Raw genomic sequence first — 141,706 nt, forward strand, 5'->3', positions numbered from 1 at the left:
GTTACAGACCTATATCTATCCTACCCTGCCTTTTTAAAGTCTTCGAAAGCCAAGTTAACAAACAGATCACCGACCATTTCGAAACCCACTGTACCTTCTCCGCAATGCAATTTGGTTTCCGAGCTGGTCATGGGTGCACTTTAGCCACGCTCAAGGTCCTAAACAATATCATAACCGCCATTGATAAAATACAGTACTGTGCAGCAGACTTCATCGACCTGGCCAAGGCTTTCAACTCTGTCAATCACAGCATTCTTATCAGCAGACTCAACAGCCTTGGTTTCTCAAATGACTGCCTCGCCTGGTTCACCAACTACTTCTCAGATAGAGTTCAGTGTGTCAAATCAGAGGGTCTGTTGTCTGGACATTACATTACATTTAAGTCATTTAGCAGACGCTCTTATCCAGAGCGACTTACAACTGGCAGTCTCTATGGGGGTGCCACAGGATTCAATTCTTGGCCCAACTTTTTTCTCCGTATATATCAATGATGTTGCTCTTGCTGCTGGTGATTCTCTGATCCACCTATACGCAGACGACACCATTCTGTATACTTTTGGCCCCTCTTTGGACACTGTGTTAACTTCTATGGGCTAGGTGGGACGCTAGCGACCCACCTGCGGGACACAGCCAGTGAAATATCAGGGCGGAAAATTCAAAAACAACAAAATGTCATAATTCAACTTTCTCAAACATACAACTATTTTACACCATTTTAAAGATAAACTTCTCGTTAATCTAACCACATTGTCCGATTTCAAAAAGGCTTTACAGCGAAAGCAAAACATTTGATTATGTTAGGAGAGTACATAGACAAAAATAATCACACAGCCATTTTCCAAGCAAGGACATGTGTCAATAAAACCCAAAACACGGCTAAATGAAGCACTAACCTTTGACGATCTTCATCAGATGACACTCCTAGGACATTATGTTACACAATATATGTATGTTTTGTTCGATAAAGTTCATCTTTATATCCAAAAACAGCATTTTACATTGACGCGTGATGTTCAGAAAATGTATTCCCACCAAAACGGCCGGTGAATGTGCACATCAATTTACAAAAATACTCATCATAAATGTTGACAAAATATATAACAATTATTTTAAGGATTATAGATAGACTACCCCTGGATGCAACCGCTGTGTCAGATTTTAAAATAGCTTTACGGAGAAAGCACATTTTTCAATATTCTGAGTACATAGCTCAGCCATCACGGCGAGCTATTCAGACACCTGCCAAGTTCGGCGCAACCTAAACTCAGAAATAGTATTAGAAATATTCTCTTAACTTTGCTGATCTTTGTCAGAATGCACTCCCAGGACTGCTACTTCCACAAGAAATGTTGTTTTTGTTCAAAATAATCCATATTTATGTACAAATACCTCTGTTTTGTTTGTGCGTACAGATCACTTCTCCAAAGGCATAACGCGCGAGCGCGGAACGAGAGATGAAAAGTCTAAATGTTCCATTACCATACTTAGAAGCATGTCAAACGCTGTTTAAAATCAATCTTTATGGTATTTTTAACATAAAATTGCGATAAAATTCCAACCGGACAATAGCATATTCATTCAAGAAGAAAAAGAAGGAGGGGCGCGCTCGCGGGACCGAGCATATCCAATCCCTTTGTTGCCAGGCAGTACACTCAGAAACTGAGCTCCTATTATCTGCCCAGTAACAGTAAAATTCTCAAACCACTTTCTGAAGGCTTTAGACAGCCAATGGAAGCCTTAGGAAGTGCAACGTCCCCCACAGACACTGTAGTTTCGATAGAGAATCAAAAGCAGAACTACAATTCTCAGACTTTCCACTTCCTGCTTGGAATTTTCTCCGTTTTTTGCCTGCCATATGAGTTCTGTTATACTCACAGACACCATTCAAACAGTTTTAGAAACGTCAGTGTTTTCTATCCAAATCTACTAATCATATGTATATTCTAGTTTCTGGGCCAGAGTAGTAACCTGTTTAAATTGGGTATGTTTTTCATCCGGCCGTGAAAATACTGCCCCCTAGCCCAGACAGGTTAACAAAAGTCCAGACGAGCTTCAATGCCATACAACACTCCTTCCGTGGCCTCCAACTGCTCTAAAATGCAAGTAAAACTAAATGCATGCTCTCCAACCGATTGCTGCTTCATGGTTGGGATGGTGTTCTTCAGCTTGCAAGCCTCCCCCTTTTTCCTCCAAACATAACGATGGTCATTATAGCCAAACAGTTCTATTTTTGTTTCATCAGACCAGAGGACATTTCTCCAAAAAGTACAATCTTTGTCCCCATGTGCATTTGCAAACCGTAGTCTGGCTTTTTCATGGCAGTTTCATGGCAGTTTTGGAGCAGTGGCTTCTTCCTTGCTGAGCGGCCTTTCAGGATATGTCGATATAGGACTCGTTTTACTGTGGATATAGATACTTTTGTACCTGTTTCCTCCAGCATCTTCACAAGGTCCTTTGCTGTTGTTCTGGGATTGATTTGCACTTTTCGCACCAAAGTACGTTCATCTCTAGGAGACACAACGTGTCTCCTTCCTGAGCAGTATGACGGCTGCGGGGTCCCATGGTGTTTATACGTGCATACTATTGTTTGTACAGATGAATGTGGTACCTTCAGGCGTTTGGAAATTGCTCCCAAGGATGAACCAGACTTGTGGAGGTCTACAATTTTTTTTCTGAGGTCTTGGCTGATTTTCTTTTGATTTTCCCATGATGTCAAGCAAAGAGGCACTGAGTTTGAAGGTAGACCTTGAAATATATCCACAGGTACACCGCCAATTGACTCCAAGTATGTCAATTAGCCTATCAGAAGCTTCTAAAGCCATGACATAATTATCTTGAATTTTCCAAGCTGTTTGAAGGCACTGTCAACTTAGTTTATGAAAACTTCTGACCCACTGGAATTGTGATTAAGTGAAATAATCTGTCTGTAACAATTGTTGGAAAAATGACTTGTGTCATGCACAAAGTAGATGTCCTAACCGACTTGCCTGTCATGATCGTCATATAAATAATTGGACCAAGGCACAGCGTGAGTAGAGTTCCACATTTTAATAATAATAAAGATATAACGATGTGAAATACGTAGCACACATAAGCACACATACAAAACAAACAATATCCCACATCGCAGGTGGGAAAAGGAACACACTAGTCACGCTCTGACCTATTACACCACAGAGCACCCCGAGGGCTCTCCTCGGTCATGGTGTGACATTGCCAAAACTATAGTTTGATAACAAGAATTTTATGGAGTGGTTGAACAACAAATTTTAATGACTCCAACCTAAGTGTATGTACATTTCCGACTTCAACTGTATAGTTCACTGGTCATCCCCAAAGCCAACTCCTCCTTTGGCCGCCTTTCCTTCCAGTTCTCTGCTGCCAGTGACTAGAACCACTTGCAAAAATGTATTTGTTTTGCTCCTTTGCACCCCAGTATCTCTACTTGCACATCTTCTGCACATCTATCACTCCAGTGTTAATGCTACATTGTAAATATTTTGCCACTATGGACTATTTATTGCCTTACCTCCCTAACCTTACTACATTTGCACACACTATATATATATAGATGTTTCTATTGTGTTATTGACTGTATGTTTGTTTATCCCATGTGTAACTCTGTGTTTGTGTCGCACTGCTTTGCTTTATCTTGGCCAGGTCGCAGTTGTTAATGAGAACTTTTTCTCAACTGGCCTACCTGGTTAAATAAAGGTGAAATAAATAACAAAATACCACCAACCCCGGACTGTCTTGTCTCATTACGCACACAGGGTTCCCATTCCCCCTGATTAGTATGTTTGTATATATGTGCCCTCTGCTTCCCATTGTCCTTGTCAGTTATTGTTATTGTGTCCATTGGTCTTGTGAGTACCTGTGTTGTATCGGCTTCCATGCTACGTGTTATTGTGCACTTGTTTTACAGGTCTCGTCCCGTGTATTATTAAGAGGTTTACTCCTCGCTCTTTTGTTTGGGTGGAGAAAATAAAACCCCCTATTACATATTCCTGTGCTTGTCTCCTATCATTATACAGTGTGACAGTGTTATTGTAAGGTACAACAATAGGGGCCTACAGTGGACTGAACTAACAAATTAATATATACTGAACAAAAATGTCTAAGCCATGTCTAAGCCCCTGCCCAGTCATGTGAAATACATAGATTAGGGCCTAATGAATTTATTTTAATTTACTGATTTTCTTCTATGAACTGTAACTCAAAATCTTTGAAATTGTTGAATGTTGTGTTTATATTTTTGTTCAGTAATACTAATACTAACATATATTTTACAGAACTAGGAGCCTATGTCCAGTTCTAGCTGCCTGCACTGCATAACCATTTTTTCCTCTGAACCCCTGGCTTTTCTACGGTCAGAAGTGCTGATGTAATACATTGTGGCATGTGCTCCATTCAGCCTTATATGGGCAGACAGCCCCTCTAGATCTGTCGAGTGTGACCACCCACCACACAGGACAATGCCCTAATGCACACACACCATATGAATAAAGTACACATACAATATATAAATACAATATGTGTCAACACACAAACTGACACAGCTGGGTTAGATCTTGAGGTCATGAAGTCATGTAAACGTACATAGCAGAGCACGGCTATCGCCCTGGAACAAGATGAGTAATTTATGCACTCAACCTGCGCTACTCAACCAACACTGGTCTGCTGCAATGTGAAGTGAGGTCACACATGCACACACACACACACACACACACACACACACACCACCCACCAGACACAGCTTAAATAGCATTGCTTGAGGCACAAGCATTATCAGTGTCCCTGAAAAAAGCTGCCGTCTGGGTTCTATTTGACATTTTTACAATTTATGTAAACATTCACTGAATTTCTGAGGTATTTCAGGTTGAGAGCTTTCCTCAAAAGGAGCAGCAACACCATCCTCATATAAACTTAGGCGAGAGAGAGAGAGAGCTCCTTTGGCTTTTGGTGTGTTGTTGTGAGGTGAGGGTGGATGCAACAAAAGCTCATTTGTACAGATACTAGTGTTACTGTGGCTGCTCCTGGCCTTGAATTAGCTAATTCCACAGAGGAATACACATTTTACAGTAACACCAATCCCCATACATGAAAAAGAAGCAGGCTGTCGATTTGTGTACAGTCAATACATTCAGAATATTCAGTAGACAAGTTGAGAGCTAAACCAAACATTCCAAGATCATCTGCAGTATCCATAAGACCAAACCCTTTGGTCCCATATGTATTTTTCTCATGCATTTGATAAAAATGTATTTTTTTACCCCTAGGACAGTCAGTCAATTGTTGTGACTCCCATCAGTGGGATTGTACTTTCGTATAATCTTTGCGCAATTGGAACGGTTTGAATAATGTATGACTGATCAATTTCATTATTTGAGCTGGATCTTGGCCAATGCTTTCTGTGGGTTATTGTGTGTAATAATTTAATGTTTGCGGACATCTATGAATATTAAATTCACTTGTGTGATGAAGGATGTGACAGGGCTTGCCAATTTGTAACAGTTTGTATAATAACCAGTAGGAGAACAAAATAGCTCAAATCTGCTTTAGGGGTTACTAGAGTACTTTTGGCACATTAGAAATTGTCTATAGCCTGTAGCAAAAACCTGCACAGCATGCTATTTCCACTTGGTCATGTGGTAAACCTAGGCCATAGTCCAAAATTCCCTATAAATCAAACCGAGATCTAGAAAAACAGTTCATTGGAAACAATGAGGCTTCTCATAATGGTCCATTTGACACAGCAATATTCCCCCTCGCCTGTCTGCCGTTTGTTTTTGTCTTTTTGCTTGATCATCATTGGCAGAGCTTTTGTAATGTCAGCCACAAAGGCTAACAAACTCTGGAAGGCCCTATGAGCGCGGCTTGCGTGGGATCAGGCCAGCAGGAGATTTGTGGGGGTCTATTTCGCAGCCGGCAGGGGCCGGGCAGTCTTTAGTCTAGCATGAGACAGCCAAGGGTGAGCACCCGAGTTTTCACACACTAAAGGTGCTAAAGGGGAGAACGCACTCCGGGGATAACACCAACCGAGACAGCGGGAGAGCGACAACCACCACCATGCACCAGACCAGTTACAAGCACGAGGTGCGCAAGGAGAAGTATGAGCGCTCCGATGTCTTCGAGGAGCCCTATGGCCCTGACGCGTCGGCGGGTGCCTCGGCCATCCAGGGCTGGGAGAGCCTGCAGGAACTCAACAACCGTTTCGCCCGCTACATCAACCGGGCACGCGTGCTGGAGCAGCGCAATGCCGTGTTCCGGAAGCAGCTAGAGACGCTGCAGCGGATGGAGGAGGCTAGTGGGCTCGAGGAGGCCTTTACCGAACAGATCGGCCTGAACCAGCAGCGCATCCGCGAGCTCTCCGCTGACCGTGCCAAGCTTGAGCGAGAGCTGAAGGACTCATGCCGCATGCTGGACGAGTTCACCAACAAGTAAGTGATGTCCGTGAGTTTGAAGGTGTGCGTGCGTGTATTTGTGTGCGTGCGTTAGTAGGACTAGTGTGTTTTTTAAAACTGATGTGTGGGTCAGAGAGAAGGAAAGTGTGGATGGGCCACCGGCTGTGAGTAAGCAGTGCAGGGGTGAGGTGCCCTTCTCTAGACCAGATGCAGAGTAAACTGTTTGTATGCTGGTGAAGGCTTCGTTCTCCCCGATAATCTGACTGTGATACATTGTCCACCTGTTGAAAGTCTGTCTTCAATAAAGGGGTTTATTGACATGGAAATGGCAGGTGCTGTGAGTTCAGTCATGGTAAGTGTCATGGATTTTTACCTTCTAACACCAAGACAGTACTAAGAGGAATGCTGCACAAGTGGTTGTGTGCTGAAAAAGATAACAAACATCCCTTTCAAGTGTTCTCAAGGGGAGTCAGGTTGATTAAGGAAAATAAATAGTTAATAAAAACTAAAAAAAATAGTGTTTTATTGTCACACAGATAGGTGCAGTGAAATGTGTTGTTTTACAGACATTGTAAAGTCAGAAAAGCCCAATAGAGAAAAGTTGATCCTCTCAATGTGCTCAATACACAAACTCATGTAAATGACAGAGCAATACAAGGTAGGCCACACATAATTCTTGAATTTATGTTTTGTGACTATGTTTTTGTACTCCAAAGATACAGAAATGAATGTGAGTATCAAGAACAGCTGCGGGGTACATTGGAACAACTCAACAAGGTATGTGTGTGAGTCCTATGACAATTTCCCCCATTTAATTTAATGTAAAAAAAAAACGAAATGAAACTTAGTCCCGGACAAAAAATAATTTGATGGACATTCTCCATTGGGCTTGCTTTTTAGTCCAGGACTAAGCCTAATCTGTTTGCGGGAAACCGCCTACTATGTTAAACTGTAATACACCTGCTAAACTGTCATGCTGCATTATTAGCGCCCTAACCATAAAACACAATTTATGAGCAAAGTTTTCTGCATAAGCACTTTGCATGAAAGGGGCTTTGCAATGTGGAACAACAGAAAATATGTAATATATAATCTGTCTGGTTAATAATCTACAAGCTTTGTCCAGAGTGGTAGAATCATAATTATATTGTGTAACTGCAATCCTGATAGGACTTTGGGGCTGAGAGACAAAGCTTATGAGGTCAGGACAATACAGTGAGCTGATGGAACTGAATTAAAATGTCTTATCATATCGCTGTCTTTCTGGGTTAGTGATATCAGAGGCTTTAGACATAATGGAGGAATGTACTAGTGAAGAAAAGGCTTTGTGTGGTGTTCAGATGAATAATAAATGCAGTATAATACTGTGTGAGGCTTTATGAGGAGTGGATATCTACCTATCGACTTGCCTCTCTCTCTCTCTTCTCTTTTGCTCCCATCTTCTTCGCTTCTTTTATTTTCTCTTCCCTCTTTTATTTTCCTCTCCTCTCCACTTGTCCTTTTCTCCTCTGCTCTCCTCTCCTAGGAGGCTGACTATACCCTGTTGAGGAACCTGGAGTTTCAGATCCAGTCCCAGTTCCTTCAGGACGACATCAACTCCACCAAAGACAGACACAGGAAGGTAAGAGGTATACAACCTACACATCATCTGCAATCTATTACAAACTCATTCTGCCTTTATATTGTACAATCATACAATTGGCCCTGGGGGAAGTATTTTAGGTCAGTGGAGTGTACTAATCATTTAAAAAAAGACTTATTGCAAAGGAAACCGGTACAGTATTTGTGTGCCTTTCAACATGCAGATGTAGGATCTTAAATTGACCAGTCTCGCAACAGGAGTAACATAATCCTGCAGCAAAAGGATTTGATTATGAAAAATATTTGTTTTCATAGGCTACAGTAGGCTATTGGCTGTAGCCTAGCGCTGCATTTCGGATACACATGCATGTCGTACTGGAGACCAATACACTCCCTTCTGTATTTATTTAGACAGTGAAGCTACAACTTTTAATTTGGCTCTATACTCCAGCATTTTGGATTTGAGATCACTTTATGTATCTAGTCCCCCCATTTGAAGGTGTCATAACTATTTGGACAAATTCACTTATAGTGTATTAAAGTAGTCAAAAGTGTAGTATTTGGTCCCATAATCCTAGCACGTAATGACTACATCAAGCTTGCGACTCTACAAACTTGTTGGATGCATTCGCAGTTAGATTTGGTTGGGTTTTGGATTATGTTGTGCCAAATATAAAGGAACGGTAAATAGTGTATTGTGTAATTTTGGACAGACTTTTATTGTAAATAAGAATAGAATATGTTTCTGAACACTACATTCATGTGGATGCTAACATGATTTCGGATAATCATGAATGAATTGTGAATAATGATGAGTGAGAAAGTTACAGAGGTACAAAGATCATTCTGCAAAACCATGCTAGCCTCTCACCATTACCAATAACAGGGGAGGTTAGCATTTTTGGGGGGATATGATATTTATCCCTCTGACTTTATCACAAAGTAAAAATCCAAAATGCTGGCGTATAGAGCCAAATTAAACATTTTAGCCTCCCTGTCAAAATATGTGACTAGTTTCAGGAAACTAGGGCATATTTCGCACGTCACAACTTCACAGGAGAGCCTTCTGGAACGTGAACTTTTATGTGCCTTAATAACAAACTTGTATGCTGTAAATACGAATAAAATATCTGTAAATACGAATAAAATTGTTACATGATGAGCCTAGTTGGTTTAGCCACGGAAAAAGTCAACTGAGACAATGAGCGGGCTGGACATGCCGAGAGATGAGTTCGGATTGGTCTGCCGTGTAGCAGGCTTCTGTCTATAACATGAGCTGTTACATGAGCTGTCAGTATGTGTAGGTAATCCTTTCCAACCCATCTTTTTTGAAAGATATCACATAGTAGAACTGCACAAGGGTTGCTCTCCACTTTCTGGAGGACCGAGTTTTGAAATCAGTGGAATTAGAGTATGATAGCTAAGGAGATGGAGGAAATTCTGGTGTTTGATTGCAAATATGTAGACAGAGTCAAAAAGAGAACACACAGAAGGCTGTTGTATAAAACACCTGTTTCCGAATTACATCTTCAAACTAAGGGCAACCATGGCATCCATGACAGAGAGGGAGAAGCGTCCATCCATTTATACGTGTAAGAGTGTCTAGCTAGCTACATTTTCAGATTTTACACGTTTCTAATTTTGTCAAAGTAATTTTAATTTAAAGTTAAAGTGCAGTGTTAGCTAGCTATCTAACGTTAGCTGGCTGGCTCGCTAGCTAACCTTACGTGTATGATCTGTGTAGTAATATTATTTGTTTCTCAGAGCCATTTGCATTGCTAGTTGTATCCTAATGTTAGCTAGGCTAGGGGTTAGGGTTTAAGATTAGGGTTAAGGTTAGGAGTTAGGTTAAAAGGTTAAGTTTAGGGGAAGGGTTAGCTAACATGCTAAGTAGATGCAAAGTAGCAAAAAAGTAGTAAGTAGTTACAAAGTTGCTAAAGTTGTCCGTGATGAGATTCAAACATGCAGCCTTTGGGATGCTAGATGTTCACCACCTCCACCCCGACCAACAACCTTACTTTTGTTTTTGCCTTAAGTAACCTTCTGTCACATGTAACCATACCAAACGTAACATACTGTGTCATCCTAATTTAAGTGCCGTGTTAACATTTACTATCTTATGTCTAGTCTATGAAACCAGGCTGGCATTTCAGGTAAACATTTTTACATTTTAATGTGGCAGTAGTAGGATCTACAGTAGTAGGATTTTTATTCTGACTGGTGCTTTAGCGTTTGAGAGCGCAAGAGAGAATGAGAACTGGAGGTTTTCAGTGAATTTAGATAAATCACAAGGATAATTGGATTTTCTGTGATCAAATTAAGATACCACATCTGTATATTTTTATATATATATATATATATATATATATATATATATATATATATATATATATATATATATATATTTTTTAAAACATCTGTAATGCTTTGTTTACATCCGCCAGATGGACCGTATCAATCCAATCAATAAATACTGAAACTAAATCAATGACTAGTGAATTTAACAACCCACCTCAGTGCGTTGGTGTTTACCCGGCAAACACATTTTATTTGCTTAGGCAACATACTTAACGAGGCTATTAAATGTGTAATTGCACACATATTTACTCTTAAATTCTTCATCAGGTTAGGCCTATACTGATGCAAGTCAGGCAGAACACATCAGAGAGTCAAACAATTAGACACATTTAAAGGCTGTAATGATGAGCCCAGTGGTCTACCAAACTCTTCACACCACTGCCCTCATTTACAGAGGCTACAGAGGCTGCTGGTATTGGCTAGGTCATTAACAGCCCCTTGTAAACAGACAATATTGCCACTGCCTCTTTAGCCACATACTGTACCACATTTTGCTAAACCTTTTTCTAATGGAAGTACCTTGTTGAAGTAGGTTACAGATGTCGGATCTTAACTTGATCACTCGTTTGTCACAGATCATTTTCCTGATGCATCAGGAAATTCAAATGAGCCTTGTTATTCTCTGAAAATGAGCAGTTCTCTTTCTCCATGCGGGGGAAGTCGAGTAATTGGGATCAGGACTTGCTTTCAAAATAAGATTCTCTCTCACTCACTCAAACGCTAGGCATAGGTCCTATTACTGCAACATTCAAATGTACAAACATTTATCTGAAATGCAGCCATACACATTAACAACCATTGTTTTATATAGCTTAATGACACAAGCTAGATATTGGTCTCCACTAGGCTACGACATACAAATGTCATGTGTAGATTAAGGTTACGATTGAACAGTCAACATTTAGTTCAATAGTGGCCTGGGGTGGTCTAGCGGTTAGGGCTGCTGCCTTCCACGCCCACATATAGGTCTACAGTGTCGGCGTGGGTTTGATTCCGGCCCATGCCCTTCTGACACAAATAACTGATCCTGTGTGGCTCAGTTGGTAGAGCATGGCGCTTGCAATGCCAACGGCTCAGACACTAGAGGAATGTGGCAGGGTCTACAGTCAATCACGGACTACAAAAAGAAAACCAGCCCCGTCGCGGACCCCGATGTCTTGCTCCCAGACAAATGAAACAACTTCTTCTCTCGCTTTGAGGACAATACAGTGCCACCGACACGGCCCGCTACCAAAACCTGCGGACTCTCCTTCACCGCAGCCAACGTGAGTAAAACATTTAAACGTGTTAACCCTCGCAAGGATGCCTGCCTAGACGGCATCCCTAGCCGCATCCTCAGAGCATGCACAGACCAGCTGGCTGGGACATATTCAATCAATAACTATCCCAGTCTGCTGTTCCCACATGCTTCAAGAGGGCCACCATTATTCCTGTTCCCAAGAAAGCTAAGGTAACTGAGCTAAACGACTATCGCCACGTAGCACTCACTTCCGTCATCATGAAGTGCTTTGAGAGACTAGTCAAGGATCATATCACCTCCACCCTACCTGACACCCTAGACCCACTCTAATTTGCTTAACACCCAATAGGTCCACAGACGACGCAATCGTAATCACACTGCACACTGCCCTAACCCATCTGGACAAGAGGAATGCCTATGTAAGAATGCTGTTCATCGACAACAGCTCAGCATTTAACACCATAGTACCCAAACTCGTCATTAAGCTCGAGACCCTGGGTCTCGACCCCACCCTGTGCAACTGGGTCCTGGACTTTCTGACGTACCGCCCCCATGTGGTGAGGGTAGGAAACAACATCTCCACCCCGCTAATCCTCAACACTGGGGCCCCACAAGGGTGCGTTCTCAGCCCTCTCCTGTACTCCCTGTTCAACCATGACTGCGTGGCCATGCACGCCTCCAACTCAATCATCAATTTTGCAGACGACACTACAGTGGTAGGCTTGATTACCAACAACGGCGAGACGGCCTACAGAGAGGGCTGAGGGCCCTCGGAGTGTGGTGTCAGGAAAACAACCTCACACTCAACGTTAACAAAACAAAGGAGAGGGAGCAGCAGAGGGAGCACCCCCCTATCCACATCGACGGGACAGTAGTGGAGAAGGTGGAAAGATTTAAGTTCCTCGGCGTACACATCATGGACAAACTCAAATGGTCCACCCACACAGACAGCGTGGTGAAGAAGGCGCAGCAGCGCCTCTTCAACCTCAGGAGGCTGAAGAAATTTGTCTTGTCACTAAAAACACTCACAAACCTTTACAGATGCACAATCGAAAGCATCCCGTCGGGCTGTATCACCGCCTGGTATGGCAACTGCTCCGCCCACAACCGCAAGGCTCTCCAGAGGGTAGTGAGGTCTGCACAACGCATCACCGGGGGCAAACTACCTGCCCTCCAAGACACCTACACCACCCGATGTCACAGAAAGGCCAAAAAAATCATCAAGGACAACAACCACCTAAGCCACTGCCTGTTCACCCCGCTACCATCCAGAAGGCGAGGTCAGTACAGGTGCATCAAAGCTGGGACCGAGAGACTGTTAAACAGCCATCACTAACACATTGAGTGGCTGCTGCCAACATACTGACTCAAATCTCTAGCCACTTTAATAATAAAAAATTGGATGTAATAAATGTATCACTAATCACTTTAAACAATGCCACTTTATATAATGTTTACATACCCTACATTACTCATCTCATATGTATATACTGTACTCTATACCATCTACTGCATCTTGCCTATGCCGTTCGGCCATCGCTCATCCATATGTACATATTCTTATTCATTCCTTTACACTTGTGTGAATAAGGTAGTTGTTGTGAAATTGTTAGATTACTTGTTAGATATCACTGCATGGTCGGAACTAAAAGCACAAGCATTTCACTACACTTGCATTAACATCTGCTAACCATGTGTATGTGACCAATAAAATTGGATTTGATTTGGTTGTAGATTTGATTCCCACAGGGGACCAGTATGAAAATGTACGCACTCACTACTGTAAGTCGTCTGCTAAATTATGTTAATGTAAATCCCCCTGATTTACTAGAATTAGTTACAGATTTCAAAAATGGTAGCTGGGAAGTAAGTTGCCTTGCACAAGCCTTAGCTTGGAACAGCTCATAGGAGCAGAAGCCTGTCTCCTGTTTCTGTAGTGTGAGGCAGCTTGATGTTGTACACCCCCTGGACAGGGAACGCTAGTCTATCACAGGGCCTTACCCCCAATCTACATTAGCTACTTAATGCTGAGTGGTTCCATGTTTACAGTCTTTGGTATTACTTGGCCAGGGATTGAACTCCTAACCATGGCCAGCCCTCCATCAGGCAGGATTAGGCGGCCACCTATGGCGGCAGATTGACGAGGGCGGCATTTTCTGAGCTAAACTGACCAAGATACACCTCCAACAAGTACAAATAAAGCCTTACAAAATTCTGTTCAAAAACAATTTCAATTTCTCTCATCCAGTGGCATATGGGCTTTTTAGGTGAGCACTGATGCTAACCTGTGATAAGCAGTGCCCACTTTGTCAAAGGCAGGGGCAAAAATATTTTGCTTATCCATTCCCAGCGTGCCTCTCCAGTGTGCTGTTCTAGAGACGTAGCGCTGCGGCGTCCACCAACGTTCTGTCAAAAATATGATCTAACATACAGTACCAGTCAAAAGTTTGGATACACCTACTCATTCCAGGGTTTTTCTTTAGTTTTACTATTTTCTACATTGTTGAAACTATGAAATAAAACATATGGAATCATCTAATAACAAAAAAGTGTTAAACACATCAAAATATGATTTATATTTTAGATTCTTCAAAGTAGCAACCACTTGCCTTGCTGACAGCTTTGCACACTCTTGGCATTCTCTCAACCAGCTTCACCTGGAATGTTTTTACAACAGTCTTGAAGGAGTTCACACACTTGTTGGCTGCTTTTCCTTCACTCTGCGGTCCAACTCATCCCAAACCTATCTCAATTGGGTTTAGGTTGGGTGATTGTGGCGGCCAGATCATCTGATGCAGCTCTCCATCACTCTCCTTCTTGGTCAAATAGCCCTTACACAGCCTGGAGGTGTGTTAGGTCATTGTCCTGTTGAAAAACAAATTATAGTCCGCTAAGTGCAAACTAGATAGGATGGCGTATCGCTGCAGAATGCTGTAAGCATGAGCCGACGTCTTGGATGTTTTTTGGGGGTGTTTAACAAATGGTAGGCTTACCACATTGATTGGCATTCATAAAATGCAATTTCAGGCAACCCTGTAGGGTACAGCTCAGTAAGCACGTACCGACGCCAATGCCTTTTGGACGTCTTTTTTTGGTGCAGTCTTGACAGGCCTTGATTTCCACATCCACAGACATTGGTTTTTGATCCGGACCAAATCTGAACCAATCATAGATGTGTATGTTTGGTTCAGATTTTGTCAGGTCTGGACCAACCTTGATTTTGCTCAAACATAGACGTCTATAAATGACTTATTTTCAACTTTCATTCAGAACCCAAAATTTGCCTGATTTCAACATCAGGAAAATACGTACAATACACTATTCTAGTTTTGTAGGGGTGACTTTTTTTGGTCTCACCTAGGGCGGCAGAATGGCAAGGACCGGCCCTGCTCCTAACTTTTCGATATCAGGGCGGACCCTAACCACACGGCCACTAAGTTGGTTATGGATATTGTGTACTGTACAGACCCTGGATTCCAAATACACAGTGCACACATAATACTGAGGAAAATAAAGGGATGACATACAGGGTGGGTATATTTCATAAAGTTAGGATTAGAGTACATAGACGTTGTGTACTGTACTCTAATCCCAAATATATTAAATACACCCACCCTGTATGACAGTCCCCTTTATTTTTTATAGTCCAGGATCTAATATTGTCTTGGGGAACGTCTTAAATGCAATGTTTGTGTTTTAAAGGCAACGTTTATTTTTCATTTGATACAGCAGCAGTATGTATACAAGATAATTTCAAGTAAAATATAATGTCAAATTAATCCCCTCTCCTCCCCGCATCTCCTTTATTCCTCTCACCCCCCACCCCCTGTAGAACCTGGCAGAGATCCAGACCTACGTGAACATCCTGCACCAGATCAACCAGACAATAATCCTGGGGCCCAACGTGGCCGTGGGCATCTCTGAGGTAAGGTCACCAGGCATCTTTCTGTGTCCAGGGGAACCAGCTGAGTCAGACCAGGGGTGTCAGACCAGATAACAATAGAGCCACAAGGACCACCAGTGGAATCAGCTATGTGAGCTGAACTTTGTGTCTTTGACTGGAAAATGTGTTGTGATTTGTTCCAATGTGTTAATGTGTACTGACATTTCTGTGAAGTGTGACTGCCTTTTATAATAAGCTTCTGTTTATTATTATGACAGTTAATCCCAGCTCTGTGTGTCATGTTGTCCCTTTATAGAAAGTATGTTGATGCTGTCAGTCTGTAAGCTGTTTGCTTGTCTGTCTATGAAGTTGCAAGTAAAAGCACTGTAATCTAATGTACACCGAGTATACAAAACATGCTCTTTCCATGACAGACTGACCAGGTGAATCCAGGTGAAAGCTATGATCCCTTATTGATGTCACTTGTTAAATCCACATTAATCAGTGTAGATAAAGGGGAGGAGACAGCTTAAAGATGTATTTTTAAGCCTAGAGACAATTGCAACTCAATATTAGGACGTTCCTAATGTTTGGTATACTCAATGTACATGTTGAATGCCTGTCTAGTTGTTCAGTGTGTATTATAAATGGCCTGTGGTCCCTTTGTGTGATCTCTGTTTTATAACTGGCCTGTGGTCCCTTTGTGTGATCTCTGTGTTATAACTGGCCTGTGGTCCCTTTGTGTGATCTCTGTGTTATAACTGGCCTGTGGTCCCTTTGTGTGATCTCTATGTGTTATAACTGGCCTGTGGTCCCTTTGTGTGATCTCTGTGTTATAACTGGCCTGTGGTCCCTTTGTGTGATCGCTATGTGTTATAACTGGCCTGTCTTGTCTCTGTGTGATCATTGTGTACTATAACTGTTTCTGTGTGAAGGAGCAAGACAAGCAGCTGGCCCAGAGGAGAGTTCCAGCCCTGCAAAGCCAGCTGGAGGAGTACAAGAGCGCCCTCTGCCAGCTCCAGGCACAGAAGCTGCATCTGCAGACCGAGGTAGGTTCCTGTCTCCATTACTGTGATAACTTAGCAAACATCTCATGCTCAAGTGTTTGAAAGTGTCACATTCCAAATCAACCCCTAGGCCCTACTCCCTATGCATATTAGTGAGGAAGGGAGATGAGGTAGCCACTTGACTTGAGGTAGACAATTTACATGTACCCATGGAGGACAGTACATCAATTGGTTGTAGTTGCACAGGGGCACCAGTAGGTGCCAGTCATCACCTTTAGATTAGTGAGTAAATATGATACAAGCAACAGAGAAGCAGGAAAATACAGGTGTCTCTTAGAAAAATACTAGTAAAAACTAAAAGACATAGGACAAAAAAACAACTCTCAATGTTTACCTCAAACTGATCCAAAAGTCCATGTGTATTTTCTCCAAAAGTTGTGAATCTATTGAATAATTTCTTAAATGAGCATCCCTTCATTTTAGTTTTGTTTTGTCCCTACCTCTGCTTTCTTCCCAAATGATGCTTTTCACTTTGTTCATTTTCTGTAGCCTGTACCTCATGACTGTTTGTGTTTCCTAGCAAAACGTTTTCAAATGGCATTCTATAACTCAGACTTTTTTAAATTGTGTGACTATAATTGCAAGAAATCTGAATATTTGAACGAAATAATTATCATTTATTTCTCTGAAAACTCTAAAGGCTCAATTTTCAATCGGAGACAGGTTGCCATGAAGATTGAATACGTATGTGGGTTGAACACCTGTGTAGTACTACAGTTGTCACCACAACATCCTCAGAGAGTACAGTAGTCATGATGTTCTGATTTATTCTGTCTTTTTATAGTCAGACAGCTGGCATGTTAGCATAGTTCGATGACCAAGCAGGAATGACAACGATCGCTTAAATAATCAGATGGGCCAAAAATTAAGTTGAACTTTTCTATATGACATCTATTCTGATTTTTTTTTTTTTTTTTCTATTCTGATTTTGTAATTTTTTGTAAGCAGTGTACAGTAGAATACCATATGATAAAATGTTTCCCACATCTATATTGAAATGATAATCCGATTTATCTCTCTCTCTGTGTCAGACGTCAGTGTTGGAGAATTCCATCAAGAGCACCCAGGAGAGCTATGACGATGAGATCCAGCTGTACAACGAGCAAATTGAGTCTCTGAGAAAGGACATTGAGGAGGCTGAGAGGTCCCTGGAGAAATACACCAACGAGTGCCGCCACCTGGCCATGTACCAGATCTCCCTGGAGAATGAGCTGGAGAGGTACAAGAGGATCATTGAGAATGAGGACAACAGGTAATTACTAACCACAACACACAGTGACCAGTGTCCTGCTACTGGATATTAGGAAGCACTTCAATGTGTTGACTCTGCAAAATCTTGTAGTAGAATATATCAGCCACATGGTGGCAGTGTTGGATATTATATTTGTGTGTTTTCCACCTCAGATTTGTTTAATCATGTTTGAATATCTCTTCAGGAGGGTTATTTATTTTTAATGTAATATTTAATCCCCTTTAATATGGCCTAATCTTTTTTTGTTTACTTTATCAATACATATTTTCTTTACAGCCTCACAATACAAAAATGGGAAAGTAATTAGAAAAAGGACAAAGGAATTTTCCTCTTAGTACTAAACATTATATTAGTAATTCTAACATACAAATACACTATCACATGTTTCTTCCTCATTCTCTTCCACAGGTTGAATTCAGCGATAATTGGGACTCCCATTACCTTGTTCACCACCAATTACCGCTTTACCCACACACCCACCGTGTCGAGCAGGGGCAGAGGTGAGGACATGCCACAGCTTCTTCACACTGATAGTCTCCATACATACAGAGCAGACACGTAACAACCCATCGTCATCATAGGCTACAACCACACTAGCTAGAGCCCTAACGAATACAGCTACACAGTGATGTGATTCCCACCAACTTAAAACAACAAACAATGGATCCTCCTGAGTTCTATACATGGATAATGGTGATCATGGTTAGGATGATCCAGGTTCCGCAGGAGTCCTCTCCTCCTTCGATAATGTGTTTTGAATTTTTAAAGTGTGTTTTGTCTTATATAAAGGTTCTATTCATGATCCAGGTTAGGATGATCCAGGTCCCGCGGAAGTCCTTTCCCCCTTCAATAATATTTTCAGAATGTTTAAAGAGTGTTTTGTCTCATATAAGATGTTTATTTTGTTTATCTGCCAGACATCACCCAAGCCATCCAGGACATCAGCAGTGTCAAGCCTCGCCAGAAGAACTTGGCCAAGAAGGTCCTGAAGAAGAAGGAGATCAGTCCCAAAGACGTGATGGACAGTGGTCAGGACGAAAGAGTCAGTGGAGCTGAACACATGGAGGATGAGAAGCAAGGGATGGCGGAGGAGGAGGACGAGGTGAATAGGGAGAAGCAGAGTTTGCTGTACACGGGTGTGTCCCCACAGGACGTCCCAGACGGAGCTCAGATCAGCAAGGCCTTCGACACGCTCTGTAACATCGTCAGAGACCGCATGAGGAAGTACAAGAAGCCAGAGCCAATCGCTGACTTCTACACTAAGGGGCGCTATGTGCTGGTGACGGGCGACGGCAGCTACCCCCACCCCCATTTCTACACCTCCAGCCCCTCCGCTGGACACGTCTTTGTCACCATCTGTGACGGCATGGTCTCCCCTTATGACCCCTTCAGCCCATACACCCCCCCCCCTGACCCCCCTCATCCACAGCCCATGCCACCCCCTTGCCCCTGTATCCCCACCCCACCTTCAGACGGAGAGGGTGGCAAGGGTGACGATAAGGGTGGAAAAGGTGGTGGGAAGGGGAAATCTAGGGACGTAGATCCTACTCCCCCCCCACAGCCCAACCCTGTCCCAGTTCCAGGCCCGGACCCCAAAGACCCCAAATTCCCCAGCAATCCCTCCGGACCCAAGGGAGGTAAAGATGACAGTCGTCGCAGGGGCCTTCCTCCCATGCCCTCCCCCCGTGGCGCTAGCAGCATGCCCCCTGACTCCATGAGCTATGAGAAGGTGGAGATGGTGGAGTCAGTGGAAAAGTTCTCCAAAGACCGCAAGACCAAGGGCTATGAGGAGACGGCCATGGTGGTGGAGACCATGATTGAGAAGACAAGCAAGAAGAAGCACTGAGTCTGAGGAGACTGACCTTGACCAAAAGAGCTGGACAGGCTCCTCACAAGTCCCACCTCACCTTATGCCAGCAAGAACAAACAATGAGACCAATATGAAACTCTGCTAAAGACATTCTAAAAACACTGTTCAACTGTGAATGAGACCAACTGCGAAGAGCCAGTCTTCACATAGGAAACTGCGAAAGACTCCTTCCACATTGCTGATACTGCTCCTCCATCCACTCACGCTCTCTGGCTTTGTGTTGAGCAAGAGTTAGCTGGTTCCATAATGCTGCTGTTGTTGTTTCTACCTACGCCAATACCTTATGCCTTTACTGTCTGAAAACTCAAAGTACCAACATCGAAACAACAGCACAAGCCCCCTCGCCCCCCCCCCCCAAAAAAATAAAGTGAATAAAAACATGACTTTGATGTGTGAAAAAATTGATTACATGCTACTGCCCTCATGGATGTTTGCCACCCTTCCAAATCAAACCTTGCCCCAAACCTCCACCCAAGACTTAATTTGTGCAATTGGATGCCATTGACCGACCTCAACACAGTCTTGCTGTGTATAAAACTGCTTTAATAATAAAAAATGATCAAGTTTCAAAAGCACAAAGCTCTACTGTCTTTGTGTTTTAATGTTAAGACCGCTGTTATGACACACTGTTGCTTTACAAACAAACGCCCCCAGTCCTTCTCATCATCTCATGTAATTCCAAAAAAGATTAAACGATTCATATTATATTCTTTGAATAATAACAGCTGATGTTTCATATTTGTACTTTCTATGTACTGGATGCAGTTTAAGCGCTCTTTACCTACTTTATAAAGATGATTGAAGGGTAGAGGCGATGGATGCCTCGTTTTTATCTGATCACCCTGTTTGACTTAGATACTAGAGGAATATTAATTGCACCAAAGTGAGGACGCTACACTAAGTAAGCTAGTGTAGTGTTTAGTAAACATCGGGAGTCTCCCAGCCCTGAGTGAAAGGTGTTACATTGAACTCTGCAGCTACTGAAGGAAAGACATAAATGTTTCATTGAGGTGATCTGGAGGAGCAGACAGCGACCTCTGAACTCTGCATAATCCACTCTCCCTTAGAGGGTCAGACAAGAGAGAGAAAAAGAGACAAGAGAGAGAAAAAGAGAACGAGAGAGAGCATGTGTGTGTGTGTGTGTGTGTGTGTGTGTGTCTGTGTCTGTGTCTGTGTGTGTGTGTGTGTGTGTGTGTGTGTGTGTGTGTGTGTGTGTGTGTGTGTGTGTGTGTGTGTGTATGTGTGCGTGTGACAGAGAAACAAAAGTAAGACAAAAAGGGGAGAGAAAGAGAAGCTAATAGTGTTTTATACTATATAGTCTCTTTACACAGTGTGTGATCTAAATGTCCCTGTGCTTTGTGCTCTCGAGTTAACAGATAAGGGCTTCCCATTACCGCATAGGCTTCAGTTGACTGGCAATGACCATTGTAAGGCAAAATGACTTACCTTAAAAAGTGGAATTGGAATACAGAGGCACGTACGCAGGTTCTGACCTCTATCTCTCTGCTGGTCTTATTTCTCATCCTTATTCAAATTACAAAAGAGACTGAAGACATGTCTGCTACCTGAATGTGCATTGCCGAGTGAGGCAAATCACTCAAGTGCTTTAACAAACAGCTGAATAGATTTATTATAGTATACTTTTTTTAGGTGCACAGGCGTCAAAATTAATCACACGTTCCTTGTCTTGTTTATATAGAAACAGTTGCTTGTCACAAAAATATAAACAGAAAGAAGTATCACTGCTCTGATTGCAAGATATTCAACTTTAAGAATGACACAGAAAATCGTTTACAGTCACAAACTGTACAACAGTTGTTTTGCCAGAGGTGGAGGGGCGGGGAAAAGCAAGAACACCATATAGTGAATATATTCTGTTTATATACATTTTAGTAAAGTGTAAAAAACATAGACAGAAAGCAAGATGGGATCTTTTAGTTTTCTCTATAGAATAGATTATTTGAAGGTTACACTTATCATAATCGGATTACAAGAAACATCTATCGAAAGTGGAGGGCTAATATAAACACAGAAAAACAAAAAGCAGAGAAAAGGGTGGGAGGGGAGAGAAGGAGAGAAAGACAATGAGAGAGAGGGGAGAAAGGGAGGGAGGAGAGAAAGTGTGAGAGAGGGCAAGAGAGGGGGAAAGGAGAGAAAGTTATTTGGTGAGAGAAAGGGAAAGTGAGAGAAAGATATGAGAGAGGGGGAGTGAGCGAAAGATAGGAGAGATGAGAGAGGGGGAGTGAGAGAAAGAAATAGAGAGAGAGAGAGTGGCCCGGCATGCTGACCTGACCAGACGGTGTTTAGTTAGCTACGTCAGCTAGTTTTTACTCAGCAGGCTCTTCAGGCTCCTTTCCACCGCCTCGTCCAGCTCTTCCTCCAACTCCTCCTTTTTGGACATGGCTAATTTGGACTGGTAGTCACGCACTATCTGGTCTATGTAAGGTGCACTTTGTGTTCCGTGCAGCATGAGGGTCCACTCCTTCAGGACCCCCCTCTGTGGCTCGTTTCCCTGGAAGCCCACCTCCAGGACCCAGGTCCCGCGGGGGTCCTCTCCCCAGGTTTGGGTAGTCATGAAGGGCCACTTGTCGAAGCCAACCTTGGCATCGTCGTCCCGGGGCCGGCGGCTTAGTAGGATGGACTTGGTGCCCATGGGGGAGGTCATGTTGATGTTGAGGTCCCCACGGCGACTGCCATTGACAGTGATCACGGCCTGAACATGCTCCAGGTAGCGGACAAAGTTGTCCTTCCCCTGGCAGGAGTCAGTGGAGATGGCCAGGATCAGTTTGTCACCCGACTGGATCTTACTGCAGGGAGAGAGGGTTGGGGGGAGAGAGGAGAGAGAAGAATTAGGAAGGTGAAGGCAGAAGAAGAGTCAAGAGAGACCCAAAGGGAAATAAGAAAGTGATAAAAGTAGGACAACGATTAGGGACAACAGAAAGAGAGATGGAAAGAGGGATTAACAAGACTTGTGAAAGGGAGACAAGACGAAAGTTCGGAAAGGGAGGGTCAGAGAATGAGAGAAACAGGGAAATGGAGAAAGGAAAAACAGGACAGAAAGAAATAGAGAGGAAGATGGAGGTAGCAAAGAAAGAGGCTAATATAAAGCTGTATTAAGGAAGAGAGAGGAGAAAGAGAGAAAAATAGTAACATTATCAATATTCTGGTCAGCTCCTTGAGAAAGCTGGTGTCCCTGTATCTAATTCAATCTGAGATTTAGCCTGCGGGTGCAGAGTATTTACCATAGCCCAGTCTGTCTAGTTCTGTCTACGCCTCCGCCCTCAAATATCCTGCTATTACCTGACCTACTTAGCATGGAACCAGTAGACCCTGATAGAGCACTGGTGGTGCCTCAAATCCTGCTCCCGCACGGCAACACAACAATGACAGAAACAACGCTTTCTTTGCCATTCAATTATTAGAATAAAGCGAAGCGTGCAGGCTTTTTGGTTAGACTAATATCTTACCATCCTGCTACCACTATCTTAGCTGGCCATCTTTATTAGAGATTGAGATTCACTTGATCTTTATTAGAGATTGAGGTTCACTTGATACATCGAAATAAAGCATTTTAATGTAATTGTATGAACTTAAATACTATAGTTAGTACCTGAAATAACTTGTGCATTTCAAAATGCTTTGAGGTATGTTTGTCTCAAGGACACATCACTGTTTGTGCCCAAGGCAATACCATCGACAACACCATTACCCTTGCCCAGAGAGACCGGCTGAAAAATACACCTAATATTCTAGCCCTTTTTGAATAAGCAAGAACTCTTATGAAAATGTTAATGACTAGTGTTGAATAATGAATGGAGGAGAATGAGAAAGTGTGTAGCACAGTAGAACTCCATTGAGACGCCCTGAGGCCAGCCACAGGCACTAGGACCACCATAGAAAGAACAATACTATGACAGAGCCTGTCTCCTATTGCCTACCATGTCGTTCTAACAGATATTAACAAATAGATGGATAAACAATCTAGGTCCTTTTAAGAAATCTGCCAGTCATCTTCATGATATGTAATTCAGAATAATTTGTCATGTCATGAAAGCTCATGCCATTTATTCTTACTATGCTATGTAATGTTTAGGATTAAAAAAATACTTCTGATTTATTTTCCTTTCAAATATTGAACTTGCATCCTACTTAATGTTTTTCAAAATGGACTTAGATTAAACAAGAAAAGGACAGAATAACATTTACATAAACTAAATGTCACTCTTTTCAACAGTTTTTTTCTCCATCTTGCCCAAAGCAACAGGCTCTACTACACAATCACTCCCACAGCATTTCACTGTTCATCCCTCCAGGATAACAAGGGCCTACAGTAGCTAGCAAGCTAGCCAACGTTAGCTTGGGTGCTTGACTGCCGTTGTAAGGCCAGAACGCTCAAATCAACCCTACTCCTCGGTCCAAACGTCCAGTGTGCGCTCCGAGAGCGAAACGGTCTGAATTTACAAACTGACAACACTGAATTTATGAGTGCGCCATATTTCTATTCCATCCCAGCGGAAACCCAGAGGGTTTTTCATTTTTCATGGAATAGAAACACCATAATATTAATCAAATTGTAAGTAAGTACCAGTCAAAAGTTTGGACACACCTACTCATTCCAGGATTTTTCTATATTTTTACTATTTTCTACATTGTAGAATAATAGTGAAGACATCACAACTATGAAATAACACTGGTCTCCCGCGTGCCCCGCATTCTGTAGTACAGACATGGCCTGCTCTCCCTTATGTAAGGAATTAGCTACTTTCCCATGTTTACCACAGTATGTATTGTAGACTGCACAATAGCCTAATAAACAAATAAGCACATTTTGTTAATAAAATAATGATTAAAAAAAGACTCTTTCAAAATACAGATGTTGATTTAGTTATGGATCCATAACAAATTACTATAGGAATAAATATCACTGATTTAAAGAAATATTGGAACAAAGTTGTCTAATGAAGGAAAACAATTTAGAATCTGCCAATCTTTTAGCCTACTCCCGACCTTCACATTGTACAGTGCCATATTTTCCATTCCATCCTAACAGAAACCCTGAGGGTTTCATTTTTTGTTTTTCTCTGAATAGAAACACCATAATATTAATCAAATTAATTAAGCCAAATTTCTTAAAATCAATCCCATATACTATGTTATTTCAAAAAAAGGTTTTAAATTCTCTGGTAATACCAATACGCAATACTATCAAATGCTTCTCAAAGATGCCCTCTGGTGGTCAAACTAGCAGTAACAGAAAAAAATGGCTGAAAATTAAATGACGTGCCACAGAATGCTGCGGCAGCACGCAAGGTGTGCCGCAGTATGACGCAACTTTTAAAGGAGGAACCACTATAGCAACCCAAAGTCATATTGGACCATCTAAGAATTATATTATCTTCCTTCCTATTCAACTCATGGCAGAGAGCTGGTGCAGGGAGATTGCCTTGTCCAGATTGAGGGTCCCAAGCCAAAGCCTTAGGAGCAGGGATGTTATGTTGCTATTCTCTGGTTCAGAGGCACACACAGGAACCCTGCTGACTCCCTGCTTTGTGGTGAGGCGGTGAGGGTGTTAAGAGCTCACTCGGGTAGGGGTGGACCACTGGGTAGATGGAGAGATGGGGAAGCTGAGCTGAGGAGAGGACGATGGGGGTAAAGTGGACCTAATGGCATTATTAGAGTCAGGGGCCACATCTCTGGCCCATTACAGCTCTCTCAGATTAGCACAGCACACAGAGAGAAAGAAGGAGAGAGGTATGTTCTGGGAAGCACATTGGTAGAATAATATCCTGAGCAGAGAGGTGTGCTGAGGTCTGATGGTGAGGTGGTTAAATTAGTAGTAATTTAGTGGGTCAATGGGATTCAGTACAATACACTGTCATGTGGTTTCATTGAAAACCAGATGGAGTCTGTTACGGCTCTGACCAACAATTAATGAGTTTTAAAAGTGAGTTAGCTGAGAGCTTTTCTTGTTTTCTGATAATTCATGATAGATTATCAACAATACCTTTAAAACTGTTTTTCATAGATGTTATCATAGATAATAATAAATACATTATATGTGTAGATTCATACATGTTTTGTATTCCAATATACCTTTACAATAGAAATACAAATTAATTGAAAGTTAATGTTGTATGAACTCATTTAAGGCCACTATGTAATATATAGATGCTTTGATGTAACTGTATCCTGTAGATCCATTACCCAGAATGCATTTCAGCCAGGTGGCCCAGCTGGAAAGTTAATGAGTCGAACTGTGAACCTCATTGGCGGCCCCTGTCCACCACCAAAATGTCACCGGATCACATCACATCCTGAGAAAGGAGGGAAATTGTATTCTGCACTGATATGACAGTATCTATCATTGAAAAGCAGAATGTGTGTATGTGTGTGTCTGTCTGTGCATGTGTGTGCACAAGTACATCATATGTGTTGCTCTGTGTGTGTCTGGGCTCATGAATGTGTGCAGAAATCAATTTGTCGCCAAAATGATTTTCCTGAACAGCAGGTGCAGCAATCTCATCAGATAATGTGTGAGAATAACGACTCCCTATGGTCATAAACCCCACCACTAGTTCTTCCCACGCCTCATCACAACAACGTCAGACTTCCTCGTTGTCTCTGTGCTGCTGTGCTGTTTGTTGCGTCTTGGCTACCTGCAAACCTTTCGGTTTTTACTTTTAATAACCGTTTAATCCAAACTCTGCATTTAACACATTTACCAACTTTTAGTTTTTTCCTCGTTTCACTTTTTTCATTCAACTTTTTCACCCGAACGCTTTAGTACCTGGATACCAACAATCAATCCAGGCTACCAAGAGCTCAAATCATAAAACGCTCTCTATAGAACTATTTCTAGCATGTGAGTGTGACTACAATTGTTGGCCAGGACATGCTTTTTTTTCTACTGTATTATTGACTGTATGTTGTTTACTCCATGTGTAACTCTGTGTTGTTGTATGTTGTCGAACTGCTTTGCTTTATCTTGGCCAGGTCGCAATTGTAAATGAGAACTTGTTCTCAACTTGCCTACCTGGTTAAATAAAGGTGAAATAAATAAAATAAATAAATAAAATGCTGTAATTGTATGTTTTGTATCCCCCACGAGTATAGACACTGGGGACATACCCGACACAGCTGTGAGAGAGAGGCTACACCAAACGCTACCACGCAGCCGGACCGGTGCGTAGCAAGGAACAGCCGGCGACCTGCCACTGACAACCGACCTAGCATCACCTGGCCCCCTGCGCTTCTCTCTCGTTCTTCACATTCAAGGAATGACCGACAACAACATAATTGTGCGAGGCACAATGAAGCGCTGGTAGGAGACAGGTATTATGGCGAAGCCGGGAAATGTTTGTTCCCTTTGATCGTCGCCGTTCAGCAGTGAAAATTCCTTTCAATCTGCTGGGGACTCACGTGCTATTAAGTGTATAATCTGCGACATGTTCGTAGTTGTCACGGGGAAAATGTATTGAACTTGATGCAGCTAAAGAAAGGATTATTACTCTTCATGAAAAAATAAAACATTTGACCAAGCGTCTTGAACTGAATAAGGATTCTATGAGACTATCAGCATCTTTAAATGCTTCCAATCAAAACATCCAAGAGGATCATAATGGGATCTTCCTGGACTATGATCAATTTCCACCACTGCACCCCTCTACTAGCTTGAACCAGAAAATGACTGCTCATTGTTCGACTCCAGGTGAGCGTAAATGGATGCGTGTCGAAACCAGAAAGAAGTAGAAGAATCGTTCTCGGCGTACCTGCCTTCTTACCCCGCGTCGGGACTTAAGACTTTCAAATCGCTTAGAGCCCCTGTACCAGCTGTCTTCTGCCGTGGACTTAGATGTTCCCTCCATGGCTGTGGATGCCCCTCTAGCTACCTCTCCCTGTCCTAGTCAATCAATTGTCTGGGCACAGCCTAGTCCACCTCAGCCCCCCTCCACTAGGTTGTGCTCTCTTGATGCCTTTGGCTGTTATGTCCTGCACGCAGCCGGCATCTCAGCAGCTCTCTTCTCAGATGAGTTCTGTGGCTCTGGCCTCGCAATCTGCTTCGAGACACGGCAGAGGCCGGATCATTCCAGCGATTGTGATAGAAGTTTGATGGTGAGGCATATATCTGTACCTGGGGCCAATACTTTGCGTTTTCCTGGGGAAAAAGTTCAGGATATCACCAGGTTGCTTCCCGAGGCTGTGCGTCAGTCACCCGGGGCTGATACTGTCATGGTTCATGTGGGGTTGAATGACATTATGAAGGGCAGCTCAGAACAGCTGAATATGGATTTAAAAGAACTGATTGGGCTACTCCTTGACACCAACAAGATGACACCGATAGAGATGGTAGCTTCGCTTCAAGTCCTTAGGAAACTGTGCAGCATTTTGTTTTTTGTATGTATTATTTCTTACATTGTTAGCCCAGAAAACCTTAACTGTTATTACATACAGCCAGGAAGAACTTTTGGATATCAGAGAGACGTCATCTTTGCCAGCACAACCAGTACTACAACCAGGAATACAACGTTCCCAAAGCGGATCCTTTGCCTGCACCTCCCAGGGCATTTGAACTGATTCCAGAGGCTGACCCAAAACAACGCTGTTGAAGGAGGAGAGGGTGCCGGCTATTTTTTGGCACCATGTTTGTTGACATCATGTTTGCTATGAAAGCATCTGTCAGACCAAAGATGTTATAACAAGGGATAGTTCACTTGACCTACTTATGGTGCTTTCATGACAACTGTGAAAACGTAAAAATACTAGGTAAAATCATGACGTCAAGGATCTTCAGGTCGAAAATTCGGAGCTTTAGAAAGAGGCCCGAGCTCCCGAGTTGGAATTCCAAGTTGGATGACCATTCAAAACTATTTTTTCTCAGTCGGAGCTCGTTTTTTCCAGTTGTAACTTTGGTACCTCAGGGTTGTCAGCACAGACGTTAATTTTTATTTAGCGTATAAACTTATTGTGTTTGCCCCCCATTTATTGATAAATCCCCCATCATAGTAATATGTTACGGCCGTCATATGAAGGGGACCAAGGCGCAGCGTGTAGAGTGCTCATCATTATATATTTTAATGGAAATGAACACTAGACAAAATAACAAAATGACAGCCAACAGTTTCGTCAGGTTTACTAACTAAACAAAAAGCAACTACCCACAAAAACAAAGGGAAAAACAGGCTGCCTAAGTATGGCTTCCCATCAGAGACAACAATAGACAGCTGCCTCTGATTGGAAACCATACCCGGCCAAAACATAGAAAACAAAACATAGAATGCCCACCCACCTATCACACCCTGACCTAACTAAATAGAGAAAACACAGCTACCCCCCGCCCCCCCCCCCCCCTCCCCCAAGGTGCGGACTCCCGGCCGCAAACCTGAACCTATTGGGGAGTGTCCGGGTGGGCATCTATAATTGGCGGCGGCTCTGGTTCCGGGCGTAGCACCCCCACCACCCACTGATCCCCCCGCTTCTGTGTGTCCGGAGGAACCAGACCCTGGATCATCGAAGGAGGCTTTGGAACACCAACCGCCGCTGAAGACTCTGGGCTGAAGGCCGCCGCTGAAGACTCTGGGCTGCAGACCGCCGTTGAAGACTCTGGGCTGCAGACCGCCGTTGAAGACTCTGGGCTGCAGACCGCGCTGAAGACTCCGGGCTGTAGACCGTCGCTGGAGGCTCCGGGCTGCAGACCGTCGCTGGAGGCTCCGGACTGGGGAGCTTCGCTGGAGGCTCCGGACTGGGGAGCATCGCTGGAGGCTCTGGACTGGGGAGCGTTGTTGGAGGCTCCGGACTGGAGATCGTCGCTGGAGGCTCCGGACTGGGGAGCGTCGCTGGAGGCTGCAGACTGGGGAGCGTCGCTGGAGGCTCCGGACTGATGAGCGTCGCTGGAGGCTCTGGACTGGGGAGCGTCGCTGGAGGCTCCGGACTGGAGACCGTCGCTGGAGCCTCCGGACTGGGGAGCGTCACTGGAGGCTCCTGGCTGAGGAGTGTCGCTGGAGGCTCCGTACTGGGAAGCGTCGCTGGAGGCTCCATACTGAGGAGCATCGTTGTAGGTTCCGGACTGGGGAGCTCTAGAAAATAAAGGAAAGCCGCACACTCTAAGAGCTCAGATGCAAAAATATAATAACCAACGTTTCGACAGCGAAGCTGTCTTCATCAGGGTATCATGAGGAGCATCGTTGGAGGCTCCGGACTGGAGATCGTCGCTGGAGGCTCCGGACTGGGGAGCGTCGCTGGAGGCTCCGTAATGGGAAGCGTCGCTGGAGGCTCCGGACTGAGGAGCGTCATTGTAGGTTCCGGACTAGGGACCGTTGTTGCAGGCTCCATGCCTTGGATCATCAATACAGGTTCCGTGCCATGGATCATCACTGGAGGCTCCGTGCCATGGATCATCTCTACAGGTGCCGGGCCATGGATTATCCCTACAGGCTTCGTGCCATGGATTATCCTTACAGGCTCCGGGCCATGGATCATTACTAGAGGCTTCGTGCCATGGATCATCTCTACAGGCTTCGGACCATAGATTATCACTGGAGGCTTTATTCGTGAAGCTGGAACAGGTCTCACCGGACTGGGGAGACGCACTGAGGACCGAGTGCTCAAAGCAGGCACCGGCCGTACTGGGCTATGGAGGCTTACTGGAGGAAGAGTGCGAGGAGCAGGCACAGGACGTACTGGGCTATGGAGGCGCACTGGAGGTCTGGAGCTTAGGGCTGGCACACCCCGTCCTGGCTGGATGGTTATTCTCGCCCAGCAAGGGTGGAGCATTGGTACAGGCCGAACTGTGCTGCGCTGGTGAAAGGGGGGTACCGTGCGTAGAGCAGGCGCAGGATAACCTGGGCCGAAGAGACGCACTGGAGACCAGATACGCTGAGCCGGCGCACTTCTTCCTGGCTGACGGCCAACTCTAGCACGGCAACCATGAAGAGCTTGTACCGAGCGCACCGGGCTGTGAGTGCGCATGGACGACACAGTGTGTATCACCGCATAACACGGTGCTTGTTCAGTCACTTGCTCCCCACGGTAAGCACGAGGCGTTGGCTCAGGTCTTAAAACCGCCTTAGCTAATCTACCCATGTGCCCCCCCCCAAAAAAAAATGTGGCCGCTGCCTCTCGGCCTCCTGTTGCCTTCCTAGCCGTTCCTCCCAGTATCGCCGTTCCGCCTTCGCTGCCTGTATCTCCTCCGGCGGGTGGCGATACTCTCCCGGCCTTGTGCAAGGTTCTGCCCTATCTAGGATCTCTTCCCAGGTCCAGTCAAATCGGCCCACGCTGCTTGGTCCTTTGGTGGTGGGTAGTTCTGTTATGGCCGTCATATGAAGGGGACCAAGGCGCAGCGTGTAGAGTGCTCATCATTATATATTTTAATGGAAATGAACACTAGACAAAATAACAAAATGACAGCCAACAGTTCCGTCAGGTTTACTAACTAAACAGAAAGCAACTACCCACAAAAACAAAGAGAAAAACAGGCTGCCTAAGTATGGCTTCCAATCAGAGACAACGATAGACAGCTGCCTCTGATTGGAAACCATACCCGGACAAACATAGAAAACTAAACATAGAATGCCCACCCACCTATCGCACCCTGACCTAACTAAACAGAGAAAACACAGCTCTCCTAGGTCAGAGCGTGACATAATATATCCTGCATCATATCCCCCCACGATACCTTCCCCCATTTCTACCCCCCACGGACTTGAAACCCCCCCACCAAATTAAATTAACCCCCCCACAAACTACCCTAAAATGGTTTAATCCCTGTTTAGGTTCGTGCTACGGTTAGTCTAGGCAGTACGCTTGTATTTGATGTGATGATATGTGAGGTGAAAATATTGTATTTTCTTTGTGATTTTATAGCAAGTACATCAACGATTTGTAATATGCTGAAAAGAGGCTAAAGTAAGTTCATATTTTTCAGGCAATGAGAGCAGCTATCTTTGACTTTGTTTACTTGCTTCTTATAGTGAATGACATTCTGGGATTAGGGAGTTTTCGCTTGTCAAATGTAAACAAACATGGCAGCCATCATAAAGATTTTATCTGCTGTTAGCTTAGCTGACACATATTTATTTTCTAAACAACACTATATTAGTATCTTGTGCTCACCAGAGATGTGGTACATTGTAAACTAGTCTAGCTGTTAGGTCGCTAACTTATGTTTAGTTTTTTTGTCAGCACAACCTGTCATTTAGACTGGTTTATGGAATGAGTTTGGCTGTGGATGTGTTCTGTGTGATGCTTGGATAATGAAGTTCGCATTAATCTTTTACAATAAAAGGTCAAATTGAGGAATAAAGTTTAAGACCTTTATTTTCCATCAGTACAAAAAAATATTTAGATGCTGTTCAGACAACAATGGTGTTTAGATGCGTTTGTTGTGTCATACGTTCTGTTGCTACTGTACCAATCAAGTATTTGAGATTGTACACTGCAGGGACCACTCAACAATGATCACAAATACGTGATTGTATGCGTCAAAGGGTTAAATATTTCAAAGACTAAAAGCACTGTATCATTCACTAAACCCTAAACTTCAACTTAATATTGTGATGAATAATGTGGAAATTTAGCAAATTGAGGAGAATAAACTGCTTGGCGCAACCCTGGATTATAAACTGTCATGGTCAAAACATATTGATACAACAGTAGCTAGGATGGGGAGGAGTCTGTCTATAATAAAGCGCTGCTCTGCATTCTTAACAGCACTATCAACAAGGCAGGTTCTACAGGTCCTAGTTTTGTCGCACCTGGACTACTGTTCAGTCGTGTGGTCAGGTGCCACAAAGAGGGACTTAGGAAAATTGCAATTGTCTCAGAACAGGGCAGCACGGCTGGCCCTTGGAGGTACACAGAGAGCTAACATTAATAATGTGCATTAATTATATGTCAATATCATCCTGGTTCAAAGTGGATAGAATCCATCACTACTTACTTGTATTTGTGAGAGGTATTGACATGTTGAATGCACCGAGCTGTCTGTTTGAACTACTGGCACACAGCTCGGACACCCATGTATACCCCACAAGACATGCCACCAGAGGTCTCTTCACAGTCCCCAGGTCCCCAGAACAGACTATGGGAGGTGCACAGTAACTACATAGATCCATGACTACATGGAACTTTATTCCACATCAAGTAACACATGCAAGCAGTAAAATTAGATTAAAATAAACAGATACAAATACACCTTATGGAACAGCGAGGACTGTGAAGTAAAACATACGCACTATACACACACGTACACATGGATTTTGTGTTTTAGATATGTGGTAGTAGAGTAGGGGCCTGAGGGCACACACTTAATATGTTGTGAAATTTGTTGTAATGTTTTTAAAATTATATAACTTCCTTAATTTTGGCAGCAGCTAATGGGGATTCATAATCAATACAAATACAAATACACAGAGGAGAGGAGAATAGAGGAGAGATCGTAAAACCCAAACCCAGCCGAGCCGAGGCCACTACAACAGCAGGACTGAGAAGTTCTGACCCATGTAGCCGGACCAAAACGCACACAGCAGTCAGTGATGTTAAGTAGTGGTGTGCGTGCGTGCGTGCGTGCGTTCGTGCGTGCGTGCGTGCATATGTGTGTGTGATGTGATACATTCTCCATTAACCTGTTAGGGCTAGGGGGCAGTATTTACACGGCCGGATAAAAAATGTACCCGATTTAATCTGGTTACTACTCCTGCCCAGTAACTAGAATATGCATATAATTATTGGCTTTGGATAGAAAACACCCTAAAGTTTCTAAAACTGTTTGAATGGTGTCTGTGAGTATAACAGAACTCATATGGCAGGCAAAAACCTGAGAAGATTTCATGCAGGAAGTGGCCTGTCTGACAAGGTGTCGTTCTTCTTGTCTCTGTTTATTGAAGACTGAGGATCTTAGCTGTAACGTGACACTTCCTACGGCTCCCATAGGCTCTCAGAGCCCGGGAAAAAGCTGAACGATATCGAGGTAGCCTCTGGCTGAAACACATTATCGCCTTTGCCAAGTGGCCGATCAGAGGACAAAGGGCTTAGGCGCGTGCCCGAGTCGACCCAGTGATTTATTTTCTTTCGTCTGTTTACCTAATTGCAGATTCCCGGTCAGAATATTATCGCTTTTTTACGAGAAAAATGGCATAAAAATTGATTTTAAACAGCGGTTGACATGCTTCGAAGTACGGTAATGAAATATTTAGAAATCTTTTGTCACGAAATGCGCCGTGCGCGTGACCCTTATTTACCATTCGGATAGTGTCTTGAACGCACGAACAAAACGCCGCTGTTGGAACATAACTATGGATTATTTTGGACCAAACCAACATTTGTTATTGAAGTAGAAGTCCTGGGAGTGCATTCTGACGAAGAACAGGAAAGGTAATCAAACTTTTCTAATAGTAAATCGGAGTTTGGTGAAGGCTAAACTTGCTGGGTGTCTAAATAGCTAGCCCTGTGATGCCGGGCTATCTACTTAGAATATTGCAAAATGTGCTTTCACCGAAAAGCTATTTTAAAATCGGACATATCGAGTGCATAGAGGAGTTCTGTATCTATAATTCTTAAAATAATTGTTATGCTTTTTGTGAACGTTTATCGTGAGTAATTTAGTAAATTGTTAGTAAATTCGCCGGAAGTTTGCGGGGGGTATGCTAGTTCTGAACGTCACATGCTAATGTAAAAAGCTGGTTTTTGATATAAATATGAACTTGATTGAACAAAACATGCATGTATTGTATAACATAATGTCCTAGGATTGTCATCTGATGAAGATCATCAAAGGTTAGTGCTGCATTTAGCTGTCTTCTGGGTTTTTGTGACATTATATGCTAGCTTGAAAAATGGGTGTCTGATTATTTCTGGCTGGGTACTCTGCTGACATAATCTAATGTTTTGCTTTCGGTGTAAAGCCTTTTTGAAATCGGACAGTGTGGTTAGATTAACGAGAGTCTTTAAAATGCTGTAAAATAGTCATATGTTTGAGAAATTGAAGTAATAGCATTTCTAAGGTTTTTGAATATCGCGCCACAGGATTCAACTGGCTGTTACGTAGGTGGGACGATTTGGTGCCACCTGCCCTAGAGAGGTTAACAGAGGGGCTATCCAGTCCTGATGCTCTGTATTATAATTCATTCACTGTCACAATGGGGACTGCTGCACTTTGATGTAGCACTGGTACTAGATGGAGTCCTGACTGTACTGCGCCGCAGTGCTGATTCAGAAGGGTTGGGTTAAATGCGGAAGATATATTTAAGTTGAATGCATTCAGTTGTACAACTGACTAGGTACCCCCCTTTCCCTTTACCTCATATCAGCCCAAAATAACATTCTGATCAAAGACCCTCTGCATTTCAAACGATGGCCATGCCACTGTATTTGACTCAAACAACCCACATATGAGCAGAGCACATTCCACCCACATGTCTATTCACTACAGGTGTGTGTGTGTGTGTGTGTGTGTGTGTGTGTGTGCGTGCGTGCGTGCGTGCGTGCATGCGTGCGTGCGTGTCTATGTGTGTGAGGGCAGACTCTCTTTGTGTCATCTCTCTGTGCTTATTTAACAAAAGACTCCACTATGCAAGTAACATTTTGGGTGCATACGTAAATTCAGTCATCAATTTTTATACCGTAACACAATCCATGTTGTATAGAGCGTTTTGCATGAATTCCGACTCTTTCAACTTGCAACAAAACAATTATCATATCTAAATGGCTAAACTTTGTTTCACCCAGTCAAGTTCGGTTTCTGTGCAATCCTCAGACACTAGAAGGCAACCAAACTTTGGTTCATCATTTTACATCACGTATTGGCTACACAACACGTCTATTAGCTGACAAAGGACAGCCATCATTACGCACCAATGAGACGGGTGGTGTTCACTTGATTGACAGTCTCTTGGTTCAATGACCACCGATCATTTTGAAACATAGCTAGCTAGATTGCCAATGAGCTGGGCTTTACATGAGTATGTGATGGCCCTTTGTAGGAGTAACAGCCATTGACTTATGCACTCACTTTCTTCTACCAAGTTTTCTCAAAACTTAAAAAGTACAACATGGCTACTAAGAGTATAAACGCTGAATCGAACTTCAAGTATATACATTTGGATGAGATTATTGTAGAAATTGACCGGGAGAGTGACATGAGGAGTCCTGCGCGCAAGAAAGATTGGAAGGAGGGGGTAACCTTACTTTTTTAGATCAGTAAGTAAAATACGTTTTTGCTTGTCGTGCTAATCCATTTTTTAAAAATGGTTTCATATTCATGTAAGATATTTGTATTTGATTTCTATATATGAGGCACACAATATATTAGTATAGTCTATGCATCTTATTGCCTATTGATCCACATATTTCATTATAGCGATTGTGTTCCCTATACTCTATATATTATATATGTTTATAGATATGTGTTGTGTATTTTTTCACCCCCTGCTAAAATAAAAAATAAAGGTTAAATAAAATAAGTAACAGTAAACTTGTGTTCTAACAGATTTTTTCAATAGTGGTAGGGAGTAAGATTACTTGTGGGAGCCAACTTCAAACAACACATTCAAGTCCATCCCCCACTCATTCAAATGTAGGAACTGGCTTCTCCAGTCTGACCCCTCTGCTCTCTCTGGCTCCACACCCACCCCACCCGGCCATTTAGAGGTGTGAAGGTAAGTACCTTTTTTGTAGCGAAGCTAATGATCCATCATGTATTACATTCCTGGGAGTGTGTAAACTTAAATGTTTTATTACCATAGCATTTTTGTATGTTCTCTATAGTTATGTACTTGGGATTTTATCAGTTGACCAATTCGGCCACTTGGGTACATTTGGGCAAACTCATGAGGGACACCTGGGAGACTTGATACAAAAAATTATGAAGAGCTCTCATTCTTGAATGTATCAGTCTGAAACTTTGCACACACACTGCCACCTTCTTCTGGACAACATCTAAAGTAGATTCCTAGGTCAATGTATGGCCTTTCTTTTGCATTTCAAAGATGATGTAAAAAACGAACAAAAAACAAGTTTACCAGGTCTAATGTGTTATATACTCCTACATGAATTTCACATTTCCACAAACTTCAAAGTGTTTCCTTTCAAATAGTATCAAGAATATGCAAATCCTTGCTTCAGGGCCTGAGCTACAGGCAGTTAGATTTGGGTATGTCCTACTTCAGGCATGCTTTTCAAAAGCAGCCTCTCTACACTTTACTGAAAGGCTGTCATTACAGGAGCTTAGATACACACCTTATCGGCACACACACACCAGCGACTGACTCTGCCATGACTGGGCTCCTCTGAGACACACACACACACACACACTCTGGTTGCCATGGCCGTCCCGACTGTGGACCACAGATTAGGAAGGAAAATGAGAGGGGTGATATTCTATTGAAAGGTCAGCATAGGAAGATGTGAGCAGTCACACACGCACGCACGCACGCACGCACGCACACACACACACACACACACACACACACACACACACACACACACACACACACTGACCTCCCCCCCAGACACACACATAGAATCCACCTTCACACCCACAGACAGCCATGATGTCCCTCCACGCCTGTTACTCGGTCTTATTGATAGGGTTGCTAGGGCAAGCTGTGCCAAGCAATGTGTTGGGGTCTAATTATAGTGTGTGTGTGTGTGGGTGCTTGTGAGCCTCACGCAGGGAGACACTGGAGGACATAAGTCCAAAGCTCCGGAAACGGGCTGATGCAGAGGGTACAGTAAATGAGAAAGCGAGAGGGAGGTAGGGGGAGACCAAGGGCAGACACGCAGTTGTAACAGGTAGGTATAGATCATATCAATGAGGCTATCACCCCACAGCACGGACCAGATAAACCCACTGTAATCAGCATCAAAGCACTTTGTAACACACAGGCCTATTCTACAGACAGATAGAGCTAACAATTTGGGTCTAACTGCAGATGAACCACACAGTCAGGTACTGGAGGAGACTTAGCTAAATACAAACAAACCTATCAAAACAAACTGACATCTTAGTACTAATTCTAGTTTCAGCCTGGTCGGTAATTTACTAAGTCTGAAGAGAACCCAGTCACTTACTGGACATCCTGCAATGATCCAGCCACGCAGTGAAAACGCTCAGGGACGGTCTTCCACTCCTTGGCCATCTTGACCATGCCGCCAGCGTCCAGCACACCGTAACCAAACAGGTGGTTGAACTCCAGGCCCACGCCGTTCCTCCGCCACTGGTGCACCTCGTCATGAAGCTGGTTCCTCTTGGAGGTCAGCACAGAGAGGTGCTGCATGTCCCTCCACGTCAGGTTGGGGCTGTGGGGTGAGGAGGGGAGATGGAGGGAGAGGAGAGTTATATGTGTGTACCAGGTGTATCAGGCATTAGGGTTACAATATAAGCGTTCAACACTACAGTACTTCACAGACAGGGGCAGTAGATGATAACATGTTAAAGAATCTATTCTATTCACCTTGATAAGCAAGCAAGCTATCAAAACCACCCATCTACAGCACAGCACAATACAGGAAAGTATCTGATGGAGTGGAGCGGCAGGTTAGAGCGTTGGACTAGTTACCGAAAGGTTGCAAGATCGAATCCCCGAGCTGACAAGGTAAAAATCTGTCGTTCTGCCTCTGAGCAAGGCAGTTAACCCTAGGCCGTCATTGAAAATAAGAATTTGTTCTTAATTGATTTGCCTAGTTAAATAAAGATAAAATAAATAAAATCCAGCTACATCTACTTCTAGATCACAAAGTAAGGGAAATGATCAACACATCCAATAGAAGAGACTGAATGGATTCTGGTGCATTTTGTCATAAAAGTGATGAATGGAATGAAGGTCTGATCTCTTGATACACTTTGATGATAACACCTCAGATGTGTGAACATTAAAGAGTCTGCTTTGAGACGGCTGGCAGCACGTCTCTACTGCTTATCTCTACTGTGGAACAACAGTTTTATTCTGTGCTGACTCACTGAATCCTAACACCACACAGTCCAAGTGTGTTTGGCCAGTAAAAAGGGTCTCGGCACTCACTAACACACACCAGCTTTATACCTCTAGCCAGTGCTAGCATCCGCTGCCCCTGACACTAACATCATTATTGTGTGTTAAGCAAACAGCTTCTCTTTACACAGTCCTGGTCTGTGCCATTGGCTAATGGCATAGAGAACAAAAACACCAGCCCTTAATATGACAAAAAGGCTGTCTGAGTTAAGAGGATTGAAAACGATTGGGGGCACTGGGTGAAACCTGTCTAGAAACCCTTGTACTTGCATCTTGTACTTGAGATAGAATGTTCAGAATATACTACTTTTATATCGTTTTTTGGAACTTATCCCAGTCTTCCGGGAGCAGCTGGAGCCTGGCCTAGCTCTGGTCTGAGGCAGGACTCCACCCTACATGCTCCCATAGTATCTAAAGTAACTATCAAGTCAAATCTATTATATTATTCAGATCAAATGTGCCATTTGACTCATTAGCATATGTTTTACATTTTCAAGACCATAAGCAGTAAATTAAGCTAAGTTTTCACATCGGCAGTGAATTCATGATGTATGAAATGAAAGACTTGTAAATGTTGCTGTTGCCACAGTGTAATCTTTGTTGAACATAATAAAACCCTAAAACAAAACAATGCATTATTAATTATGGATTTTATCATCGTCTAAATGGGCTGAGGTATTTGTCCGGTTCACTCAGCAACATCGTGACATACGCGTCCCGGCTGACTATGCTGGGAGAACACTCCACCATCATCTTACATCACCAGCTAGCGCTGAGTCGCTCTGGTTCATGTATATGGGCCATTCGGTAATTTATAAAACATGAACGTGCACTTTGGGCCAAATCTACAATAGAAACCTTGTGTTTCAGCCATGTAACGAGGTATAAAGAACACACGCCGGGCCAAATATGATTTGTATCCCTGGCACGAACACAGAGACTTAGTAATAACTGGGCAAGACAACGAACAACTTTCCCTTTTTTTCATGGTGTAGGTCTGTTGGCCTAATGGTAGCTTTGTTTAATAAGTGATTCTGTGAAGAAGGAAGATATGAAGTGTTCTGGAGAGAAGGATAGAAACGGAGGGGGGAGAGTGAGAGAGAATATGGGAGAGAAAGACAGTGAAGGGAGTAGGTCGTATGTAATGAGACAGCCAAGGTTTCAGTCAGTGTGGAGCTGAAGTTATGAAACACATCTCATCCATGTTAAGAGAGTTAGAACAGCAGTAGCCATATTCTCCTCTGATTGTAAGACCTTCAGACACTGACCAGTAATGTGCGTTTGTGTGTGTGTGTGTGTGTGTGTACATACTTGGCCTCCAATGCCAAGGCAAACACTCCGGCTGCTTCAGGAGCTGCTGCTGATGTTCCAGAGTGGCGCAGGGTGCAGTTTCCATATAGGTCTGTGGTGGCCTGGTATAACACAACCATTGAAGACTGTAATCATATCAGTGGGATAACAACATTCAATGAGAGGAGTGGAGGGGAAAGTGGAGAAGAGAAGACTTCAAAAATGCAAATTATTCAGTAAACGTGATTCATAATGTGTAATTTAATTACAGATAATCAGAGATAATATACAATTAGTCAGAGAGAGAGAGAAGCACACGAGGGAATTCCTGTCTCTCTCAACCGTCATTGGCTTCCTGGTGAAAGTCAAAATACCAAATACGATTCTCATATTGGAGAGAGACATCTCTTGAAAATCAATACACAGAGAGGGGGATTTATTTGTCAGAATATTCTCTATGATTGAGTAGCCTTGACTGAACACGATCAAATCACATTGTATTTATATAGTGCTTTCTTACAAAGTTGCCTACGAATTACAGAACAACAAAACAATAGGAGAACAAGCTACCGTGGGGCAAAGTGGCAAGAGAAAACTCAAAAGAGTGAGTGAAAGGGATTAGTATGACCATCAAGGTCAGATGGTCTTTTCTTCTCTCTCTCTCTCTCTCTCTCTCTCTCTCTCTCTCTCTCTCTCTCTCTCTCTCTCTCTCTCTCTCTCTCTCTCTCTCTCTCTCTCTCTCTCTCTCTCTCTCTCTCTCTCTCTCTCTCTCTCTCTCTCTCTCTCTCTCTCTCTCTCTCTCTCTCTCTCTCTCTCTCTCTCTCTCTCTCTCTCAGAGCATTTATCTAAGGCACAGATGATTCACACATTGTTCTGTGATAACTCTGCCCGGTGACACAATTCCCCAGATAAATACTGAAATAACAACAAAGCAGACAGTTGTAGCCCATATGTCTCTGCTAAGTCATTGTCCCAATCCTCTACTCTGATGACAGATATGAAACAGTCATAGGGTTGTTGAGCAACTGGCTTGTCTTCTAGACCCACAGATCCTTTCAGGGACAGAGTTTGTTCTCAATATTTCTTCTATGTATTCTGAAATGAACAATAACCTGAACAAATCCCAGACCACATACAATCTACAAATGGGGAACAATAGTAAAATGTACTGTGTCTTGTCTACATCTTCCTTAAAGTAAAATCCTATTTTATTCTTGTATGTCCTGTTTGACAGTAAGCAGAGATGACAAGGATTTAACAATCTCCCTCCTTCCAGTCCTCTTTTCTATCTTCTTTTATTATCCATGAAAACTAAACCATGAGGAGACATTAATCAGGGACCACTAGATTGTGAGCTGTCTATCTCAGTGCCTGATACTTCGAGGACCCCAGATGTTCTTTGTTACACTGTGTTAGAAAGAGGGATGTATAACTGATCACACATCTGCCCCCTCAATCTCCACCTGATATTTCACACCCCCAGTGAAATCACAGGCTTATAACCTCCCCTGTCTCATCCCAGAGCTTTTCTTCTGCTGAATGTGCTGACATACATTGAAATAAGGAATAGATTGAATACCGTGTTTCCATCTCTGGGGATTGTTCAAATGAAAGAGAATAGAACAATCCCTCAATCAATCACAGAGAAAGACTGCATACAACTAAGGACAGGTATTCAGTCTTCAGTGAATAGTTAATGTCTCATAACGACACAGAACAATGGAAAGTTGGCTGAAAAGACCATATCATTATGCAACCTTGTCTTTGTAGGGTTGGATTCAGGGATAGAAATCATACAAATCTGAGCGTACTCAATGTACTCAGACTGAGGATAACAATGAGATGAACTTGGTCAACCACACACACATGCTCTCTTTTTATTTTTCTCTCCCTCTGTCTTTCACACTCTTTCTCCCACACTCACCACGCCAGCTTCAGGGTTCCTCTTGCGCCCATTGCTGAAGGTGGATGCGAGGGTGGAGGAGCAGCTCTCGTCGTACAGAGCCGTACGGCCATCGTTGATGGCTGAGTTGATGGAGATGGTCCACATGCTGGAGGCGTAACCGTCACAGTTACAGTCGTCATAGCTACCGCCGTCTCCAGATGCCCACACGTAGATACTGCCTTTCCCTCCTCGGCCCTACGAGACAACACATCAACTGACTTCAGGATGTGTGATAGTGGTAGAAACAGTGATAGTGGTAGTTCGAAGCAGTACATTAGCAGTAGTGCTGTAGTAGTAAAACTAGTTACATTATTTTACAATGTTCCAACAGTTATCATACAAACTGCTAATAATGATGATTACAATCATGCTATACTGAAAAAAGATAGAAACGCAACATGCAACAATTTCTAAGATTTTACTGAGTTACAATTCCTAGAAGGATATCAGTCAATAAAAATAAATAAATGAGTCCCTAATCTATGGATTTCACATCGCTAGGCAGGGGAACACCCATGGGTGGGTCTGGGAGGACATAGGCCCACCCACTTGGGAGCCAGCCCCAGCCCCAGCCAATCAGAATTAGTTTTTCTCAAAGGGCTTAATTACAGACAGAAATACTCCTCAGCCCCACGTGGTCTGTGGTTGTGAGGCCGGTTGGACGTACTGCCAAATTCTCTAAAACTGACATGGTAGAGAAATTAACATTAAATTATCTGGCAACAGCTCTGTTGGACATTCCTGCATTTAGCATGCCAATTGCACGCTCCCTCAAAACTGTGGCATTGGGTTGTGTGACAAAACTGCACATTTTAGAGTAGCCTTTTATTGTCCCCAGCACAAGGTGCACCTGTGAAATGATCATACTGTTTAATCAGCTTCTTGATATGCGACACCTGTCAGGTGGATGGATTATCTTGGCAAAGGAGAAATGCTCACTAACAGGGATGTAAATACATTTGTGCACAAAATTTGAGAGAAATAAGCTTTTTGTGCATATGACAAAAAATGTGATATTTTATTTCCACTCATGAAACATGGGACCAACATTTTACATGTTGCGTTTATATTTTTGTTCAGTATAATTCAACATTGCCTGACCATCCCTACAACTGCCACTATGACTATTACCACTGTTACTATTATCAAATAATACAGCAAAAAATGGCTAATTTGTTTATTTGGATCCTATTAGCTTTTAAACAAGCAGCAGCTACTATTCCTGTTGTCCACAAAAATCACAATACATGACAAGTAACAAAACACTGACACACTGATAGACAAGAAAAGTCACACAAATTTAAAATAAAACAATATACAAACAATGAAACCCCAAAAAAGTATACAAACAATACAACTAAATCATAGTGTGTGTGTTAGAGTGTGTGTTTGTGTGCGTGTGTTTGTGTGTGTCCCCTCACAGTCCCCTCCATTCCATGAGTTGTTTTCTAATCATTTTTTTTAAAGGTTATTTTGTTGTTTGCTTGAGTAATTGGAGATGGAAGGGGGTTCCATGCGATCATGACTCTGCATAAAAATGTCAGTTGCTGTGAATTCGTTTTGGACTTGGGGACTGTGACGAGACCCCTGGTCGCATGTCTTGTCGTGTTCTGTATGTATGGGTGTCTGGGCTGAATGTTATTTGATTATGCAGACAATCTGGAATTTTCATCACAGTATTATTTCCCATAAAAACTAAAAGAGAAGTTAATCTCTTGTCAACCCTCAACCAGAAAAGACTGGCATGCATGTTGTTGATGTTAGTTCTGTATGTGCAGTGTGAAGGAACATTTTATGTTTGTGCTTTTCTAATAACCAATTCGACTGGGTTCATGCAAGTGACTGATTGATTGTGCCTGGGAGGAATCCTCACTATCAGTATAAGCAATTTGGCAGTACGCCCAGAACATTGCTTTGACAACGGAAAGGGCTATCTCCGTTTTAAGGTCTCAGCTTTGAGAGAAGAAGCCTCGTGAGGTATTGGTCGGTCACATGCATGATCCAAATGTAAATTTTGAATGAATTATGAATAATGAATAATGTAAATCATGCATATATAACTTGTCTGTGTAAGCAGTTTATAAGACAACTAATGGGACTGTCCCGACGGAGCTCCCGACCAACGTGCAATACGGTGCATTAGGTTTGTTGGAAACTCTCCAACTTGCTGTCAATAAAAAATTATTCATTTAATATTGACTTCAGGGGTCCCTGGTGGTCATTTCCACGACAGCAGTTAAGGGCAATGTGTGCTGCTGTTTTGAGACAGTTGCAGCTTTGCTGTCTTTCTTTGCTGTACTTGACCATATTACCGGACAGTAATTCATAGGGGGGTTTTTTCGCTTTGGTACTATTTTCACAAGTATGGGGTAAAATTTCCCAACTCTTAGTACAAAACTCAAAACATCAAAAAGGCTGTTTTTTTCTAAACGTTAAGCACCTTTTCCATTGACTAAGTACAACATCACACAGTAACTTTTTCAGCAAACCTAATCAGTGTTTCATCTAGAAATAACTTTCATATAAAGTAATTGCCTTTCACAATGCAATGCTCACAATACTTTTCATATGATTCTCTTCTCATTTGTTTAAATACATTTGACTGTCACTTAATCCAACTGTGCTTAATGGTTAATCACTTAACTGTTTGGTAAACCTATAGATTTTAAACTGGTTTGTCTACTATAAATGGACATTTAGAACTACAGAAATAAAATGTGTGTTTGTAAAGTATAAACATCTAAATGACATGTATGATGTACAGCACTTTGAGATATCAGCTGATGTAAGAAGGGATATATAAATACATTTGATTTGATATGCTAGATGATAACCATACATAATGACTACTTGTTATTGCTAATTGATTTAACATTGTGCTAAGCACAGTGGGTCATCATATAAAAGGGTGTGTGTGAACACTTGCAATGTATTTCAACATGGAGCAGGATAGACAGTAAGAGGGAGGAAGAAATCAAAGAGATCGTGGACAAGAGGCACGTCAGAGAGGTGGGCATGGGACCCATCAAACAGGTGGGCATGGGCCCCATTAAAGAGGTCAAAGAGGTGGGCATGGGCCCCATCAAAGAGTTGGGCATTGGACCCGTCAAAGAGGTGGACATCAGAGAGAGGGAGGCAGATGGCAGGGAACTGGCCACCTGGCCATCGTCGTTGACCATGTGGTAAATAAAAGCCTTACCCTGGCAGAGGCTGACAGATTAGTGCACCCCAATCTGAAAAGATGAACTGTAAATTCCATCATGAGAACATTTATCCAAGAAAACTGGAAAGTCTGCAGGATATGCACTATGCTTGACCATTACATTTACGGTAAATTACATATTGTAATGCATGAAAAATCACAAAACATGTTACAGTATTCTTACAGTATGATCTATTGACAGTTTTACCCTCAGAATTGACAGAAGACCCCATGGTGGTGGCTGTGAGCTGACCGACCAGCAGGGGTGGGCAGTGGTAGAAATGGTGGGGGCCAGGAATGACATACAACTGTCCAAAATAAAGCAGGCTACCTTTGCCAATGTGGCATCCCTCAACCTACCAACAATCGCCCACCTTTTGAAGAGTCACCAGGTATCTATGAAACACATTTACCTGGTGCCTTTTGAGAGAAATAGTGACTGGGTGAAACAACTGCAGGCCAAGTATGTTTAGGTAGATCATCACCGATCCTCCACCAAATTTCACAGTGGGTGCAAGACCTAGAGAGGCCTACAAGCCACAGTGTCTCGCACCCACTGTGAAATTTGGTGGAGGATCGGTGATGATCTGGGGGTGCTTCAGCAAGGCTGGAATGGGGGGACGCATGAATCAAGCCACGTACAAGGTTGTCCTGGAAGAAAACTTGCTTCCTTCTGCTCTGACAATGTTCCCCAACTCTGAGGATTGGTTTTCCAGCAGGACAATGCTCCATGCCACACAGCCAGGTCAATCAAGGTGTGGATGGAGGACCACCAGATCAAGACTCTGTCATGTCCAGCCCAATCTCCAGACCTGAACCCCATTGAAAACCTCTGGAATGTGATTAAGAGGAAGATGGATGGTCACAAGCCATCAAACAAAGCCGAGCTGCTTGAATTTTTGCACCATGAGTGGCACAAAGTTACCCAACATCAATGTGAAAGACTGGTGGAGAGCATGCCAAGACGCATGAAAGCTGTGATTGAAAATCAGGGTTGTTCCACCAAATATTGATTTCTGAACTCTTCCTAAGTTAAAACATTAGTATTGTGTTGTTTAAAAATGAATTTGTACTTATTTGATACAAATGAATGCGTGCTAAACGTTGTGTTTTATTTTCATTCATTTAATTTCTTACATTTGATTACAGACAGCACACCTATGTTGCAATTATATCTGAAAAACATATATACAAATTGGCATGAATGATTGTAGATGTCTTCATTGACCACACTTTTGATTACCCATTATATAGATATTATGGAAATTATAGATTTTCTGTCGATTTTGTTGGGTAATGTAAGTGTATTGCCTAATGTGAAAACAGTAAAATTTACAGTACTGTAGCATATTACTTTCAACATTTCTAAGGGCAATTTGAAATGTGTATCTTGCATTGTTTGCTATTTGATTAACTGGTAATTAAAACGAGAAAGATATCATTATGTTGCATTTAGATGATTAAGACAAATTTCTCATTACATTTCACAATAAATGCATATTTTCAATCAATGGTTGTGTGGTGAGAGATGTTTACAATCCAAATGAATGCACAATGACAGGTTTTGAATGAAAGACTGGCTGCGTTACAAGTATGACCAGTTTGAAATTTTGTACTAAGAGTTGTGACAATGTATCACATACTTGTGAAAATAGTATAAAAGCGATTTACAAAAAAAACTAAGATGGGAGAAGACCAGAGCCTGAATAACTAGTAGTTGATTTTTGTGTAAAAAATTCAGAATATCTTTTTATGACAGTATCGCTCCCCATCTTCACAACATCTTTGTCAATATCACTTGCCCATGATAATTGACCATCCAATGTTATACCTAGTAGTTTAGCTTCCTCAACTTGCTCACTGATCACACACTTTATGTACAACTCCAGTTGAGCTTTAGATCTTAATTAAGAGAATGTTTTGAACCAAATACAATGCTTTTAGTTTTAAATGTATTTAAGACCAGTTTATTATTAATCACCCATTCTGATACTGACTGTAACTCCTTATTTTGAATTTCAGTGGGCTCACTGGCTTTGGGTGCTGACATGTCGAGTGTGGAATCATCTGAACACATAGTCATTCTAGCTTTGTGTAAGACCAATGGAAAATCATTTGTAAAAATAAAGAAGAGTAATGGCCCAAGGGAGCTGCCCTGAGGGACACCGCACTGTACATATGTGATGTTAGAGAAACTTCCATTGAAAAACACTCTCTGGGTCCTATTGGATAAATAACTTTCCAACCATGTGATGGCAGGTGATGTAAAGCCATAGCAAGTTAGTTTTTTAATAACAATTTATGATCAATAATATCAAAGGCTGCACTGAAATCTATCAGTACAGCTCCAACTATCATCTTATTATGCATTTCTTTTAAGCAATCATCAGTCATCTAAGTCAGTGCAGTACAAGTTGAGTGACCTTCTCTGTATGCATGCTGAAAGTCAGTAGTTAACTTGTTCTGTGAAAATAGCATTGTATTTTGCCAAACACAATCCTCTTCAGTTTACTAAGAACTGACAGCAAGCTGAGTGGGTGGCTTTTAGAACCAGCAAAGGGTGCTTTCCTATTTTTAGGCAGTGGATTTACTTTAGCTTCCATCCATGCCTGTGGACACACACACTCCTTCAGGCTTCAGTTAAACAAATAGCAAATAGGGGTGGCAAGACAGTCTGCTAACATTCTCAATAGTTTCCCATCAAGGTTGTCTATACCTGGTGGCTTATCATTATTGATGGATAACAATAGTTTTTCCACCTCTTCCATACTAACGTGACCATATTCAAAACAGTAATCCTTCTTTTCATTAGTAGATCTTTTATACAAAAATATGATGATCAATGTTGTCATCTCACTTCTGAGTTTTTCCACTTTATTAGTGAAATAGTGATTGAAATGATTGGCAACATAAATAACCCATCAACTTCAATGAATGATAGAGATGAACTGGGTTTTCTGCAGTTGATATAATTTAATGTAATCCAAAGTATTTTTTCATTGTGTTTTATGTAATTTATCTTTGTTTGGTAATATAATTTATTTAAATTTTTGTTAAGTTTAGTCACAACATTTCTCAATTTACAGTATGTTGAGCAGCCTGACTTGTTTGCCACCTCTTTTGCATTTTGCTTTAAGCAGTTTTCACAGTTAGTGCAGGTGCATGCTTGTCAACAATTGGTATGAATCCTTTTACAAATACTTCCAGTGCTAAATTTATATTCACTTCCTCATACACATCAGACCAACAAACTTTACATTTTCATCAAAATAATCCTGAGTAAACATTTTGTATGATCTCTTATAAATGACTTTAGGCCCAACCTTTGGCACTTTGGCTTTTCTTGTTATTTCACAATGTTATGGTCACTACAGCCAATGGAAATGTATTTTGCTTTGGAGCAAAGCGCTGCAGCGTTAGTGAAGATATCAATACAAGTGGATGTCACAGATCCAACACTATTGGTATGCTCTCTAATTGGTTGAGTGATAACCTGGGTCATATTACAGCTTCCTCTTGGGTCACAGTTACAAGCTTCCTCTTGAGAGAACAGCTAGTTGCTAACCAGTCAGTGTTCAGGTCACCCAGGAAATAGACGTCTCTGTTAACATCACACACATTATCAAGCATTGCACACATACAGGTTTATCCAAATACTGACTGTTAGCACTTCGTGGCCTATAGCAGCACCCCAAAAAAAGAGGCTTTAGATGTAAACTTGCGACCACAACACTTCAACAACATTTGACATGAGATCTTCGCTAAGTTCACAGGAATAAGGCTCTGAACATTTACAGCAACACCTCCCCCATAGGCATTCCTTTCTGTAGATGTTATATCCTTGTATTGCTACTGCTGTATCATCAAGGGAATGATTTAAGAGAGTTTCAGAGATGGCAAGTTAATTAATGTTGATGTTAACAAGTTAATGATTTCATTAACATTATTTCTAAGGCTACATATATAAATATGGGCTATTCTTATCCCTTTCCTTGGTAGTTTATCAGCGATAGACATAAATTGGAGACAACATAAATAAATGTGTGTGTGTGTGATGTTAGGCTGAAACTACTGACCCTGAGGCTCTCTCATTCCTCCCAGGCATTTGGGAGGGAAGGTGGACAATGAGCCTGTCATAGCGGATGTAAGCAATGTTCTCTTGCTCTCTGGCAGCTTTCATAGTTGGGTTAAGTTATTTCCGCCTCTGGATGATCAGATTTGATGGTTTTTATACCAAGACCTGTAGCTACCTTGTCAGAGAGACATCCATAACGGTATCATGTAGAGAAACACCAGTGTCAAGCTTTTAGTTTGTAGTTTATTTTCCTCAAGCTCTAATACCTGACACATCTTTGTGTTATGATAGCTCTCATCCTCTGTTGCTGACAATCAGTTACATAAAGAACGCGAGAAAGAGGAGGTGGGAGTTTGAAGAGTCGTGCAGAGGAAAGATGTTACAGAGGGAAAAATATGCATGTTGGAGAGGGAGAGAAAGACAGTCTTTTATTCACTCCAGCAACAGTACAGATAAAGTGTATTTTAGTGCTAGTGTCACAAACCAACCAAAACAAATCTCAGGTTTAGTCAAAGCACTATAATTGTTTACTCATTAGCTCTAGCTGTTGAGCTAATAATGTGGAGAGATGTGGGAGGGAGCCATTCCTGGTTGTACAAACAAATACCAGAGCTGTATCCCACTGGGCACAAACTGGTTGAATCAACATTGTTTCAACTTAATTTGTCAACGTATTGTGACGTGGAATTTATGTTGAAATACATTGGATTTGAAAAAAGGGTAGCATTTCTACCACCAGATTGTCATTATGGTAACCAAATGTCAACATACACAAACCTTATATAAAATATGTTGAATTTGTTCCTTTAAAACAACGTCAGATCTTCAACATTATATCCACTATCAGAAAATAAAAAGGAAAAGAAAAAACAATACAGTTGAAGTCAGAAGTTTACATACACCTTAGCCAAATACATTTTGTTTCACAATTCCTGACATTTAATCCTCGTAAAAATTCCCTGTCTTAGGTCAGTTAGGATCACCACTTTATTTTAAGAATGTGAAATGTCAGAATAATAGTAGAGAGAATTATTTATTTCAGCTTTTATTGCTTTCATCACATTCCCAGTGGGTCAGAAGTTTACATGCACTCAATTAGTATTTGGTAGCATTGCCTTTAAATTGTTTAACTTGGTCAAACATTTCGGGTAGCCTTCCACAAGCTTCCCACAATAAGTTGGGTGAATGCTGGCCCATTCCTCCTGACAGAGCTGGTGTAACTGAGTCAGGTTTGTAGGGCTCCTTGCTCGCACACACTTTTTCAGTTCTGCCCACAAATGTTCTATGGGATTGAGGTCAGGGCTTTGTGATGGCTTTTCCAATACCTTGACTTTGTTGTCCTTAAGCCATTTTATCACAACTTCGGAAGTATGCTTGGGGTCATTGTCCATTTGGAAGAACCATTTGCGACCAAGCTTTATCTTCCTGACTGATGTGTTGAGATGTTGCTTCAATATATCCACATAATTTTCCTTCCTCCAAAAATATTGATATTTTTGTACCTGTTTCCTCCAGCATGTTCACAAGGTCCTTTGCTGTTGTTCTGGGATTGATTTGCACTTTTCACACCAAAGTACGTTCATCTCTAGGAGACAGAGCGGTATGACGGCTACGTGGTCCCATGGTGTTTATACTTGCGTACTATTGTTTGTACAGATGAATGTGGTACCTTCAGGCGTTTGGAAATTGCTCCCAAGGATGAATCAGACTTGTGGAGGTCTACAATTTTCTTTCTGAAGTCTTGGCTGATTTCTTTTGATTTTCCCATGATTCAAGCAAAGAGGCACTGAGTTTGAAGGTAGGCCTTGAAATACATTAAATTATGTCAATTAGCCTATCAGAAGCTTCTAAAGCCATGACATCATTCTCTGGAATTTTCCAAGCTGTTTAAAGGTACAGTCAACTTAGTGTATGTAAACTTCTTACCCACTGGAATTGTGATACAGTGAATTATAAGTGAAATAATCTGTCTGTAAACAATTAATGGAAAAATTACTTGTGCCATGCACAAAGTAGATGTCCTAACCGACTTGCCAAAACTAGTTTGTTAACAAGAAATGTGTGGAGTCGTTGAAAAACGAGTTTTAATGACTCCAACCTAAGTGTATGTAAACTTACGACTTCAACTGTATATAGGCTTGGCATCACCTCCTACTGGACAATGTGCTATCAATGTGTGTGAGAATAATTGTAGAGTGATCTCCACTTAAAAACGAAATAGGTTTACTGTTGCTACCAAAGTCATTCCAAAGGGTAGGTTTAAAAGAGCAAATTACATCTGACCACACCCTATCAGTCATACAGTATATCATCAATGATTTTATTTTAGACTACAGTATATAACATTTGCAAAGTCATCAACAGCTATTGTTTCAATTCATCCTGAAAAGCTGAAATGTCTTGAGGCAATAAGTATTCAACCCCTTTGTTATGGCAAACCTAAATAAGTTCAGGAGTAAAAATGGGCTTAACATGTCACATAAGTTGCATGGACTCACTCTGTGTATAATAATACTGTTTAACATGAATTTTGAATGACTACCTCAGCGCTGTATCCCACGCATACAATAATCTGTATGGTCCCTCAGTCGAGCAGTGTATTTCAAACACAAATTACCCCGCAAAGACCCGGGAGGTTTTCCAATGCCTCGCAAAGATCAGCACCTTTTGGTAGATGGGTAAAAAAAGCAGACATTGAATATTCCTTTGAGCATGGTGAAGTTATTAATTAAACTTTGGATGTTGTATCAATACACACAGTCACTACAAAGATACAGGCGTCCTTCCTAACTCAGTTGCTGGGGAGGAAGGAAATCATCAGGGATTCCACCATGAGACCAATGGTCACTTTAAAACAGTTACGGAGTTTAATGGCTGTGATAGGAGAAAACTGATGATGGAACAACAACATTGTTATTACTCCACAATACTAACCTAATTGACAGAGTGACGAGAAGGAAGCCAGTACAGAATAAAAATATTCTAAAACAATGCATGCTGTTTGCAAAAAGGCAATAAAGAAATACTGCATAGGTGGCAGGGTCTACAGACAATCATGGGTTACATAGGGCAACCCAGCCACGTCGCGGACACTGACGTCTTGCTCCCAGACAAGCTAAACACCTTCTGTGGGCTCTCATTCTCCGTGGCCGACGTGAGTATGATGTTTACGCGTGTTAAACCTCGCAAGGCTGCAGGCCCAGACGGAATCTCTAGCCATGTTCTCAGAGCATGCGCAGACCAGCTGGCTGGAGTGTTTACAGACATACTCTACCTATCCCAGTCTGCTGTCCCCACTTGCTTCAAGATGTCCACCATTGTTCCTGTAGCCAAGAAAGCAAAGGTAACTGAACTAAATTACCATTGCCCTGTAGCACTCACTTCTGTCATCATGAAGTGCTTTGAAAGGCTAGCTAAGGATCATATCACCTCCACCGTACCTGACACCCTTGACCCATTTCAATTTGCTTACCGCCCCAATAGATCCAAAGACGATGCAATCGCCATCGCATTGCACACTGCTCTCTCCCATCTGGACAATAGGAATACCTATGTAAGAATGCTGTTCATTGACTATAGCTCAGCCTTAAACACCATAGTACCCTCCAAGCTAATCATTAAGCTTGGGGCCCTGGGTCTGAACCCTGCCCTGTGCAACTGGGTCCTGGACTTCCAGAGGGGCCACCCCCAGGTGGTGAAGGTAGGAAACAACACCTCCACCACACGGATCCGCAACCCAGGGGCCCCACAAGGGTGGTGCTCAGCACCCCTGTACTCCCTGTTCACCCACGCACGCCTCCAACTCAATCATCAAGTTTCAGACGGAACAGTAGTAGGCCTGACGAGACAGCAACAATGACGAGACAGCATACAGGGAGGAGGCGAGGGCCCTGGCGGAGCGGTGCCAGGGAAATAACCTCTCACTCAAAGTCAACAAAACAAAGGAGCTGATAGTGAACTTGAGGAGACAGCAGAGGGAGCAAGCCCTTATCGACATCGACGGGACTGCTTTGGAAAAGGTGAAAAGCTTCAAGTTCCTCTGCGTACATATCACTGATAATCTGAAATTGTCCACAACACAGACAGTGTGGTGAAGAAGGCGCAACAGATGCACAATTAAGAGCATCCTGTCGGGCTGTAGCAATGCCTGGTACGGCAACTACACCTTCCGCAGAGCTCTCCAGAGGGTAATGCGGTCTGCCCAACTCATCAACGGGGGCACACTGTCTGCCCTCCAGGACACCTACAGCACCCAATGTCACAGGAAGGCCAAAAAGATCATCAAGGACATCAACCACCAGAGCCACGGCCTGTTCACCCCATTATCATCCAGAAGGCGAGGTCAGTACAGGTGCATCAAAGCAGGGACCGAGAGGCTGAAAAACAGCTTCTATCTCAAGGCCATCAGACTGTTAAATAGCCATCACTAGCCGGCTACCACCCGGTTACTCATCCTTGCACCATAGAGTCTGCTGACCTATGTACATAGACATGGAATCACTGGTCACTTTAATAATGGAACACTAGACACTTTAATAATGTTTACATACTGTTTTATACATTTCATATGTACATACTGTATTCTACTGTATTTTAGTCAAGGCCATGCCGACATCGCTCGTCCTAATATTTATACAGTGTATTTCTTAATTCCATTATTTTACTTTTAGATTTGTGTGTATTGTTGGGAATTGTTAGATACTACTGAACTGTTGGAGCTAGGAACACAAGCATTTCGCTACAACCACAATAACATCTGCTAAATATGTGTACTGTATGTGACCAATAGAATTTGACTTGATTTAATCTCATTGATCAACGTCTCAACCAAATATTACCCAATTATCCAGGTTGAAATTATGTGGTGTGCCCAGTCGGATACTATTAGTTCTCTTGATTGCTATCCTTTTCTCCTCTCCTTACATGTATGGCCACTGAGCTCACACGAGTGGATACAGAGAGATAATGTGGTGGAAAAGCCACCGAGCTCATAGGAGTTGATACAGAGAGGCAATGTGGCGGAAAAGCCACTGAGCTTGACCCTCAGCATCAAAGCCAGGGTCAGTTCCATTTCCGGTTAATGCAATTGAATATGTAATTTGTCCATGGGTGTAAAATTACAAATCTAATTGAGCCCTGTTGAACCCAATCCCAATCTAATCCGAATTAGCATACTGGTTGGTAATTTCAGTAATGGGTTGAGAAAGGGGGTAAGGAAAGGGAACTAAGTGTTCCAAGAGGGCAATCTCTGTTTTCAATCATAAGGTATTGCATTGTATTATATTGTTCCAAACCATCTTATTTTTTCTCTCTCTCTATTATAGTGACTCTCTTCTCGACCATAACAATCAATCAGATACGATACAGATACACCATGTGAATTGAAGAAGAGCAAACAACATATCCGGATCATAAAACAGTTTTGGGATGACAAACTGGCTTTCACTGGGCACACTATGTCATTTCAACATGGATAATTGGGTAATATTTGGTTGAGACGTTTATCAATGAGATTACAACCTAGACTCACCCACTCAAAAAGACAGCCAAAGTTAGTTGAATTTCCAGTGTGTATCACTATGCTTTCAACCATCTAAATGCACAACCAAATTCCAGATATTTTGTTTATTTGTACAACAGATGAGAATGTTATCACTGTGCTTCATCTAATAGAAGAACCAAATGACCTAGATTGCAGTTGAGATTACATTAAAAGTGCATGGTTCAAATGACCAAGGCTGTTCAAGATTCTGCACAGATTATTACAGCAATTGTGAAGATCCACAGGCCTGTGACGATCTTTGTATGCTATCCTTATCATACACGCTTTATATGATTACATAAAAAGAAATGTATTGTTACAGTAACCACTGAGTTAGTCCTCAAAAGAATAGTACTAAATCAAATTAAAATCAAACTTTCAATTCCTTTTAAAATAAAGTTAGATTTGATTTAGTTCTACTCCTTAACTTGGATTTTTGGTTGAGGTGGAGATGTGAATCTAATGATTAATTTGTTGACAAACTGGAATTAAAGCCAGGCTAATTATTGGCACAGATGGAATTTTCTAAGCAGAAGATACAAATCCTTCAAATGTTTATATTTGGTTGCGTTGACAACAACACACAATTCAACATCACTAAATATTATCACATTTTAAATGTAATCCAGAGCTTGAAACCTTAGACCTATTGTATTGTCTATTTTTAGTTGAATTCTGGGTTGAATTGAAGTGATTTCTGTTGATGACTTTACAAATGCTAGAGGACTAAATAGCATAATTGATTTATGAGTGATAAAGTACGGTCACATTTCATTTACTCTGTTAAACCTACCCTTTGGAATGGCTTTGAAAGCAACAGTGATTCTATATTTTTTTTTTAAGTGGAGATTTCTCAACATTCATTCTCACGATAGTACATTGGTAATAGTCAGTAACAAATATCATAGCTAAGCAAGGTTGGGCTTGGTTAAAACCTTGGATGGGAGACCAAAGGGTAGATGTTGATAGATCTAGTAGGAGGTGCTGCCAAGCCTATAGTTTATTTTCTGAATGAGATATAATTTTGAAAATCTGGTTTAAAGCTACAAATTCAACAAATGTTGTAAAAGTTTTGTCTATGTTGACATTTGATTACCATAATGACATAATCCTGTGGTTTAAATTTCATTCTCGGAACAACAGTTTACAGTGATTACTTTTTTCAAATCCAATGTACAGTATTTTCCACTTAGATTCCACATCACAATATTTTGACAAATTACGATGAAACAATGTTGATTCAACCAGTTTGTGCCCAGTTGGGTGATATGAAACACTTAGTATCCCACTCCAGTTGAAGATTTAGCACCAGAGGTGTCTGCATCTCAAAACCCTTCTGTTTATTTGTGGAGGATCTAGGTTCACCAGAGTTATGTACGTGTCCCTCTCTCCACATCTATTCCTCCCTTTCCATTTACATTGCAAAGTGCTGTTTGAAATACGGTGAGATCACATATGTGCACGGCTTCTTTCTCCGGCGCTCCAACAAGCACTCTCATATATCTAGCGCCGTCCCGGAACATTCCGTGTGATTTGTTTCCATTATCCACGTCAATTTGCAAAACGAAGCCGCCTCGCTCAAGATGCAAACTAAGTGACTCGTTTAGAGTGAAGTGATTGGACCAGGGTGGGGGTGACAAGTGTTCCCTAACTGTTGAAGAGAATTGAGGAAACATGCATGGCTGTTCAATGGAAAAAATGCTAATTGAATGATTCTCATCTTGGGTTGATGGAAAATAAGGTACTTTTTTTGTTGTTTTACAATGTGCATCCTGCCTAACCTACGTAATGGTATATATATATATTAGAAGGCTGAGTGAAATACTGCTTGATTAGTTGTGCTTATCTTAGCCAGGCTTAGAACACATTTTGCACCTATTCAGCAACGCTGCTTGAGATCTGGTCAAAGCAGACCAGACCACCCCTCTGCATGTGGTATTATGATTAATCAAGCAGCTAATTTCCACTGGCACAGGCACTATGCTAAATAACTGTGTGTTCCAGGGTGTCTCTGAAAGTGTCTAACAGCAAGGCTGTTCTTGTGTAAAGCTGTTCTTTTTCCTATTTTGTGACTTGAGTCTCATGTACTGTGTGCCTCTTCAAAGAACCCAGTTATCTGCGTAAGACAAGTACTCTACAACCCTGCTATCCCCAGTCAGATCAGTGTTTTTGTGTTTGTGTTTGTGTGTATGTGCATGTGCGTGTGTGAGTACCTTGTTGACTCCGTCAGCCATGGCCTGCAGAGTGAGCTCTCGGGGTCCGTCTACAGTCTTGCCGTCATCGGTGGGCCCCCAACTGGCACTGTAGATGTCAATGACCTGGGGCATGTGGCTGATGGACGATGCCTCGATGATGTCCGTCATGAAGGGTTGGTCTAGCATGCGGATACCTGGGGGAGGAGGAGAACAGTAGGCAGGTCGGGAGAGACAGAGAGTGTAAGGTACACACTATTACAATTCTAAGCCACTTTTGACTGAATATCCTCAGCTAGCACATTTGGTTCTTGTTTTTGGTTTCAAACTGGTTGTGGGAACAAACCATACGTTTCCTGACTGGTAAATCTGAATGTTTTTTTAAACGTTCTGAGAATGTTTCTTTTTAGTTTGCAGGGAGGTTCTGAGAATGTTTATTATGGTTCCTTGAAAGTCTTCCTGGGAGGTTTTATTAACACTCTGAGAATGGAAATTATAGGTTATCAACATTGAAATGAAATGTAACCATGTTTGACCTTTTAGGAAACGTAATGAAATATATATATATATTTTAAATCCAAAAATGTGCTGAAAATGCACCAAAGCCAAGCAACTATCCTGCACCATTCCCACAAAGTTGTTGGAAGGTTGTATGCAATATAACCATATGACAACCACACTCTCATCAAGCTCTAAGTAACATATGGTTCTCAGAAAGTTATGTGCTAGCTGGGAATCTTGTTTATGGCTTGACTATAATAATTATAATAACTAACATAGCTAACATAAATAGCATTCCTCTCTGTTTGAGCCAGGTGTTTGAGTAGGATAAGTTAGCTAGCTGCATTAGCTAGCTAAGTAAGTGAAAGTGAAAAAAAATACAACAAACTAAAGCTCTCTCTCTGTCTCTGTCTCTCTCTCTGCGGCTTCTCCTACATTTTTTTAAATAAATACATTTGTTCAAAAATGACCAAGTATTGTCTTTCCCTCTCCTTTCTCTTTGAGTCAACTACTCCCACATTGTATGCACTGCAGTGCTAGCTAGCTGTAGCTTATGCTTTCAGTACTAGTTTAATTATCTGATCCTTTGATTGAGTGGACAACATGTCAGTTCTGATAGGTTGGCGGACGTCCTCCGGAAGTCGTCATGGTTCTCTCCCCCTATGGAAGGGGGAGAGAACCAGGAGCCTCCTAGGTGTTGTATTGCAGATCTTCATTGCAAAACAGTGTGTTTTAATTACTTATTTGGTGACGTGAATATATTTAGTATAGTTTTATCTATTTCTATTTTTATGAAATTCACTGAGTAATTCCTCCTCTGAGGAGCCTTCACTGTACAAAACATATTCAGCCACACTTGATGAATCTATTTGGAGGAAAAGTGATGTTAACATAATGAAATCTCCAAAACAATACATTTTAACATCAAAGCCTTCATAAGGGTGCTTTCCTTTCTCCTTTCAACCTTTATGGAAATGTAGGGATTCAAGGTTAAATTAACAACATAATGATGAAGTTGTCTCTCCACTGGAAATTGTAATTCCACACAAAGCAAAGTGTTGCCAGTTTGTAGATACACTAGACGACAAACTGAACTGATGCCAGGTTTCTGGACAATAGAGGACAAATCAAATCATGAAAAGTTATTTTATTGTACTCTATAGAGCCAAATCATAGGGTGAACTCAATAAGCAGAGGAAGCATGGAATTGTCTCTATCGATGTTGTAGTCATTTTGATTCCGCCTGCAGACATTTATTCCCATTGTTAGAGCAGTAAGTCCAGTATCTTGTCAGTATATACACTGATTGTACAAAACATTAAGGACACCTGCTCTTTCCATGACATAGACTGACCAGGTGAATCCAGGTGAAAGCTATGATCCCTTATTGATGTCACTTGTTAAATCCACTTCAATCAGTATAGATGAAAATTGAGACATTGATTGTGTATGTGTGCCATTCAGAAGGTGGTATGGTAGTAGGTGCAAGGCTTGACACAACTGTGGGAAGTTAACAGGGGCCAGCATCCCTGTGCAACGCTTTCGACACCTTGTAGAGTCCATGCCCCGACGAATTGAGGCTGTTCTGAGGGCAAAAGGGGAAGGTGCAACTCAATATTAGGAAGGTGTTCCTAATGTTTGGTATCCTCAGTGTAGATAATCTTTGATCACTGTCACCAGCTATCACTACCTACAAGGGCAGAAAAAATGGCTATGTAGCCAACTTGATTCTTCTTACATCTAATACTAAAGTTAAAAAGCATTGGATAGGTGTGAACGGGAGAAAGTTTCCTTCCACCCTATGTTTTGCACCGGTCTCGGTTATTATGACTGCCACTTTTATACGTTTTCAAAAATGACTGTGATCACTAGTACTTTTACATCCAAGCCAGCTGTTACTTACCACAGTATTAGAGTAGTCTACATACCTGCCACCTTAGAGTTGTAGGCCACTCCCACTCCACAGATGTTGTTGTTGGCTGCTGCAGACACCTCACCAGCACACCTTGTTCCATGACTACACACAGAAACACACAGATAGATTGGGATACGGGCTAAGGTTGGAAAATATATTGGGAATCGATGTATTAGGTCAATGTAACAGGTCTTTAACCACCTGTTGTAGACTTTGTGACTTCTCTGTGAACCTATTATGTCTATCAGGAATAGGATTACCGGTTGGAAGACGGGCCATGGCATTTTGGGGCACAAATCAATAAGAATTAGAATGAGGAATCAGTCCATTGCGCCACCTGGATAACATTAGCTTCAACAATTCCTACCACATTCATTCGAAAGAAGATTAAGAAATTGGTAGAATCTCAGATTTGCATTAAAATCCGATGGTTGGTTGAGGAGATGGCATTTTAAAAGGTCATACGAAGACAAACTTGCGTTGTGTGTGTGTGTGCACATGCCTATGTGTCTGTGTGTGTGTGTTTGTGTGTGGGGGGGCTTCCCACAGGGTAGCTGCAGTGAGCCCTCTCGGCTTTCCCAGCATGCTTTGCCACAGAAAGTCTGCTATTTATAAACAAACAGCTAATTAGCCACTGAGTCCTGCACTGCACTAATTCAGCAGCGGCGACGCTTCACCACACACACACACACACACATATATGTGTGGCGAAGAGAGGAGAGCAGTGAGGTTGGATGGTGTTCTCTATGTTTAATCGTCTAGCCTTTGATGTGCCCTCGGCAGCAGTGGGTCATGAAGTCTGAGTTGGTGATAGGAGAAAGATACAGCGCTATCGGACATAAGGTCGCCCCTGTGAGCACTGCAGACAGGAGAGAGTGGACAAATGCCAATCTAGCCACCGTATCTCACCGTATCTCTGTGTAGAAGATCTCACAGAGTGCATTGTCTAGGTAGATTTGCATCACTGGAATGTAAAGCAAGGTTGCCTACTCATCCAAATAAAGAGTACATTTAAACTGTGTCTAAATACTCTACAGATGACAAGCTATCAAACTAAGTTAATCCATCATTTATCAGCCAATCTTCACTTCCACTCATACAGATATGCAGGAATAAATTGCAACACACAATATCTTCTAACCCACAGTACCTACCTCCCATGATATATCTACTTAATAACTAGTCTGGGTGGAATATGTTGTGGACTACAGTAATGCAGCAGCTATGAGTGCCCAAAGATATTAATGACTAGAGCTACGTGGCGAGATTCTTTTATATATATTTTTTTATTTCACCTTTATTTATCAAGGTAGGCCAGTTGAGAACAAGTTCTCATTATCAACTGCGACCTGGCCAAGGTAAAGCAAAGCAGTGCGACAAAAACAACAACACAGAGTTACACATGGAATAAACAAACGTACAGTCAATAACACAATAGAAAAATTTGTATTCAGTGTGTGCAAATGAAGTAAGGAGGTAAGGCAATAAATAGACCATAGTGGCGAAGTAATTACAATTTATTACAATTTATACTGGAGTGATAGATGTGCAGATGAGGATGTGCAAGTACAAAAACTGGTGTGCAAAAGAGCAGAAAAACAACGGATGAGGTGGGTAGTTGGTTGGATGGGCTATTTACAGATGGGCTGTGTACAGCTGCAGCAATCGGTAAGCTGCTCTGACAGCTGACACTTAAAGTTAGTGAGGGAGATACAAGTCTCCAACTTCAGTGATTTTTCCAATTCGTTCCAGTCATTGGCAGCAGAGAACTGGAAGGAAAGGCGGCCAAAGTAGGTGTTGGCTTTGGGGATGACGAGTGGAATATACCTGCTGGAGCGCGTGCTATGGGTGGGTGTTGCTATGGTGACCAGTGAGCTGAGATAAGGCGGAGCTATACCTAGCAAAGACTTATAGATGACCTGGAGCCAGTGGGTTTGGCGACGAATATGTAGCGAGGACCAGCCAACGAGAGCATACAGGTCGCTGTGGTGGGTAGTATATGGGGCTTTGGTGACAAAACGGATGGTACTGTGATAGACTGCATCCAATTTGCTGAGTAGAGTGTTGGAGGCTAATTTGTAAATGACATCGCCGAAGTCAAGGATAGGTAGGATAGTCAGTTTTACGAGTGTAAGTTTGGCAGCATGAGTGAAGGAGGCTTTGTTGTGAAATAGGAAGCCGATTCTAGATTTAATTTTGGATTGGAGATGCTTAATGTGAGTCTGGAAGGAGAGTTTACAGCCTAACTAGACACATAGAATATGTGGACAACTACAAATACCTAAGTCAGAACTGTCCACAGTAGTGATGCTAGTCGGGCGGGCGGGTGCAGGCAGCGATCGGTTGAAGAGCATGGATTTCATTTTACTAGCATTTAAGTGCAGTTGGAGGCCACAGTAGGAGTGTTGTATGGCGCTGAAGCTCGTTTGGAGGTTTGTTAACACAGTGTCCAAAGAAGGGCCAGATGTATACAGAATGGTGTCGTCTGTGTAGAGGTGGATCAAAGAATCACCCCGCAGCAAGAGCGACATCATTGATTTATTCAGAGAAAAGAGTCAACCTGAGAATTGAACCCTGTGACCCCCATAGAGACTTCCAGAGGTCCGGACAACAGGCCCTCCGATTTGACACACTGAACTTTATCTGAGAAGTAGTTAGTGAACTAGGCGAGGCAGTCATTGGAGAAACCAAGGCTGTTGAGAGTCTGCCGATAAGAATATGGTGATTGACAGAGTCGAAAGCATTGGCCAGGTCGATGAAGTCTGCTGCACAGTACTTTCTTTTATCGATGCCGGTTATGATATTGTTTAGGACCTTGAGTGTGGCTGAGATGCACCCGTGACCAGCTTGGAAACCAGATTGCATAGCGAAGAAGGTACGGTGGAATTCGAAATGGTCGGTGGTCTGTTTCTTCACTTGGCTTTCAAAGACTTTAGAAAGGCAGGGCAGGATGGATATAAGTCTGTAACAGTTTGGGTCTAGAGTGTCTCCCCCTTTGAAGAGGGGGATGACCACGGCCACTTTCCAATCTTTAGGAATCTCAGACAATTCGAAAAAGAGGTTGAACAGACTAGTAATAGGGGTTGCAACAATGGCGGCGGATAATTTTAGGAAGAGAGGGTCCAGATTGTCTAGCCCAGCTGATTTGTAGGTATCCAGATTTTGCAGCTCTTTCAGAACATCAGATGTCTGGATTTGGGTGAAGGAGAAGCTGGGGGGGCTTCGGCCAGTTGTTGCGGGGTTGCAGAGCTGTTGGCCGGGGTTGGGGTAGCCAGGTAGAAAGCATGGCCAGCCGTAGAGAAATGCTTATTGAAATTCTCGATTATCATGGATTTATCAGTGGTGACAGTGTTTCCTAGTCTCAGTGCAGTGGGCAGCTGGGAGGAGGCACCTTTATTCTCCATGGACTTTACAGTGTCCCAAAACCTTTTGGAATTTGTGCTGCAGAATGCAAATTTCTGTTTGAAAACGCTAGCCTTGCTTTCCTAACTGACTGTGTGTATTGGTTCCTGACTTCCCTGAAAAGTTGCATATCGCGGAGACTATTCGATGCTAGTGCAGTACGCCACAGGGTGTTTTTGTGCTGTTTAAGGGCAGCACAAAATCAATACAGACAAGGGGACTTGCTATACCATGGCCAAGCCAAGGAGAACAGTTTATCAGACACTAAGCTCTGCCTCACTCCTCTGCCTCACTCCTCTGCAAACAAACATTCATGCATGCCCACACACACACACACACACACACACACACACACACACACACACACACACACACACACACACACACACACACACACACACACACACACACACACACACACACACACACACACACACACACACATAATTGAATACAATGACAGGTAGCGTACACACGCCCACAAAAGTATACACATTCACACACATATAATTGAATACACTAACAGGTAGCACACACACACACACACAAACACAGTAATAAAACTATAACTGTGTGATGAATTCTTATGGGGCAGATTACTTTAGAGGGGCGAGCGGCTGGCCAGCTGGTTTTTACCTGTTAAACCAGTCGTCAGTGTAGCGGGGGTATGGGTACGGGTCATTGCTGCTGAAGTCATAGCTGGCCTCTGCGTTCTGAAAATACCGAACACAAACAGTTTAATCAGACATGACACAACAGGAAGAAGAGAGAGTGAGAGAAACAAGAAGGTAACGGTAACACAAAACTACAGAGCATCCAATAGAGGTGCAGTGACCTTCTCAAATCTAGTCTTGGCTTGTCCAGACCCAACCTAGACTGCTGTGATGTGCCACTTTACTAACGACTCAACTGATGTTCTTGTTGTTGCTGCCTCTGTATATTGGGTGTGGTTCACTGTGTTGTGACGTTTCAGATTCTTCTATTCATTTTCCTCTCAGTTACGCAACATATGTGACTAAAACCCTTTTCTGGACAACACTGAGTCCAATTGTTCTTAACCTGGCAGAATAATTAAAGGTTGATTGCTTCGAGAATTTTAATGTAGAATGTCCTCATGCAAAAACATGCTATAATGAAGACCTTTCAGTCTGATGGAAGAGATTAATACGAAGAAAATATCCAAAACGCACACTCGCACAAACACACACACACACACAGTACTAATATGATGGTAATGCATGGTCACAGCAGGGAACAGCGGCTGAGACACTGACACACCAATTATTCCCGCCATTTAATTCCACGTGGCCAAAAGTAATAGGAGCGGAATTAACAGCGGAAAAGCAGGAGAAAACAGATGCATTAGAAGCACATCTGTCGGAGAGTCATCAATCCATGCTGCATAATCAGCAAATGGCCTGCCCTGCAGCCACACTCACTCACATAGGCACGCACACACAAACAAATCTACAGATCCACCAACCATTACAGGAATCGCTATCCATTATTTATTGTCTCTCTCTCTTTACACCCCCTCCCTCTTTTCTATACCACTTGCTTCCCTCTGAGATTGCCATTTCAGAAGCCATCTTGAAAGGATGTCTCTCTCAAACTTTGTTGCCTGAAAGCCACTCTGTTTTTCATTTTCATTTTCCTCTTCCTATTTTTCCACTCTTCTCACCCCAAAACAATGAACTAGTCACCTTCAAGTCTCTTCCCACTGGGCAAAAACTGGTTGAATCAATGCTGTTTTCACATCATTTCAACAACAAAAAATATAAGCTGATCAAAATCAAATAGACAAATGTGTCACGTGCCCCAAATACAACTGGTGTCGACTTTACCATGAAATGCTTATGAGCCCTTCCCAACAAATAGTAAAATAGTAACACAGGGAGTACCAGTACCAGATCAATGTGTGGGGGTACGAGGTATTTGAGGTAGATATGTACATAAAGTCATGGTAAAGTGACTAGGCATCAGGATAGATAATAATAAGAGTAAGAAGAAAGAACAGAGTAGCAGCAGCATATGATGAGTGTACAATTGTGTGGAGATGTGTGTGGGTTGTGTCGGTATTTGTGTGTGTTATGTGTGTGCGTATGTGCGTATGTACAGTATGTAGTATATGTGAATGTGTGTGGGTTTTGTGTCAGTGTAGTGTGTGTGTGTGTACAGTATATACAGTACTGTATAGTCTTGTGAGTGTGCATAGAGTCAGTGCAAGATATTGTCAATGCAGATAGTCCGTGTAACCATTTAATTAACTATTTAGCAGTCTTATGGCTTGGGGTAGAAGCTGTTTCGGAGCCTGTTCGTCCGAGATCTGATGCTTTGGCGGACGGTAGCAGATTTAACTGTCTAGGCTTGGGTGGCTGAAGTCTTCGGCAATTCTTCGGGCCTTCCTCTGACACCGCCTGATAGAGGTCCTGGATGGCAGGGAGCTCGGCCCCAGTGATGTCCTGGGTAACGCTTTGCGGTCGAGGGCAGTGCATTTGCCATACCAATCAGTGATGCAGCCAGTCAAGATTCTCATGATGGTGCAGTTGTAGAACCTTCTGAGGATCCGAGGGCCAAAAGGTGCTGCTCTTTACAACTGTGCGGGTGTGTGAGGACCATGTTAAGTCCGTAGTGATGTGGACGCCAAGGAACTTGAAGCTCTTAACCCGTTCCACTGCAGCCCCATCGATGTGGATGGGGGCGTTCTCTCCTCTTTTTCCTGTAGTCCACGATCAGCTCCTTGGTCTTACAGACGATGAGGGAGAGGTTGTTGTCATGGCACCACATTGCCAAGTCTCTGACCACCACCCTGTAGGCAAGGGGTTCCCAAACTTTTTTAGTCCACGACCCCATTTTGATATCTGAAAATTCTAGCGACCCCAACCATGTGAAAACCATTATGTAATTAACAACCAATGTTTACTTTTTTAATGTGGGGCTATGACAGTCAATTGCAAATGTGTCTGACATAATGTCTCTGTCGCGTTCAAAACAACTGGAAACTGGGAACTCCGAAATCTCTGACTTCCGACTTCAGTGCGTTCAAGACAACTGGAACTTGGAAAAAAACGAACTCCGACTGGGAAAAATCGTTTTGAACAGTCATCCAACTCCAAGTCGGGAACTCAGGCCTCTTTCTAAAGCTCAGACTTTCTGACCTGAAGATCACTGATGTCATGATTTACCTAGTATTTTTTTGAGTTTCCAGTTGTCTTGAAAGCATCATTATCTCACCACCACTAATGAGATGGGTGTGCTTGATGCATGTCACGTCAGAGCTTCTCAAAGTCAGGGGCCGTGATCAACAGTGTGCATCTCATCTCTGCTGTCACATCCAGCCTGGGTTGATGTTTGGTTTTAATGCAGACAAGAGCAGTGCTGATTCCAGCTTCACACAGATATGAACTGGTGAAGGATACAATACGTTTTAATGTTCTGAGGGAGATGGCAGGGTATTATTCCCTTTGAGTCAGGAACCAAAACAGCTCGAAAGGCCCCACTTGACTCGACAGATCGAAAGGCCCCACCGCACCCCTGAAGGTGGCCTACCCTCACCACCTGGGGCCCGCCCGTGAGGAAGTCCAGGATCCAGTTGCAGATAGAGGTGTTCAGTCCCAGGGTCCTGAGCTTGGTAATGAGCTTGGAGGGGACTATGGTGTTGAACGCTGAGCTGTAGTCTATGAACAGCATTCTCACATAGTTATTTCCCCTCTTGTCCAGGTGGGAGAGGGCAGTGTGAAGTGCAATTGCGATGGTGTCATCTGTGGATCTGTGGGGGCGGTATGTAATAAGAAGTGCTTTAAAAGGCACCATGTTTCTTGACCAGCCTTTTAAAGCACTTCTTATTACAGATGTGTGTGCTACAGGGCTATAGTAATTTAGGCAGGTTACCTTACCTTGGAGTTCTTGGGAACAGGGACAATGTTGGTCAGCTTGAAACATGTTGGGATTACAGACTAGGACAAGGAGAGATTGATGATGTTAAAGACACCGTGCTTCTACACCTGCATTGCTTGCTGTTTGGGGTTTTAGGCTGGGTTTCTGTACAGCACTTTGAGATATCAGCTGATGTAAGAAGGGCTATATAAATACATTTGATTTGATGATGTTGAATCAACATGGAAAACTGAGTCATCAATGTTAGGGAATTTCATATTTTTTTCATCCAACTTTTAACCTAAATCCAATGACATGGTGACAGATTTTGTTGATTTCCCATTGAATTCACATTAGGTGACAACTCAACCAAATCAAAACTAAATGTTGAAATGATGTTTGTGCCCAGTGGGTTGTCACTGTGTTTCCCCTGTTTTTATGTTAGACAGTCTCTCTCTCTCTCTAACTCTCCACTCCTGTCTCTCTCATCTTCCTCTCTCCTTCAGCTCAGTCACATTCAAAATCACCTGTCGTTCTAATCACCATTTCCCTTCATTTCTCTACTTGTAGCTTGTCTGTCTGAATGGCATTTATGACTCGTGGAGTTTTTACAGAGCAGTGTGCCCGGTCACCAGAGACACGAGGGAGATGGCGGTGAAAGTGTGGTGGTGATCATTAGAAGTATAGAGCTGAACCCATCAGATAATTTACCGGGTGGACTGGCCAGATCAGACCTTAGCAAGATACCAGCTGACATTTCCCAGCGAGGATATAGGGATGACTCAGTGAGGGACAAAGAGATACCAAAACACTGCACCCTGCTGCTCTGCTGTATCAGCAGAGTGGAGCAGGTAACTAGGTGGTAACAAGGTGAAGAGAATGACTTCCAGCACCGTGGCTGTAGTGTGAGTAAGATTGTCTGGAGGGGTTGATACCTCTGTATCAGTGGAGGCTGGTGGGAGGCGCTATAGGAGGAAGGTCTCATTGTAATAGCTGGAATGGAATAAATGGAAACGTTTGGTTTTCATATGTTTGACGTGTTTGATACCGTTCCATTTATTCCATCCCGGCCATTACAATGAGCCTGTCCTCCTATAGCTTCCTTCCATCAGCCTCCTCTGCTCTGTATACAGAGAGGGTTGAGGCTGAAGGTTGGTGTTAGGACAAAAAGTTACTGATGTTAAATCAAATCAAACTTTGTCACATGCGCTGAATTCAACAAGTGTAGACCTTACCGTGAAATGCTTACTTACAAGCCCTTAACCAACAATGCAGTTCAAGAAGAGTTAAGAAAATATTTACCAAGTAGACTAAAGTAAAAAATAATAACAAAAAGTAACACAATAACAATAACAATAATGAGGCAATATACAAGGAGCACCGGTACAGAAGTGACTATGCATAGATAATAAACCGCGAGTAGCAGCAGTGTACAAAAGGGAGGGGTGGGGGGGTCAATGTAAATTGTCCGGTGGCGATTTTAATAATTGTTCAGCAGTCTTATGGCTTGGGGGTAGAAGCTGTTGAGGAGCCTTTTGGTCCTAGACTTAGTGCTCCGGTACCAATTGCCGTGCTGTAGCAGAGAAAACAGTCTATAACTTGTGTGACTGGAGTCTCTGTCAAGTTTATGGGCTTTCCTCTGACACCGCCTATTATGTAGGTCCTGGATGGCAGGAAGCTTGGCCTCAGTGATGTACAGGGCCATTCACACTACCCTCTGTAGCGCCTTACAGTCAGATGCCGAGCAGTTGCCATACCAGGCGGTGATGCAACCGGTCATTATGCCCTCGATGGTGCAGCTGTAGAACCTTTTGAGGATCTGGGGACCCATGCCAAATCTTTTCCATGCCAAATCTTTTCTCCTTAGGGGGAAAAGGTTTTGTTGTGCCCTCTTCATGACTGTCTTGGTATGTTTGGATCATGATAGTTTGTTGGTGATGTGGACACCATGGAACTTGAAACTCTCGACCTGCAGCCCAGTCAATGTAAATGGGGGCCTGTTCGGCCCGCCTTATCCTGTAGTCCACAATCAGCTCCTTTGTCTTGCTCACATTGAGGGAGAGGTTGTTGTCCTGGCACCACACTGCCAGTTCTCTGACCTCCTCCCTATGGGCCGTCTCATCATTGTCGGTGATCAGGCCTACCACTGTTGTGTCGTCAGCAAACTTAATGATGGTGTTGGAGTCGTGTTTGGCCACGCAGTCATGGGTGAACAGGGAGTACAGGAGGGGACTAAGTACACACCCCTGAGGGGTCCCAGTGTTAAGGATCAGCGTGGCAGACGTGTTGTTGCCTACTCTTACCATTTGGGGGCGGCCCGCCAGGAAGTCCAGGATCCAGTTGCAAAGGGAGGTGTTTAGTCCCAGAGTCCTTAGCTTAGTGATGAGCTTCGTGGGCACTATGGTGTTGAACGCTGAGATGTAGTCAATGAACATCATTCTCACATAGGTATTCCTTTTGAGTATACGTCATCTACAAAATGTACCGATCATTCAACATAATACAAATACTTGGTGGGTGTATTCAAACCACTCACAAAAAGTCCCTACTTAGGACAGGCAGAACTTAATGTGCTCGTGCCGGCTTCCGCTGGATTTCTTAAAACGCTACATACGGGAGATTACGTGTGTTAAAACTTGATAGCAACCAAAACTTGACTGCAACCACCCACAATAATAAACAAGGAGATCAGTTGATCTCTCGCTGTTACCATGTCAAGTGATTATGATACTAGACAGCTGCGTCTAGGTTCTCTACTCCTGCCCAAAATGAAATATCAACCTATCAGGAGTATTTTAAACTGTAAAAAAAGTATACTTATTCGAGTATAAGAATATAGAAGGAGTAGGCCTATATTTCGTTCAAATGTTTCACCTTAAATGACCAAATAATATGTGTGCTGTTTGAAATAACTTTATTAGACAACATTTTCTTTGAATAAAATAGATGATATAGACCTAACTCATGACTGACTTGATTTAATACCCATTTCAAATATGGACAGTCCGGGATATTTTTCCCCGAGCTTGATAAGTAATGACCATACTATTCAACAACAACTTTATTTTTAAAGACAAGATATAATGAATGGATTACATGAATAGGAAAAAAGAAATTATAATAAGAATAGGCAACACCAAAAAGTTGTGCAACTGAGATCAGCTGTGTGGGTGATTTTTCCACGTACTGGTGGTTTAATGAGAGATTACCTTGTGTTAGTACACTGGCCAATGTTCGTCGCAATAGGCCCCTTATATTATATAAGGTCAAAGCCCTGCTTAGATTTTCAATCCCCTGCTGTATTGAATATTACCACATCCTCAAATTAACGATGCACTAGAAATGCTCTCATGCCTCTCTCAGAGTACCACTTATGATATTCTCATTATGAACAAAGGAAGGTTGTTTGATATATTGGCCCAAAGCTTTTGAATATCGAGTGTCCTTATATACCAGTTTGGAAACACATACTGTGAAATTTGTTGTAGATTAATTTACATCAATAGCCTACTAAATTGATATTCTAAGTGTGAATAAAAAGAGTTCTCCCTGGTTCCTTATTAAACTCAGACGTCATGGATATCTTTACCACGCCATCTTCGTCATGAAGTACTTTCCAATAAAAGAGACTCAGAATCCCTTAACAACCTAATAAAATACAGGCACACGCACACTAAAACACACACTGTACGAGATGAACCCTTGTGATTATGTGACATCACCGGGCGTTGGCATGGTAATTTCCCTTGGAGGAAAGAAAGTAATCCTTGAACAATATAAAGACACAACATCCAATAATAACGCAGTAACAACATCCCAATGCAACATCCCAGTGCAGATAGGGGCACTGACAAACCTCCAGCTTGCTAGAGACTTCCCAAAGACCAGATAGGAGCAAAAATTACATTGTCAAAAGTCCTTCAGATGATAACATTGATAACTGCTTTAAGTTAGTTACATTATCAAGAGTAGGATGTCTGTCTGAACGATGCATAAGAGACGCTAAACAAAACTGTCCCGGCTTTACCTGACATCTGCTACCCTTTGATAATGGCATCATATTATAATGATGACTACGGCACCGTAGAAGAGTCCATACACACACACACACACACACGCATGTACACACACTTGTACATACAGTGCATTCGTAAAGTATTCAGACCACGTTACTTTTTCCACATTATGTTACGTTGCAGCCTTAATTCTAAATCGGCTTAAAAATGTTTCCTCATTTCACATCAATCTACACACAACATCCCATAATGACAAAGCAAAAACAGGTTTATAGAAATGCTTGCAACTGTACTAAAAATTAAAAACTGAAATATCACATTTACATAAGCATTCAGACCCTTTACCCGGTACTTTGTTGAAGCACCTTTGGCAGTGACTACAGCCTAGAGTCTTCTTGGGAATGATGCTACAAGCTTGGAACACCTGTATTTGGGGAGTTTCTCCCATTGTTCTCTGCAGATCCGCTCAAGCTCTGTCAGGTTCGATTGGGAGCGTCGCTGCACAGCTATTTTCGGGTCTCTACAGAGATGTTCGATCGGGTTCAAGTCCGGGCTCTGGCTCGGCCACTCAATGACATTCAGGGACTTGTCCCGAAGCCAGTCCTAGGTTGTTTTGGCTGTGTGCTTAGGGTTGTTGTCCTGTTGGAAGGTGAACCGTTGTCCCAGTCTGAGGTCCTGAGCGCTCCGGAGCAGGTTTTCATTAAGGATCTCACTGTACTTTGCTTCATTCATCTTTACCTCAATCCTGACTAGTCTCCCAGTCCCTGTCACTGAAAAACATCCCCACAGCTGTCACGCCCTGACCATAGAGAGCCTTTTTATTCTCAATTTTGGTTAGGTCGGGGTGTGACTATGGCGGGGGGAGGGGGGGGGGGGGTGTTTCTATGTAGGTGTTTTATATCTATGTTGGCCTGGTATGGTTCCCAATCAGAGGCAGCTGTTTATCGTTGTCTCTGATTGGGGATCATATTTAGGCAGCCAAAACTGTGTTTTGTGGGATCTTGTTTTGAGTTAGTGCATGTAGCACCTCTTATGTTATGGTTAGTTGATTGTTTCCTTTTTGTTTTTTTGTAAGTTTCACTAAATAAAATATGTGGAACTCAGAGCACGCTGCGCCTTGGTCCGTCTCTCCACACAACCGTGACAACAGCATGATGCTGCCACGACCATGCTTCAATGTAGGGATGGTGCCAGGTTTCCTCCAGACATGAAGCTTGGCATTCAGGCCAAAGAGTTCAATCTTGGGTTCATCAGACCAGAAAATCTTGTTTCTCATGGTCTGAGAGTCCCTTAGGTGCCTTTTGGCAAACTCTAAGTGGGCTGTCATGTGCCTTTTACTGAGGAGTGGCTTCCGTCTGGACAAAGGCCTGATTGGTAGAGTACTGCAGAGATGGTTGTCCTTCTGGAAAGTTCTCCCATTTCCACAGAGGAACTCTGGAGCTCTGTCAGAGTGACCATCGGTTCTTGGTCACCTCCCTGACCAAGGCCCTTCTCCCCCGATTGCTCAGTTTGGCCGGGTGGCCAGCTCTAGGAAGAGTCTTGGTGGTTCCAAACTTCTTCCATTTAAGAATGATGGTGGACACTGTGTTCTTGGGGACCTTCAATACTGCAGTATTTTTTCCCCAGATCTGTGCCTCGACACAATCCTGTCTCGGAGCTCTACGGACAATTCCTTATACCTCATGGCTTGGTTTTTGCTCTAACACGCACTGTCAACTGTGGGACCTTATATAGACAGGTGTGTGCCTTTCCAAATCATGTCCAATCAATTGAATTTACCACAGGTGGACTCCAATCAAGTTGTAGACACATGTCAAGGATGATAAATGGAAACAGGATGTACCTGAGCTCAATTTCCTTTTACTTCTTATTTAATTTTGATAAATGTGCAAAAATGTCAAAAAAACTGTTTTTGCTTCATCATTATGGGGCAGTGTGTAGATTGATGAGGGGAAAAAATATTTTATACATTTTAGAATAAGGCTGTAACATAACAAAATGTGGAAAAAGGGAAGTGGTCTGAATACTTTCCAAATGCACCGTATAATCGTGCGCTCTTGCACATACTAATGCAGACCAATCAATAGTGGCTGATTGCAGTGTTTGTAGTCTTCTGGAAAATAGGAATACATAAACCAACAACAGCTTCGGCCCTGGAAGAGAGTGAAGATGCATTAAATGAGTTTATCAGCCTCCTACACACACACACACACACACACACACACACCCACAGGAAGTGTATAGCACTAAGTCGGTTTTAGATCGTTACACAGCGTGATCCATCAGCCCAGTAGACCATGCATGTCCTGCATCATCCTGACTGCCACGCTCACGACAGGCTATTTTTGGGGTAAGACTCATCCCCGTTAACAGGCAAGAAACACACACACACACACACACACACACACACACACACACACACACACACACACACACACACACACACACCACAGAGCTTATGTCAAAAAGCTGAACAGAACTGCACACAGTATCAAGTTTCCTTGCCAATCTTAAAATAATTCCCCTTTTTCGCAATATCCTCAAACTGAAAGGAAATAGTTTACATTTAATCATCTCTCTCTCTCCCTCGCTCTCACTCTCTCCCTCTTCTGCCGTCTCATCTTTCACCTTCTCTGAAGCTCTGAAATCTTTCCAAGATGAGAGGAAAGAGAAGAGAGGAGAAGCAGAGATGAAGGGATGGAGGAAAAGCACAGTGTATGTGTGTGTGTTTGTGTGTGTCTAATTGCATCCCACAGCAGAGATGCAGCATAGCCTTTCAGTACTGTTCATTACTGTGTCTCTATGAGAGAACATATTACTGGATGGTGCTGTGTTACAAAAGACATGACTGGTTTCCTGTATCAGTATCGGGCACCCTGCTGTAAACGCTTCTGTCAGATCCGATAACATTCACAACTCTCACTATCAGTCAAAACAACAACCATTTCATAATTTTAGCAGTTGGCCATTTCTGTTTAACACTGAACACTGAGCTTATTGAGTACATAGTCTGTAGATGTTCACTAGTACTGCAGTGTTAATAGTTATATAATATATTTTGTAATGTGAGTTCCTTACTTTTACTCTTTAGTATTTTCCCTGTTTCTGGCCAGCAACACTGGCAGTCTTTTGAAGTGTTATTATCAGTATTCTGGAGTTGGAATATCACAATATGCGGTGCTAGCTACCCTGGCATTATCTGTACCAGTGACAGATCGGCCTGCCATCCCGCCTGCCACAGTGCTGTACGCATTAACATTAAACAGCTTGGCTGGCCGGATGCCTGTCTCCCCGTCCTCCAAGGATTCAAGGAGACTTGCCAACCATGAAGGAAACTTGGAATACACCTGCCACTGGCACCGCCACTGGCACTCAACAACAAACCTGTGACAAGTGCCATTTCAAGGCCTGATTCATGTCATAACAGCAATACAGGGAATTAAAGGAGAGGATTGTGAAATGAGAACAAAGATTATGCACTTACGTAGTTTGATGCAAGATCTGGGTGGAGATAGTCGATCCCTGAAACATAATTTCAACATAAATTAGTGAGATAATGCTATACATTTTTCCTCAAAGGAATTTAGGTCTTGAGGGGAGATTTTGACCTTTATAAGAAGATCTCAATCAATAAATTGTCACTTATTTTACGTTGTGCTTATTACATTCTAAAGTGGAGCTGGTCGGTACTTGTACATGTCATTCATTCAAAAGGTATTTAGTTCATTAAACATGTGTAGATACCTTGTCGTCATGAACTATAATTAACCACATTAATAAGTGGATGACTAATACCTTTAAATCTGTATTTATAATTGACACATACTGTGTAGTGGCCACCAACTGTTATGAATGGCTACCAACTCTGGTCCTGAATAGCGACAGGCAGTGGTGGAAAAAGTACCCAAATATCATACTTTACAAACACAGTATTTGTGTTTAGGGAGTCCGCCAGATCAGAGGCAGTAGGGATGACAACGCGTTATATTGATAGGTGCGTGAATTTGACCATATTGCTGTCCTGTCTGAGCATGCAAAATGTAGGAAGTACTTTTTGTTGGCAGGGAAATTTACGGAGTAAAAAATACAGAATTTATTTTGTAACGTAGTGGAGTAAAAGTAAAAGTTTAAAAAATATAAATAGTAAAATAAGGTACTGATAGAAAAAAATTACTTAAGTAGTATTAAGTTTTTTTTTACTTAGTTCCTTAACACCACTGGCTACAGGGTATAAAGTAGGGGTATCAAACACAGCCCCTGCAGGTGGTATGACAAAAAAAAGACCTCAATCAACTGTACATTTACATTATTAAAACCAAATTGAAACTGTGTATAAATAATAGTGGATCTACATTATACAGTCTCTTCACTCTGTCCAGCTCACTAACAGTCACCTGAATGAAAGCTAAACAGTCAGAGAGAATCGAAAAATCCCCCCCAAAAACATGGATAGCTGACATTTTGTTTATTGGAAATTTTGACAGTGAGGAAATATAACACATTTTCAGAGTGGCCCTCTGCAAAAATCACTGAAGTTGGAGTCTTATATCTCCCTCACTAACTTTAAGCATCAGCTGTCAGAGCAACTTACCAATCTCTGCAGCTGTACACAGCCCATCTGTAAATAACCCATCCAACTGCCTACCTCATCCCCATATTTGTTTTTGTTTTTCTGCTCTTTTGCACACCAGTATTTCTACTTACACATCCTCATCTGCACATCTATCACTCCAGTGTTAATTGCAAAATTGTAATTACTTCGCCACTATTGGCCTATTTATTGCCTTACCTCCTTACTTCATTTGCACACACTGTATACAGATTTTTCTATTGTGTCATTGACTGTACGTTTGTTTATCCCATGTGTAACTATGTGTTGTTGTTTTTGTCGCACTGCTTTGCTTTATCTTGGCCAGGTCGCAGTTGTTAATGAGAACTTGTTCTCAACTGGCTTACCTGGTTAAATAAAGGTGAAATAAATACAAAAAATAAAAAAAGATAGTGATACGACTTCAACCGTAAGGGCTATACTGGTACCTACCATCGTCCATGATGGCTATGGTGATGCCTCTCCCGGTGTAGCCCAGTCCCCAAGCCTCAGCCACATTGAGGTCCAGTCCGGGGGTCCCATCAGCCTGGCCCGTGTTGATCTAATCAGTCACACAAACAATATGGAGACAGGCCGTGACGCAGGACACCCAGCCGAGCGGCCATTAGATAATTAGTCAACATGGAGGAAGATAGGGGTAAGGAAGGGGGGAGGAAGAGATGAGGTGTGGAGGATGGGAGGGAGGGAGGGGGAGTAAATGTCACGGATATGGCACTTAGCTGGGATCCTACTGCGGAGCGTTTAATCTGACAAGTGGAACAAAGGAAGGCACGTTGGCCCTGGCGGAAAGGAAAGTCACGCTTGCCAGTCTAGGGTAAACACTGGGGGAGGAGGCTGACATAAACAGGGAGATGAGATGGTGTGGGCAATATTGACTAATGAGAAGACTTCATCTCCATAGGAGGAGCAGCAGTGAATATGTCTGTGATCAGTGGTCAGTGAGTAAACAAGTATAACAGAGGCTGATGGCTACTCACCAGATACCACTGTTTGCTGAATAGGGGGTCGGTAATTTTGACGTCAATTTCGTTGATGCTTCTGTAGCCTCGCTTCTGTCGGCCGAAGCCCTCCTGGTCCAACACATTCTTTACCTGAGAAAGGAAATGCAAATATTACACCATGAGCCCTTTATATTCAGAGTAATCTGAATCAATATAGTCAAAATGTATAATTACAACGTACTGCATGTGTATACGGTAACTATACAAGAAACCCACTCATAAACACTTTACCTATAAGTAATTTGCATAACTGTGCGAAGTGTACATTGGAGGGAACTACTTTTAATTTGTTTGAACTTAACATCCATTCAAAGGGAATATTAGATAAGCTGACATACGAAATTGTTTTAAGAAGGTCATACTATAGATTATTTAGCTATTTGATTTTGAATTTTAGGACCCCAACAAAATATACAGTACCAGCCAAAGGTTTGGACACACCTACTCATTCAAGGGTTTTTCTTTATTTTTTACTATTTTCTACATTGTAGAATAATATTGAAGACATCACAACGATGAAATAACACATATGGAATCATGGAGGAACCAAAACATTGTTAAACAAATCCAAATATATTTTAGATGTTAGATTCTTTAAAGTATCCACCCTTTGCCTTGATGACAGCTTTGCACACGCTTGGCATTCTCTCAACCAGTTTCACCTGGAATGCTTTTCCAACAGTTTTGAAGGAGATCTCACATATACTGAGCAGTTGTTGGCTGCTTTTCCTTCACTCTGCACTCCAACTAATCACAAACTATCTCAATTGGGTTGAGGTCGGGTGATTGTGGAGGCCAGGTCATCTGATGCAGCACTCCATCACTCTCCTTCCTGAACAAATAGCCCTTACACAGCCTGGAGGAGTGTTGGGTAATTGTCCTGTTGAAAAACAAATTATAGTCCCACTAAGCGCAAGCCAGATTTGATGGCGTATCGCTGCAGAATACTGTGGTAGCCATGCTGGTTAAGTGTGCCTTGAATTCTAAGTAAATCAATGACAGTGTCACAAGCAAAGCAACCCCACACCATCACACCTCCTCCTCCATGCTTCACTGTGGGAACCAGACATCTGGAGATCATCCGTTCATCTACTCTGCATCTCACAAAGACACAGCGATTGGAACCAAACATCTCAAATTTGGACTCATCAGACCAAATTACAGATTTGTAATGTTCATTGCTCGTGCTTCTTGTCCCAAGCAAGTCTCTTCTTCTTATTGGTGTCCTTTAGTAGTGGTTTCTTTGCAGCAATTCAATCATGAAGGCCTGATTCACACAGTCTCCTCTGAACAGTTGATGTTGAGATGTGTCTGTTACTTGAACTCTGTTAAGCATTTATTTGGGTTCAATTTCTGAGGCATGTAACTCTAATGATCTTATCCTCTGCAGCAGAGGTATCTTTTGGTCTTCCTTTCCTGCGGGGGTCCTCATGAGAGCCAGTTTCATCATAGCGCTTGATGGTTTTTGCGACTGCACTTGAAGAAACTATAAAAGCTCTTGAAATGTTCCAGATTGACTGACCTTCATGTCTTAAAGTAATGATGGACTGTAGTTTCTCTTTGATTATTTGAGCTGTTCTTGCCAATTAGGGCTATCTGATTAGCTCAAACGCATTAAGAAGGAAAGAAATTACACAAATGAACTTTTAACAAGGCCATCTGTTAATTGAAATGCATTCCAGGTGACTACCTCATGAAGCTGGTTGAGAGAATACCAAGAATGTGTAAAACTGTCATCAAGGGAAAGGGTGGATACTTTGAAGAATCTCAAATATTAATTTGTTTCACACTTTTCTGGTTGCTACATGATTCCATATGTGTTAGTTCATAGTTTTGATGTCTTCACTATTATTCTACAATGCGCAAAATTGTAAAAATTAAGAAAAACCCTGGAATGAGTAGGTGGGTCCAAACCTTTGACTGGTACTGTATATAAAACATTTTTTTGATCAAATATAGATTTTGGCCTTTACCACTAAAGCCCATAGAAACGCATTGAATAATACATTCATAAATGGCAAAAAGGACAGTCAAAAAATACATCATAAGGAACAAGGTTTTGAAGTGCCTGTCCTAAATCCAAGAGATATACAGTATATTTTTTAAACATATTTAATTAACCCCTTTTTTTGGGTAGGCACAAAACAAGCTTTATTTTTTTGTTATGTAACTTAGATTGACGCGGTGCAGCAATCGACTCCAGGGGGTTAACATGATTTTTGAATGACTACCTCATCTCTGTACCCCATCCATACAATTATCTGTAAGGTCCCTCAGTCGAGCAGTGTATTTCAAACATAGATTAAACCACAAAGATCAGGGAGGTTTTCCAACGGAATCAAATCCTCGCAAAGAAGGGCACCTATTGGGAGACACTTTAAATAATAATAATAATAATAACCTTACATTGAATATCCCTTTGAGCAAGACAAAGTGAATAATTCGATTTTGGAATGCTGTATCAGTGCACCCCGTTTCTACAAAGATACAGGTGTCCTTCCTAACTCAGTTGCCGGAGAGGAGAAAACCACTCAGGGATTTCACAATGAGGACAATGGTGACTGTAAAACAGCTACAGAGTTTAATGGCTGTGATACGAGAAAACTGAGGATGGATCAACAATATTGTAGTTACTCCACAATACTAACGTAAATGACAGAGTGAAAATGAAGGAAGCCTGTATAGAATAAAAAAAACATTTAAAAAAATGCATCCTGTTTGCAGTAAGGCACTAAAGTAGAACTGCAAAGAATGTGGTAAAGAAATGAATGTTACAGCATGTCCTGAATACAAAGCGTTATGTTTGGTGCAAATCCAACACAACACATCACTGAGTACCACTCTTCATATTTTCAAGCATAGTGGTGGCTGCATCATGTTATGGGTATGCTTATCTTCGGCAAGGACTAGGGAGTTTATTAAGATAAAAAGAAATGGAATATATCTAAGCACAGGCAAAATCCTTGAGGAAAACCTGGTTCAGTCTGCTTTCCAACAGACACTGGGAGACAAATCCACCTTTCAACAGGACAATACCCTAAAACACAAGGCCAAATATACACTGGAGTTGCTTACCAAGACAACATTGAATGTCCCTGAGTGGCCTTGTTAGAGTTTTGACTTAAATCGGCCTGAAAATCTATGGCAAGACTTGAAAATGGCCATCTAGCAATGATCAATAAACAACTTGACAGAGCTTGAAGAATTGTTAAAAGAATAATGTGCAAATATTGAACAATCCAGGTCTGAAAAGCTCTTAAAGACTTACCCAGAAAGACTCACAGCTGTTACCACTGCTAAAGGTGATCTGGCATGTATTGATGTGAATACTTATTTAAATGAGATGTTTCAGTATTTAATTTTCAATAGATTAGGAACATTTTCTAAAAACAAGTTTTCACTTTGTCAGTATTGGATATATTTTTGTTTAATCCATTTTGATTTCAGGCTGTAACAGAACAAAGTGTGGAATAAGTCTAGGGGCATGAATACTTTCTGAAGTCACTGTACATTCATAATGCCCTACCCCGTCCACCTGTGTCTCTAGTGTAGGGATGGAGGGCGGCGTCACATAAATCAACAGGCTAATTCTATTTGTCTCAGTCTGAATCATCTGAATCATACATGCCGTGCAGCTGGGTCCCTACAGTACCCCACACACACACACACACACACACACACACACACGGAAATTTGAAAGAGACTGTTTCAGAGGGTGCCCTGGCAGACAAAATAACTCCCCAATTAGCCTGACAAAGTCCTTGTGTTTGTTCCCATCATCAAAGACACTTTGACTAAAGAGCTTATTTACTGCTGCAACAGGGACACTTTTGCAAAAACAGGATCAACAACAGAGGGTGTTTTTCTTCTCATGATTTCATAAAGATTTACAATGGTGTTTCTAAAGGAGTGGTTTGTTAATATCTGGGTTATATGGTCTGATCTAATCAAGATAAACTAACTGTGGGCACAAACGGTATTCAAGATGAAAGGGAGACATTAATGATCCAGTGAGGGGGCAGTGTGTTTCGCTGGAGGCAATGTAACTTAAGCCTATTTAGTATAAAAGCTAGAGTCCTTAATTGAAACAATAACAAAGGGCCATCTTGCCTCTGTTTTGGTAAGAAGCTGTGGGATGGGCCTGGAGAAGTGTAACCACTCTCAAATTCCTAGACAGAGCTATGGATTCAATGACCGACCATCCATGGTATCAAAAGTATAGTTTTAACCATGTTTTGAGGCAATACAGTCAATGTTCAGATTTACATTGTTTACAAACATTGCAGTAAAAAAAAGCGTTGTGTTTTGATGGGTATGACAGTTGAACTAAGCTCATGAGGCATTCAGAAGTTATATTCTTCAAGAACCAATGGTATACTAAATTAATTTATATGTCCAAAAATGGATGTAGCAACTAAGGATTCTAGCTTTAAGTCCAAAAATCCCATTAGGAAATAATTGAACAGTCAAGCATAAAAAGCAGGTATCTCCACATTGGCAAATGTATTCAAATCTACATGCTTTGTCTATCAATTACTGTACAGCAAAATGCACAATATAATATAAAGCTCAAGTTAATAAAATGGAGTCTGAAAATATCATAACCAATATTGCTACATGAAATTGTGACCTGGCTGAATATTATATTAGACATCATCTAACGGATCAAAGCCTTGAATCCTCTCACTCTAATTGTCATTCTGTCATTCAACTCTGAGGCAGTTAAACTAAGGTAAAGGTATAGCAATGAAAGATGACTCAGACAGTGTCCACAGCCAAATCAAGTGCCTGTACAGTAATGCTTTATATTCTCTCTACAGCTGGGGCTACAGCCTCATTTCCAGACTGGAGTAGGGCTCTCTATCTGGAAGTTATTAGGGAGAGTAAAGGACCTTGCTCTACTTGTCACCAGCTGCTCAAGGACACTAATTTAGTTGGAACTCCTTGCTCAGAATGACTGGTAAAGTACACGGTGCTGTCTTAAGATGAGCTCTATAAATGTACCTCTCTCCAGCTAATAGCTCATCCTCAGATGGAATTTACATTATTTTGCATAATGTCAAGGTAAGTTTCCATCACGGCACTACTACTGAATTCCAAAATCTTTCAACTCCCTTTACAGACTTAAAAATATAACAACTTGCAGCTAATCGCTCAATTTGGCCAAATAGCAATTCAACCACAGCTAGGTTACTTATCACACAGATGTTAAGTTCATTATATTGAGTCAATTCAAACACATTGGGGTTACTTATCACACTGATGTTAAGTTCATAGTATTGAGTCAATTCAACCACATCTAGGTTACTTATCACACTGATGTTAAGTTCATAATATTGAGTCAATTCAACCACAGCTAGGTTACTTATCACACTGATGTTAAGTTCATAATATTGAGTCAATTCAACCACAGCTAGGTTACTTATCACACTGATGTTAAGTTCATAATATTGAGTCAATTCAACCACCGCTAGGTTACTTATCACACAGATGTTAAGTTCATTATATTGAGTCAATTCAAACACATTGGGGTTACTTATCACACTGATGTTAAGTTCATAATATTGAGTCAATTCAACCACTGCTAGGTTACTTATCACACTGATGTTAAAACCTCTCTGGGGTATGTGGGACGCTAGCGTCCCGTGGGACACACTATTCAACAGCCAGTGAAATAGCAGGGCAGCAAATTCAAAACAACAAAAACAACAAAAATCTCATAATTCTAATTTCTCAAACATACAACTATTATATCCCATTTTAAAGATACACTTCTCGTTAATCCAACCACATTGTCTGATTTCAAAAAGGCTTTACGGTGAAAGCATAACATTAGATTATGTTAGGACAGCGCCGAGACAAGAAAAACCACACAGCCATTTTCCAAGCAAGGAGAGGCGTCACAAAAAACAGATATACAGCTAACCTATATATATATATAATCACTAACCTTTGATGAGCTTCATCAGATGGCACTCATAGGACTTCATGTTACACAATACATGTATGTTTTGCTCGATAAAGTTCATATTTATATCCAAAAAACCCATTTTACATTGGTGTGTAATGAAATGTGAAATGTTTGGCCTCCCAAAACTTCTGGTGAATGAGCACATCAATTTACAGAAATACTCATCATAAACGTTGATAAAATATTCAACAGTTATTCAAAGAATTATAGATGCCCTTCTCCTTAATGCAACCGCTGTGTCAGATTTCAAAAAAGCTTTACGGCGAAAGCAAATTTTGCAATAATCTGAGTACAGCGCTCAGATATCAAAACAAGCCATACAGATACCCGCCATTTTGGAGTCAACAGAAATGACAAAAATTACATTAAAAATATTCACTTACCTTTGATGATCTTCATCAGAATGCACTCCAAGGAATCCCAGTTCCACAATAAATGTTTGTTTTGTTTGATAAAGTCCATCATTTATGTCTAAATACCTCCTTTTTGTTCGCGCGTTTAGTCCACTACTCCAAATGCAGGAAGTGCACGCAAAATGTCACGTCGAAAAGTAAAAAAAAGTTATATTTACGTTCGTAGAAACATGTCAAACAATATATAGCATCAATCTTTAGGATGTTTTTATCATAAATCTTCAGTAATATTCCAACCGGACAATTCCAATGTCTTCAAAAAAGAAAAGGAACATAGCTAACTCTCATGTGAGCGTGCGCCTCTGAGCTCATGTCATTTTCTCACTCATCTACTTCCAAGAGCTCTTATTCTCTCCCCATTCACAGTAGAAGCATGAAACAATGTTATAAAGACTGTTGACATCTAGTGGAAGCCTTAGGAAGTGCAAAATGAACCTTAAGTCACTGTATACTGTATAGGCAATCACTTGAAAAACTACAAACCTCAGATTTCCACACTTCCTGGTTGGATTTTTCTCAGGTTTTTGCCTGCCATATGAGTTCTGTTATACTCACAGACATCATTCAAACCGTTTTAGAAACTTCAGAGTGTTTTCCATCCAAATCTACTACTAATATGCATATCCTACCTTCTGAGCCTGAGTAGCAGGCAGTTTAATTTGGGCACGCCTTTCATCCGGACGTCAAAATACTGCCCCCTACCCTAGAGAAGTTAAGTTCATAATATTGAGTCAATATTTTATTTTCAACTGCATGCTTGTTGAATAGAGTCAGATATGCAATGAAAGAAAGTCTTTCCTGAGCTTACTCATGATGGAGAGCTTACCACTCTCCATCATGTGCAAACACACATGATGGAGAGCGGACTAGGCATTGTCCGATGTGTTTTACCACCATAGATAAGGGATCAGCCGTTAAGCATGCTCTTTACAAGGCTAGAGGACACTTATTGTTGGCTTTAAAAGGGACCAAGCCCATAAAACACATCTCTTCTTTCACTGCCTAAGTACCTGTGACAGATAGAGCAGTCCGTTTGGACCCCTGACAATCCTATGTTACAGATAGATGCGAGCAAAACGTTTTGCATTTTGTCACAAAATAATTTTCAGAATCAGAGCATTGTGTTTTCTATCCTGTATACCTTTTCCTTTTGCTAAACTGTCCAACATAGATGGAAAATGGACTAATGTGCACTATATAGCCATTTAATGGAGCCACATAGAACATCTATACCTGGTGACGTAAAAAGGAACGTAAAAGAACCATCCATCTTCCTTCATCTCTCTCCCTCTCTCCTTCCATCTTCCTCCCTCCCTCACCCCCTCCCTCCATCTTCCTTCCTCCTTCCTCCCTCCATACCCCTCCATCCGTCCCCTCCATTATATGACTAGCACTGGTGTTTCCCCTCGAGACAGCCCTCGACCCAGTGTCTCATGTCGCCCACTCACATCATCAGAAGGAGCCCGCGCACAATCACCCTCCCCACGCTCTACTACCCACCTGCTCTCTGCCTGCTCCCTGTTTCTGCCTACTAGAAGCACCACCAAGCAAGGCTTCAAACGCCACCTCATTTCAAAGGGCTGAGCTGTCCTCCATCTTTCTCTCCCTCCCTCTCTCTCTAAATCATCTCTATTTCAGAGCACCAAGATACAGCACATTTAGATGGATTAATTCCCTTCCAACATGGTACTGTCTTAACAACGGAGTGGATTTTTTAGATGTAATGACAAAATTTAGATTTCCACCTAAATAGAGATACCCCAAAGTAACTGCTATTCATGTGTAATTACATGATTCTGACATGCCAAAACATGGTATATCTGGAAAGAACTCATCTGGGAGATTATGAGGAAATTATCAGACGATAGATAGGCATTACATAGTTCAGAATACAAAAGATCAAGCACACACAAAATAACAGTTTTTTAATTTTGAAAGTAATCTTTTATTGACAAGCTATAAGTGAATTATTGATCTCCAGAACTGGAAACACATCAGATGGCTTCCACAACATGTGAATAACATCAGAAAAAATTGGATTGATAGACCTAACAACTAGAAATGGGAAGATGTTTTAGTAAGTGGTGTCAGGTGTGGTTACGGGACTATTCTAGGTGTCCCTAAACCTCTCCAAAGTGGCATATATGTAAATTAGATAATTCCAGTGCTATTACATATTTGTAATCCCTAAATGCTATTTGTTCAGTATAAAAACACAATTTCTACCATATCAACCTCACTCAAATTGTGGTGGTGTTATGGGGTATCCAGGGTACATTCAAGTGTCCTTTCAACCTCTCCAAAGTGTCCGAATGTGGTAATTGCACTGTTGTGCACACTGGATGTGCCAAAAAGTTATTGTTAACTATAAAAATTGAATTTCTGCAACACCAACGTCTCTCAAACATTGTAGGGGTGTCGGAGGACATACAGGGGATATCCAAGTGTTTTCATCATATTTTTCATGTGCAAAGATATAGTCACTCGGTGGACATTCGATGTTGCCATTAAGTTATACATAACAGGATAACATTGACAATAGGCTAGATTTGTTCCTACTAACCTAAGGATTAATTTCATACCCCCCATACAGCTATAGCTCAAACACAGACCAAATTGAACATTACCTTGTAAGATGTTTGCTGTTTGGTCAAAACGTTGTGTAAAATAAACATTTTGACTCTCTGGGCTGGTGATGAATAACGGTAGGTCACAGGCAGACAAAAAAGACATCCACATGATCTGTGGAGTCCCGGCATTCGGTGTGAATCAACGTATTCCGTGTTTATTTAGTTTAATGTTTTAATAGTGTTTAAATAATGCTTTATTCATCTCATATGTATATAGAGTACCAGTCCAAATTTTGGACACACCAAGTCATTCCAAGGTTTTTCTTTATTTTTACTATTTTCTATGTTGTAGAATAATAGTAAAGACATCAAAACTATGAAATAACACATATGGAATCATGTAGTAACCAAATAAGTGTTAAACAAATTAATATTTGAGATTCTTCAAAGTAGCCACCCTTTGCATTGATGACAGCTTTGCACATTCTTGGCCTTTTCTCAACCAGCTCCATGAGGTAGTCACCTGGAATTCATTTCAATTAACAGCCTTGTTAAAAGTACATTTGTGGAATTTATTTTCTTCTTAATGCGTTTGAGCCAATCAGTTGTGTTGTGACAAGGTAGGGGTGGTATACAGAAGATAGCCCTATTTGGAAAAAGACCAAGTCCATATTATGGCAAGAACAGCTCAAATAATCAAAGAGAAATGACAGTCCATCATTACTTTAAAACATGAAGGTCAGTCAATACAGAACATTTCAAGAACTTTGAAAGTTTCTTCAAGTGCAGTCGCAAAAACCATTAAGCTCTACGATGAAAATGGCTCTCATGAGGACCACAACAGGAAAGGAAGTCCCAGAGTTATCTCTGCTGCAGAGGATAAGTTCATTAGTTACCGGCCTCAGAAATTCCATGCCAAATAAATGCTTCAAAGAGTTCAGGTAACAGAAACATCTCAACATCAACAGTTCAGAGGAGACTGTGTGAATTATTGCTAATAAACCACAACTAAAGGACACCAATAAGAAGAAGAGACTTGCTTGGGCCAAGAAACACAAGCAATGGACATTAGACCGGTGGAAATCTGTCCTTTGTTCTTTGTTCTTGGTCTGATGAGTCCAAATTTGAGATTTTTGGTTCCAACCGCCGTGTCTTTGTGAGACGCAGAGTAGGTGAACGGATGATCTCTACATGTCTGGTTCCCACCGTGAAGCTTGGAGGATGAGGTGTGATGGTGTGGGGGTGCTTTGCTGGTGATAGTGTCAGTGATTTATTTAGAAGAATTCATGGCACACTTAAACAGCATGGCTACCACAGAATTCTGCAGCGATACGCCATCCCATCTGGTTTGCGCTTAGTGGGACTATCATTTGTTTTTCAACAGGACAATGACCCAACACACTTCCAGGCTGTGTAAGGGCTATTTGACCAAGAAGGAGAGTGTTGGAGTGCTGCATCAGATGACCTGGCCTCCACAATCACCCGACCTCAACTCAAGTGAGGTGGTTTGGGATCAGTTTGACTGCAGAGTGAAGGAAAAGCAGCCAAGTGCTCAGCATATGTAGGAACTCCTTCAAGACTGTTGGAAAAGAATTCCAGGTGAAGCTGGTTGAGAGAATGCCAAGCGTGTACAAAGCTGTCATCAAGGCAAAGGGTGGATACTTTTAAGAATCTCAGGTATAAAATATATTTTGATTTGTTGAACATTTTTTTGGTTACTACATGATTCCATATGTGTTATTTCATAGTTTTGATGTCTTCATTATTATTCTACAATGTAGAAAATAGTAAAAAATAAAGAAAATCCCTTGAATGAGTATGTGTCCAAACTTTTGAATGGTACTGTATGTATATACTGTATTCTATTCTACTGTACTTTAGTCAATGCCATTCCGACATTGCTCGATCTAATGTTTCTATCTTTCTTAATTCCATTATTTTACTTTTAGATTTGTGTGTATTATTGTGAATCATTTTTAGATACTACTTTACTGTTAGATACTACTGCACTGTTGGGGCTAGGAAACCAAGCATTTCCCTACACATCTGCTAAATATATGTATGTGACCAATACAATTTGATTTGATGTATGCTTTACAATCCTAACCGGAATGTAGGTAGCAGCCATTTTGAAATGAGGTCATCGGCTCGGCCTGCTCTTATACACTCGTATACCCATATAAGTCATACCAAAGATTTTAAGGCACAAATCAATAGCCAAGACACTTTGCTTTCCGCAGACACCCTGCTTTTGCAGATCGTTCTCATACCAGACTGAATTGAATAAAAAAAATCAAATAGGGTACTTTACATTTAAGAGGATAAAGTACAAAGATAGAGCACCTTTTATATTCATGGTCAGAAATGTAGCCCTATGGATTATAACTGAAAGGTCATGTTCCTCAGGTGGAACAAATGAGAGGTTTATACCAAGACATGAATGAACAGGGAAGAGGGATAATGTCAAAATGAAGACACAAGCAGACATGTGTCACAGACCTGTCTGTAGTTAGCTTGAGGAAGGAGTAGCCCTTAACCACAGATCTAGGTTAACATTGTCCTACCCCCAATCCTAATCATTTCTATTAGAGGGATGGAAAAATATCTGATCCTGTATCAGTGGTTAAGGAAAACTCAGAGATAACAGAGCTGTGTGTATAAACCAACCTCCACTTTTTACCCGAGGACATAAACAGAATCTAATCAATACTCTACTTCAGTCAATAGGGCCACTAGACAATCTGTTGGTTTTCTAAGGAACCTGTAAGATCGTGATTACTCCTAATGTCTTCGTAAATGTATTTTCAGAGGCTCATAAATTCAACAAAATTGCACCTTCTTAGGTATCCATTTTTTATAATTCAGAATAACAACTAGAACCTAAAATAATTGTATGTGGTCTTCCCTAGCACAAGAGTGGCAAAAAGGAAAGTTATAGAAAATTGCTTTCAAAGTAATCGAAGGGGATTCTATCTGGGTCATCCTCCACAATACAACCCATTGTCCTAGGAGAAACACTCAAAGCACAACAGGAGAACAAGGTAGTAATACTTTAAAAGAGACAGAGGCAGCAACAATGTGCAGCTAAACTCTCCCACCATTTCAGAACCACAGAAAGCTGAAATCCATAACTACAGGACTACATATGAGCATGTCAAGCAGAGAGCATCCTAGATGTAGAGCTTACGGGTTTTACACTATATTTCCGCCCTGCGGGAATCAAATTAACATAATAAAAAAATCCCATATACATCTGTCAGTTTAACCTCTACAGGATCGGTGTGTCCTCACGGGACAGTTGAGCTAACGTAGGCTAATGTGATTAGCATGAGGTTGTAAGTAAGATGAACATTTCCCAGGACATAGACATATCTGATATGGGCAGAAAGCTTAAATTCTTAATTTAACTGCACTGTCCAATTTACAGTAGCTATTACAGTGAAAGAAAATCATAGTATTGTTTGAGGAGAGTGCACAATTATGAACTTGAAAATGTATTAATAAACCAATTAGGTACATTTGAGCAATCTTGATACAACATTTTGAACAGATATGCAATGGTTCATTGGATGAGTCTAAAACTTTGCATATATACTGCTGCCATCTAATGGACAAAATAATACATTAGGGCCTTTCTCTTGCATTTCAAATATGATAGTACAACAACAACAAAAACGCATGTTTTTTTCTTTGTATTATCTTTTACCAGATTCATTGTATTATATTCTCCTACATTAACCTGTCTGGGAACGTGGCCCACCATAGTCAACAGCCAGTGGAATCGCGTCGCGCGAAATACAAATACCTCTATATGCTATAACTTAAATTTCTCAAACACATGACTATTTTACACCATTTTATAGATACACCTCTCCTGAATCGAACCACGTTGTCCGATTTCAAAAAGGCTTTACAGCAAAAGCAAAACATTAGATTATGTTAGGAGAGTACCCTGCCAAAAAAAATCACACTGCCATTTTCAAAGCAACTAGCATGCATCACAAATACCCAAAACACAGCTAAATACAGCACTAACCTTTGACAATCTTCATCAGATGACACTCCTAGGATATCATGTTACACAATACATGCATTTTTTTGTTCGATAAAGTTCATATTTATATATAAAAACAGCATTTTACATCGGCGCGTGACGTTCAGAAAATATTTTCCCTCAAATGCTTCCGGTGAATCAGCGCTACAATTTAAAAAATTACTATTCGAAAACATTGTTAAAATGTAATATTGTCATTCAAAGAATTATAGATTAACATCTCGTGAATGCAACCGCATTGCCAGATTTAAAAATAACTTTACTGGGAAATCACACTTTGCAATAAACGACGTGGTATGCTCAGAAAAATAGGCTAGGCGATACATGTTAGCGCCATCTTGGAACCATCTAAAATCAAATATACTATTGTAAATATTCCCTTACCTTTGATTATCTTCATCAGAAGGCACTTCCAGGAATCCAAGGTCCACAACAAATGTAGTTTTGTTCGATAGTCCCAATAGTTCCTTCTTGTTAGCGTGTTCCGAAGGCTACTCATAATGTACTGAAGCGCTCGGGACTTGTCGTCACGAATGTGCAAAAAATATATATTTACGTTCGTTCAAACATGTCAAACGTTGTATAACATAAATCTTTAGGGCCTTTTTCAACCAGAGCTTCAATAATATTCAAGGCGGACGATTGCATTGTCTTACTAAACGTTTCGGAACAAAAGGGTTCCCATGGGCGCCCGCGTCATAGTAGTAATGACCATCCCCCTGTGACCAACTTCCCAAGCCTCTCTTTGGGTCAGTTTCTACCATAGAAGACTCAAACCACTTTGTAAAGACTGTTGACATCTAGTGGAAGCCTTAGGAAGTGCTAAATGATTAATAAGTCCCTGTGTGTTTCAATGACAAAGGCTTGAAAGTGATTCCACACATCAGATTTCCACTTCCACATCAGATTTCCACTTCCTGTTAGGATTTGTCTCAGGGTTTTGACTGCCATATGAGTTCTGTTATACTCACAGACACCATTCAAACAGTTTTAGAAACTTTAGAGTGTTTTCTATCCAAATCTAATAATTATATGCATATTCTAGTTACTGGGCAGGAGTAGTAACCAGATTAAATCGGGTAAATACTGTCGTGCAAATACTGCCCCCTATCCCCAACAGGTTTTAATGTCACATTTCCACAAACTTCAAAATGTTTCCTTTCAAATGGTATCAAGAATATGCATATCCTTGCTTCAGGTCCTGAGCTACAGGCAGTTAGATTTGGGTATGTCATTTTAGGTGAAAAAAAAGAAGAAAAAAAAAGGGCGGATCCTTAAGAGGTTGCACTTCCGCATCTGGGGTGAAAGATGACAGAGCTAGAGCGGTGATTGTCAGACCATAAGATATCCCAAAAATCGGTCTTCTCACAAAATCGTCTGTAGCGTCCTAACAGTTTTGCCTAACTATTATGGAAAGATGAGACTCTCTATGACCCCCACAAGTGTCTGAAGCTGCTTGGTTTTTTTCTCAAGCGTTCCCGGAAGTCTTGTGATGTTGTGCCTCTGGGTTTAGAAACTCTGTGGTTAGATTTGGGTCATCTTCGACAAAATTGCTTTCACCCATAAACATAGAAATTTCATGCAATATGAAGATGGAAAATTGTCATGCTATCTTCCTGATAAAAGCATCCCATTCATGAAGAAGTATTGATATTCTGCTCTTCTTTTACATTTCTAAATGAAATCTGCAGTAGTTTTGAGGTCATTTCCATATGCTTGGTATAACCTACTTTTGGTGCCTATTTTCTGTAGGCATTATATATCCAAGTCAGTAACCAGGGGCTGTCTATGCCTTTTTCACCTTTAGATCTATGTGAATAAATGCGGCTAGATTGAAAGAAAGGTGCAAAACCAATTTCTCAGTTTGACATGAAACATGAGATTAAAAAGAAGTGCATTATGTTTAAGTGTTATATTTAATTTAAGAACTGAATTAATACTTTCCTTGTGGCACGGGCTGGATGGAATAATACTGTGTAGCTTTCTGAAGTGATTATGTATGCTACTATAAGAAATCACATGGACTTCAGCACTAAACACACAAGTGGCATGACTAACATCGGTTTTAATCATAGCTTGTTACAGCCCAAGCCTCCCCTAATCATCATATTCATACTGCACAAGAATGAGTGATTTAAAAAATAACACTGTATGCAAAGACAAGATAATACCTTTGATAGATAAACTTGTTAGGGGCTGGGTATGTCCCTTGAGGAGCTAGCCTCAAATTGTAATCATTTTTTCGGAGTGGCGGGGGAACTGGGCCCGTTTCCATGGGAACCTGGGTGTCTGTGTGTGCGTGTGTGCGTGTGTGCGTGTGTGCATGTGTGCATGTGTGCGTGTGTGCATGCGTGCATGCGTGCATGCGTGTGCGTGTGTGTGCGCGTGTGTGTTTTACTTACCCTGCGGTCTTTCTCCAGACGCTGTCTGTGGCGAAGGCTGCGTTTGCTCCTCCTCTGAGGGGTGTCCTGGGGGTAGAAGTGAAAAAGGCCCTCTCCAAAGGGAAGCTGGGAAAGAGAGAGAATAATGGCGTGGGAGAAGGAAAGAAAGAGAGAGGGAAGGTTTGAGTGAGAAAGTGTTTGAGAGAGAAGGAACGTAGAGAGTGGGAGAAGAAAGAGATGAAGTGATGGAAAGAAAAATGGGGGAATGAGAGAGAGCGGTTGATGGAGGCACAGAGAATGATGGAGGAAGGAGACAGGTGAGAGAGGAAAGATTATATATATATAGAAAGTAATGGAGTGAATGACAGAATGGAAAGAGGGGGAGAGAGAGAGATAGAAAGAGAGAGAGAGAGAGAGAGAGAATCACTCCATTCTGTGGAATCACAGGGTCTATTTTAAGAAAGTGTGCACTGCTGGAATGAACTACAATAAATCACAGAGGGAAGAAATGAGATGCATGGTACGAGCAGTGCCTAAGGCTCCCTAGTCAGATTAAAGACCTCCATACGCTGTAATAAAGGCTGGGGTGCCAGGTCACAGTTTTCAATGAAACCCAGTCTAATGTGTCTGTCTGATCTATGTGAATCAGTATGTTTATGCAGCTATGGTAATGTATGGTTACCAGGGTCCACTGCACGCAGCCATCGTACAATACAGTAAGACTGGCAGTAAATAGCCGTTGTGAGAGGATGTTCAAGAGTAAATCCTGGCTTCCCTTTTCACAGGATGTTATGTACAGTAAATGCTGGTGATTCAAAGTAAACATTAGGGAATTGGCTTAATGTGTGTGTGTCACTGCACAGATATTGTTTATTGGTGTGTGTGCTATGGAGACAAACATAGCTGGAGATTACATAATCTAGAGAAGGTGTATGTGTGAAGCAGTGAAAGAGTGGATGGAGGGGGATAGCCTACTGTATGGAAGTGTCTACAAGGAGAAAGACTAGCAAGCAGACACTTTCAGAAACCAGTTAGAGATTCGGCCATTAAACCTCCGTCAAAACAACACACATTCAGTATCTAATCATGCCTGTCAAACTACACATCAAATCTTCGGTAGCCAAGAGGGACATGCCATTATTTTGAATGCCGAAGTGAAAATCTTAATTCACAAAACCACAATAACCTCGATTTTTATGCTTCGCCTCAGTGCCTTGCTCCCCAGCCAATTGCACCCACGCTCTTATTCTGACATCTGACAAGGCCGTTCAGTCAGGGGGATCATTTTTCCTGTTGAGACATCAATGGCTGCTTAAGGTGTTTGATGTGTGATGACAAGGCCTGCATTCACTGGGCTGTTTAAGAGCATTGGGCCAGTAACCGAATTGCTCCTGTAAGTCGCTCTGGATAAGAGTGTCTGCTAAATTACTAAAATTATAATTATAAACTGCCATGTCTGAAGACAAAGTATTCTGCTGGTTTCTGATCAAATTGTTTTCTACATTGAAAATTCAGTGAATTGATTTATGATAAAGTGTATGAAGAGTATTCAGACTTTATAAACTGACTCTTATTTAAATCATCTTGCTGACCCGGAAAATGCTCAGTCTCAGTGTATGGAACAAACACACAAATGCAGTGTAGGCCTACTTGACACCTTGGCATGTATTCCAAAACAAAGCACCAGTGCACAAGCAATTGAACATGCGTGTGCAATATAAGCTCAATGAATGGGCTCAAGGATAAGAACTTACTCAGGCTTTCACATAGTGAAAGGATCTTCTGTGGTCACACGTTATTTGGATAGTCCGGACTTTCCATAAGTAGATGCTCTACAGATGGTCATACTGTCAACAAACTATATTTTGATAAGCAACTGCTTGCTAAGGTTACGGTTAGGGTTAGGTTTAGAATAAGGTTAAAGGCTAAGGTTAGGGTAAGGGTTAAGTTTAGGGTTAGGATGAGGGTTAAGGTTAGGGTTAGTAGAAAGTTAGTTGAAATGTTACTGATAGTCTGTAGAGCATCTACAGATGGACTATCCCAAAAGAGTGTTACATATTCTGTTAGCAGGTTTGCATGTGTGAGAACATAGTGACCTGATCAGAATCCTTATATTTATTCCTTAGATTATATCCGTATGTTTTTTCAACCCTGAAGAAGGCACTCTGTGCTGATACGTTGGTTAGATGTACCCATTAAATTGTTGGGAGCATATTCAGAGTGTGACATTTTCTTATTTTTTTATATAGTTTACCCTCCGTTAGTCAGTACCTCTACAACATTTTTTGGGTGTGTGTCAGCTCAGGTAGCCTAGAGTGTTGGGCCCATAACCAAAAGGTTGCTGGTTAGAATCCCGGAGCGAAAAAGGTGGATAAATCTGACTTTCTGCCCTTGAACAAGGCAGTTAACTTCCAACAACTGCTCCCTGGGTGCCGATGACGTCGATTAAGGCAGCCCCCCGCACCTCTCTGATGGGGTGGTCTAAATGCGGAAGACACATTTCAGTTAAATGAATTCAGTTGTGCAACTGACCTGTTTCACCCTCTACCACCACTGTGATTATTATTATTTGACCCAGTTGGCCATCTATGAACGTTTGAACATCTTGGCCATGTACTGTTATAATCTCCACCCGGCACAGTCAGAAGAGGCCACCCCTCATAGCCTGGTTCCTCTCTAGGTTTCTTCCTAGGTTCCTGCCTTTCTAGGGAGTTTTTCCTAGCCACTGTGCTTCTACATCTGCATTGCTTGCTGTTAGGGGTTTTAGGCTGGGTTTCTGTATAGCACTTTGTGACATCAGCTGATGTAAAAGGGCTTTATAAATACATTTGATTGATTGATTGATTGATTGATTGATTGATTATAGTGTTAGACAGAGACCTATATTTATGAACTGACAACAACTATATTTTTAGGCTGAGGCTATAGGTCATCAACTAACTAAATTAGTTTTCAATGATGTCTTGAGTGGGCAGAGTCCTCAAGGATGATCCCAGTGTAACTGATGTTAGGCTGCTATTAGCCTGCCCTAATTCACATAATCTATTCAGGCCACATTTATCATTTCCAAAATTACTGGGGACCAAGAAATGTACTGGCAATGTGGTGGCAGTTTAGGAACAAATGTAACTGTTTGACAGTTTCAGTGATAGCATTCGAAGAAAATGTTAGAATATAGCAGAAATTTAGGATGACGACATATTGATGTATCGAATATGAAGATTAGGCGACATAAACAGAGATATGATGTAACAAAATAAATGATCGAGATCAACTTAATTGACGGTCGTCTGAAAAACAAAACAAATAGGCCTAGTCATATTTCAAATAATATGCTATATATTAAAAACATGTAACTGAAGTCAAAACAAGTATTTATGTTTGAAAAATAATAGCCCAAATAATATTTATAATATTCTAGGCCATTTAGAAAAGAAAAATAACAATGGGAATATTATTTTTTTCAAGGGTAGTTTAGCGACAAAAACTGGGCATGTTCATCAATGAAAATCGAATTAGCCTACATGATGCTAATTTCCTGCACATAATAGCCTAACGTTACGACTTACCTTCCTGGAGCTTTGAAACCCGTGCTCCGTTGCAAGTTGGTGCGCTTCATCGTGTGCGCCTTCATGCAATTGAACCAAGAGATGATTTGTAAAGATCCCTTCCTCCGTGGCTTGTGTTGCATGAACCAGCGAGTTTAGTAATATCAATCCAACTGCTGTCCCATATCTGAGAGATCCGAGCATCATGGCTTGTATCAGGGTGCCTGTCGGAGTGAATTCTTCGGGCGGGATGCTCCTCTGAAGAGATGTCTGAATCAGACCTTTTGGGGATACATCTCCTAGGCTGCTGAGGGCTAGTGGAAGTTGGACCGTCCTTCGGGTTTTAGCGTCTCTTTGCTGTGTGGGCGATGCTACGAGACCAGTCGACGGGTGGTTGTGTTTCAGACCAAACCTGCATCCTCAGCTCTCTCCTTCTTCATCTATCATTTATCAGCTCCTCCGTTCAGGTCCTCTCCGCGTGACGTTCCACCAATCGGCGCCGGCGGGTGTGTCTCCCTCCTCTCTTCCTCTCTCTCAGCTCTAGCGAGTCTTAGTGGAGAGGAGTAGGACACTTTCAGGACACTGGAGAATTCCTTCTCTGGTCAGATTTGGTGGTGAATACCTAAGTAGGAAAAGCCTGGTAGGAAAGCCCTGAATAGAAACACCTACAGCAACTCGTTCTACATGGTCCTCCTTAAATAACTTTGTGTATGATTCCTTGCTTTATTAGACCCCTGGTGTGCAGAAAATTACACCAGTGTCCAAGTACAGTGCCAGGCATAAACATTGGCTGCATTTTAGTCATTTAGCAGACGCTCTTATCCAGAGCGACTTACAGCTGCAATTACAGTTAAGTGCTTTGCTCAAGGGCACATCGACAGGTTTTTCTCTTAGTTGGCACTGGGATTTGAATCAGTGACATTTCGGTTACTATCCCAACACTCTTAACTGCTAGGCTACTATCCCAACACTCTTAACTGCTAGGCCAGCCCATATAGACTTTGTAGCCTTGGTTATAAAAAAGGTAGTGCCTCAATTATTTGTCTTATGCACAAGGATGTAGACTGTAGCCTATACTTGAATGGACAACATATTTTACTGCAATATGGTGAAGGGCTGTGGTCTCTATGTGAGCAGCTGGTTCTTAGAAACAGGGGAACATGACAGCTTCTCCTGCAGCTGAGCACCAGAGAGGGAGGAATGAAAATGTTGGAACAGAGAAGAGAAGACTGTAATGAGAAGCAAAAGGAAACAAAGAAAAAAAATATGATCAAATTTTTTTTTTTTTTTAAATACATAGCCCATCTGGTATCAACGTTCTTTGTAGATATCTGTGGAAGGTCGTGTGGAGGAGATTTGTGAATATGTGTTTGGGATTGGGCTCCCAGATACAGACGGATATTTCCCTTTCTCTCAGCTTGCTGTGTGATGGGTCCCAGGCTATATCTTCTGCTGTGTGATGGGTCCCAGGCTATATCTTCTGCTGTGTGATGGGTCCCAGGCTATATCTTCTGCTGTGTGATGGGTCCCAGGCTATATATTCTGCTGTGTGATGGGTCCCAGGCTATATCTTCTGCTGTGTGATGGGTCCCAGGCTATATCTTCTGCTGTGTGATGGGTCCCAGGCTATATATTCTGCTGTGTGATGGGTCCCAGGCTATATCTTCTGCTGTGTGATGGGTCCCAGGCTATATCTTCTGCTGTGTGATGGGTCCCAGGCTATATCTTCTGCTGTGTGATGGGTCCCAGGCTATATCTTCTGCTGTGTGATGGGTCCCAGGCTATATCTTCTGCTGTGTGATGGGTCCCAGGCTTTATCTTCTGCTGTGTGATGGGTCCCAGGCTATATCTTCTGCTGTGTGATGGGTCCCAGGCTATATCTTCTGCTGTGTGATGGGTCCCAGGCTATATCGTCTGCTGTGTGATGGGTCCCAGGCTATATCTTCTGCTGTGTGATGGGTCCCAGGCTTTATCTTCTGCTGTGTGATGGGTCCCAGGCTATATCTTCTGCTGTGTGATGGGTCCCAGGCTATATCGTCTGCTGTGTGATGGGTCCCAGGCTATATCTTCTGCTGTGTGATGGGTCCCAGGCTATATCTTCTGCTGTGTGATGGGTCCCAGGCTATATCTTCTGCTGTGTGATGGGTCCCAGGCTATATCTTCTGCTGTGTGATGGGTCCCAGGCTATATCTTCTGCTGTGTGATGGGTCCCAGGCTATATCTTATGCTGTGTGATGGGTCCCAGGCTATATCTTATGCTGTGTGATATGAACCACAACTGGTAATTCGGCTCTCTAAAGTGGGCATTGATTGTAGGTCTGGACCCAAAACAAACCAGGGTACAGGACTTTGAGTCCATAACACAATACCATGTAGACGATTCATTGCAATGACAAGATGATGTGAATCATCTAAAACCAGCCATGAAAATGTGGTTGTTTTCATTACATGTCATTGGAAGGACACTTGTCAGTCGATAGAGCATATCAGGTCTTTGACTCTTTATAGGGCAGACAAAATGGTGCTCTTTTGGCCTTGCATTGGAATCAACAGTAGAACGGAGACAATGTAAGGAGCTTGCAACATCACAACAAACGGTCAAAGCAATCTTTTCACCATATCTTGCACATTATTCCAGAGCTGTGTTGTGCACGACATGCCGTAGATCAACGACATCCCACACTGCTTTATAATTGGCCACATCTCACAATGTGACTGCCCCTGGAAAAGTCGATTTTCTCAAAGAGAGAGCATTATCTGCTGAGCATGTTTGGGGATATTTGGAGTTGAGCGCACGCCGAATGGCGATTGCTTTTCATGCTCTGCAAGCTTACTCGATGATTACTTCTCTCATTACAATTCGCAGACACAATCTTAAATAAGGACAAGCCGAAATGTGTGTCATGATTCTCAATTGAATGATTCCATGATATCTGTAGCAGTATTTCTCTCAGGTACATTGGCCTCATCCCAAAGGTGTAGGCTATCTGAGAATCAATACAGAGGAAACCAGACATGTGTCATCTTGGACTGCTATAATCGTATTTCTTTGACTTTCTATTACATCATCACACAGGTGTTCTATCGATCACTTAAAGTAAAGCTGTGGCAATTACAGTAGATAACATTAGAAAGCAACATATCACATAAAGGTTGGCATGATGGATCCTGAAAAGGAATACCTATGCAGTATTGTCCTAGACAGAGACTGGCCTGATATCATCATAGAGAAAGAAGTAGATCCTACTAATTATTATAATTGTTTTTATGTACAGTATAGGATCTTCTCCGTTAATCAGTGTTTCCATCATCCCTGCAGACTCCCTCCCACACACCTGCCTTTTTACATTGGTGAGACAATGATTTATTTAGCCAGACAAGATAAGCCTCCTTACTTCTTCCTGCTGCAAAGAAACCCCTGCTTGGTTTCCTCATTGATTGATGCTCACTTCCATTTTGATTGGCACATCCTCTGGTACTATTGGTCACACACTAGGCACACCAGGCAGCTGCAAACCAGTGTTGACAAACCTGCCAGGGAGAGTACAGTACATTCTGTTTTGTAGGTCTGAAATAGCAACTCTTTGACTCTTTTGTCTCACAAAATGTCAGTCTATTTCTCATTAAAAGACTGAATCGATGAATGAAATCCCTTAATCCATTCATTAAAAAAGCTTTTTGATTATAATGACAACAATACAGTGTTCAATTAACATTGCAGCGGGGTGTTCATTCATGTCTAATCAAGGTGGAGATAAGACGTCATCCCCATGGATGCAAAGCCTCAGTCACATAACACATGACAGCCTAGTTCTCTCATCTTTCTCAAATATTTTCTCATGCCACCTCTGGAAATACATTTGTTTCTGAGGATGACTTAAGTATACCATGACCTCTTCTCTAGGTAGAACAAATGGCTTTTCTCTTACTGTGTGTGATGGTTACATATACTATAATGGCTTGATTCAATCCATTGCGCTGAAGAGCTGCACTACAGCGCGATAGAAATGTAAAGGCAATGTTTCAATCGCACTATAATACTGAACTTCAGCTCTACGGATTGAATCGTGCCCTAAGTCTCAAAAGGCTATCGTTTTTCAGAGACCAGCTGAGCTGGGGGGCTAATGCAGCCTTCCCCAGAGAACTCAGTCCTATGAATAAACTCACCACCTCAAAGAGACGTTTTATACAACTACGAGACTTTATTAGGGTGACTCTCAAGGGACAATGGAACCTACCTAAGATGTCACCTATTGAACAACTCTGCCATGCAGACCAACCACTGTTCAAGACCATTTCCCGTGTTTACGATGCTCTTATGTCAGTACTAACACTGCCTGAGCTAGATAAACCCCGACTTAGATGGGAAAAAGATCTGGGTATTGATCTTGATGAGGGCCTATGGAGTGACCTATGCAGGGATGGTGTTACATCCACATTGAACTCCAGATACAGACTGATCCAGTTTAATTTCCTCTATCAGCTCTATATCACCCCATCTAGACTGCACAGGTTCAACCCTGATATCTCCTCCCTATGTTTTAGATGTGGCTCAGATGAAGGAACATTCCTCCATTCCACTTGGCAGTGTTCAAAACTGCAGGGTTTCTGGCAGGGGGTATGCGATACCATATCCTCAATCCACGGGGTTGCATTCCCTTTAGACCCGGAGGTCTGTCTACTGGGCAACTATACTAACACCAATCTTAGGCAAACTCATACTATAAAGCTAACAGAAATATTGCTAGCGATTGCCAAGAAATGTATTGCCTTGAAATGGAAATCGGATTCCTTCCTGCCAGTTGCAATGTGGCTATCGGAAGTTAATAGTTGTATCCCACTGGAGAAAATCACTTACTGCTTGAGGAATAAGTTAAAGACATTTTACAGAATTTGGCAACCTTTTATTGACTATATGGAGAATCTCCCCTCACATCACATTGATTGAATCGCTATATAATTCTTATATAATGTTTCACACGTAATGTATAATATGTAGCTTACGGCAGGTGACCATATGATTCAATGTCTCATTATTATAATTTTTTATTTTACTCTTTATTATGAGTTATGTATCATGTATGTTTTTTATGTATTATGTATGTCCGTATATATCATTTTTATTTTTTATTACGCTCGTCTGTTACCGTCACTTTGTCCTTTGTTGTCTAACATATTTTCACTTTTGTTTTGAATGTTCTTAATTGGAAAATGCAAAATAAAAAAAAGAATTAAAAAAAGAGAGACGTTTTATACATACTGAAGTGTGCATAAAACATGCCAACGATGCAGAACATATAATGCTATCTAATGACTGAGTCATCACCTTTTTACTGTTCCATTAGAGAGTATTGTATGAACATTGCAAGGTTATAACCCTAGCCTATTATCTGGGTGTAGCCTCAACACGGCCCATTCCAAAAAGATCATACAACTTGTGTGAGGTCATTGAAATGCATGGCTTCCCTCACAACAACACTTCAGATGCTAGCTCTGTGGCATGGCTGTATTTGGTGGAGCTGTGTGTGTGTGTGTGTGTGTGTGTGTGTGTGTGTGTGTGTGTGTGTGTGTGTGTGTGTGTGTGTGTGTGTGTGTGTGTGTGTGTTTGTACGTGCGTCTGTGGTGTGTGTGGGGGGGAAGTCTCACCCTGGCAATCCTAGCCTTAGATCGTAAGGAAGAGCAGAGCCCCAGACCTGCACCACACACACACACACACACACACACACAGTACACACACTACACACACACCAAAACCCCTGCTGTTGTTTTCATAACTAGAACCCTCCAGGTTTGACCTTTCAGACAGACTATAGATCGTTTTTAAAAGGTCAATCTGTAATTGGTACACACATTCATTTTTTTAAAGGAGCAATCTACAATTGGTACACACATTTTTTGACTTTTAAATTAATGATATTGTTACAGTCATAGGTCACACATGTTCATGTGTGCTATCTGTGTACTGTTTCCTGTCTGGGGGAGTTGTTATCCGACTGAATGAAGGTAAAATTATGCTCGCATTGCAGTGCATGATGGTGGAGAATGTCCCTTTGTGCTAGAGTTACAGCACCTGCCTGTAGAAGTGAGGGTATATAATAAACCAGAAATTTGTGTCAGTATACTACATTGCCTTGTGATATTGCGCCTCCTGTGAGTATTAGTTGTCATCTAAATGGGATGCTTGCTGTAGCCGACATAACGCTCTAGTAAAACCACAACAATATATACCCATTGACTCGTGAAGAATATAACTTATAAATGCCTCCGTTCAACTGCTGTAACCCATCAGCACCCCAAATATGAGCTTTACTCCATTATTTGTTAACAATGCAATTGTAAACAAACCATATATAGCCTCAAAACATGGTTGAAACTATAATTTTTATTTAATGGATGGTCAGTCCTCAAATATTTAGCTTCGTCTTTGAATTTGACAGCAGTTAGATTTCTCCAGTTCCATCCCTCAGTGTTTTAGCAAAATACTAGTGGGTTGGCCACTTATTGTTTGAACTGCAGACTGCCACTTTTTTATATATATGTACATATTTATTTCACCTTTATTTAACCAGGTAAGCCAGTTGAGAACAAGTTCTCATTTACAGCTGTGACCAGGCCAAGATAAAGCAAAGCAGTGCGACAAAAACAACAACACAGAGTTACACATGGGATAAACAAACGTACAGTCAAAAACACAATAGGTAAATCTGTATACAGTGTGTGCAAATGAAGCAAGGCGGTAAGGCAATAAATAGGCCAATAGTGGCGAAGTAATTACAATTTAGCAATTTACACTGGAGTGATATATGTGCAGATGAGGATGTGCAAGTAGAAATACTGGTGTGCAAAAGAGCAGAAAAACAAAAACAAAATATGGGGATGAGGTAGATGGTTGGATGGGCTATTTACAGCGATCAGTAAGTTGTTCTGACAGCTGACGCTTAAAGTTAGTGAGGGAGATATGTCTCCAACTTCAGTGATTTTTGCAATTCGTTCCAGTCATTGGCAGCAGAGAACTGGAAGGAAAGGCGGCCAAATGAGGTGTTGGCTTTGGGTATGATGAGTGAAATATACCTACTGGAGCGCATGGTACAGGTGGGTGTTGCTATGGTGACCAGTGAGCTGAGATAAGGCAGAGCTTCACCTAGCAAATACTTATAGATGACCTGGAGCCGGTGGGTTTGGCGACAAATATGTAGTGAGGACCAGCCAACGAGAGCATACAGGTCACAGTGGTAGGTAGTATATGGGGCTTTGGTGACAAAATGGATGGCACTGTGATAGACTGCATCCAATTTGCTGAGTAGAGTGTTATTTTGTAAATGGCATCGCCAAAGTCAAGGATTGGTAGGGCAGTCAGTTTTACGAGGGTATATTTGGCAGCATGAGTGAAGGAGGCTTTGTTGCGAAATAGGAAGCCGATTCTAGATTTAACTTTGGATTGGAGATGCTTAATGTGAGTGTGGAAGGAGAGTTTACAATCTAGCCAGACACCTAGGTATTTGTAGTTGTCCACATATTCTAGGTCAGAACTGTCCAGAATAGTGATGCTAGTCGGGCGGGCGGGTGTGGGCAGCGATCGGTCGAAGAGCATGCATTTCATTTTACTAGCATTTAAGAGCAGTTGGAGGCCACAGAAACAGTGTTGTATGGTGCTGAAGCTCGGTTGGAGGTTTGTTAACACAGTGTCCGAAGAAGGGACAGTTGTATACAGAATGGTGTCGTCTGCGTAGAGGTGGATCAAAGAATCACCCGCAGCAAGAGCGACATCATTGATATATACAGAGAAAAGAGTCGGCCCGAGAATTGAACCCTGTGGCACCCCATAGAGACTGCCAGAGGTCCGGACAACAGGCCCTCTGATTTGACACACTGAACTCTATCTAAGAAGTAGTTAGTGCAACAGGCGAGGTAGTCATTAAAGAAACCAAGGCTGTTGAGTCTGCCGATAAGAATACGGCAATTGACAGAGTCGAAAGCATTGACCAGGTCGATGAAGACGGCTGCACAGTACTGTCTTTTGTTGATAGCTGTTATTATATCGTTTACGACCTTGAGTGTGACTGAGATACACCCGTGACCAGCTCGGAAACCAGATTGCGTAGCAGAGAATGTACGGTGGAATTCGAAATGGTCGGTGGTCTGTTTGTTCACTTGGCTTTCAAAGACTTTAGAAAGGCAGGGCAGGATGGATATAGGCCTGTAACAGTTTGGGTCTAGAGTGTCTCCCCCTTTGAAGAGGGGGATGACCACGGCCACTTTCCAATCTTTAGGAATCTCAGACAATTCGAAAGAGAGGTTGAACAGACTAGTAATAGGGGTTGCAACAATGGCGGCAGATAGTTTTAGGAAGAGAGGGTCCAGATTTTCTAGCCCAGCTGATTTGTAGGGATCCAGACTTTGCAGCTCTTTCAAAACATCAGATGTCTGGATTTGGGTGAAGGAGAAGTGGGGGGGCTTGGGTCACTTGCTGCGGGGGGTGCAGAGCTGTTGGCCGGGGTTGGGGTAGCCAGGTGGAAAGTATGGCCAGCCGTAGAGAAATGCTTATTGAAATTCCATTTGAATGGGTGATTTAAAATGATTCAACAAAGGTAAAAGCAGACATTAGTCCATCAAACACTTAAAATATTGTTTCAATATCACAAATAACTCTCAAATCTTACCTGTCTATCTACAAGGTGTCACTAAGACTTCCCCAAAGGATATATATTTTAAATGGGAGTTTACCAATAGCTTCTGCCCCCCATATTATGAGTTTTCTGCTTTTCATACAGACATGACTGACTGCTGTTTGAAATCATAGTGAAAAGAACCTAACACACCAAAGAGAAGTTAAAATAATCCAACTATTTCATTTCTGTTGCCGGAAAAACCATGAATAACCCTCCAAAAATAAAAGTACCCAGATGAAAGTGCATTATGACTGTCAGCTAGAGAGGAGGCATAAACAAAGATGAACAAAAAACAATGGGAGTTCAGTTGCTCCTAGTTGCTAAGCTTTCACTGTGTGAACTGCTCTTTGTGTCTGTCGGGTAGTGAGGCAGACGAAGGGGCGTTAGGGTAGAGGGGATAATCATGGGTATCACACCTGCAGTGATATCTAGACCACAAGTGCCACAGGAAGGGCACATTCCAATGGTGTTTTGCTCTCTCACTCGCTCTCGCTCTGTCTCGCTCTCTTTCTCTCCCTCGGAAACCACTGCCTCAGACTCTGTGAGATTGGATATCTGATGTTTGTGGTGGTTTGTAGACATAGGGAAAAGTCCCAGATTTCAATACACGTCTTGAGGGTGGGACGGTACGCCCCTCAGATTGCATCTGAGAATGACATAGTCATTAACTACTACAGTATCCTGGAGCAACAACAGAACAGGAGCCTTTAGATCAGTGGTCACCTCATTCAACTAAATCAAAAAGACCTCTATTAACTGATTGCCTAGCCTGCAGCTCTCCAAGGTCTTTTTTATTTTTTTATTTTTTATTGAATTTATTTTTTAGGGGTGGATCAGCTTTAATATTTTAGATTGATTGTGGCTTCTGTCGATGTAATCGTCTGCATAATTTTCAATCCCCTTTATATATATTTTTTTGTCAATATATTATTTAACATATATTTTTGTTATATATTTTCCTTCTTTATTATTTTCCCCTAACCCTACCACCCCTCCCTTAATTGGAATAAACTAATGGACATCAATTCTTAGGTTTAGACTTCCAGTTTATACATAAGCTGGAAGTACACAGTGTATTTTATATTAGTATTTTATATTAGTATATTATATATTACCTTTTGTTTGTTTTTAGTCCCAGACTTCAGCTACCCTCAACCCCTCCCAGCTATCTCTGAAGACCATACAGTTTTGATTTCTAGCTGTCATATATTGTTCCACTGTGCTGTGATGTTTCACAAAAGTTCTGAACCTTTCTATTCCCATAGTTTCTACAGATTGTAAATTAAAGATAAAAACCTTTGCTAAGAGTATTATTATAATATTGATCGATTGGCAGTGCTATTGCAGAGTTAGCTCCAAGTAAATGTTGCATATTTTTAGCCATTCCTGAACCTGCGACCAAAAACAAGCTACATATGGGCAGTGACAAAATAAGTGATCTGATGATTCTGTCTCTTCGCAGCAAAATCTGCAGAGCTGGGATGGTTATATCCCCCATAAATATAATTTTGTATATTAATTGAAATTGAAAAAACTCTACGTTTTGAATCAGGTGTCGTTTTAATATGCTATTTATTGTATTTCAAAAGTTATATTGAATTGTGTTTGGTTTTCAATATCAATCAACAATAAATATCCAAGCAGAAGACACTCCTTCTAATGTTGATGTTTACATTTATATCCCCCATATATATATATATATATATATATATATATATATATATATAATTTTGTATAATAATTGAAATTGAAAAAACTCTACGTTTTGAATGCAGCGTCGTTTTGTGTATCAGTTCATAACCCATGTGCCATGAAATCGGTACATCAAAAATCTCATCCCAACTATTTTTCCAGCTGTATGGTGGAGCTGTCCATTTTTGGGTCCTTAAATGAAACTGTTAACTGCATGTGTGACATATCTCCACCAGTCTTATTTATGATATAATTTAGAAAGATTATACCGTTTAAAAAAAAACACATTTATTATCAATTAGTATATTTGAGTTTAACCATAATATTTGTTCTCATATTTGTTCGTTTTTTTTTTCTGGTAGATTCAACTGAAATTGTAACCAGCTTTCTATCTCTTGTTTTAAAAGTAGCAATATTTTGAAGATTATTTCATTTTCAAATAACCCGAAAGCCAGAGGATGTAATCTGAATGAAGGGAAAAATACTGTTTATTTCCGTCTATGATCAAAAATGAACACTAATAGTGGTAAAGTTCACATCAGCCTCTGTTTAGTGGTATGTGTCAGCACACATCACTGTTTGATAGCATCACAACAACTTAAAAAAAAAAAAGTTATTCCAAGAATACCTGTGTTGTTGTCAGGGTTAGCTGCCTCTTAACACAGTGTGTTGGCTAATCACAGCCCACTGGAATAAACGTTGTTTCAACGTAATTTGTCAACATATTGTGACCTGGAATCTAAATGGAAATACATTTTATTTAAAAAAACTTTTGTTGTGAGGGTGAAATTTCAACCACAGAATTATGCCATCATGGTAACCAAATTTAAATATTGACAAACCTTGTATAATATATGTTGAGAATTTGTACCTTTAAACAACGTCAGATCTTCAATGTTATATCCACTACCAGAAAAAAAAACTGTGAGCTGAGCAGCACCTCCTACTGGATAATTGATCTCTTCAGTTACCCTTTGGTCTCCCATCCAGGGTTGTAACCAAGCCCAGCCCTGCTTAGCTATGATATTACCCACTAGTGACAGGTATCAATTCAACGTTTATTCCACATTGGTTCAATGTAATTTCATTGAATGATGTGGAAACCATGTCAATTCAACCAGTATGTGCCCAGTGGGTTGTCACTGACTATTACCAATGTGCTAGCGTAAGGATTATTGTTGAGAGATCGCCACTTTAAAAGTAAATAGATTCGCTCACTGTTGCTATCGAAATCATTCCGAAGGGTAGGTAACAGAGCAAATGAAATGTGACTTCCAGACTTGGAATTGTATCAACTCGCCGCCCAAGGCTTTTACTTGTGACATATACTTAAATACACTAAAGAGGAACAATGGGTATTTAATGAAGATGCGCATGATCATCCCCAGAATGTTTTCATGTGTCTATTTTCAAAGGATAAAGCTAAGAACATGAATAACTTCCTAGTTAAGAACACTATAACAACATGGAAGAAAATCCAACATATTGTACAAGTACCAATATCACTCCCTAAACATAACCCTATGGAACAATCCTTGGATAGCTTTTCCAAATTCACCCATAATTTTGGTAATAGGTAATTAATTTATTTCCATGAGAGCATTAATAAGCCATTTTAGATTGACCAATGTAGATATTTTCAAAATACATGCAACTTGGAGAAACAGGAAAAAGCTACTTGAAAGTGTTATATCCCGAAATGTCAATTTGAAATCTTTCGGGCATCAGAGCAATCTTAAAGGAATCCTATTTGAGTCAGAAAAGGATATTAATATGATAGGTAAGCTATATAAAATCTCTTAGAAACAAGTGCGTGGGCAACGGAGAGAAACAAAATGGAGCAGTTTGAGGCCATATGGCAGAGAGTAATGCGGGCACTAGAGATGTGAGCATGTGGGTCTGGGCAGGTGTGATGTTAATATTTGTGTGATGTTGTCGTTTGTATGTTATGTGTTGTAAAAAAACTAATAATAATAATCTTATCAAAAATAAAGAAATGTGACCATACCTTATCATTCATATATAATCAATTATGCTATTTAGGCCTATATAGCATTTGCAAAGTCATCAACAGCTATTGTTTCACTTCAATCCTGAATTCAACAAAAAATAGGCAAACATAGGCAATACAATAGGCCTAGGGTTTCAAGCTCTGGTTGATTTAAATGTAAATATCAACATTAGAAGGAGTGTCTTCTGCTTGGATATTTATTGTTGATTGATATTGAAAACCAAACACAATTCAGTATAACTTTTGAAATACAATAAATAGCATATTAACTTGTCAAAATGGTACCAAATGATATGTTGGTCTCACATCTCCAACTCAACCAAAAAGTTAAATAATGGGATAAAGCCATTGCCTCAGACAGAACTATCTAAGCAGTAGATACTTTTTTCTTTTCTTTTTTTATTTCACCTTTATTTAACCAGGTAGGCCAGTTGAGAACAAGTTCTTATTTACAACTGCGACCTGGCCAAGATAAAGCAAAGCAGTTCGACACATACAACAACACAGAGTTACACATGGAATAAACAATAATACAGTACAAAAAGTCTGTATACGGTGTGTGCAAATGAGGTAGGATAAGGGAGGTAAGGCAATAAATAGGCCATGGTGGGGAAGTAATAACAATATAGCAATTTGACACTGGAATGGTAGATGTGCAGAAGATGAATGTGCAAGTAGAGATACTGGGGTGAGATAAATAAATAGATACAGTATGGGGATGAGGTAGTTGGATGAGCTATTTACAGATGGGCTATGTACAGGTGCAGTGATCTGTGAGCTGCTCTGACAGCTGGTGCTTAAAGCTAGTGAGGGAGATATGAGTCTCCAGCTTCAGTGATATTTGCAGTTCTTTCCAGTCATTGCCAGCAGAGAACTGGAAGGAAAGGCGGGGCTTTACCTTCCAGAGACTTGTAGATGACCTGGAGCCAGTGGGTTTGGCGGCGAGTATGAAGCGAGGGCCAGCCAATGAGAGCATACAGGTCACAGTGGTGGGTTGTATATGGGGCTTTGGTGACAAAACGGATGGCACTGTGATAGACTGCATCCAATTTGTTGAGTAGAGTGTTGGAGGCTATTTTGTAAATGTCATCGCCAAAGTCGAGGATCGGTAGGATGGTCAGTTTTACGAGGGTATGTTTGGCAGCATGAGTGAAGGATGCTTTGTTGTGACCTATCCTTTAAAACATTGATATTTGGCTGTGTTGTCAACCAAACACAGTTCAATATTACTAAATAATCTGAAGTTAAGCCTATTTTACAAACTAATGTTCAACCCTACAATGAGCAACACATCCATGGCCACATTTTGAAGTTACTGTAACTATACATGTGTTATTATGTACTCATATAAAGTATGCATGTTCAAGATAGCATGCATAGGTCATCACAGGTCACAACTGTTGTAATAATCTGTGCAGAATCTCAAACAGCATTGATCAATTAGACCATGTATACTGAACAAAAATATAAACGCAACATGCAACAATTTCAAAGATTTTACTGAGTTACAGTTCATATTAGGAAATCAGTCAATTAAAATAACTTCATTAGCTCCTAATCTGTGGACTTCACATGACTGGGCAGGGGTGCAGCCATGACTCTGCCCACCCACTTGGGAGCAAGTCCCAACCAAACAGAATTATTTTTTTCTCCACGAAAGTGCTTTATTACAGACATAAATACTCCTCACTAAGAGCTCACTAACAGGGATGTAAACAAATTTGTGCACAACATTTGTGAGAAATAAGCTTTTTGTGCTTAAGGAAAATGTTGTGATTTTTTATTTCAGCTCATGAAACATTTTACATGTTGCGTTTATGTTTTTGTTCAGTGTACTTTTGTAATCTTAACTGCAATCCAGGTCATTTGTCTCTGCTATTATATGAAGTGCATTGAAAACACATTAGACAGTTTTATAAATAAAAACAATATATGACATTGTAGTCCCATTTTAACTTTGCTATGCTTTAAAATGGAACCCAGTTAGGCACTGAACAAGAATAAATTTAACCCATCACTCACTCTCTCTCTGACTGTTTCTCTCTTTGTTCTTCCCCTCCCTTTTCTCACTCTCTCTTTTTATCTTAATTCTTCTTATTCTCTCTTTCCACCTCTCTCTCTCCCTTATTCGAAAACGTAGTTGTTGTGCTATCATGTGAGTGCTATTCATATTCCTCACTGCAGGTCAGAGACAGACTGAGGGCCGGGACATTCCTTTGTCCAGCGGGTGATTCGCTGGTTTGTTGTCATAGCCCGCTGGGACTTAATTTGTGATGTTCACCTCTACTGTGATTTTTTTCATTGCCTTAGTGTGAGGATTGAACAGACATGTCTTGTTACTGTATTCACAATGAAGATCATTCTGCTGAAGATCTCTGACTCTTACCATAAAGCAGCAATCTAGTCAATGTCGGTCTAAAACCCTTTGTTACCAAATCTGTTTGTGAATTATTTGTTCAATATATCATGTACTATTTCCCATAAACGTCAAAACACGTATATTTTTGCAACAAAAATACTAATATTTTGCTGTTTTTACAGGTATATTAATAATGGGTGTTGAATGTAATTGTGATACCATAGGAGTACAATACTGTGTAAATGGGCTTTGTATACACTGAGTGTACAAAAATGTAACAATTTTTTCCATGACATTGACTGTCCAGGTGAATCCAGGTGAAAGCTATGATCCCTTATTGATGTTACCTGTTAAATCCACTTCAAACAGTGTATATTAAGGGGAGGAGACAGGTTAAAGAAGGATTTTTAAGGCTTGAGACATGGATTGTGTACGTGTGAAGTGCCTTTGAATGGGGTATGGTAGAAGGTATAAAGCGCAATGGTTTGAGTGTGTAAAGAACTGCAACGCTACTGGATTTTTCATGCTGAACATTTTCCTGTGTGTATCTAGAATGGTCCACCACCCACAGGATATCCATCCATTTTCACACAACTGTGGGAAGCAATGGAGTCAACATGGGCATGTATCCCTGTGGAACGCTTTTGACACCTTGTAGAGTCCATGCCCTGACAAATTGAGACTATTCTCAGGGCAAACGAGGGGGTAGAACTCAATATTTGGGAGGTGTTCCTAATGTTTTGTACACTCAGTGTATATGAGGCACCTGACATGCCTGTAACTGTTGCCTTATTTTCGCAAACGGGAAGCAAGATCAACTCTCTGACTTCTGTTTTCCTTTCTGGGAGTGAAAAAACTCCACCGCATTGGTTTCTTCATTCTATCCTGCCTTCCTATGAATCAGTGTAAATGAAACGTAAACTGGCTCTTGCCATGCCAAGGCTTAGCATCAATATAGCCCTGCGTCTGGAACGAAAACCTCCGTCTCACAAACAATTTCCATTATTAATGATCTCCAGCAAACAACCGCCAACGCATCTCAGCAGCAGTGCTGTTCTCACCTAACCTCTCTCCCCCGACAGAGAGAGGGAGACAAAGAATGAGAGAGTTCGAGAGAGACAGAGAGAGAGAGGCAAAGAGAGAGAGAGAGAGTAAGAGATATAGAGAGGTCGACAAAGAAATACAAGTGAGAGAGACGGAGAGGGAGAAATGGAGAGGTTTGAGGAGGAAGAAAGGAGATATAGCGAGAAAGACGGAGCTAGGAGGAAGACAGGAGAGACACAGGAGAGAGTGTGGAGTAGGGAGAGAAAAGATAAATAGAGGAAGTTAGGAAGAAGACAGGTGGTGGCAAAAAAAAGACAAGAGACAGAGATATAATCCAGCCATTGTTATTCCACACACACTCTCAGTGTGAATCTAGGATAATTGGAAAGGGAGAAACAAGCGGGAGAGGTGAATACGTTGTGTCCCTTAATGAATTAACTTCCTCTGAAAAAAACTTCACATGCAAATCAAGAGAGGGAATGAATCCGTCATCCCACTGGGCACACACACTGGTTGAATCAACGTTGTTTCCACGTCAATGAAGTGACGTGGAATAGACATTGAATTGACATCTGTGCCCAGTGGGATCTGGAGAGAGAGAGAGCGATTAGACAGAGAGTGATAAAGAAGAGACCGTGGGAGAAAGACAGTAGGCAGAGATAAAGAAGAGAAACAGAGAGGCAGAGAAGGCAGCGATAAAGAAGAGAGAGAAATGGGAAGAATGACAGTAAAGATAAAATAAAATTACTTTTGCTAGACAATTAAAGACAGTTCATCGTCAGATTTGATTAACTTTGGCTGATTCACTGTGACTTGAGTGTACCTTCAAGAGGAAGCCTCATGTAACCTCATATAGACAGACAGATGATGTACTGAATCTGTGTGGAGAGGCATCCATATAGCCTACAGTGTTTGACAGGGGATCCCTTGTCACCAACCTTGTTTGGGCAGTAATGCTCTATATCCTTGGCATTCATTTATAATAAATGTCTATCATATTATTCAATCACTATTTAAGCATTGTAAAATGACCGTGGAAGTTGTTGCTACCCATTGTCATCAGACAGGGAGTTCGTCTGGGTTATTAGTGGTCTGTTTTAATTGCCATTACCGGTGGAGAATACCCAGTGCCCCTGCTTGCCAAGCTCCTCAGAGTCAGATTACCAGGCCCAGCTCTAATTAGCCAAATATTTTTCTAATTTACTCTGAGGAGGTCCTATGAGGTCCTATGATACTGAACGCACCCATTCCAGCACCTGCCTAGTTAACGCATAGATCAACCACACATATCCTAGCCCTTATGGCCAATTACCAGACGAGCTGAAAGGTGCCATAATGTGTAGCCTTCCTGTATGCATGTGACTTCCGAGAAGAGGTCTCGACCTTTAATGGCACAGAGGGATGTCTTGACAGGCACAGGAAAGAGTGCACTTGACCTATGACTGCAGGGTCTCTGGTGTGAGCATTGCTCTGGCTTTCCCCACTGTCTTGTTTGACATGCACAAAATGTAGAATCATGATTATGACAGTAAATGTAGATATTACTTTCATTTACCCTTCAAAAAATAAGAAATTATATATGTATATATATATATATAAAATATGTATATTTAAAAAAATCTGCATTTACTGTCAGTTAGAGAGGTATATTTCATTGTCTTCTACAGCGCCTATCATAAGTACTCACCCCGCTTGGATATCTTCACATTTTATTGTTACAAAGTGCGATTAAAATGGATTTAATTGTCATTTTTTTGCCATCGATCTACAGTGAATACTCTGTAATGTCAAAGTCAAAGAAAAATTACAAATGTAAAAAGATTAATGAAAATAAAACACTAAAATACCTTGATTAGATAAATCTACTCACCCCCCTGAGTTAATATATGTTAGAAACACCTTTGACAGCGATTACAGCTGTGAGTCTTCTTATGTAAGTCTCTAAAGCCTTGTTCACACTGCAGGCCGTAATGCTCAAATCAGTTGTGTTGTTTTAAATCAGTTTTGGAATACTGACTGTCCAAACAGCAAGTTACAAGTGACCAAATCAAATGTGTGTGTTCAGACAGCAGTCATTTTCTGACATGGCTATGCTAGTTGTCGTAGTAATGTCGGGTACGTGCGCAGTGGTGTAGGCTGATTGGTGGTGGTGATTGCGCTTCCTAGCACTCAGAAGTTAAGTAGCAAGCTAAAGGGACAACAATGCCTGCTATGGATGTTTCCTAGTTGCTTTGAATGTTCAAAATCATAGTGTAAGAACATTTTTAAAGCCTCAAAGTGTAAGATGACCCAACTTTCAAAACAAGTCCTTATTGGCTAGCCACAGCAGTCAACTAGCTAGCTAGCTGTTTAGCTTTCTAGCACATTCATGAATTTGTTTGTAAACAATTAACAAAATAGTTATCTACAACGTGTTATTGTCAAACTGTCAACACAGCAGATTGGAAGCAACAAGATATGCCAAATAACAATCTAAAAACAACTTGAGGACAAATAAATCAGCTGTGACTGTTTCAACACAAATCGCATGGCCAGGAATTGGATTTGTATGAAATGATGCTTGAAGTATCTGATTCTATGTGCTTTTTGACTGTTCAGACTGCAGGAAAAAGATTTGAATCAGATATGCAAACAAATAGGATTTGAGTCACTTCAAACTGCCAATGTGAACAAGGCTTACTGTAAGAGCTTTGCACACCTGGATTGTGCAATATTTGTCCATTATTCTTTTCAAAATTCTTCAAGCTCTCAAAGTGTTGGGGATGAACTTGGCCACTCAGGAACATTCACTGTCTTCTTGGTAAGCAGCTCCAGTGTAGATTTGGCCTTAGGTTGTTGGTTATTGTCCTTCTGAAAGGTGAATTCCTCTCCCAGTATCTGGTGTAAAATAGACTGACGCAGGTTTCCTCTAGGAATTTTCCATGCTTAGCTCCATCCCATTTCTTTTTATCCTTATAAACTCCCCAGTTTTTGCCGATGTCAAGCATACCCATAGCATGATGAAGCCACCACCATCCTTGAAAATAAGGAGGCAGAGATTGGTGCCAAACATAACATTTTGCATTTAGGCCATGTTTTTTTCCCCCCAGTATTACTTTAGTGCCTTGTTGGCACTATTTTTTTGTTTTGTATATTTTTAGGTCACTATTGTGGAGTCACTACAATGTTGTTGATCCATCCTCAGTTCTCTCCCATCATAGCCATTGAACTCTGTAGCTGTTTTAAAATCACCAATGGCCTCATGGTGACAGCCCTGAGCAGTTTCCTTCCTGTCCTGCAGCTCAGTTCAGAAGGATGACTGTATCTTTGATGTGTGTGGGTGGTTTAATACATCATCCACCGCATAATTATTAACTTGACCATGCTTAAAGAGATATTCAATGTCTGATTTGTTATTGTTACCCATCTACCAATCACTGCCCTTCTTTATTAGTCATCCTGGTCTTTGTAGTTGAATCTGTGCGTGAAATTCACCACTTGACTGAGGGACCTTTCAGATGTTTTATGTATGAGGAACAGAGGAAGGGGTAGTCATTAAAAAATCATGTCAACCCCTATTATTTAACATGGAGGGAGTCCATGTAAAGTATGTAATTTGTTAAGCCACATTTTACTCCTGAACTAATTTAGGCTTGCCTAAACGATGGGGGTGATTGAATACTTCATGCAACCACTGTATTTTAGTTATTCAATTTTATTTGTATTTTGTCTAAGACAATGACAAAAAAAATCACAATTAAATCTATTTCAACAGAATTGGAAAAAATCCTATGTGGTGAATACTTATGATACCTACTATATCTATATTTTAGTGGCAGATTGAGGAGTCTACAGCTACATCTGTCTGTCACTCCCAGATGGGTGTGAACTTTTCCACTCATGCCACAAGACCAGCTGAAGACCACCTGTCAAGACCTGACGGTTAGGTAAGTGTTTGTGTGCATATATATATATATATATATATATATATATATATATATATATATATATATATATATATATATATATATGTGTGTGTGTGTATGCTTTTCAGCCTAAGCCACAAAGCAAGCGACACCTGCTTCTACTTAGTCCACAAAGACATATTATTCGGTGGGCTAATAGAATGATTACACAGCTAAACAAAGTCAAATAAACACCTGGTCTGGAATGTACTATTTCCATTACCCAACGCCTCATCATAAGCTTATATACAGTGCACAGTGTACATTCTGCCAAGTGGCTAATTGCTAATGTGAGAGAGCTCTGACGAAGGTAGGAACCGGCAGGGCAGCTGACCTTGTACAAAAGGAGATGACGATAGTACCGCATCACGCAATCGCCACAAAGCAGCACGCAGAGCAGCATGTGTGTGTGTGGGCCCTGATGGTCTTTCCCTTTTAAAAGGACATTAGACCTGATGGTAATGGTATCTCCAAGCTTTCCATCTTTTCTCCAGTACTGCCACATAAATAGTAGCCAGGCAGCCACAGAGCACAGTCCATTAGGAAAGTAAACAGCAGGTATTTTTCATAGGCAAGAATCAAGGGTCAACATTGCTAAACCAGACTCCTGGGATACAGTCTGTGATGGTGCTGTAAGTATGATGATAAGACAGGCTTTTAACACCACTGATAAACATGTGGATGGAAGGAATAGAAAGGTGAAATGGAAAGTTAGAAAGTGGATAGAGGCGAGAAAGACGTGAGCAAGGTAAATAACATCTATTTGCATTTCAGCTGTGAGAAAAATTATAATACAATGTGATAGTGTATGTGCCACCAGTCAAACATTGTGCCTCACGTAGCTACATCTGAGGAGCTGTCACCACTTTGATTTCATACACACCTTGAAAGATCTTGCGTTGCTGTAGGTGTGTGAGTGTGTGTGTTTGTGTGTGTAAGTGTGTTTGTGCAACTGTGTGTTTTTCCATGGCATGGTGTCCCCTGGCTTTCTCTGATTCCTCATGGTCCCATTGTGGGTTTAGCCTCCAGTCACCACGCTCTGTCCATCTGTCCATGGGTCTGATGGAAACGAGAGACAGAAGGTGCACTAACAGTAGAGGCTCTTAGCAGAGAGGTGAGAACATACACACTGATCCCCTCTGGATTACTGCTGGTCACTGTCTCTCTGTGACTCAGGGCCTGTCTGCCCTGGATGGTAGCAAACACAATAAGCTCTCCAATGTATATAGTGGCTTTTTATATTACCTTTTCTCTTCATTTCAGTCATATACAGTGCTTCGGGAAGTATTCAGACACATTCACTTTTTCCATATTTTGTTACATTAGTCTTATTCAAAACATTATTATTTTCCTCATCAATCTACACACAATACCCTATAATGACACCAAAAAAATCAAAATAAACAGAAATACCTTATTTACAAGTATTCAGACTCTTTTCTATGAGATTCGAAATTGAGCTCAGGTGCATCCTCTTTCAATTGCTCATCCTTGAGATGTTTCTACAACTTGATTGGAGTCCACCTGTGGTAAATTCAATTGATTGGACATGATTTGGAAAGGCACACACCTGTCTATATAAGGTCCCACATATGACAGTGCATGTCGGAGCAAAAACCAAGCCATGAGGTCGAAGGAATTGTCCGTAGAGCTCCGAGACAGGATTGTGTCGAGGCACAGATCTGGGGAAGGGTACCAAAACATTTCTGCAGCATTGAAGGTCGCTTCTTCCATATTTCTTAAATGGAAGAAGTTTGGAACCACCAAGATTCTTCCTAGAGCTGGCCACCCAGCCAAACTGAGCAATTGGGGGAGAAAGGCCTTGGTCAGGGAGGTGACCAAAAACCCGATGGTTACTGACAGCGCTCCAGAGTTCCTCTGTGGAGATGGTAGAACCTTCTAGAACGACAACCATCTCTGCAGCATTCCACCAATCAGGCCTTTATGGTAGAGAGGCCAGACAGAAGCCACTCCTCAGTAAAAAAAAAAAGGCACCTAAAGGACTCTCAGACCATGAGAAACAAGATTCTCTGGTCTGATGAAAGCTAAATTGAACTCTTTGGCCTGAATGCCAAGCGTCACATCTGGAGGAAACCTGGCACCATCCCTACGGTGAAGCATGGTGGTGGCAGCATCATGCTGTGGGATGTTTTTCAGTGGCAGGGACTGGGAAACTAGTCAGGATCGAGGGCAAGATGAACGGAGCAAAGTACAGAGAGATCCTTGATGAAAACGTGCTCCAGAGCGCTCAGGACCTCAGATTAGGGCGAAGCTTCACCTTCTAACCGGACAATGACCCTAAGCACACAGCCAAAAACAATGCAGGAGTGGCTTTGGGACAAGTCTCTGAATGTCCTTGAGTGGCCCAGCCAGAATCCGGACTTGAACCCGATCGAACACCTCTGGAGAGACCTGAAAATAGCTGTGCAGAGACGCTCCCCATCTAACCTGACAGAGCTTGAGAGGATCTGCAGAGAACAATGGGAGAAACTCCCTAAATACAGGTGTGCCAAGCTTGTAGCGTCATACCCAAGAAGACTCGAGGCTGTGTTGCTGCCAAAGGTGCTTAAACAAAGTACTGAGTAAAGGGTCTGAATGTAAATGTGATATTAAAAACATATATAAATTAGCAACATTATCTAAAAACCTGTTTTTGCTTCGCCATTATGGGGTATTGTATGTAGATTGATGAGGGAAAATGTGAAAAAAGTCAACGGGTCTGAATACTTTCCGAATCCACTTTATTTAGTGCTATTGAACTGATACCACTGTAAAAGATTTACCTATCGATTATAGGTATTTTGGCCATGGTTTTCAAATTACTTATAGTCTTACATTTCTGTGTGGAGAATGTTTGCCAATCTCCCAGGCTGCAATTTATAGGCCTTTTGTAATGTTGCCTTGATTTAATATAATAGATCCTGCAATGTTCAGAAAAACAAGCAACAGAGAAAATAAACCACCAATGAACTCTATTTGGTATAGTCTATTTGGTGTAGTCTATTTGGTATATTCTGTCTAATATTTGTTAGATAATCTATCCAATAGACCATTTAAGATTCATCGTCCCCTTGTTAAACGGACACACAAACACAGAGGGTTTTAATGGCACTCCAAACAAACCCTACATTATCCATTACGAGGAGGCCAATAAAGCGAGGGTCTGGATTGTGTCTGGATATGTTGAATAAGAATCCCATTGCTCAATCCCTGGCTGAGATGGGGAAGGACACACAAACCAATCAATACAAGGACCATTAGGCTTAAACCCAGCTCATCCATAAACTGCCATGCAGAAGACTGTAAATGGGCAACATAATACCCAGGGACACACAGATAGGATCCTGGTTTACTCATACAGTTGGAACAGGAGGGGTTTGGTGATGGTATTGTGATATATAGTATTCTATAGGGCACTTCAATATTTGGGTTTCTATTTTAACAAACCTAAAGCAATGGTAAATATTAGCGCTGGCGATAGCGCTATACGCTCAGAGGTGTGTCAGAAATATTTTTGCTATTTTCACATGGAGGCAATAGCAATAGCTGGCGGTGGCGCGAAAGGGCTGCGTTTTGCTGCATAAATTAGTTTGGCACTTCAGTGGCCAATCAGAATATGCTCCATGGCTAAATATGTGGTTGTTCAAGTTGTGTATTTCTGTTTTTTTTTATATCAATGCCAATTCAAATGCTATTCTGTAACAAATAGCCTACAGAAACAAAATAACAAAATGTAGGCCTATCCCATATTTGCTAAATATGTTAAACATGTTTGCAGTCCACATTGCTCTAAGTAGGCTAATTGCATGGCCTCAATCTGAAGATTTTTTTTTTAAACATAGCATTAGCATTGATAGGCCTGTAGGCCTATAGTCCTACTATAAATTGCATTATGTCTGTGCTATGCCACACTTTGTCAATGCGTACGATTACATTCACTATTGATAAGACCTAAAAGATGGTGAATTAAACAACTTGTTTTAAAAAGACTGTCTAAATACAGACACAGCACAGGAGGTTGCTGAGTGGAGGACAGCTCATAATAATGGCTGGAATGGAGTGAATGGAATGGCATCAAACATGGAAACCAAATTCTCAAAGATGCTAATGAAACCTTGACGACCTTGTACCTAGCAGGTGGGGATTCTGGTGGGGTGACAGTGCTGGCAACACTAGCTGCAGTAACCCATGGGGAGGGGGTCACATTTGGACAATCAGAGAGGGGGCATATTATTGTGGCCCTGGTTTCACAAAATAATCAAAGGTCTGACAGCACAGAGATGCTTGGGGAAATGGTCACAAGGTGGGACCAGCAGTGTTTCAGGTGATATGGGTATATCTGATCTCACCTAGGACTTGACAGTGGTTAATCAGATCTCCCCATTTTTGCATGCCTTCTCAAACAGCTGCAACTGTACAGTATATGCGTTCGTAAATCAAGTCCTTTCTTGAGTTGGACTCAGGGACAGAACAACTGTTGAGCATCTGAGCTTATTGTTGTTTGTGGGGCAAAGGGGTTGTGTGTGTGTGTGTGTGTGTGTGTAGTGCTATTGAAGTGTGTGTGTGTGTGTGTGTGTGTGTGTGTGTGTGTGTGTGTGTGTGTGTGTGTGTGTGTGTGTGTGTGTGTGTGTGTGTGTGTGTGTGTGTGTGTGTGTCCATCCCACATCTGTTTCTAGGGGGCAATGATGATAGGGACAATTTTATTTTTTTATTTCACCTTTATTTAACCAGGTAGGCCAGTTGAGAACAAGTTCTCATTTACAACTGCGACCTGGCCAAGATAAAGCAAAGCAGTGCGACACAAACAACAACACAGAGTTACACATGGAATAAACAAGCATACAGTCAATAACACAATAGAAATAATAATAATAATAAGTCTATATACAGTGTGTGCAAATGGCGTGAGGAGGTAAGGCAATAAACAGGCCATAGTAGCGAAGTAATTACAATTTAGCAAATTAACACTGGAGTGATAGATGTGCAGATGATGATGTGCAAGTAGAAATACTGGTGTGCAAAAGAGCAGAAAAGTAAATTAAAAAAACAATATGGGGATGAGGTAGGTAGATTGGATAGGCTATTTACAGATGGGCTGTGTACAGCTGCAGCGATCGGTTAGCTGCTCAGATAGCTGATGGTTAAAGTTAGTGAGGGAAATATAAGTCTCCAACTTCAGAAATGTTTGCAATTCGTTCCAGTCATTGGCAGCAGAGAACTGGAAGGAAAGGCGGCCAAAGGGGGTGTTGGCTTTGGGGATGACCAGTGAGATATACCTGCTGGAGTGCGTGCTACGGGTGGGTGTTGTTATCGTGACCAGTGAGCTGAGATAAGGCGGAGCTTTACCTAGCAAAGCCTTATAGATGACCTGGAGCCAGTGGGTCTGGCGACGAATATGTAGCGAGGGCCAGCCGACGAGAACATACAGGTCGCAGTGGTGGGTGGTATATGGGGCTTTGGTGACAAATCGGATGGCACTGTGATAGACTGCATCCAGTTTGCTGAGTAGAGTGTTGGAGGCTATTTTGTAAATGACATTGCCGAAGTCGAGGATCGGTAGGATATAGAATGAATCATAATAATTCTTTGCTAAAATAATAATTGCTTGCCAAAAATGAATGCAATCCTGGTTATAGGTAACAATCATTTGCACGAACTGCCTACATTATTAGGCATATTATTTGTTAATTATGGAATTGTTTTATATATATTTTTTTTAATAGCTATATATAATGCAAATCGAGGTGAGGGCGATGGAGATGCTTTTGGCAGTTTATCTGCTTCTGTTCTGTGGGTGGCACTGTGTTTACAAACATGTATTATGATAAATAGATTTGAAACTTGAAACACAGTAAATGGTGAAATAAGTATAGCCAGTTATAATTGTAATGGCTTAGCAGATAATAAGAAAAGACAATCAGTATTTACCTGGCTAAAAGAGAAGGAATATAAAATCTATTGTTTACAGGAAACTCATTCAACAATTTTAGATGAAGTTGTGTGGAAAAAGGACTGGGGGGGGGCAAAATACATTTCTCCCATGGGCAAAGCAATTCTAAAGGGGTGATGATATTAATTAACAGCAATTTTTATCCGAATGTGCAAATTGTCCGAACAGATCCTCAAGGTATTACATTATTTTAAATATGTTATTGGACCATAAACAGATATGGCTCATTAACCTATATGGTCCAAATAATAATGATCCATGCATCTTTGAAAATATATATAACAATTTATCAACCCTACAAGCAACAAAAGACTATTGTTATAGTGGGAGATTATACATGGCGGAGGCTCAATCAAGCTCTTCGTCTTGACTACTTTCTTATGTCATTCTCTCTGGCACCAAAAGTTTAAAAAGTGTTGATAGGGGACAGAATGTGGTCAGTCAATCAAATAATTGGCATATGTATTACTCATACAGAATTTCCACGTGGGCAAGGAATTTAATCAAAGCCTAAAATAATTTATAACTTACTTTTTCCGACATAACATAGGTACAGAGGATCCCCTTATTGTATAGGACACTTTTAAATGTGCCTTTAGAGGCCATGCAATTCAGTACTCATCTCAAAAACAAAAGCATTTTAGGTCAAAAGAGTCCATATTAACAAAGGAAATGGAAGGACTAACAGTACAGATACTGTAGATAGCAATACAAACTGTACCATAGAGGCGCAGAATAAGTTAGAGGAAAAAATGGTTTTTTTATTCGAAAAAACGGAAACAGAAAAGTATTTTTTTGTTCTCGATTTTTGCATATAAACGAAAAGGAAACACTTCATATTTCAATTTTTACAAGTGGGTGGGGTTAAATGTTGAATGCCTGTCATTGGCCAAATGAACAGCCAACACTTCCTGACCCTTCAAAATAAGAGTTCGACCTTCTAACGTCGTTCATCTACCATCTATTAAGTTATCTATTAATAGCTATTAATTAATCTATTAATTCCAAGATGAAGTGATATTTCTCCATTTCTATTACATATTTAAGATATACTTGTCACAAAAATGTAAGTGTTTCTTGACCCACCCATTAGCGGTGAAATCCTCGCTTTTTCCATCCTTGCTTCCTCCATTCCTCGACTCTCAAGGCGTATTGGAGGAGGTCCGCGGGGAGGAACTTTCAAACTTCTCCCCCAATGTGCTTTGAGAGAGAGGTGAGAAATGAAGGAAACAAGGACAGGAAGGAAGAATTTCAAAGCAAGTGGGTGGGTGGGTAAAATGTAATATAACCATAAAGAAAACATAGTGATACAAAAGTCTTACTGCTAGTACCATTTTTAGACAGTGCCTGAGAGTGTAGCCGTGATATACAGGCCCTGTCTAGACACAACAGTCAAATTCTTGCTACCTCTGTCCTTGTTTCCTTCATTCCTCACCTCCTTCTCAAAGCACATTGGAGGAGAGGATTGAAGTTTTCCTCCCCTCGGGCCTCTTCCTCTGATGTGCTTTGAAGGAGAGGTGAAGAATGGAGGAAACAAGGACGGCGAAGGCAAGGATTTGACAGCAAGAGGGTGACTAAAATGCAATATAAATATAAAGAAAACATAGTGATACAACCGTGGTACTGCAGGCATTGTTTGAAAAATACGTCTTATTTTGGTTGATATTTGGCTTTTGGTTGAAATCTGATTGAACAGTTATCCAAATGCTATTCAATTAACCCTAACACGGAACACAAACCGGCTGCGCGCGTGCGCCATCGTGCACTTTCGTGCATACGTTTATTTTGTCCCCCTACACCAAACGTGATCACGACATGCAGGTTAAAATATCAAAACAAACTCTGAACCAATGACATTAATTTGGGGACAGGTCGAAAGCATTAAACATGTATGGCAATTTAGCTAGTTAGCTTGCACTTGCTGTTGCTAGCTAATTTGTCCTGGGATATAAACATTGAGTTGTTATTTTACCTGAAATTCACAAGGTCCTCTACTCCGACAATGAATCCACACATAAAACGGCCAATCGAATCGTTTCTAGTCATCTCTCCTCCTTCCAGGCTTTTTCATCTTTGAACTTATATGGTGATTGCCATCTACACTTTCATAGTATTACCACGACAACCGGCAAAACATTTCGTCTTTCAATCACCCACGTGGGCAGAACCAATGAGGAGATGGCACGTGGGTACCTGCTTCTATAAACCAATGAGGAGATGGGAGAGGCAGGACTTGCAGCGCGATCTGCCCCAGAAATAGGAATGACTTCTATTTTAGCCCTTGGCAACGCAGACGCTCGCTGGCAACGCAGACGCTCGTTGGCGCACGCGAGCAGTGTGGGTGCAATAATTGAATAACATGTATTTCTACATTTATTTTGCGACGCTCACGCACGCGACATGTCCGGTCTGGTCAGCATGTTTGGTCCATGTCTGCGCCCCAGCATGCATCTATTTAGCATAATACAAAAATCCCCATAAAAATCTGTCAGTTTAAGCTAGATATATAGCGCATTCGGACCTGTTGACTTTTTCCCCATTTTGTTATTTAAAAAAAAAATCCTCATCAATCTACACACAATACCCCAAAACGATTTTTTGCTCATTCATTAAAATGTCAAAATGAAATCACATTTACATGAGTATTCAGACGCTTTACTCAGTACTTTGTCGAAGCACCTTTGGCAGCGAGCATTCTTGGGTAGGACGCTACAAGCTTGGCACACCTGTAGTTTAGGGAGTTTCTCCCATTCTTCTCTGCAGATCCTCTCAAGCTCTGTCAGGTTGGATGGGGAGCGTCGCTGCACAGCTATTTTCAGGTCTCTCCAGAGATGTTCGATCGGGTTCAAGACGGTGCTCAGGCTGGGTCACTCAAGGACATTCAGAGACTCGTCCCAAAGCCATTCCTGTGTTATCTTGGCTGTGTACTTAGGGTCGTTGTCCTGTTGGAAGGTGAATCTTCGCCCTAGTCTGAGGTCCTGAGCAGGTTTTCATCAAGGATCTCTCTGTACTTTGCTCCGTTCATCTTTCCCTTGATCCTGACTAGTCTCCCAGTCCCTGCTGCTGAAAAACATCCCCACAGCATTTTGGCAAACTCCAAACGGGCTGTCATGTGCCTTTTACTGAGGAGTGGCTTCTGTCTGGCCACTCTACCATAAAAGGCCTGATTGGTGGAGAGCTGCAGAGATGGTTGTCCTTCTGGAAGTTTCTCCCATATCCACAGAGGAACTCTGGAGCTCTGTCAGTGACCATCGGGTTCTTGGTCACCTCCCTGACCTTGGTTCTTCTCCCCCGATTGCTCAGTTTGGCCGGGCGGCCAGCTCTAGGAAGAGTCTTGGTGGTTCCAAACTTCTTCCATTTAAAACCTTTTAAGGATCGGACCTTTTTTTCTCAAATTTTTGCCTAAAATGACATACCCAGATCTAACTGCCTGTAGCTCAGGACCTGAAGCATGGATATGCATATTCTTGATACCATTTGAAAAAAAACACTGAAGTTTGTGGAAATGTGAAATTAATGTAGGAGAATATAACACATTAGATCTGGTAAAAGATAATACAAAGAACAAAATGTTTTAGATTAACAAGAATTTAAGCTTTCCGCCTTTATCAGATATGTCTATGTCCTGGGAAATGTTCTTGTTACAACCTCATGCTAATCACATTAGCCTACATTAGCTCAACCGTCCCGCGGGGGGCAGACCAATCCTGTAGAGGTTGAATGATGGAGGCCATGGTGTTCTTGGGACCTTCAATGCTGCAGAAATGTTTTGGTACCCTTCCCCAGATATGTGCCTCGACACAATCCTGTCTTGGAGCTCTACGGACAATGCTTTTAACTTCATGGCTTGGTTTTTGCTCTGACATGCATTGTCAACTGTGGGACCTTCTATCGACAGATGTGTGCCTTTCTCAATCATGTCCAATCAATTGAATTTACCAAGGATGATCAATAGAAACAGGATGCACCTAAGCTCAATTTCGAGTTCATAGCAAAGGATCTGAATACTTATGTAAATAAGCACTGCCATAATTGCGAGATTTTTTTTTTTTAATTGCTGTTTTAACTTTGTCATTATGGGGTACTGTTTGTATATTGATAAAAAAAAGTCTGTAAATAACAAAATGTGGAAAAAGTCAAGAGGTCTGAACATTTACGAATGTCCTGTATCTGTTTAATTGCATTGGATGCATCTCAATCCACCCCATCCGCCGATGTAGCACTTTTGCCTATGCGGTGAAAGGTAACAAAGCTAGAGCGGTGTTTGTCAGACCATGATCATCTGTAGCATCCGAACGGTTTGGCCTACAAAACCTTTATGACCCCTCTTTTCTTTATTTGTACTGTTTTCTACATTGTAGAATAATGGTGAAGACATCAAAACTATGAAATAACACATATGGAATCATGTAGTAACCAAAAATCCAAATATATTTTATATTTGAGATTCTTCAAAGTAGCCACCCTTTGCCCTGATGACAGCTTTGCACACTGTTGGCATTCTCTCAACCAGTTTCATGAGGTAGTCACCTAGAATGCATTTCAATTGACAGGTGTGCCTTGTTAAAAGTTCATTTGTGGAATGTCTTTCCTTTTTAATGCGTTTAGCCAAACAGTACTGTTGTGACAAGTTAGGGTTGGAATACAGAAGATAGCCCTATTTGGTACAAGACCAAGTCCATATTATGACAAAAACAGCTCAAATAAGTGTAACGCAGGTCAACTAATGTTGAATACTTATCGTTACTAGTGAGATTCCAGTAACCAATCATATTATACTATATTGCTATTGATATGTTTAAGTTGACAGCTATTACAAATCAGCTGCCAGAAGCTGCATGATGAGCAGTTTATTTTGAGCCAATCAAAACTCAATATTCTCTTAGTCCCTCTCCTAACCTCACGTTATACACCAGTCGGCATCAACATCTTTGTTATACACCAGTCGGCGCCAACATGCTGAAAAAGAGCTAGAATGGAACGTGAAGAGCTACCGCCATTCCATGGAGGAAATACAAAGTTTGAAATTGTTGAGAAGTTCTATAAAACTGAACTAAACAGAGACAACTGGATATTAACACTCACGTATCTATACCAATGTGCTGTGAAGGGATTGACGGAAAGATTGACGCCAAGATTTGGTGAGTTTTCGTATGGAGAACGAGCTGTAAGCGATTAGGCTAGCTAAGCTATTGCTAGAATTTTGTGTGTGTTCATACTGAACCAAGCATACGCACAAGCCGTTAACATTTAGGCTAGCTCAGCTATCGATCAATTGAAATAGCAAACGTTAGTGATCATGCTAACCATGCATGGCGAACTGTTTTAGTTTTCATACTTTTATAAAATGTGATTAGCTAGTATCATAATCCATTTTTGTACACTGTTAGGTTTTAGATTACTTTATAAGAAATGACGTGTAGGTGTAAGCACTAGTACTTTTCATTTGCCCGGGCTAGTCTACTGTTCAGTCCATGTGAGCCTGGTGCTGTAGTTGTGTAAAGTCCTTTGCATTGCCCAGGCTAGTTATTGTTCATTCCACATGAGCCTAGTGTTGTAATTAAAGTGTAAAGAATTTTGACAAAGTTTTCTTTTCTTAGTCCTGTAAGAGATTAAAGCTAAGCACTATATTAATGGTTATATGAAAGGTACTCATGGTATATATATTGGGTGATCCTGTTTGTAAAATAGGTCAGGTTTTTTGAGTATGGATTCAGTTCCAAGAAGGATGGCGAGCCGCCCGAACCCAGGACATTGATAAAAAGATTTGCATGCAAAGATTTATTTTCCTTGGAGGACACTGAATTTGCACTGCCATGCTACGGTGGGGTAGGATTTTTCTTGCAAGACATCATTGCATCATACTTTACAGTGAGATTGTTATAAGCACATGCTACACTTAAACATCTTATAGTGTTTATTGATAGGCACAGTCACTCACATTTGATTCCATCTCATATTGGTTTATGTCAGTATTTATGAATTGGTTTGTGTTTTTCTGTGGATTCATGTTTATTGTATTGCTATTGAACTTTGAACATTGAAATCTGAGAGACTCTCAGATTAAGATAGAGTTGGGTGCACCCTAGTAAACTATAGACAGGATATATGGCCGATATCTAAGTCTATTGTACTATTGATGTATTTCATTCATATTGAGCTCATTGTACAAATTTCACATATCAATATTTTCTCAAGGTGATACATTTTCAAGCTGGCGTTATTTTCCAAAATTATTCAGATGTGCGGTTTTCATTTCTCCCTACTGCTCCAGTAGCGAACCTAACTGGTCCAATAGCGTTTAAGCTTAAACATACAGTAGCCCATAGTGTTAAGCAATTGTTACATAAGCAAAGAGAAACGACAGTCCATCATTACTTTAAGACATGGGCAGTCAATAGAGAAAATTTCAAGAACGTTGAAAAATAAATCAAGTGCTATGATAAAACTAGCTCTCATGAGGACCGCCACAGGAAAGGAAGACCCAGAGTTATCTCTGCTGCAGAGGATAAGTTCATTAGAGTTACCAGCCTCAGAAATTGCAGCCAAAATAAATTCTTCACTGTGTTCAAGTAACAGACACATCTCAACATCAACTGTCCAGAGGAGACTGTGTGAATCAGGCCTTCATGGTCGAATTGCTGCAAAGAAACCACTACTAAAGGACACCAATAAGAAGAAGAGACTTGCTTGGGCCAAGAAACACAAGCAATGGACATTAGACCGGTGGAAATCGGTCCTTTGGTCTGATGAGTCCAAATTTGAGATTTTTGGTTCCAATCGCTGTGTCTTTGTGAAACGCAGAGTAGGTAAATGGATGATCTCCCCATTTGTGGTTCCCCCCATGAAGCATGGAGGAGGAGGTGTGATGGTGTGGGAGTTCTTTGCTGGTGACTGTAATGGGTTAATTATGATGCCATGATATGTGCCTGTGTTGATAATGTGTGGTATGATCCCATGTACTGTGTTGTAATGTAGATGTAATATCCTTGGCATATTAGTGCAGTAAATTTATATGTGTGATTTACAACAGTCAGAATGACTCATAAAAATGACAATTGAACAGGTAAAGAGGTATGCATAGATAATTTATGCAGAAAAATGTACATATTTTTTTACATAGAATTAAGCATAATGATCATGGCTGTAGATTGCAGGCAAAATATGTTTCAGGGGTTTGAAAAATACTATATTCCCCACCACCCCACCTCCATCCTCACATACTTTGTGCCTCCTGTAAAATAATTGGTGCATGACACCTCTGAGTGGGAGCCTGGCAACAATCTCACTGCTGGACAAGGATACGGAGCTAATGGAACTTATACATGGTTTTGACTTAAATTGAACAATTCTGTCTTCTGTTAAGATATCTTAATGGTTTTTGAACGCTTTACATCAATTTCCATGATTCAGAGGAGTAGGAATTATGTCCCAGCTAATCTAATTATGGATTATATATAGAAAAACAGGAAGGATGCAACAATGTTTAAATGACAATGAAGTCAGTTCTGACTTTTTCCATATACATGTGCATTTTTACAATTGAAATATCCATTGCAACAAAGCACAGCAGTGGTAATGAACGTTAAGGTGCATTATGTAATATGTAGGTAAATTAGGGTGCACAATACTGACCATGCAGGCTACATTATGATACACCGACAACCTGTTCTGTCTCCCAGTAGGGGTTACAGTACACTGGCTTGGCTCTCTCAACCATTCCACTGGATCATTCACTCTGTATCACTGCCTCTACAAGTAGGCTGGTAAATTAAATATCAGTCACAGCTACACACCCACTATATATTTACATTTGATCCAGAGCAACTTGCAGGAGCAATTAGGGTTAAGTGCCTTGCTCAAGGGCATATCAACAGATCTTTCACCTAGTCAGCTCTGGGTTTTGAACCAGCAACCTTTTGGTTACTGGCACAATGCTCTTAACTGCTAGGCTACCTTCCTTTCACATACACTTTTGTTTCACCACTTAATTGCCTTACTTAGCCTTGCTGCTCTTGCAGTGGATAATTGGTTGTCATGACAAACACTAGGCCTACACTGAGCCGATACATGTAAAGAATGTTGCAAAACCACCATTGCCAAAAAGGAGCCAAAATACCACTGGAGTGACAGGGCCGATTTCTGATGGAAACATGCCACATCCCCAGAGCTAAATGGATGGAAATTATGAACTATTTCTTTCTGCTCTCCTGTCTCCCCGGTAACCTGTAAATCGATTTGAGGGGGAGCTATGGCGAGGATAAAGGGTAAAACCTAAGCACTATCGTAGCCTTCCCCGCTCCACTCGCAATGAGACAGTCATGTCTAACAGCCCTATCTTTTGACATTCAGACTCATGTCACATATGAAGGGACGGTTTAGATTCAGCGGGAGGGGAGAGTCCACACGCTAGGGAAACTGCCACCTAATGATTGGGGAAAGTGTCAATGCTATCATGCATATTCATGGCCTATTATCACTCTTTAGAAAAAGTAAGTGAGATGTCAATGTATTGGTGCTTCATGTGAGAAGGACTGCCTGATGGAGTCTTTGAAATATTCTGATCGTTTAGCTTCTCAGTGAACAGCATCTCAAACCTGAAGAAAAACCTGGTGATGAGCATCACATGGCAAATTCATTTCAAATGCTGCTATTTGGATTGACTCTGTTTAGCTCTCTCACTCACTCTCTCTCTCTCTCACATACACAGCTGTGTTTTTGTGAAATGTCAGGACTTTTTGGAGTGTAATATTTTTGTCCCCATTACAAATCCTATTTTCCCTAACCCCTAACACTACACCTAACCCTAACTCTAACCCTAACCATTAACCTATCCCTAACCCCACAAACCCTAAACATAACCCTAAACCTAAACCTAACCCTAATCCCAAAACCCTAGACCTTAAGCTTAAAATTGCATTTGAACAAATTCAGGACCTGACTTTTCAAGAAAGTTATTGTTTTCTTACCTTTCCAGGAGATTAAGGGGAAACGTTAGGACATTGGGGTCCTGATAATGTAGGAAAACATGTGCACATACACACACAAACCCACACACAAACAAACACACACACAACACAATCTAACCTATTCCCCCTCAGGAGACTGAAAGATTTGGCATGGGTCCTCAGATCCACAAAATGTTATACAGCGGCACCATCAAGAGCATCCTGACTAGTTGCATCCCCACCTGGTATGGCAACTGCTCGGCCTACAGAGGGTAGTGCATACGGCCCAGTACATCACTGGGGCCAAGCTTCCTGCGATCCAGGACCTCTATACCAGGCGGTGTTAGAGGAAGGCCCTACAAATTGCCAAAGACTCCAGCCACCCTAGTCATAGATTGTTCTCTCGACTACAGCACAGTGGTACCGGAGCGCCAAGTCTAGGTCCAAAAGGCTTCTTATCAGCTTTTACCCTCAAGCCATAAGACTCCTGAACACCTAATCAAATGGCTAACCGGACTATTTGCATTGTTGTTGTCCTCCCCTCCACATTTTTATGCTGCTGCTGCTCTCTGTTTATTATCTATGCATAGTCACTTTACCTCTACCCACATATTACCACAATTGCCTTGACTAACCTCTGCCCCCGCACATTTACTCTGTACCGGTCCCCCCTATATATAGGCTTGATACTGTTATTTTATTGATGCTATTTAATTATTTATTTTTCTATTTTCTTCTCATTTTTTTGCATTGTTGGTTAAGGGCTTGTAAGTAAGCATATTACTGTTGTATTCAGCACATGTGACAAATACAATTTGATTTGATTTGATTTTGAATAGCCCAGAGAAAACTGCTCTCTGACATTGCTCAGCATGTCTCTGTCAGCTCTTTGCCTGTTCTCTCAGCTCTGTAGTAGGTACCTCTAGTCTAGCTACCTCTGCTCTGATTGCTGAAGCACTGGTTAACATTAGAGGAGAGACTGGTCTGATTCAAAAAGAAACCCACCCTCTATAGGTCTGATTGGGAAGAGATTGACTTGCATTGCCCAAGGTGAAGTGCTATTTAGGTCTGATTCCTACTAAAGTTAACCTCGCTTAAAACGGTATTATTGTGTGATTTTGTCTTTAATAACCAAACAATCAGTGGTCTTGTTTATTAAATTGGAATAGACATTCCCTGAGGATTCCTTGACCACACAGCCATGGCTATTTATTTGAGTAGCTCAGACCATATTAGCTTGGGGTCATGGCAGGTCCATTGTGACACGAAATGGGATTGTGGGGGTGTGAAATGTCAGGCTCAGGTGATCACTGTAGTACAGATCTGGACTGAAGCGTCACGCGGAAATTGTACCAAGAGCCTGAGGTCAATTCACATTTAACCTGCCTGGCTAACCAGCTGCCAATGATATCTAAATAATACCATTGTTACTGTAACATATCAGTGTAGAAATATTAGTTGTCAATGTAAATATGCTATCGGATATTGCTAAACACATTCATTTCAACTCAATCCTTAAAACAAAGGTTTCAACATATTTTGGTGTTGTCCTGAAAATATGATTTCAGTTGCTGACATACTATCTTTCGTGTAGGCAATAGTTTTCTCAGGGTACGTTACCATGGTGATAGTGGTACTGTATAGTAAAGGTCAACTACTGGGATGAGCCGTTCTTCAGACTGCCAGGAATGTATTATAGGATGTCTGTTTCCTTTATGTGAATAGACTGTGAACTATAGATACAATAGGTATTTTCATGGCAATCTTCCTCCTGCTTTCTTTATCGTCTCAGGGTCAGAGACACCTGGCCTCGCTGAGGCGAGAACTTTGTGAGGCTTTCTAAGGCTCAGATACACACACATCATATTTTAACACACTGCATTTATGACAGAGTGCAGAGACAGACAGTTTATTGGTGTTTCTCTTATTGTTGTATTCAGGTGGCTTTATCTATGCCTCTGAATATATTGTTCTGTTGCAGTTTTTGTCAGAGATAATTGCGGTATCTACAGTATATATTCACAATATGTACGTTTTATGACAACAGCATTACATGAATTTGTGTATCAAATCTCTGAAAGAGAAAAATGTCAGATGTTTTTCTATCTACCAGTTCATCTATTTTCCATAAAGCCCATCCACCTGATGCTTGTTACACAACCTGCTTCAGACGGTGGTCAAAGACTCTGGAAATGCAAGATCTATCTGGAGCTTGTCAATATTATATTGTGTCTTTTACTCAATACAACCCTTTCCACTGCTGAACATGGGCTGTAGACATCCCCAAACTAAGAGGATCAGAAAAAAAACGTAGGAAGCCATATACATAAAAATCAGGTGTTCAGAATCATTGAGTGTCTATGGTTAGAGAAAAGTCACTGCAAGTCTTATATTTTGTTTTTGTATGGATGCCATAATGACATAGGTGCTTTGCTCCTACTTGTGATAGTGTTATGTAGAGGGAGCTGCACTGCAAATGACTAGAAGCTACCAAAACAACAACATGGCTGCTGTGGGTATGAAATATTGACCTCACAAAGTGCCATCCTTTTTGCCCTTTCACACGCGTCACTACAGAGCAAACGAATGGGCTTTTGGGGAGGCAGGAGTCCGACAAACAACAACCAAGTGATCCATATTCTGAGCGGACTGTGTGTGATGGGTGTATTACCTTGAAAGGACACCGCCGCTCCTGAACCACACTCCTTATTGACAGACAGGTGCGGTCATTTCTCCTCACCTGTCACACACACTGTCCTTCAGGCGAGAGAGAGGACAGATTACAACAGAGCATGATTACCTCAAACAAAGCACTAAGACCGAGTCCAGTTTTATATACCCCTTCATAGCTTTTCTGATTGATGTACTGTTAATACGGCTGAAATTTACATAATGATTTTATGAAATTCCTATCTCATCACTATAATATTGATTTATTCTCTATTGTTTCCCATTGAATGCACTGTTCCATTGCTCCAGGCAAATGGAGAGCCTACATGGCCAAGTAGCCTCCGGTTGTCATTCAATTGTTCTAACTGTCTTATATTTTCAGCACATTACTTTTGACCTTTGACCCTTTGGTGACCTCATTACTGCTAGCCAGGACGATTGTTGCTGTGTCCCAGAGTTAATGGCTGAATAGCCAACATCTTTAATGGCTGTGAATGGAATGCAGGACAGCCTTCCATTATTGGTCTCTGACTGACTCTGACCCATTTCCTTTTCACGAAGCACTCACCTTTAAACCACACCCCCTGATGCCAGTTCCCTGAATCATTATGGTAACCATAGGGATGATTCATAACAGAAAGACATGGTTGGGAGCAAGGGCTCTTGTCTGAATGCAGTTTATTCAGGTGTGACATAGTTCACTGTTCCACATGGAAACCAATTTGATGGACTAGTATGAGAAAAGGCCACTACACAATTGAAACCCTTAAACACACACACACACACACACACACACACACACACACACACACACACACACACACACACATCATAGATGCACTCTAGGTGATAAATCATTACCGTCATGGTGACAGCTATGACGATTCCGAACTCAGGAAAAGGAAAGAAGTGTTAGGTGTTGATGTCACAGAAGATGTGATTTTACATCGAGGAGGGAAACACTTTAAAGGTCTTCACACCCGACAGCAAATGGTGCGTAGAATTGCAAAGAAAAGTATGCACAATACTTTATAAACGTGTTGGAAGTGGATAATAAACTATAACGTCCATTTGTACAGTCAATTTATCTCATGTTTTGCACAGTCGATTTCATCTTATTCCAAGCAAGAGTAGCCACATAAAAACTGCAGTTGAAGTTGAAACCATGGTAATAACATGACAGCATCAACAATGCCATCTGTGTGTCTCCAAAATGAGTGTGAAAAGGTCAAAGAAACATTAGCCAACACAGTTTAACAGGCACACACACGCACGCACACTCATACACACACCAGTTTCACGTTTTGGGGAAGCTCTTTTTTTCACCATAAAAATTCACCTTTATAATAAAGCATTGAATGCATCGATCATGGCATTTGCAGACTAATGTAAGCCTACTATACTTAATGTGATGAGTAGATTGGATAATCATAATTTAGGCTATTAATATAGCTCAATATAATCACTGTGTGTGGCTGAGTGTGTAGTGGCATAGGCCTATAGGCCATATCAGAGATATTTCTTCTCTTTCCTTTGCACAGGAAAAAAATGTGGCCTTTGATAAACACGTCATGCAATTCTACTACACTTTATATGACTGGGGACATTACCAGAATACTTTTTTTATGCAACAAATCACAGGGTAGCCTAGGCTTACTCTGTTGTCACTGACAAACAGATCAATAGAAATCCAACCATCTACTCCAGGTCCACGAAAAGGGGAGACACAAATTGTACAATATGACCTCCATCTAGCCTGGTGGAGGACATTATTATCCAAAAAAACTCTCCAGTGGCACTGACCCAATGATCATTTGTTGAGAACTTTATTCATAAGAGGGGATATGTATGGACATTACAGCATAGGACAAAGGCCTCAATGGGATAGGACAACCTGCTGTGTTGACTATTGGTTGTTCCAGCCCAGCAATAGATTACATTTTTATATAACACTAAAACTCCTAAATTAATTAAACACAACCAAACAATCAAGAGCCCTGATGGTATAGGTGTCCTGAAGGAGTGATATTTTACATCAGGTGTGATTTTCATTTGTTTATGTACTGTATGTTCGTTCACCAGCTGACCTCTATCAAGACACCCATGTTGACTGGATTCCCATTGTAAAGATGAACAATGCTGCAGCAGCATCAGTTTCTACTTCTACTACTTTGTCCAAGTTGAAACACTTCACTTCGAAGAATCAACACTTTATTTCATATAATTTCAAAGTGTATGGTAACTCATATGTAAAGTTTTGACATTTTAGTAACAAGTAGCTAGGCTATTATTACTAAAGCATAATTTCAGGTGAACAAAAAAAAGGCAATACCAGAGGTGGCCAACCTCACTCCACTGATCACTGATTTAGTTGGAGTGACCCGGCATATAGAGCACCCGTCCAGCGCTCTAACATCCATGGGAATGGAGAGGGGTTGAGTGGGGATGCCCAGCTCGGATACCAGGGTAACGTCCATAAGACTCACATCGGCCCTCAAGTCGATGAGTACCTGGAGAGACTTGGACTGGTCGCCCCACAGCAGGATGGCATGGAGAGGGGGGCGAGTAAGGGGAGAAGAACAATTATCTTTAAGAACCACCAGAGTACTTACTCCAACGAATGAGCTAGATCTCTTGAAGGGACAGGTAGACACAAAATGACCGGCAGTACCGCAATACAGACAACTCTGGGTGTCAAGTCTGCATACACATTCGGCTGGAAACAGCCTAGCCCTGCCAAGCTAAATCGGCTCAGAAAGAGGTGAATCGGCAATCTTCGGAGGCTCTTGGAGGAACTCGGGTAAGCTCGGATCCTCTCGGGGACGTAGACGCTGGGGACTTCCGGAGTTCATCAGATGCAAGGTGGGATCCTTGAGTGAGCGATTGGGACCGCAATCAGATCTCTTCTCCCTCCTACGTTCCCGTAGCTGACCATCGATCCGGATGGTTAAAGCGATGAGTGAGTCGAGATCCGTCGGTAGTTCCCGGGCTGCAAGCTCGTCCTTTACGTCCTCCGATAATACGTGCACGAACGTGTCGAACAGAACTTCTGGGTTCCAGGCACCATCTGCTGCTAGCGTGCAGAAATCCACTGCATAGTCTGCTACACTGAGGGACTCCAGCCGAAGCTGGAGTAACTTATGGGCAGCCTCTCTCCCGGACACCGGAGCCTCAAAAACTTTTATCACCTCTGCCACAAATCCCTCCAGACTGAAGCATACAGCCAACTGTTGTTCCCAAACGGCCGTAGCCCAGGCGAGGGCCCTCCCGGAAATCAGTGTGATGAGGTATGCTATCTTAGAGCGGTCCAAGGGGAAGGAGGAAGGCCACAGCTCCATGACGAGGGAACACTGAGAGAGAAACGCCCGACAGGTGCCCGACTCTCCATCGAAGCGCTCCGGGGGAGGTAAGCAGGGTTCCCGGGGTTACTAAGGGGCTGGGATGAGTGAGTCGAGATGGTAGGCTGCCTAGAAGACAACCCACGGAATTGCTCCCGCAAGGTGTCCAATGCTTGGTCGTGACGTTCAGGGGTCAATAATCCAAAGTAGTGGGGCAAAGGTACAGGACAGCAGGCAGGCTCAAGGTCAGGCAGAGGTCAGTAATCCAGAGTAGTGGGGCAAAGGTACAGGACGGCAGGCAGGGTCAGGGCGGGCAGAAAGGTCAAAACCGGGAAAACAGGAACAATCGAGAGAACCGGAGCAGAGGGAAAAACCGCTGGCAACAGGCAACAGACAAACAGAGAACACAGGTATAAATACACAGGGGATAATGGGGAAGATCGGCGACACCTGGAGGGGGGTGGAGACAATCACAAAGACAGGTGAAACAGACCAGGCGCGACAGACACAAACTGAAGGAAAAAAAGCACCCTAAGGAAAAGCAAAGCAAAAAATATGTGTTTTGACTGACTTGCCTAGTTAAATAAAGGTAAAAAATAGTCTGTGAATTAAATTTGCGGCTAGATTCTCACTCTGTTCTTTGACTCGAACAATAAGTACCTCGGTGTTCTCTTGATTTAGCTGGAGGAAGTTGTGAGCCATCCAAGTATTACATTTATTTATTTAACCTTTATTTAACTAGGCAAGTCAGTTAAGAACAAAGTCTTATTTACAATGACAGCCTAGGAACAGTGGGTTAACTGCCTTGTTCAGGGGAAGAATGACAGATTTTAACCTTGTCAGCTCAGGGATTCGATCTAGCAACCTTCCGGTTACTAGCCCAACACTCTTATCATTAGGCTACCTGCCGCCCCTCGATAAAACAGTCTAATAATTTATCTGTGGAGCTAAAATCCTCCAAAATCCATACAGTATGTAAAGTTAGCTAGCTAGCTGGCTAATATATATTCAAAATATATTTACTTACTTGAAAAAGTTCTCCCACTGCCTCTGTTTTCTTGGTCCTTCAAAAAACAAAATATTGCGCAATTTTCCCTATGCTTCAGGGGGTAACAAAATGCAGCAAGCCATGTGGGTGATTGGAAGACACAGGGCAACATAGTTCCACCAGACTGACTCTGGTCTTCTGGTGTGGTTGCTAGTCTATTTGTGATGCAACTGCGACCCCTCTATAACTCTGCCATATAGTCAGATGTGTGAGATTATGGGCATTTTGCCTTAGTCTTTTTGCTGTCTAAGTGAATGTATTGGTTTTCAAATAAATTATTTCTTTCAACTATTTTTCTTCCCTTTTTTCATTATTTTGTAAATAATATCTGGATTCAGTATTCTCATGACTAGCACTGTAAAATTAATGGCACCTATTTTTACACCTGATCCTCTGACTCTATCTGAACTGTTACTGCGCCACACCAAGTAAAAAGGCTGCCAGGTCCTCTATCTTAACAACTTCTTCATCTAATCACCTGAATTTGAGGAGCAGGTGTTAGGAGGAAGACATATTTGAAGGAGATTTGTGCTGACATACCTGGCCATCCATGCAAGGGAGAGCTGACTAGGACTGGCAATATACACACATGCACGCACACACGCACACAGGAAAATCAAGAGAGGGAAACAAACAGAGAGAGAGAGGGTGGGTGGGGGAGTGGAAAGAGAGAGGGGGGTGGAGAGAGAAAGAGATGAGATGAGAAACAAAGCACACACACACTTACTTAGAAATCAGTTTATCAGCCGTGTACCCAATGGGAACCTACAAATGGAGTCCTCTCCTTGCCGTTGTCCTGAGTAAATATCTACTCTCCTGGGACAAAGGCTGGGATGTTTGCCCATCCAGAAAAATGAGCAGTTTCAACAACAATAACACCCCCCGGTCATTTAGGGCCCAGGAACCAAAGTGTTTGCACTTCAAATGTTCTGCCCTACTGCTTTAATCTTTTTCTCATTTCGATCTCAATTCTATCCAATCTGCAGCAAGTTAGGCTTTCATCAGTGGAAGACGTGACTCCCCACTGGGCGAAAACTGGTTGACTCAACGTTGTTATACGTCATTTCAACCCCCAGAAAATCAATGTAATGATGTTGAATCAATGTGGAAAACTGATTGAATTTGCAAAAAGTAATCAACGTAAGGGCATTTCGTCTTTTAACCAAAATGACATGGTGACAATTTTTGGTTGATTTCACGTTGATTTCATGTTAGCTGTCAACTCAACCAAATGTAAATCAAAACTGATGTCTGTGCCCAGTGGGTCAGTTCCGCTCCCCTCTCTTTACTGTAATGAGAAACTCTGTAGTAGTCTTAGGTGAGTCCTCCTTTTGAGACGTATCCCTTCAAAGTGTTATCTAGCTCAGAGTTTTGGTCCTACATGAGTTTACATGCAAAGATGGTCTATCATTTCTTTTACACGCATAATATAATAACATAGTGCTTGTTTCATATAACATCTGTCCAACAATATTTGCTAAAATTGAATTATTGCTAGTACAATCTGGAACAGTTATAATATCCAGATGTTTACACTTTATTACCCTGCATATTTGATATGATATTTTTGTGATATTATTTTATCTCTACTGCACATGGCAGGATCAATAACTTTCCCTGACTGCAGTTATCATAATTTGGGGGTGAAAAATCCACAGTCATGTTTCATTTCCCTCCTGTCACACTATACAGAGCAGAGGCCATCCATTGATTTTTCTGGAAAACTCTGCAGTCATTGGGTGGTAGTGATGTGTGAATGGGAGTGTGTGTGTTTCAGGTGGGAGCAGGGTTGCTGCCCGCACACACATAGAAACACACACACACACACAATCAGTGAGGTTATCCCATGACTTTCTGTCACAGCAGCCCTGCCTGTCACCATGGCAACCCCCCAAAGCTAATGTCGTCTGACTGGAGAATAGACATAGGGCCCGAGGAGACATTTGCTTTGACACACACACACGCACGCACGCACACACACACACTAACATTCACATATTCCTAAAGGAGCACACTCTTTCTGGATAAAAACAGCCACTACTTGCACTTGTAACAGTTCTGGCTTTATTGCAGACAAAGTCGATTAAAATGTTCCATTGTGAAATTGTGCTCTGGGCTCCAAAAACTCAGACCAATTTGCAGAAGGATGTGGTGAAGTATATTGTAGCGACCCTAACCCAACACCTAGTGACCTCACAAAGATCTCTTGGTGTAATTTCTAAGGTGTTGGGTTAACAGTCACTGGACCTGGGTTTGAGTCCCGGCCGGGGCAATATCCCAAATTTGTTACACTATTAAAACATGTTGCTAGAATAACACACTTCAATCAAATTCACCGGCAAAATATGGAACCTGGTTTCTAAAAGCAAAAAAACAACATAATAGGACCCTGGCCATTTCTGAGGACATAGCTGGAGATCTTCAGTCCTGTCTTTTGTCATTCATGGGTTAGGCATACAGAGACAGTATGGTAGAAAAGAGACACAGCCAGATGCTACACCACATCACTGGGACTACATGTACACTGAGTGTACAAAACATTAAGAACACTTTCCTAATATTGAGTTGCGCCCTCCCCTTTTGCCGTCAGAACAGCCTCAATTCATCGGGGCATGGACTCTACAAGGTGTTGAAAGCGTTGTACAGGGATGCTGTCCCGTGTTGACTCCAATGCTTCCCACAGTTGCGTCAAGTTGGCTGGATGTCCTTTGGGTGGTGGACTGTTCTTGATACACACGGGAAACTGTTGAGCATGAAAAACCCAGCAGCATTGCAGTTCTTGACACAAACCTGGCACCTACTAACATACCACATTCAAAGGCACTTAAATATTTTGTCTTGCCCATTCACCCTCTGAATGGCATACATACACAATCCATGTCTCAACTGTTTCAAGGCTTAAAAATATATATTTTTAACCTGGCTCCTCCCCTTCATCTACCCTGATTGAAGTGGATTTAACAGTTACATCAATAAGGGATCATAGCTTTCAGCTGGATTCACCTGGTCAGTCTATGTCATGGAAAGAGCATGTTTTGTGTACTCAGTGTATAACCCCAGAACACCATGTACTTCACTCACCCCCCTACTTTGCTGAAGTGGTTGTTTGAGGTTTCAGAATGAAAGCAACCTATTTCAGTAAGGGATTATATTTTAGGATGAATGTTTATCAAGAAAAACAAAGGATATGGGAGAGTGCTGTTTCATCTCCCAATGTCTAATGCTGTTGGGCAAATACTGCAGTTTTGAGAGCCATGGGCTATAGCTGTGCAGCTATAAATATTTTCCCTTGGTGACATTTTGCAGTTGAAGGGAACATAAACAGGTTTGTATTGATCTGGACAGATAGCGAGAGGGAGAGACTATTGATTTTTGCTTGTGACAACGCTCTCTTCTTCGCTGGTTAGCAGTCAGTATCCAATGTGCTTCTGGTAAAATTAATAAATAGAATAATGAGTAAAAAAATGTTTATTAATAAATCTAAAAGGATAAGAAACAAACAGATCTTGGAATTATCAGGAATAAACAGCCTTGGACAGCATAAAACACTTTTTGTTGTTTAAGTGAAACTGAAGAAAATGGACATTTTGATGAATTGAATTCCTTCCCAGCTGTAACAGGGCGGTGGAAATGACGCAGTGCGGGACATGTAGGTTTTACAGCCAATCAAACGGAGAGGAGAGATAAATAATGTCCACACATCCTGAGGAGGGAGTCTTAACTGAGAAAGGAAATATCAGGGCATGTTTAATCATGAAGGACATTGTATGCAAAAGCATGTATTCTCTGAAAAACCTCTGTGAGTTTGTATGTATGTATGTATGTGTGTGTGTGTGTGTGTGTGTGCGCGCGCATGCGTGCATGTTTCAAAAGTGAGTCACGCTGAGCTATCACTTTAAAATGAGCTCATAAAGGAGACATTTCGATCTCTGGTCACATTACTTTCACATCATGTAAATGATTCCCCACTGGGTGAAGATGTGTTCCTTAATAAACAGACTTGCTGTCTAAACTACTACGAGCATCACAATTTTCTTGTTTTTGAACATTAAAGTTAACTGCATGATTGATTCATTTCTAATCTCATTTTTGATTGGAGTCGTCCTTGATGTCTCCGGTGTGGGAGTTTATCCTTTGAAATGTAATGAGGCCCCTGGACGAAAAAGAAAAAGCGTATATTTTGTTTCTTGATGAAATAACTGCACAAATCCCTCCTGTTGGCCTGGCTCCTAACTGAATCATCAGATTTTCTGAGGCATAGGGTTGCATTTAAGGGGCAATCTGTGATTTCTCTTTTTTTTTACTTTTAAATGATGTATACTGTACATAGATTTTTGAATATAACTTATAAATGCCTCATGAGCAACTCCCTCATAACCCCAAATAGAAGTGTGTTTTAACTCCGTTGTTTGTAAACAATGTAACTGTAAACAAACACTGTAAAGCTTAAAAAAAGAGTTACAACTATCAGGCCAACTGCAACCATTATGGGCCTAACGTATTACCGCAAGTTCATCTCTTGTTAAACTTTCAATACGGGCTATGACCAGCCACACAGCTGATGTCAGTTGCAGCCATTAGGACTGTTGGCCACCGTATTACCATTCCCACTAAAGCTGAGATCAGTGTTAACTTAAAACCTGCTAATTGAGCAGACTATGAACAGACGTACAGTATCTATTTGGTAGTCATTCTGTAAAACTAAAATAAAGTATTTCCTCGTTTACCACTAAAATCTACTGTGGCAATTTACCCTACACATTGTATTAATTGAAAACTCATGTTGTTTAGCCTATAAATACTGTAGGTCTACATTTAATTCAAATTGCACAAAAATTGTATTCTATGTTGACATCAAACATTTTTTGATGTATACTCCATTATTACAAGCA

The 141,706-nt window shown here is 41.4% G+C and overlaps 2 protein-coding genes across 2 annotated transcripts; one reads left to right on the forward strand and one right to left on the reverse strand.

Moving 5' to 3' along the window:
* Positions 1–5,870: 5,870 nt before the first annotated feature.
* LOC115193768 (filensin) lies at positions 5,871–20,234 on the forward strand. The gene is made up of 8 exons (XM_029752738.1): positions 5,871–6,440; positions 7,121–7,181; positions 7,930–8,025; positions 15,416–15,508; positions 16,402–16,515; positions 17,565–17,785; positions 18,194–18,285; positions 18,703–20,234. The coding sequence occupies exons 1-8, from the start codon at positions 6,070–6,072 to the stop codon at positions 19,629–19,631; spliced, it is 1,977 nt and encodes a 658-aa protein (XP_029608598.1). The 5' UTR covers positions 5,871–6,069; the 3' UTR covers positions 19,632–20,234.
* Positions 20,235–21,260: 1,026 nt separating this feature from the next.
* Positions 21,261–95,584, reverse strand: pcsk2 (proprotein convertase subtilisin/kexin type 2). The gene is made up of 12 exons (XM_029752739.1): positions 95,163–95,584; positions 91,615–91,719; positions 76,181–76,294; positions 75,636–75,744; positions 74,079–74,116; positions 63,339–63,415; positions 59,314–59,402; positions 56,906–57,081; positions 41,853–42,068; positions 39,950–40,050; positions 37,719–37,946; positions 21,261–22,462 (listed from the first exon to the last, which is right to left on the reverse strand). The coding sequence occupies exons 1-12, from the start codon at positions 95,346–95,348 to the stop codon at positions 21,976–21,978; spliced, it is 1,926 nt and encodes a 641-aa protein (XP_029608599.1). The 5' UTR covers positions 95,349–95,584; the 3' UTR covers positions 21,261–21,975.
* Between the last annotated feature and the right edge of the window lie 46,122 nt (positions 95,585–141,706).

This window comes from Salmo trutta, chromosome 5 (assembly GCF_901001165.1).
Source record: "Salmo trutta chromosome 5, fSalTru1.1, whole genome shotgun sequence".
NCBI classification, from domain to species: Eukaryota; Metazoa; Chordata; class Actinopteri; order Salmoniformes; family Salmonidae; genus Salmo; species Salmo trutta.

Coding starts and splice junctions, on each gene's coding strand:
- LOC115193768 (XM_029752738.1), top strand. CDS start 6,070: ATGCACCAGACCAGTTACAAGCACGAGGTGCGCAAGGAGAAGTATGAG. Junction 15,509..16,401: donor TGGCCGTGGGCATCTCTGAG/GTAAGGTCACCA, acceptor TTCTGTGTGAAG/GAGCAAGACAAGCAGCTGGC. Junction 17,786..18,193: donor ATTGAGAATGAGGACAACAG/GTAATTACTAAC, acceptor TCTCTTCCACAG/GTTGAATTCAGCGATAATTG.
- pcsk2 (XM_029752739.1), bottom strand. CDS start 95,348: ATGATGCTCGGATCTCTCAGATATGGGACAGCAGTTGGATTGATATTA. Junction 74,117..75,635: donor CATAGCCATCATGGACGATG/GTAGGTACCAGT, acceptor ATTATGTTTCAG/GGATCGACTATCTCCACCCA. Junction 59,403..63,338: donor ACTGACGACTGGTTTAACAG/GTAAAAACCAGC, acceptor TTCTGTGTGTAG/TCATGGAACAAGGTGTGCTG.